Source organism: Scleropages formosus, unplaced genomic scaffold (assembly GCF_900964775.1).
Source record: "Scleropages formosus unplaced genomic scaffold, fSclFor1.1, whole genome shotgun sequence".
In the NCBI taxonomy this organism is placed as follows: Eukaryota; Metazoa; Chordata; class Actinopteri; order Osteoglossiformes; family Osteoglossidae; genus Scleropages; species Scleropages formosus.
In genome coordinates, this window is record NW_021641058.1 from 1 (window position 1) to 113,470 (window position 113,470).

At 43.6% G+C, this 113,470-nt stretch overlaps 4 protein-coding genes across 4 annotated transcripts; 3 read left to right on the forward strand and 1 right to left on the reverse strand.

Moving 5' to 3' along the window:
* Nucleotides 1-2,407: 2,407 nt before the first annotated feature.
* Nucleotides 2,408-40,278, forward strand: LOC114909828 (A disintegrin and metalloproteinase with thrombospondin motifs 19-like). Its single transcript, XM_029249620.1, has 15 exons — nucleotides 2,408-2,547; nucleotides 2,812-2,962; nucleotides 5,145-5,246; nucleotides 7,595-7,740; nucleotides 10,113-10,267; nucleotides 14,734-14,861; nucleotides 16,465-16,585; nucleotides 21,524-21,604; nucleotides 23,749-23,906; nucleotides 25,433-25,577; nucleotides 26,599-26,734; nucleotides 30,067-30,271; nucleotides 31,502-31,654; nucleotides 34,575-34,752; nucleotides 38,749-40,278. The coding sequence occupies exons 1-15, from the start codon at nucleotides 2,408-2,410 to the stop codon at nucleotides 38,898-38,900; spliced, it is 2,151 nt and encodes a 716-aa protein (XP_029105453.1). The 3' UTR covers nucleotides 38,901-40,278.
* A 3,968-nt stretch (nucleotides 40,279-44,246) lies between these two features.
* Nucleotides 44,247-48,751, forward strand: minar2 (membrane integral NOTCH2 associated receptor 2). The gene is made up of 3 exons (XM_018744711.2): nucleotides 44,247-44,405; nucleotides 45,139-45,378; nucleotides 48,560-48,751. Exons 1-3 carry the CDS (start codon nucleotides 44,247-44,249, stop codon nucleotides 48,749-48,751), a joined length of 591 nt encoding a protein of 196 aa, XP_018600227.1.
* A 4,018-nt stretch (nucleotides 48,752-52,769) lies between these two features.
* On the reverse strand, nucleotides 52,770-54,273 carry LOC114909827 (uncharacterized). The gene is made up of 2 exons (XM_029249619.1): nucleotides 54,202-54,273; nucleotides 52,770-53,353 (listed from the first exon to the last, which is right to left on the reverse strand). The coding sequence occupies exons 1-2, from the start codon at nucleotides 54,246-54,248 to the stop codon at nucleotides 52,783-52,785; spliced, it is 618 nt and encodes a 205-aa protein (XP_029105452.1). The 5' UTR covers nucleotides 54,249-54,273; the 3' UTR covers nucleotides 52,770-52,782.
* On the forward strand, nucleotides 53,353-72,895 carry chsy3 (chondroitin sulfate synthase 3). Its single transcript, XM_029249618.1, has 3 exons — nucleotides 53,353-54,451; nucleotides 56,700-56,983; nucleotides 71,445-72,895. Exons 1-3 carry the CDS (start codon nucleotides 53,824-53,826, stop codon nucleotides 71,523-71,525), a joined length of 993 nt encoding a protein of 330 aa, XP_029105451.1. The 5' UTR covers nucleotides 53,353-53,823; the 3' UTR covers nucleotides 71,526-72,895.
* The last annotated feature ends 40,575 nt before the right edge of the window (nucleotides 72,896-113,470 follow it).

A 113,470-nucleotide genomic window follows, 5' to 3' on the forward strand; every position in this document is an offset into this window, starting at 1 on the left:
GTATTTGTCTTTACTCCACTGACTGCTACTGCTTATATGTCTTCCTCCCAGTACCTGACAAGTTGTAAAGCTGATGGCTTAATGATGCAGATGTTGTAATATGCTGTAAGAACACGGATAATTACAATACTTACCTGAAGTCCCGGGAACCCCGTTGTTATACTCTTGTAATGGTTATGTGCAAGCCCCATACAATAATAGTCTGCACACTGTCTTTAATGCGAATAAGGCAAAGAGCTATGAAGCATCTTTTCCTCAGTAAGGTTCCATGCACAAATGTTATCTCTCTTGGAGTAACTCACTATGTTTTATTTAAAATGATGAAACTGGGGAGCTGCAGACCAGTTATATCCATTCATCAGGGGACTCTAACTCACCTCTCAAGTACAAATCAGACTTCTGGAAATCTCCACAATTCCAAAACATAAACAAAATGGAATATGCATGGATTCAGTGGGGAATTTGTTGATTTCAGACCCTGACCCACACCCTTTGTGCTGAGAGCAGAACTATTTTACTTCCCATCAGGGACAATCTTGGTGCCAGATTAGCTGTGCATCTAAATGCTCAATAAGCAAGTTTTGTTGCACTTGACCGAGAATTTAAGGGTCGAGTCTAAGAAATCACTCTCTCGTATTTTTTTCCCCAAATGCTCTGCAGCCATTTCCAGGCATGGTGGTTTGCCTCCGGTTTAGAGTTCCTGAATTCAAACTTTTGCACAACTCAGTAACGTGATTTATGACCCTGGAGTCCTCGACTGTACATGTCAAGCTACTTTCTGAGTAAAATGAGTAAAATCCCCTTTTCATTTGACCCCATAGTTGGAATGGCCCAGTTTTATTTGCCAGTGCATAACTGACTCTCAAGATGTACATTATGTAGTGTGTTGCTGTACCCACATCCGGTGCTGAGCTGAGGTGATGGACTGAAAGGGCAGACTTTCTGTGCTGTGGTTATGCTCTAGACCAAACCAGTTCCACTGGTTTCAGAAGGAAAAACACGATGGATACTGTGTGAAACAAAGTCGATCACACAATTCGTTGAACAGAAGTCCTCAGCTGTTGCAGAAAACCACATTATATGTAGGCAGTATCATAATTGTGAATAGATGTTTAAAGCTTCTGAGGGATCCCAACAAAGTGTTCCCTGTTAAGCGAAGGAATCTGTAGTTTAACCCTCTTCAGCAAAGCTTCAACATCGACTACATGTGAAAACTCTTTTTCGTGGGTGGCCTGTGTATTATTTTGGAGTCTGCTTGGAGTGTCAGGAACATCAGCCAGCCACTTTGGCTTGGAGCCCCCTTTTGTTTATTGTGAAATGCAGAACTGTGTCACCACATTATATACAGCAGCTGTAGTTCATGTCTTCGTATAAGTGCAGTTTGCCGGCACTAGATCCCAAAGAGACCCTACTATCCGCAAGACACATCGAGCAAGAATAAATTGTGTGGGATGACTGGTATGAATTTAATCATCTCCATGCTGTGTAATTAAAGGAGAACGTGCTGTATAATTGAGTATGCTGGCGAGTGTTTCTCCTTTTTACCCACAGATGACATTTCCACCGTCAAATATATCATGCTTGTCATCAGCAAAAACACAAGAAGGAGAGCTAACACAGAGCTTCTGCTCGAGTCTCGAACTGTGGCTGTAATTTTTCAAAATTTACTCACAGTCAGTCCTAGAAATGGAGTTCGGTTAAAAAAAACACAAAAAAAACACGAAGGTCAAAGTTTGTTTTAGCAGGTTACTGAACATAAAGCTTTTGATGGTCAGTAGTAATTAGTTCTGCAAAGTGTGATAATACACACTGTAATAATAGACAAGTTTTGCGGATGTCTTGTTACTGAAAAGGTTCATTATGCTGCAGCGTGTTCTGTCTTTAATTCACCCTCATTTTTTAATCCAGCAGATGTTATAGTTCAAAAAGATGGAAGCTGTTTGTATTTCGCCAATTTTTACCACTCCTTTTTGTACCTATATTTCTGTAGTAGCCCCAAAAATTATACCCTTTACCTTTTCTTTCCACAAGAGTGCACCAAACTTGGTTCATGGTAATAATATGGGACAAATTACAGTGCATCCATCTGAGCTGTACATGTTGTGGGAGACGTAAATATTCCTTTGATCTGACTGTACCGAGTACAACTCTTGGGCTGAGACTGGATCTCAAGATGGTTTTCGTGCTCTTCACCATACAAACCAAAGGGGTGAATACCCAGGACAACGCAAATTCAGGCTGTGTTTATGTGTCGTTAATCCTAGCCTTTTCATTTCCCCTCTGTTTTTTTCGTATAGGTTACACATGTTTTTATTTTCATGCTGTTGGTTTATGCCCCTATAATGTATGTTTTGAAAAATCTAATAGCTATGACTCATTTTGTGTGGCTGTCGTTTCTGAACCTAGCATGGGTGTGAGCCATGACAACGATCACCCGTCCTGCGCCAACAGCCTGCACATAATGTCGGGCGAGTGGATCAAAGGGCAGAATCTGGGCGATGTTTCCTGGTCTCGCTGCAGCCGTGAAGACGTGGAGAGGTTCTTGAGGTAAACCCTCTCCCCTGAGGTTCCCTTGGGGCGTGTTCACTTCTCTACAGTGCAGCAGATGAGCTACAGATTTGTTCCCTGCATGATCTTTATGAGTCTATGAGGTGGGACTTGGCTTTAAGTGCATAGGTGTCTACAGTATTATTAAAAAGGACTGTGAAAGGTCGAAAAGGAAGTGCTCTTCATGCGTTTCCTGCCCTGTAAAGTACAAGATGTTTATGGAAAGCCAGGTCAGCATGTGTCCTTGTGTTTTCTTTTCTTAAGGTCCAAATCCAGCAGCTGTCTTTTGCAGACAGACCCCCTAAGTCTGAATTCCGTGATCTTGCCATCCAAACTCCCAGGCATGTCCTACACTGCAGATGAGCAGTGTCAGATCCTCTTTGGGCCAACAGCATCTCACTGCAAGAGCATGCAGGTGAGCGATAGGAAGCGCATCCTTTTTGGACCAGTTGTGTGTCAAAGATGAGAAGTATACATACACATCAAGGGGACAGGTCTTTAGACCGGTGGCATCACACTACCAGGACATCACAATCTTGTATTCAGTAGGGAAGAGAAATAGATAATAAAAAACAACAGAGTTTGTGAAATAAAACGTGTGCCAAGTGATATCTGATATTCTAAATGTGAACTCAAATGTTTTGAAATGTTTCTTTCAGCCTCACGTCACTGTTAACGTTTCTGTGCATTTCGGGCTTGGAGATGAGAACATGATGTCAGATGGAGACAGATGCCTAGATGGAAAGAGATGATAGCTATCTGCAAGAAAGAGGGATCAAGTTCTTTAAATTTCTTTTGGCACCTTTTTATATCACGTATCTTGTGATGCACCTTCTGATGCACCTGGACACATCAATGATGGGGTGTTTTGGGTCTTTCAACATAAGACACACTCACCCTGACAACCCAGCAAAGTTTTTTTTTTTTTTCTCTCTTGCAAACTATGCAAGCAGTAATTCATAAGAGAAGCACGTTTTGTGTTCACAGCCTCACTTGCTTTTGTGGACAATATATAAAGTCAAGAGCATGGGCTTAATCCCCTAAATGACTTCATAAGTCTCCTCTTGTACAGCTGTTTTTATGATAAAGGCAATCGACTGTGGTAGAGCCGTCCTGAGGCAACAGAACCTCATAAAGCAGACCATTAGTTCTACTGTGTGATCAGATGCCATGGCAACCCAGTGTGTTTCTCTGCAAACAAACTTAATTTCATTAGACCTTACATGAGGTGTTCATAAAGTCAGGACAGCGCAGGAATACCTATGGTTTGCAGTGCGCCCCAGGGTATTGTCTAGATACCAGGACACTACATTTTATAGGATGTCTGTTTGATGGATAACATTCTCCAGGTGGTGTGTTAAGTGTTGTCAAGCGTTGCGCATAAAATATTTAAAAGCAAGTAGGATGATGGCAGCTCCAAAGAGAGACTGGTGCTGTAGCTCTGCACACCTCTTGGTCACATGGGCCATATCACTATCTGAAGTTGCTTGTGTCCATGAGCATCTTGGGCCTTTTCAGATGTGTGATGAATGTCAGGCCATCATAAAATCTTTTAAGCTCTTACTATCATTTACATTTACATTTATTCATTTAGCAGATGCTTTTCTCCAAAGTGACGTACATCTCACAGAAAATGCAATTTCTGCATTACATTAGGAGAAAGACATAGTTGCAGATGTGATTTTTACGTAAAGTTAGTTTGTTAATTTAAAAAAAAAACAATAAAAAAGCCAGAGATGCATAAAGTTAGATGAAGTAGTTATAGGGGTAGCTGATCGCACTGTGGACAGCGCTGCTGTAATGGGTCTGCAGATTCCTGTTTCGAATCCAGCCTAATACTGTAGCACCCTTAAGCAGGGGACTTACCCTAAAATTGCTGCGGTAAAAATTATGAGGAATGACGAGAGAGCAAATTTCAAAATCTTACATACATCAGGGGGTTCCGAGCCCCCGAGCTCTTCGTTCCTTATTCTACGACATCTGAGTGCATCTTTTTTCTTTTCTGTATTTTTCTGCAGTAAAAATTACCCACCTGTACAAATAGGTGAGTAATTGTAGGTAGCTTAACACTGTAAATTGCTTTGGAGAAAAACACCAGCTAAATGAGCTAATGGAATTGTCTTATTCCACATCATTATCATTTGTCTTTCACCTGTCCTTGTTTTTGATTGTGTGCTAACGTTGGGTCTGTTTTCCTTACTTGTTTTTCATGTTTTTGCATTTGTGGACTTAGCGGACTGCTGAACATGATAGTGCTGCCTGGTTTAATGGGCACTGACATCATGTACAAGCAACTCAGTGTAATTATTCCTGTCAGGATTTTTCAGGGACAAATGACTAATTATACTGTATTTGTAATTACACCGTAATAAAGGATGACATAATAGTGTAAAAACTGGAAATTACATTGCGCAAATCAAGATCCATCTCCGTAGTGCAGTCATCTCCGGGCCACCCTGCTTTTCATATTCTTTAGTGAAACCCTTACATTATTACTATGTATCTCATAATAGCTTTCAGAACACATCACGTGTATTTGTCTGCCACTAAACCTTCATGGCCTTCAGATTCCAACAGTTGTCCTTTCTGACTCTCAGCACGCAATGTGTTCTGGCCTCTGGTGTCGTGTTGATGGAGAGCAGGAGTGTAAAACCAAGCTGGACCCACCCATGGACGGCACTGAGTGTGACACGGGAAAGGTGGGTGGACGTTTCGGTGACTGGCTTGACACACGGCATAGAAAATGTATGCTTTCACATTAACTTTGGATGGAAATTGTAACGGAGAGATGATCAGAGCAAAACCTTGTCTACCAGTACAACACCAAACGGATCCCCTGTCATTAGGGAAAGGTAGTCTGTTATCGTTTTGTTGCTTGGGTGGTGCTTTTATCCATAGTGACGTCCACTTTCACCAAATCATATTTTCCTGGAGAATTTCAAAATAAGTACTGCACTAGTGTACAAGAGGAGAGCCTCCCTGGGAATTTGAACCTTTAATTGTCAGCCTACTCGAACCTTGTACCTTTAAGTCTACAGTGGCTTTACCACTTTGCAGCCGGTTCCCCACCTGTTACCCACCCACCTGGGTGACCTGAGCACAGGGCCGGCCTTGGACCGGTGGACCCTATTTGTCTCCATTCGGCACCGTGCCCACAGGACGCTCCGCACTAGAGTTACCATCTCCATCTTTGAAAACTACGGACGCCCAACAGGAGTGAACGGGGAGGCGGAGGGGGGCAGGGAGCATTAGCGGAAAAGAAATTTCTCAAATTAACACTGATCAAATCCTGTCTGAGGTCAAACGGACTCAACAGCCTTGCAATGTAATCTAGAGAATGTGTTGAAGCTGAAAAAAAGAACAAAATGAAGATAAAATTTTGAAAGAGTTTCTACTACAGAAAGCAAGGAAGATTTCTTTCTAAGAATAGCTCTGTTTTGACGTTTTATACCAGAATATAAGTAAATAAATGTCACTGTTGTTTTAAAGACAACGTGATATCATACATTCCTGACATCTAATCCGAAATAATCTCAAAACCACAGGAAGCCCCACCAAAATGGTTCAAACTGTTGCTAAGGCCCGCCCTACCTGGGCAATACCTGCATGGGACAAAGTGGGCAGAAGAGTGGAAGTCCTTATTTATCGTATGTTTAAAGAGAGATCTTCAGCAGCGTAGGGCAAGCTTCAAGAAGTTGCTTGCATGGTAGTAGCGAGACCAGTTTGATCAATTTGAAGAGCGCATAGCCATCAGGGACGTTGCCCGGGGGTCGCTGCGAGGAAGTAGCTCTTCTTGACCCCCAGTGGAAGTCCCATAAGTGTCCTACTGCTGCAGGAGAGCTGGGAAGAGATAGTGCCTCATTTTCCCTCATTTTCTGATGAAATTTGTTAATCAAATTCCTTGTCAAACAGACCAGTTTCCACCAGGTGTACTCAAACTTTTGACTGGCACATCATTCTGTGTTCATCTAAGAAGCCATACATCCCTCTCATATAGTGCATAATTTAGTTATGAGAATTTTTCCTCACCCCCTGTATAAGGTTTTTGTTTTTGCTTAAGCAGTTTAAAAAATGCCAGATAAAAGAACTTATCCGTCCACTCAAGCCATGGCAGGGAGACAGTGTATCATTTTCATATGAAATCAGCTTTTCCAAACTAAAAGAAAAACCGGGATTTTGCGAGTCACATCACCTCAGCGTTATTATAAACAGCGAGACGAGAAGCGGCCTGCGTTAGCTCCGGGAACGGGGAACTGGGCCAACTGTTACATTTCTGTAAGCCTCCTGGACTTACTTAAGAGTGTGAGCCCTAACAATTAACAAGATGCCATTAAAGTTCAAAGACACGGTGTTTATGACTCCTGTAAATTCAGCCGAACATTCAGGAGAAGTGTTCTCGGCGTGTGACCTTATTTAAATCATGTGCGGGTCCAGAGAGCCCAAAGGCTTCGAGAGCCAATAAACAAATAGCATCAGGTCTGAACAGTTGGTCCTCCAGGATTTTTCCGGAATATCGAGCACCTTGAAGGCAGTGAAGATGTGCTGAGGCCTTTATTACCGAGGCTTGGTCCTGAAGCACTGGTGGTCTTAGCAAGGTACATTTACTTTAACAGCTTCCTGCATAGCGCAGGACTTCAGCAAGAGCCAAGAGAGTAGAGCAGTGCTGCTCATTGTAGAGCCAGTGATCAATTTGTTCGCCGTGTTAGAAAGCGCTTATTTGGACCCTCGCGGGCTTTTTCTGGGGAAACACATCGTAGCACTTATAATTGAATAATGATTAAATTAACCAGACCCCTCAACAAGTGAACTTTTGAAATGAAGCAAGGGCGAATGAGGCATGTAAACAAGAATGAGGTCAGACACCCTCTAGCTGTTGTATTTTTTCATATCATGTTTTAAGAATTCGCCGCCCTCCCACCCCACTACCCGTCTGCTCTTCCTCGTTTTGGCTCGAACACGGTAGGTTCCAAATGCAGTCACTGGCTCCAAGTCAAGGGCCACAGCACACCGAGCGTAATTGTGCCGCGGCGTTGACTGTCTCTTTCAGTGGTGCCGAGCCGGGGAGTGTGCGAGTGGGACGGCGCAGCCGGTGAACACCATAGGCCAGTGGAGTGCCTGGGGCCCATGGGGGCCCTGCAGTCGAACCTGCGGCACGGGGATCGATACCCGGCAGCGCAAGTGTGAGAGCCCAAGGTGCTGTTTTTCATTAACATCTTGCATTTATTCATTTAACAGATGCTTTTCTCCAAAGTGACGTGCAACTCAGTAAGCAGAGTGTATTTCACCATCAGACGGACAGTACTGTCACTAAGTCCGACGTCAGTGTTTACCCAGCGTACGTTACAGGACTAGCGCCAGGTAGAACTGGTCGTGTACATTTAACAGGAAATGTAGTGCAAGTTTTTGGACTAGATAGGAGATCAGGAGAGAAGTGAGTTCGACAGAGGTGTGTTTTGAGACCTCTTGACTGGGGATTTAGCACTTCTGAGGGACAGAGGGAGATCATTGCATAGAGTTTACCGCAATCTAAGTCGTTTCCTCAGTCTTCTGCTATTTTGTTAGTAAACTCCCATGAAGCTGCCTAGTTACCTGTAAGTTAACTTATTTAATTACTCAGTTATTAACTTTATTTGAACCTTGCATTTAGCTGATGCCTTTGGCCTTGAAAATTTACATTTGCATTTATTCATTTTGCAGATGCTTTTTTCCAAAGCGATGTCCATCTCAGAGAACAGTACAAACAGTGTATTACATCAACAGAAGGAGAGATTTGGATGCAGATGTGAAACTATAGAGTACAGTCCATTTGTCACATTGCACCGTAAAAACCAGTATACATCACACGAATAGCTGCATAAAGATTTATCCATTATTCAACGATTTATTACCAAAAAGTTACTGAACATAAACGCGCATCTATCATGCATGTACGAGATCAAGGAGAAGTAGGTGAGTTTGGAGACCCTTTTAAATGTAGAGAGAAATTCAGCAGTTCTGAGTGAGAGGGGGGAAGCTTTTGTGCTTTTGATTGCGAACTGGTGTTTAGCTGACACCTCTATTCAAGGTGACTTGCAGCGCTAGATAAACTACTCTAAACTCCCTACAATAACTCACCTGTTTACAGTGCTCTAAAAAGTATTTGACCCCTTTCCAATTTTCTCTATTTTAGCAGCTTTTCGACATTACATGTAGTCAGATCTTTCTGCCACATATTTTAGAACACACATGGAGCCCCAGAGAGAAAAATGTAACACCGCTATTGTTTTTGTGTCATTTGCCTTCTGTGGAAGATAATGAAATGTGAAATCATAGGTGTGAAAAAATAACTTTAATGAGCCTAATTAAGAGGTTAATTAGAGTCAGCAGTTTGAACACAGTCAGACCTGATGTGGGCCAGTCCTGTCCAATATCATTTTCAACTACTTAAACCCTTGCCAGCAAAAGTGAAGCTGGCAATGTGTCTGCTCAAATTTAATGTGAAAAAGCTGCAAAATAGAGAAAACAAGAAAGGGGGAAATACCTTTTCGCAGCATACCTCAGGGCACTGTACCAGGGTTTACTGCAAAGTTTTCAGGCTTTACCTGGCATTATGTGTTTGACGGTTCCTTGGGGTTGGGGGTTTTTTTGTTTTCAGAGTGTTTTCCTCCGTCAAAGATGTATAGTAGTGAATTTTTTTGACATTGTCTCACGCCTACGACCCCGCGCCAAGTGCCCACACCTGCTCCTACTCAGGGCAGCAGGGTATAAAGAGGCCGGTCCGGCACACTTGGTTGTACAACCTCTGTGAGTGAAACCGCAGCTCCTGCGCGGCAACAAGAATCAGCACCTACCTCCTCGGCCTTCCGGATCCCCTGCTTTGTTCCTTCGACCTGTATCCAGTTTCGTTCCAAGAACGACGTCTGCCCATCAATCGACCCGTGCCCGTCCCCGACAACGACTCTTGTTTGCCTTGTTTTCGTCTCAATAAAAGAACCTGCAATTGGGTCCGATTCCACAGCCTCGCGTCCTCATCGCTGAGAAAGACATCAGCTGTAGCTTTGTTCAACGCTTCATCAACTGAAAATGTCCTTCCCTGTAAATTTATGGTCTCGGTTCCATATGCTTTACTCGACATTTCGGGAGTCTATTGAACACTTTTCCTGAACCTTCTGAAAAATTTATTTGCACGTCTTTGTTGCACAGTTGAAGCAGCACTAGAGGCCACTGTCTCACAATTGGGCTTAAGCTTTTAGGTGTGAAAATTTAAGAATGGAACAGAAATTTCTCCTATCACTGGTGAACAATTACAGGCCCAGGGCTTTGACTTTCCCACTACACACAGCTGTTACACACAATGGACACCTGCATTACAGTCAGTGTCAAACTTTAAATTAAATCCCCCGTGAACTCTCATTCATGCAGACAGTCTTGGCAATTTGAGGTTAATACTTGTATTGAAACACTTTTTCATACTGTGGCAATCTAAATTTCCTATTGTAGCTTGGATATCCATTTCTAGGAATAGTTGGTCACAGAATTTTGGCGTATTGAAGATTAAAGAACTTGCATTTGTCTCCCTCCTGCAGATCCAGCAGGATAGTATGGGACTGCATGGGGCCAACGATACAACAGAAGCTGTGCGAGAACCTCCCCTGTTCACCCGGGCTGCCTGGCTTCAGGGACTTACAGTGCCAGACATTCAACCGGCCATCGCTCCGCTGGTACGCCGTCATGGATGATGGTAAACCTGCCTTAGAGCCTTCATATCCTACACACCTGCCATGCTAAGGTACATTTTGACTGTTTTTTTTTTATTGCTCATACTATTTTTTTCATGCCAATGGCCAAATAAAAAAATGTGTCATCTTACATGCAGAAGTCTCATTAAATTCTTCCACTTTGGTACCACTTTTGTTCATTTGGAGTTTGGACGAAGAAACATCTTGTGTATCTGCTCGCCCCGTGTATCATTTCCTGTAGCTTTCTGGGAGAGGTCAGGCCACAGCTGTGTACTGGGCCATTGCCTTGTAATACCTACAATTTCTATCTTTGTAAACAATATTTGTTCAATTATTAGATAGATAAATAGAGGCTTTTAGTGGACTAGCATTTTCACTGGTGTTATGAAAATGCTATACTTTACCAACAGTCATTCGCCCTTTGATATAGTAGAGCGAAATAACACTATCATTTGCATAAACACGCTCTTTTACACTTTCTACACTACACCATTTAGAGTCAATTAGTTTACCCGAGGGGGGCGTGGTGGTGCAGCGGGTTTGGCTGGGGCCTGCTCTCTGGCGTGTCTGGAGTTCGAGTCCTGCTTAGAGTGTCTTGTGACGGACTGCATCCCGTCCTGGGTGTATCCCCTCCCACTCCAGCCTTAGGTCCTGTGTTGCCGGGTTAGGTTCCAGCTTGCCGTGACCCTGCAGGAGGCAAGCGGTTTCAGTCAGTGTGTGTGTGTGGTTTGCCTGAAAAATATTTTCTTGGGCTGTGGGAGGAAACCAGAGCAAACCCAAGAACATGTAAATTCCACACAGACTCTGCTTGGTTTGCACCCATGTCCGAACCCACACTCCAGGACCTATAAGGCACCAATACTACTCTATGCGTGATGGAGGCATAATTCTATATATGCTAATCTGTTACCTTGTTAGTCCATCATAACACACACACATTTTCAGAACCGCTTGTCCCATACAGGGTCACGGGGAACCAGAGCCTAACCCGGTAACACAGGGCGTAAGGCCGGAGGGGGAGGGGACACACCCAGGACGGGACGCCAGGCTGTCGCAAGGCACCCCAAGCGGGACTTGAACCCCAGACCCACCAGAGAGCAGGACCATGGTCCAACCCACTGCGCCACTGCGCCACCGCACCCCCTCCCCATCATAACACAATATTGGTATTTCTTTCAAAATTCCAGAATACCTAGAAGCATAATTAAGAAATGTTATGAACATTCTAAGAAGCTATTGAATTGTAAACCATTTTACTCTCTCTCGCTGTCTTAACCGCAAGAGTCCGGAGTCTATCGTGGAAGTACAGGGCACGAGGCCAAGCAGTGCAGGCAACACATCAGTCCATTGCCGAATAGCCCCACGCACTCTGCGTCTTCGCTGAGATTACTGTCGTAACCCGTTGTGATCACAAGTACATCTTTTTCCACAAGGGCTTTATTGTTGCAAACTTCACTGGAGGTGTTTGATGCCGCGACTCACGCAAGATACACGCCAAAACTCACCGGTGGAATGCCCCCCTGACCCTTCAACAGCCGCTCTGGGAATTCTGAGGCTGGGCCCTGTGCACAATGACAAACGCAGACGCTCGGTGGTCCCGTACCAAATTACATCACTGCGCAGACTGTCTGCCCAGAGGAGCACAAAGCTCCTTTCATGGGGCTCGCGTGGGCTCCCCTTACACTCTCTCTCCTGCTCTTGCTCGCTCGGGCAGCCTGCATGCGAACAGGCCTGGTCCAGATTCTCAGTCCCTCTCCTAGCGGCCGCGTAGCTCATCATCTTGTTTCCCACAAACACGCTGGGTGTCAGACAGCTGATGGAAAGATATCAACAGAAGGGCGACGTCCAGGATTTTCTCGTACCAGCAGTTGTGTTTGGCTGCATTTCAGTGGGAAACTGCATTTCTGTAATACATCCTATTCATTAGTAGTGAAATAATATTTTATAATTCAGGACAGATTCCTGAAATGTTTAACGTATGCACACGTCCTTGTCCCTGCATGTCCTGTCCAAAGGAAGCCCCCAAGCAAATGGTTTTGATTTCTTCAGCTCCCTTATACATTGTTGAAGTACAAGGTCTTATTGTTATTCTTTCAGTCTTTTTCATTCATATGTTCAAATGATTCCACCCTTTCAGATGGTGTTTCTCTTTGTGTTTGTTTTGGTCTTTTTGTGCATTGACTGAAACTTCTGCATGTAGGAATTAATATCCTGTTTGACTTATTACAAAGTTTTTTCAGGTCTACATTGTGTTTATAAATTCTGCTGCGTGAGAACAAATTCATATGCAGCACATGGGCACACTGCTGGTGCCTTTGTTTGTACCCAAGAGGGCTTGGACCATGCCTGCAGGAACAAAGCAACACACACAGCATCTCAAGTCACAAATCTGCATAATTTTAGTCTCGTTTTCATCTTTATATTTAAATTACAAAATAAATTAGACGCACTTCAGTAATGATGCTGAACACAGTAAAGGCATATTACAGGACAGCTGGTAGTGTAGTGTAGTGGGTAGAGCTCCTGCCTTTGCACCTGAAGGTTGCAGGTTCAATTCCTCACCTCCAGCTGTAGTTACCTTGCTCAAGGGTGCTTGCTTTGGAGAAAAGCATCAGCTAAATGAATAAATGTACTATGAAGCCCTGTTGCTCTTTAAGTGCAGTGAATAATCTTAAATGTTGACAATATTTTAATTCCATAATAGTGTCCACATTTGTGAAAGAGACATTGAAGCAGCTAGCTCATTATTAGTGTTGTTTTGGGAGAGAAGAGACTATTCTTGCAATTCAGATGTCTGGACTAGCTGCACTGCAGATTCCTTGGCATTTGCACAGTGAGACAAAAACTGGCTTCGGTGGAAAGATTTCTGAGATCGCGAGTGTTGGAGACTGCCTGAATCCCATGTGTTTGTGATGCCTTGGCCTGAGGATGCACCATACTGACCTTAGGCTGTGTTCTGGGCCAACACTTGGCACGGTCCATCGCGCAGATCGGTATAAACCTGTCTTCTTCATGAGCGCATGCTCAAGTGTTCAGTGATGTGCGTCAAATGTTTACAGGGCAGATGCATCAAACATAAGCTGAAGGCCTGGAAAGATCTCTTACTTCTCGCAGTCAAGATGACTTCTCTTGGCTGTCTTTGAGCGAATAAATAAAATTGGTTTAAACATATTTTCTCTCTAAACATTGCGACTTCTGTGACGATAAGCGCATGTATCACTGGAGGGTAACAGATGGCTTAAATCCAGCAGCTCTCTGGTTTAAGCATCATTAAGATTCTGGACCCTGCGTGAGTTTTTAAACAGGGGAAATCCTTTTGTTCATGAGATTCAGCCTCACAATTGGTGAAGGTCATATAAAACTCCTATATACGTACATATGTTTGTATACATGGCAGGATTGTCAGCTGCCTTGCTGACCTTATGTAAGCGGTCAACTGATCAGGAATGCAGCAATGCCTAACACAAATACATTGAACCAAAAGCATGAAATTCTGGCTTGTTGTTTTGGCATGTTTTGAATACAATGTTTAATGAGGTCCATCAAGCCTTTGCCTAAAAATTGCTGTTAGTCAAGTACCTTACTTTTGAGGTTACAAATCATGCTCTCCATTCAGAATGTAAAAATGACATCCTTCTACTTGCACTATGCATTCTTGCACTGTTCTCCAAGAGAACTTCTTCTGGAACGGCAAGTTCAGCATACTGCTGACTTCATGTAACACCTCATCAAAGGGTTACAGCTGAATTTTTATGCAACTTTTTATTATCGTTCTACGGATGCACTTTTCGGAACAGCTTCAATGTTGCTGGTGACATTTACTCAAGCAGTTTGCTGTTTCAGTTTTGTCTTTTTATTTGTTTCTGAATGGCGAGACAGATCTTTCTCTGCGACTGTTTCGTGGTTCAGTTTGGAGAGGAGTACAGAAAGTGAGCGACTTTAATGATTTTCCTATGGATTCTGTTTTTACTTAACTGACTCTTTGATTAAGCACATCAGATGACTTGTTTGGGGTTGGCGGTGTCATATTGTTAGAAGTGTTTTGGTATTTCTTTTTCCATTTAACACACTTTTCCCAACTGCACTCAGTTGCACAGACGGAAGCCTGAAAACGATGCGGCTTTCCTAACGCGCAATTTGAAGCTCTGTAAAATTAAGACTCCCTTTCATTTGCAACAACGTTTCATGACACTGTTTCTTGAGCTTAATACATCTTTTCGACAGAGGTGGAATCAAGCCAATCACCTCTTCTATATCTGGGTTTTGGAATGTGAAAAATGTCTCTCAGATTTTTGGATCAGCGATGCTGGATCATGCGTTGCAGCACGCAGTCTGCCAGCAGTGCCTTTCCCATGTTCGATACATTCCCGTCGTCATTCCTCAACCAGTGCTCATACTCAGAATCGCTCACAAGTGGTAGCATATTAAGGTGTGCCGAGTGACGGATAGTCCTTTCCTCCCACTCCAGAGAGGCCGTGCACCCTCTTTTGCTCCACATCTGGGAAGGAGCAGCCCGTCCTGCTTGCAGACAAGGTCCTGGATGGAACCCGGTGCGGCCCGCAGGAGTCCGGCGTTTGTGCCAACGGGACTTGTCAGGTGCGCTAAGAGTCTCCACACCTCTGGCTTCATCATGACACTTCCACCTTAGTTGTGCCACTTGGGGCTTCATCATGATATCTCAGGACCAGATCTTGGCATCTTGGCCAGGCATGATTTAATCTATATACCATTTAACTGTAACTGCCAAATATAAGCAAGTGTCACTTTTCTTGTACCTAAACAATAGTTTTTTTTTTTTTTGCTTCTGATATTTTTGTACGATATTATATGCCTGAAAGAAATACTGAAACAAGCAACCAGTTCCAGCAAATGTCAAACATTATGGCAGTTTGAATAAATGCAAGCAATAGTGCTGCTGTCAAATGCCCAAGTACTGTGTATAGGAAGGTCAGTGATGACTTATAAGTTTCTCCAGTATGAAATTTTGGAGGAAATTTTAAGAAATTCACTTTTGTAGAATAAATATGCTTGATGATGGCTCGTCAGCGAGTTACTGCTGCAAACGTATCATTCGATGTTGTCTGATTGAAGTTTCCAGATGTTTTTGACAATCCTTCTAGGAACTCAAAACCCTTCTTAGGTAATCGCCTCTGCAGGTGTACCATAGCAGTAAGATTGAACTGTCTGCAAATTATGCACTGACATGAACCTCCAAAACCCAAAACAACCTTGCATCATTTTTATGGCCCTCTGAGGGTCAGCAGTTCGTGCCTTATTTAAAAAAAAAAAAAAAAAGGGGGCAGCTGAAATGAATTCCTACAAAGAATTGTACAAAGAAGTACAATATCCCCTTGCCGGTCATCATAATCTAACTGCATGGATGCAGAGCTTCCCACCTTTTATCCTTTATTTGGATATTGATTCTGATCCAGGCTTCCTTTACCTTCTACGTTTTATGACCCACTAACCTGGTTGCTGTGGAATTTCTTTGGAGGTGAAGTAATGTGGTCTGTCCCAAGCTTCAGCTGAACTTCACTCAGATGACACTAAATGAAGCATACAGAGAAGCAAGGAGCATGCCCTCAGAAGAATTTGGGTTCAAATCCCCTTTTCTGCTGTAATACCTCTGACTGCAGTGTTTACCTTGATTTGCTTCAGTGAATATTACCCAGCTGTATAAATAGGTAAAGTACTACAGTAGCTCAGTACACAAAGCTAACTTTGTGTGTCATTTTGCGGAATAGCCTCTGCTAGATAGATAAATAACTCACCAGTGTCAAGCTATGATACTGGACTCATAAAACTAAACAGTGGCCATTCTTCAGTCCTCTGATGTAGGGAAGTTGTTCACATAATGCACAGTTTCAGGTAAAATTGTTAACTTTTTCAAATACTTATTAAGGCTGTTTTATGAGGTACTCAAATATTTATAGCCATATGCCAATAGTATTTGCAGATTTCAGTTTATGAGTTAAGGACTATGGTAACTTTTTATTCTGGATACCAATGTAATTGTAACATATATAACTGGTGATTTTTATGAAAATAATTTTTTTCCATAAATGATTTATCCTTTATTTATATTGATCCAGTAATTACATTCCTGAACTCTACTTACCTTTCTACATTTTGAGTTACAAAGGTCAAACTAATGTACAAGGCATATAAGCTAAAACATCATTTTTGTTTAACCTTTCAGAAAGTGGGCTGTGATGCCATCCTGGGGTCCCTGGCCAGCGAGGACCACTGTGGAGTTTGCAATGGGAATGGCAAGTCCTGCAAGGTCATAAAAGGTGACTTCAACCAGACCCTTGGACCAGGTATTGTGACAACCCAAAATATCCACTGTGTGACTGTTGGCTGAATGCTTTGGTTTACTTATTTATTTAGCAGACAGGATCCTCCAAAGTGAGGACATAGTATGTATTTAACCCACACGGTGTGACTTACATTACTAGATGTACTATGTTACTCATAATGTGTCGGTCATCTTTCAGTAGAGCACACCCTCAGTGGCACTTGCTATTCGCATCCGTTGCGACAAAATGCATGCAAAAATGAGTTTCAGTCATTTTAATCCAATGCATTTTGAATAGCTCTCAATTAATCCGGGAAAAGCACTTCAGGTTACGAACTTTTCTCTAGGGTGCAGCTGATATGAAAAATCTTCGCATTTGTATTTTGGATCCTGCCAAACTGAAGCTTAACTTTATACTAATGGCACTTGTAACTGAGGGAAATACCACTGCAAAGAAATATGCCTTCCCAGATTATGCTCCAGTAATATTTAAGATTTTTTATGGGAATTTATTTCCACAAAACCAATATTTACGTGTAAATACATTTAGGAAGGACAGCAAACACGGTGTTTCATTGAGGAATTATTGCCGGGACACTTCACAGGAGGTCTGCATTTCCTTCCCCTCTGTTTACTTGTGTGTCGTTCTCGCTAAGCTGTGTTGAAGTTCCCTGCGAATAAAGGTACCGCTGTGAGGTCTCTTCTGACAGATGTTTATGTCTAACAAGAGGGTAAGCAGAAACGTCTGCAGGCTTGTCTCGCTGTAAAAGAAATTTAGAAAACAGCTTGTGTGCCCTCACGATTCCACGGAACGCGTAAACAGAGACGTCCTAAACCATTCCATCTTGTTCAAGGCTCCCTGGTTTGCGTTTTCCAGCGGGGCGCTTGGTACAGTGCGTTGTATGGCACAAAAGGATAGCTGTCTGCACTAGAGAGCAGAGCCTCCAAAATGAGACAGCTGCTGTGTCTCGGCATGGTCTGTATGTTCTGTGCTCCCTGAGGGCAACAGCAACCCAGTAAGACTCTACTAAAAAGCAATTGAGAATGTTAGATCAACACAACACCAGACACAACTGTCCTGCATTTCCCTGAACATTGGAGCATGTTCTTCCTTTCGCAAGGTGAACGCTCTGACCACATTTCACTTCTGAATTACATTTTTTGGATGCATAGGAAATGCTCCATTTTCCTGGAGGATTTTGCTTTGTCTGTCCGAGTTGCCCTAACGCTGTTGTAATGTTTCATAGCAGAATAGCTTTCAGGTGTCGTGTCAAAGGTCAACACATTGACCACTAAGTCTTCTTTGTGTATGTACATTACATTCAAGATACACAGGAAAAGATGTTATACCTTGTGTGTATTTTTCAACGGCTGTACACAAGGACCCAGTCCAACCACCAACCCGAAACCACAGAGGACAACACCCGGCGTAGCCAACAAACATCTTCATGACCTGAGACCAAGAAGCCTAACTGACTTCTCCAACCCACCCACCAACCAAAACTAATCCCACCAACCCAAACAACAAACCAATCTAACCCACCAACAATAACCAAACCAAGCCTAACCCACCAACACAAAAACCATCAAACCACACCTACCAACAGAAACACCTAAACCAAGCCTAACCTAACAAAAAACCAGCCATCAAGCCATCCCACTAACAAAAAAACCAACTATGAAACCATACCCACCAAAGCCAAACCAACAGACCAAGTCTCAACCACCAACAGAAACCAAACCAAGCCTACTCTCAAGAACACAAAAAACAACCATAAAGCCAACCATCAAATCAAGTCTAACGCACCAACTCAAAATGATCAAACCACACCACCAACAAAAGCAAGCCAACAAACCAACCATCAACCAACCCCAAAGCCAAACCAACAAACCAGCCCAACCCACCAACACAAAAACCCCAACCATCATGCCAAACCATCAAACCAACCCCACCAACAAAACCAGACCAAGTCTAATCCACCAACACAAAAAAAAACCATCAAGTCACACACACCAGCAAAACCAAACCAACAAACCAAGTCTGACCCACCAACAAAACCAAACCAATAAACCAAGTCTGACCCACCAACAAAGAACCAAACCAAGGCTAACCCACCAACACAAAAAGCCATCAACCAACCCCAACAAAGCCAAACCAACAGACCAAGCCTAACTCGCCAACGAAACCAACAAACCACACCAGCCAGGTACCAACATGAGTATTTCAGTGAGGTTATCAAGTAGGCACCTCCCTTCGTTGGCATTTTGTTGAATTAGGCGCACGACACCTCTGGAAGGCTCAACGGTGCAGTCTGACGTCCCAGACACACCCCCCTCCACCCTCAACAAATACTGCAACCCCACTAACTCAACCAGTTAAACCACAGCTCCATACATACCTTCTAACCTTACCTCCATACCTGCCGCCAAATCAACTGCAAATGCACCACTCCACAAATTTAAACTATCCTACTTAACAAGGCCACACCTCCTTAATTACCACCTGCCTCCCATTACTCACCATCTGCCACCAGTTCTCCACCACTACACACCTCCCTTCAACCTGTAACCCCAACTGCCCTGCTCTCTTTTCAACCATAACCACTGACTTGCCTTCTCAGCTGCCTCAGACAGCTCCTTCACCGCCGCCTTTAACGAGGGGCCTCTAATATCGAACTCCCCCAACAATGCCGTAGCTGATTTAGCCACAAACCCTCTAAGACCTACCTCTACTGGTCTCACATGAGCCCTCCACCCACAGTCCCTTGCCTCTGCCACAAGATCTGTATACTTTAACAGTTTCCATTCGTATGCCTCCCCAACAGCATCCTCGAACGGCACTGTTAACGCTACAAAGTACACAATACGCTCACCCTCCAAATATAACACCATGTTTGGATGCAGTGAAGTAACAGCAATGACCTGCGGAACCTGGAGCTGCTTGCCCACATCAGCCAGCAGCTTCCAGTCCCGTGCATTACCCCACCTACCCGGGCACATCTGCCCTTGCACAGTGCTAGTGTCTCCTGCCTGCACAAAACCAGTTGCTTTAGCTAAACTGCCAACAGGCAGAGAATTCACAGCTTGCCGCTTACTCTCAAACACACCTGCTAAACATCTAAGAACTTGATTATAGCGCCAAGTATAGTGCCCCTGCCACAAATTAACCTTACACCCTGACAAAATGTGCCTCAGCATTGCCACACTGCTACACAACTTACAAGAACCATCGCCACCTGGCCATTGCTTAACATTCTGTGACGTTGGTAGCACGTCATTAGTCGCTCCAACAATAAACTTAAGGCGACTCGCCTGCATTGCCCACACATCTTGCCAGCGTAACTTCCCCCTCTCCAAGCCTTCTCAGTTCACCCACCGACCCTGCTTAACTAATGTGACCGCCTTTGCACGCCTCACCTCCTCTTCCTGCCCCCGGACCTGCTCAACAACCAACCACCGTCTGTCTGTCTCCGGGGCTGCACTCCACAACCGCTGGAAATGGCCAGAACCAAACCCTGCCTTTCCTCTCTGCACGTGCCCAACGACATCCAACAACATCAGCGCTCCTTTTGCACTCTGGACTGCATCTCTGGGGTTTCACCCTCTACCTGTCTTCACTGACGGCACCACCTTCCTCACAATCTCATCTTTTGACTCCGTTAGATTCAGCTCCAAACCCACCTTTGCACACTTGTACTCCTTCACAAACTTTGTACTGCAGCTCCAACATGCCCTTAGCATATAACGCTACGCTACTTAAACAGCCTGGCACTCCCAGCCATCTTCTTATTGCTGTACTAATAATTGAACATCCAGCCACGATTCCAACCCTGCAACCGATGCCAAGATGTTGTATAGCTTTCCGTACTAAAACAAAACTGAATATCTGCAAAGTAAGTAAAGTAAAAGTTGTACTTCAGAAGACCATCTATTGAAGCTACAAGGTCATTTTAAAGCAAAACTTTTGAAAAATGTATTTCGTTGTGGTAGAATTGTCTTACTGGACCATTTACATTTACAATTACATGTATGCATTTAGCAGACACTTTTCTCCAAAGCAACACACAGTACATCTCATAGAAAATACAATGTGTTCCTTACATTAGCAGAAGAGAGACTTACATGCAGACGTGTGATTCTTAAGTGCAGTTAGTTTGTTTCTTTCCACCATATGAACCAATGTACATCATACACGTACTGAATATCCAGGATTCCTGATCACCTTCCTAGTAATATTGTTTTTTTTTTGAGATGCATATAAACATTTATGTACAATACAGAAGTAGCTGGGTAAAGGCTTATCTGGACATGATCTTAAAGTTACGGTGCAGGAACATTTACACCTAACATGAACTTAAAGGATCGAGTGAGTCTGGAAGAGGTGAGTTTTAAGGTGCTTTATAATTGTAGAGAGAGATTCAGCAGTTCTGAGAGAGAGGGGGGAGTCGGTCCACCACAACAGAGCAAGAACTGAGAACATTCGTGCTTTGTGCATTTAAACGATATTAAAAGTCCTTCTTTATAAAGAGAACATTCAATATTTTTTGGATACTAATATTTTTACTTTCACTTCTAAAATTGTATAGTCAATGCAACGTTTCATTTCTTCACTTTTCTGTCTTCAGTGTTTTATGGTTCACAACCAGCTCATTCTTTACAAAAGGAAGCTTTGGGCCATATGGTGGAAAGAAACAAACTAACTGCACTTAAGAACGATGCGTCTGTATCTAAGTGTCTCTTTCTGCTAATCTAAGTACATATTGTATTTTCTATGAGATGCACATCACTTTGGAGAAAGTGTCTGCTAAATGAATACACGTAAAAAGTAAATGTAAATGGAAGCAAATACGTGTGACAGCCCACTTTACTGACCACATTTGTGCCCTCGGCCCTACCGTCACAACAAGACGAAACCTCTTTTTCCCTTTGTATCCACTCACTATTTTTTCATGTCCCTCAGGCTATGTAGAGGCGGTGGTCATTCCCACTGGGGCTCGGAGGATCAGAGTCGTAGAGAAGAAGCCCACTCAGAGCTACCTCGGTACGGGACGTAACGGTTTTATTGTTATCTTTGCTATTATTAAGTGCCTTGTCCAGAGTTACTTCAGCAGGGTGCTTGCTGGGCATGGAGCCAGAAGTCTTCTGGTTTCAGATCTGTGCACTTAGCCACTGCGATACCTGGTACCCTGCTGTAAAAGAGTCGGTTTGAAGGCACCAAATGTTTCCCTTCCCAGCCCACAGCAGGTGTAACTGGTTTTCTGTGTTGGCACAGGTCTCTTTCTTCATCTTGGACCTGCTCTGTCATCACACGTAATTGGTCCCTTTCAATTCCATTGCACTGCTCCACAGTGCTGTGAATGCCCATTATTATGCTTGGTGCTTGTGTACCTATATATCTTTGATTCCAACACAACTGTAATGTGGGGTGAAGCATTTCAGATGAGCACCAAATGATCATTTGCTTTTCAGATGTTTGTCTCTTTTTATTGCACCTTCTCTACAGACACTTTTTCTCATGCACTTTGCTGCCTGTGTGATCAGACTCTATACCTCCTCTTTCTTGTGTCTGTGTCTTAGTGTTTTGCCCACAGACTTCTAATATGTGTCAGCTGACAGGGAGTAGGGCATAATGCGTCTGCCAAGATACTCCCTATTACAGATTCAGTAGGTTCGACTGCAAAGAATCATGCTCCTCATTTACAGAGACACCACCTTCCTCCCTTTCTTCATTACTGCCTGTCTGCTTGGGTTAGTTTGTCCAAACCTGCTTTCCTTTGGCCTACAGTACCAGTGAAAAGTGTAAGCCCATCTGGGCATCCTGGACAATCCCTGTATGGGAGGAACTGGACAGAAGTGTGAAAGCAAAGCAACTCACAAGTGTCCTACATCTCTGAGATCTGCGAAGACATGGTGCCTCACTTCCTGATCAAGTGTACTCAAACTTTTGACTGCTACTGTAGGTAAACATGGATATAAGGGAAATAAACACAGTGTGGTGTACTTTTTCTGCTGTTCAACACACACACATTTTCTGAACCTCTTGTCCCCTTCGGAGTCGCGGGGAACCGGATCCCACCCGGCAAACACGGGGCATAAGGCCGGAGGGGGAGGGGACACACCCAGGACAGGACACCAGTCCGTCACAAAGCACCCCAAGCGGGACTCGAACCCCAGACCCACTAGAGAGCAGGACCCAGTCCAACCCACTGCGCCATCCTTGGTGGTGTCAGTCAAACCCTGGGAGAGTCATGCTTTCATGATCCAAAAATTTTTTTTTTCTATTCTTTCTGCTTATTCTGCTGACTGCTGCCTCCAGCTTATGTCAGTTTTCACTTGTGTTTCAAAGGAGCTGATTCAAACAGGCAATCCGGCATTTTCTGCGGCGCCGCACCTCCCTAGGAATGCCGCTCCCTTCAATATCCATTCCGGGCATCCATCTGAAATTTACAGTCACGTCAAAGCATGATTAGAATCACACTCGTCCGCCACCTCACAGTAAAGGATTGACGCTGTAGCCTTTTAAGGTCTTTGTTTTAAAAGAGCCACATGGGAGGGTGCTGCGAGAGTGTCTTACACCACTGATTCCTCGCAGACAAAACTCTGCAGACGTGCCCCTGCCCAGTACTAAGTGGTTTATTTATAGAAACGTCTCAAGTGACAATTTACCCTTTATTACGTTACGCAGCTTAATTGCTTTGCTGACAGTCTTGTTCAGACTGTCCATTTTTACAGGTTAAACCTCTACATTGTAAAGCGGTACTTTTCTTTTTTTTTTTTCTAGCAGAGTTCCTTAGCCGTACAGCTACATCTGTAACCTTGATCAGTTTGCGCTTCTATATGAAATTTCCACAACTTGTTTTCAAAAACAAATTTGTTTTACTAGCTATGCTTTTAAACCTATCTAGAGTTTTTTACAGAAATCATTGGTCATCATTACTTGTATGTAATGACTATAATGTTTCCAAGGTCTGATGAATCCATCATTTTACTCAGTGTGGACATACAGACATGAACAGTTGGAAGTATTTACCTTGTTTGAGGGATTCCGCTTTAAAAAGTCCATCTTTGATGAAGAGCACATTAAAGTAGCAGTAATCATTTAGCTTGAAGCTCATTCTTTAGGTTTGTTTCACATATGTTCGTCATACAATTTTTCGTGATTCTGATGAGTTTGCTTACCTGCAGCTCTCAAAGATGCCAGCAAGCAATCGATTAACAGCAACTGGAAAATCGAGCTTCCGGGCACTTTCAACATCGCCGGGACGACGGTACACTATGTCAGAAGGGGTCTGTGGGAGAAGATGTCTGCCAAAGGTCCCACCACTTCCCCACTGCATCTTATGGTGAGAATATAGGGAAAAATGCCTTATTCACCACTACTGTCATAATCTGATATCGCATATATAGTCTTGTTTTTGCATTCATATCTCTGAGTACAGCTGATCAATCCATCTCCAGTCTTTCATCTTCAGCACTGTTTTACAGCACTGTATTAGACCCCAAAATTAGATCCAGTAGCAGTATTTCACGTCACCCATTATTGTGCATAATAAGAGCTATTAATAATATAAAAATGTTTAAAATTGCGGTGGCGCAGTGGGTTGGACCACGGTCCTGCTGTCCGGTGGGTCTGGGGTTCGAGTCTCGCTTGGGGTGCCTTGCGACGGACTGGCGTCCCGTCCTGGGTGTGTCCCCTCCCCCTCCGGCCTTACGCCCTGTGTTGCCGGGTAGGCTCCGGTTCCCCGTGACCCCCTATGGGATGAGCGGTTCTGAAAATGTGTGTGTGTGTGTGTGTGTGTGTGTGTGTGTGTGTATTTAAAATTGAATTTGCTGTAAAAACAGAAGTTGAGATGAGTCGGGTTAATAGCTGACCTTTTCCCCCGTAGCACTGTCATGGGTGGGATTACGGGGTTATCATTTTAATAGACTTATCCTCCCGACAAGCCATTGGGTTTGACTAGTCACACCAATTAGATTAAGGCATCAGGGGGCAGTCCTAAGGCAGGGAAATTAATCAGGGTCGTGCTGGATATTGAATAGAAATGTGCCAAAAAATTTCTGAGCAAATTTGCATTTGGTGACCCATTTTTAACTGCAGTTGAGCAGAATATGACCAATCTTGTATGAGAAGAAAGATTTACGTTTTTTATTCAATAATGTTTGAAAGATAATAATTATAATTACATTTATGTATCTCATTCAATACATTTATTATATTTTATCCTATGTCCGTATCTTTTCCACTACTAGGAAGCCTTAAAAACAGCATACTAAATGGATTTCATAGCAGGTTACTACAGAAAAAAGCAAAGACACTATTGCTGAAACTTTCTGCAACCCATTTGTGAAATGTTTCAGACTGGTAAAAGATGATAAAATAGCCATAGGTATTGTAGGCTGAGCAGCCTGGATGGGTAAAGCAAGTCAAGCTTGAAGAACAAGTGTCAGCATGGCGGGTAGTTAAGTGTAGCAGCTGGTTAGGTACAAACCTGGCAGCGATTAGAGCTGCTACCTTTAGACCCAACGGTTCCAGGTTTGAATCCCTCCTCCAGCTGTAGTACCCTTGAACAATGTCCTTAGCCTAAAATTTCCCACCTCTGTAAATGGTTAAATAGCATTGTAAGTTGCTTTGGAAAAAAAATGGCAGTTAGCTGAGTAAATGTAAACAGTGATAACATCTTTCACTTTTATGTTGCATAGCTTACACTTTTATCTATATATGGCTTACAACTCTATATACTGATAAAGCTGCATCTTTCGCTGGACCAGTTTAGGTTAAGTTCCTTCAGGTTCCCAAGTCCATGTCGTCTCATTTGCGTGTGTTTCAGAACTTCTGATTGTACCCTCAAGCTGTGTGATATCATGACAGGTGCTGCTCTTCACCAACCAGAGTTGCGGGATCCACTATGAATACACCATCCCAGTTGAGGCGTCCTTGGTGGGGCGGGCCAGCGAGCCTCTCTATATGTGGACCCACTCCGGTTGGGAAGACTGCCATGCTGTGTGTGGAGGAGGTATGAGGATGTATCCAAACCTCACCATGAAGTCTGTCAATCATTCAGTGGTCATGAGCGGACGGGACCATTAGATTGTGAAAAATGCCAGATAACCATATCACAGCTTTGTGAATTTGTTGTTGTTTAGTTTGCATGTTAACAAGACTTAAGTTGTGGGTTTGAATGAGGGTTCAAAAACGGTCTAATCTGTCTGGAGTTTGCATGTTGTCTATGTTTTCATGAGTTTACTCCAACTGTCCAAAGACATGTGTTTCAGGTGAGCTGGTGACTCCAAATTGCTCATAGTTTGTGTGATTGCCCCGTGATGTACTGGCATCCCAACCAGAGTACCCTGCTTCATGCCATGTGCTTTCAGGATAGCCGCTTGACCATCATGACTCTGGATGACAAGCAGTTATTGATAATGGATGGAAGGATTTTCAATGTTTACCTTTAAATTTATTCATTTATTCAGTCTGGATTCTAACCCATCTCATAATGCTCAGCCCACGTTCTGTGAGGCACAAGCACCACACACTGCATCACCATGCTTCTATAATGTTATTTTTAAGAACTGTTAATTTACACTGAATCTGTACAGTTTAAATTTACACCGAAAAAGGTAAATTTACAGGGCCACATTTACCATAGCATTGTGCAGTTGCTTGCATTTGTGCTGCCCTTGGTTCTGTTTCTCATACTTCTGTTCACCTCTCCTTACTCACATTTTTTGCATTGTCCGTAACATGACTCCCTTGTAAAGCGTTCTGGATGTGAGTGTCTGGTACTTTCAGAAATGGGAATATAAAAGCAGTTGCCAATGTAGAAAACACAAGAAATATTTCAGGCCTGTGGAGAACGGTCGCATGAATAAATCTGTTCCGTGAAAAAAGAGAGTCCACTGTAAACCCGTCAAGATGAAGTTACACACCACCATTCAAATTCCCAAGTCTGAATTTGTGCTTCGGGTTCTGATCCCCTCGAACTGTCAGTATTTACGAGGTGAAAGGTTTTTTCACTGTAAATTCAATATTACCAGGAGAAAGGAGGACCATGGTGACCTGCACTGAGATTGTCAACAAGACAACGAGCGTGGTGGACAGCCGGAAGTGCAGCCACCTGACGAGACCAGAGCCACAAGTACGCAAGTGCAATGAGCAGCCCTGCCAGACCAGGTTAGCACCTGCTGTTTTGACTCAACCTTGTCTTTAGGGTTCACACGTCAAACTCAGTACCCAACGAGTCGTTCTCGTATTCACCTAGCTGTCCTCATTACTTTTGTACCTTTTGTCTCATGAGTTAAAGTACACCCATCTTTCATGTAATAGGATGGATTTTGGACTTTCTAGGAGAAATTTTGACCATTTGGCTCACAGATGTCAAGAAATAGCAGGTAGCATAGCAGATAGACCTGGACTTTGCTCTCAGATCCCATCTCCTGCTGCACTAGCATTGTGTAAGGTATTTGCTTTGACTGTGAACAGTAAAAATTTATCCAGCTATGATATTGATTAGGTAGCTGTCATTCACTCTGGAGAAAAGATTCATTGAAGTAAATAAATATGATGAAAATAAAATTCTCAAAGTACACAGGCACAGTGCAACGTTCCTAACAAATCTTAGACACTAGATCTACTTTTTTTCTTTTTTTTTTGTTAGATTGATGCTTTACTTATGCCAGTAGGCATTGTTTCCAGGAGAATTTAGAGATTAATATGCTAGATTTAGTCAGACTGCCCCCATTGAGGGGCAAAAACCTTTGTGGCACGAAGTGTATGCCTCTGTCCCAAAACATCCAGGGCAAGTGGCGATGCTGTTGTACACGGTACAATACACATTGTGGAAGTAAAGTGACCATGAAATAGTCAAAAAATGCCATTGAATGGACTAAAATACCCATTGTGGAAGTAAAATGACCACAAAATGGGCAAAAATCCCATTGTACAGAACATAATGTCTGAAAGATTGTGTCTATTTTTATAAGTCATTGAAACATTTTTTATGTAAGGGATGAGCGTATGCACTGGGGACTGCTGCAAATTCATATGATTTTATGAGAAATGGTGTGAATCAGGTTTAGTCTAGTATTTTGTGGAAACAATTTGGTATGAATAGCACAGAATGGGTTTGTGTTCTGATCATGGCACACCTGGCGCAGCGAGTTTTTGACACGCCTGCATTAGGGCAATGTCATCACTCGCACTCAGTGCTGCCGCGGTAGCGATTTTTCCAAATGTCGCACAAAATCGGGCCTCTCACTGGTTGTTCCGCGGGGTTTTGCGGGGACATGGTGAGTACAAAGCCTTCAGCGCTTCACAGCAGAAAACATTCGCTTTTGTGGCGTCTCTCACCACCGCCGCTGACGGCAGTCGATCCTGCCGCCAGGGACTTAGTGTCGGTACAAAGATAGCTGTGTTTGTCGGCCTTTTGATGGCGGGAGAAAAAACATAATTAAAGTAAACTGTGGTGTTGTGTTGAAAAACAGGGGATGAACTCGCAGTCTTTTTGAAGAAAGAGCGAGACTGTAATGTTCTTGAGAAAAAACACGAGACAAGTTGCGACTCGGGCGCCTCTCCAGGCCTCTGTGATTAAAGGGTATTGGATGTCAGTCACGGCGCGGTGATGCCTTAGCGAGCCCATCCTCTCCGTGTAAATCGCATTGATTTCTGGTGCACATGGAGCTCGGCGTCCTCACTAGAGGCTACTATACAGTTGGTATTAAGCATGAAATTACCAACTCGGTGCCTTTCGGTTAGTTCCCTGAAGAAAATTTTACGTATTTAACATGCCGTTAACGTGTGGTTTAGCTAACCCTTTCCTCCGAGGCGACTTCGTCGATATCACCCATTTATGTAGCGTGTTATATACACATTTTCTGTCATTTTTTTGTGGCTGTTTGCTGGATTTTCTTCGCTGTAGCACTTCAGGATAAGTGCCTTCTTCAAGTAGGAACGCAAACCCGCGTCCTTGGAGTGCACGGCAGCCGCTCTAGCTACCATGCTACCTGATATTTATAGCTTTGTTGGTATTTCAGTTATTGCTGCTTGTGAGCAACAGTGTCCTACTTTAAATGTTGGTGCGGAAACATTAAATTATCCACTCAATATACAGAAATGTTTATTCAGCGTTTATGTTTCCTCGTGGCTCTTGCTGTAATTGGCCAGGGTTGCTGAGGGAAAATAATCCCTATAACAGTGAAGTCACTGACAACAGATATTTTAATTTCTGTGACAGAATTATGTTGTAATGAGTCACAGTCATTTTCATGTGCCCCAGTGACGAGTGAAAAAATATTTCCACACCATACCCGTACGAAGGCGTAGTGAAGCAGACCATTATGCTCTAATTGGAGTTTGGCGAATAATTTCTTTCTGGCTAAAATGGCCGTCGTGGAAGAAATTAGCCTAATACACAGTGACATGCACATTTCCTCTCACACGCCGATCCGGAGGAATAAAATGGTTCGTTCTCTAAACTCGCGTTTGTATCTGCAGTCTAATTTGTCACCCACGAGAAAGGAGCATAAAATATGGCCCGGTGTAGTAAAATCCAGTCCTGCAAATTGAATGAGCCGATAAGAGCGTGCAGACTCCGCTGCGATGTCTGCGGGCGAGACGGCGATGGACTCTGGGCTCACGTCACGTTTCAGTCTGGCTGTCGGGCCGCCAGCTGGCCTCGCTCTCCTCTCCCGGTCCACCCCACCCGAGCCCTTCAGTGTTCTTGCCCTCACATCTGTCTCCCAGATGATCCATCATCATCCCGGCCGCTCCGTCCTCTCCCTCCTTCTACCCCAGAGCCCATCACCCCACGCCCCTCTACACCCCCCGTCCCCCCCCGTCTCCCTATCCGTGCGCCATGAACAGCGCTCATAATAATCTCCCCATGCCCCTGGCCTCGCGCAGACGTACAGTACCTTCACATGAGCCTGCTCCAGACAGGAAATGGATTCCAGCAATGCCGTTCTGACGCCGACTTCGCCTGCTAAAAACAGGAAATTGGACGCTCTGACCCCGTTGGACATCCTCACTGTCGAAAATTGCTGCATGAAGTGTCCCATTTCTGCATTTTATGCTCTTAAAAGTGTATAAAAATCGTTTTACATTAAACCAAAAGGGAACTGAAAACATATACTGGATTCCTAAAATTCATTGTATAGTGTATGTAAGTGGAAAATTACTCATTTATTTGAGTTTTATTCACACACACACAGATAATTACTAATTATATTTAAAAATATATATATACATAAATGCATATATAGTGTATATTGCACTGTATATATCAATATTCTTAAATGTTTTAGAGGGACTCCTGGGAATTGTAATGTTTTATCATGTTGTAGTGTTTTCAAATAACAACAATGTAAAACTAAAAACAGAAATGTATTACCTGCAGAAAAATGGCCGATGTAATAGCGGATGCAATGGACTTCAACCACAGAGAGTTATGTATTATACGGTATGGGCAGCACAACAGATTTGATCGCACATGTGTTCCAACCCCCAAGGTGGATGATGACAGAGTGGACATCCTGCTCGAGGACCTGTGGGAAGGGTTCCCAGAGCCGGCAAGTGGCCTGCACCCTGCAGCTACGCAACGGTACCCTAGTAAAGGCCAAGGAACGGGACTGCATGGGCCCCAAGCCCGCGACCAGTCAGCGGTGCGAGGGCCAGGATTGCCTGACCGTGTGGGAGGCTGGCGTGTGGTCTGAGGTAGCTCTGTCATTTCTGGGTATCACGCTGTGATCAGTAAGGATGTCTAGCAATAGACACAACATAGCAAGGCTGAGGTTACATCAAGACTGGTTTACCTGTCAGTCATTCCCCTGGTGCTCCATCCCCTTTGATTCATCTCCTTTATATTCATTCATGTAGCTGATCCTTTTCTCCAAAGCCACTTAGAATATTTTAAGCTACATAAAATTATTTACCCATTTATGTAGCTGGGTAATTTTACCATATCAACTCTGGGTAAGTACCTGGATCGAGAGTACTACAGCAGATGACAGAATGTGAACTTAGGTTTTTTTAAGTCCAAAGGCAGCAGCACTAACCAGTACGCCACCTGCCGCCAGAATTTCATTCCAGTAAGTTTTGGATAAATTCAAACCAGCAGTGACCGCAAACGTTTTAACAATAGTCATTTGAAACAATGTATTAGTTGACTTTATGAAGTTTTCTAACACAAAACTTCTATAGTTGTCAAATCCTGTAATGAAAAATTTGTTTGTGTCTAGAATACTTTGCAGCAGTGTGTTTGCAATGCTTTTATGTGAGCAGCAGTAGATGACATTTATAGGTTTGAATTGTTTATCAGTAAGTGTAAGCACAAGTAAATGTGCCATTCTTTTACCATAGGGTAAAAGATGAACTGCAACCATTGGGATGAACCATAAAATAATCAAACGGAGAAGAGCCATTCAGAACTCATTTCATTGTAATAGGGGATGGATCCGCTGCTTCTGGGTGTGGTGGTCAGGCAGTCAGCATCTCATGAGCCCCAGGAGGGCGTTCTCAGTCTTCACTGGAAAGGAGAGCCATGATGAGCAGGAGTTCGTACTGATTATACGCTGAATTCATTCCACTTTGTTCTTAAGCTTTTCCGCTCAGTGTACTGACGACATTTGTATGTGATAATTATAACTGAACTTCTTGGGTGAATTTTAAAAAAAAAAAAAATAATCCTCATTCTCTACTTGTAAGTTAAAACCACCTTAAAAACCTGTTCTGTAAGACACCATAATCCACCTGGGGATAGAAATCAAAACATCTGCGGTGGGGAAGGAGGGTTGTTTCCTTGCTTTTGATCGTCCTGCCAGGACCCCCAGTCATGATGCACCTGGGCAAATGCAGGGGACACATTGTTGGGACAGGTCTTATTGTAAATTGTGTGTGTGTCCCTCCTCCCCTGTGGTACGGGTAATTTTTTTTGGGAACTTGCAGTGCTCAGTGAAGTGCGGCAGAGGGGCTCGGCACCGGCCTGTGAAATGCACCAACCCGCGGCGCAAATGTGACCTGTCAACTGTGCCGCGCGAGGTGGAGGACTGCGAGGACTACTCCAAGTGCTACGTCTGGAGGACTGGAGACTGGGCCAAGGTGGGACACTTCCCTTCGAAGTGTTACTTATCCAAAGCGGTTTGTGCAGCAGGATAATTTATCAGAGCAATTGAAGCAAGGCAGGGGAAGCAGGTAGCGGGAAACAGGACTTAGTTGTTGCTGCATTAAATTGCTCCCTGCACTGCTGTAGTACCCTTGAGCAAGGTACTTACTCTGAATTGTTGAACTAGAAATACCCAGCTGTGACAGTAGTTAAAAACGTAAAAAGCTGCTATGGATCAAAGTATGAGTTAAACAACAGTTTAAAGATACCTTGCTCAAGGACCCTACCGGCAAAACTCTTGAGAGCCCAACTGGCAACGTATAGACGTCAGGTCCACAACCTTAACTTGTTCACCACCTGCTGCTCATTATCCACCAGTAAACATGAGATGTAATCCTATTTCCCCGCCCTGTGTTGAAAGCATCCAGACTCCTCCACATCCTACTGAGGCATGAGTCATATGGCAGGTGAACATCCTGGGACCTCCCTCCAGGACTGCTAGACCTTGTCTTACCCATCTGAGCCACACATATAATCGGAGTATTTCCTAGCTGACAACTAGCAATTTTGAGTAAATTTTAACGAGCTGGACTTACTGTTAATAATGTACTTGTGGATGGTAGTCAGACTGCAGAGTTAAATTAAACCATACTAGAAGTATCAACTCACTTCTGCTCTTAAATTCCTCCATTTGTCCATCCGATGATCCGTTGCCATCCACCACTTGTCCAAGCAGGGCCACAGTGGTCCACAATCTATTCTGGAAGTATAGGATGTGAGGCAGGATACACCCTGTATTGTTAGAAATGCATGCATACACAGACACACACACACACACACACACACACACACACACACACACACACACACACACACACAATGGGAAATTTCAAGTCACCAGTTCACCTGAAACATGTCTTTGGACCGTGAGTAGACTCATGCATGCTACCTGTTGCTCTACTGTCCCATATAATAATAATAATAATAATAATCATCATTAGGGTTTCTGTAATAATGTTGGGATGCTCCCACACTAACCAAATACAACTGATGTTCAGAAATTGACAAGATCACACTGATGGGAACTGCAGATATCCTGCACAAAGTGTTGGGATGACTTTCTTTAGTCTCGTTTAGATTTAAAATCATCAAGAACCAGCTGAAGGAATTATGAAATATAGTAATGATAACCATATTGAAATGTGTTGCAAAAAATTAGTTTAAGAATTACAGTTGCATTTGTGTATTTTTGATAATTCAATTGTTAGAAATTAACTGAGAGCTCAGTTTGTTAAAGACCTATGTGCTCAGTGGCTCCCCAGATCAGAGTTTCATGCTCCTGGTTTGTAGTGTCAGGTACACCTCAAATGTGCAGACGTTTCATTGTTTTCAACAATTTTAAAAGGATGAGAATGTATTGAATTTCAAAGTGTACAGATGAGTTTAGAGACATTGCATTTCTGGTGTGTAAGAGGGCTGGACTGCTTCTGGCCCCGGCTCTGGGACAGGATGTGAGCGGGGAAAAAAAGATTGATGCGTGAATGACTGCAACACCCTCTGATGTTGCCCCAGAAATGGGGGTAACTGGCTTTTGAATGACAGGTTTATCACAGATACAGGGGAGGGTGGGAGAAATGGAAACACCGACTGGCTGGAAGGACCTTCAGCGTGTGACATAACGCCTGGGAGGCTCCGATTCTGACTGCCAGCCAACTTTGAGCGGGTCAGATGGGTTGACATGTCAGTGGAGTTATTCCTACTGGCACTGAAGAACGCATACAGCTCTTTAGCTGCATAGCTTACTGACGATTGCTCAAAACTCTCTTCCTTTTATATTCCCTAATATTACTTGGTATGAATTTCCAGTCGTCATCAATAACTGCTTGCCCAGTGTAAGGCAGCTGTGGTCCAGAGCTGGTCCTGGAAGGATAGGGTGTTCAGCAGGATGCACCCTGGATGGGACGCCAGTCCATCACAAAGCACATGTGAACATAGGGAAAACATGCCAACTTCATGCAGATTGAGCCACATTCAAACCCACAGCCCAGGAACTGTGAGACCCCAGTGCTACCTGATCTGTAACCATGCTGCCCTACATATTAATAGCTGAAAATAATCTTCGGTATGTTGTGCGAAGCACTTTTACCATTTTGTAAACTGATATATAAAACTTACATTACAATAATTTTTATATTAATGTAAAATTTTTCATTGATTCACTAATTGAAATGTTGAATGGAACACTGAAAAGTAAGTACGGTATTCTACCATACCCTCCCTTCGGCAGCAAGCTCTCCATCACTTATAAAGCATTAAAAAAACCTTGGACCATTGTGGCCTCCACCCTTTATGTGCTGCTCACACCACACTGTCCTGCCAACACATCACCTCCTGTCTTCCATTAATGATAACGCCATGGGCCACAGCCCACAGCCTCTCCTCACAGCAGGTACAAGACCCCCAGAGGACTCAGTGACAAACATAACATCACAGCACCATGGTCTAAATACCACTGACCTATGTTTGCCACATATAGGTTTATGACTTCCTGGTGAGAGATCAATTATTTCTTGGTATCTGGTTATCAAAATGGCCGATAAAACAAATTCAAGTTCTTTAAATATCCTGGTGCAGTTATATGAGGAAGTTCTTGGTATTGTTATCTACCATTTACATTTCCCTTGCTGGCACTTTCCTTCAAAGCTGCTCACAAGGATTTACCTGTTTATACAGCAGGGTAATTTTTACTGGAGCAATTCAAGGTAAGTACCGTGATCAAGGAGGGATTCAAAACCGGTTCCTTCTGGGCACATGGGGATTGATGTAACCGCTGCGCTACCTGCTGCAACCTTGACCCTTTGTTTCCCGTAGGCGTTTCGTTTCACCCTTGACCTGTATGCGCTGTGTTCTCTGCAGTGCTCTGTTACCTGTGGCAAAGGCATGCAGTCGCGTGTCATCCAGTGCATGCACAAGATCACGGGGCGCCACGGAAACGAGTGCTTCTCATCCGAAAAGCCGGCGGCGTACCGGCCGTGCCACCTGCAGCCTTGCAACGAGCGCGTCAATGTCAACACCATCACTTCGCCGCGCCTCGGTAAGCGTCACGTCCTTGTCGCTTTGCTGCCGTGTTGCATGAGACCACCTCTACCATCACACCTTGCACCTCTGTCTGCACTACTCTCCATTTACATGTATTCATTTAGCAGATGCTTTTCTCCAAAGCGACATACATCTCATAGAAATTACAATTTGTGCATTACATTCGGAGAAAGAGACATAGCTGCAGATGTGTGATTCTTAAGTAGTTTGTTTCCTTCACCATATGCACCGATGTTCATCACACAAGTACTCTGATTGCGATGGCTTTTCATATTTTTCATTAGGAAATATGAGGATTTTCAAAGAGCCATAATGAGACCTGCAGCCATATTTTAATATCATTCTCTTCTCTTATCATGCCTGTATTGTACTGACACATCACATGTCTTTGTGATGCCACAGTGGTCACAGCTATGTGAATTAGTTTACTGTCATGAGCATTTGTCTCAGATATAGATAACAGATAACAGAATGATCATTTATTGTCCTGCGTCACACCCTGTGCTTCTGGGATAGGCTCTGAATCACTGCAACCTGACATTTGACAAGTGGTTATTGATAATGAATGAATGAATGAATGTCACTAATGCATAGTGACATGTGTCCTGTACTAAAGACGTCGCTTCCATGCAGCCGCACTACAAAGTGCCAAAAATATATGCTTTCTCATAGATCTTTGCGCAATATCAGTCTGCAAGTTTCACATTGAGGATCTCAGGTATCTCGTCTTCCCCGTTTTTCAAGGTTTCTTTGGGCTCGCTTATTTCAAGGCTGAGTCTTTGATAGGAAGACGGCTAACAACATTAAAACAGGGAAACCCTTAAAAGTACATTTTTTTGTTGTAACAGATTGCTCCCATAGGGTCCACTGTGTGCGTTATTCCTTTTCCAATACTTTATTGCGGCTAAGTGCTACCCCTCCGGGACGAAAAAAATTTTCAGCTCGGAGCCAAAAAGCATCTTCAGTGACGTTGTTGTTTATAATTAAGGTGCGGTTGGTTTTGTTTGCGTTTGACTGTGAACACAACTGCCGGGAGGGATGTGTGTGTGATACGTCTATTGGCCGCATATCATCACTTTAGGAGTTGGGCAATGATGCACACGTGCCGCACTCTTCTGTACGTTCACGCAGATAGAATGCGAAGAGCAGCCTAGCTAGGCCAAAACTCACAGTACGCAGCAGTAAAGTAATGTAATTTTCACTTTTTTTGACCTTAACAGATAGGGGGTGCAGTGGCGCGGTGGCGCGGTGGGTTGGACTGGGTCCTCCTCTCTGGTGGGTCTGGGGTTCGAGCCCCGCTTGGGGCGCCTTGCGACGGACTGGCGTCCGGTCCTGGGTGTGTTCCCTCCCCCTCCGGCCCTATGGGCTGAGTTGCCGGGTTAGGCTCCGGTTCCCCGTGACCCTGTATGGGACAAGCGGTTCAGAAAATGCATGCATGCATGACCTTAACAGTAGTTTGTTCCTTTGGTATAAAGGATCCCACAGGGTTATTTCACTGACAGTTTGTGTGAGGTGTTTGTTTCACTTCTTCTAGTCACTGCTTCCATGTTGGGAGCAATACGATGTTAAAAAAGGGTAGAAAAGTTTCATTTTGATTCAGCAGCGAATGGAGAGGCCTCATGGCACATATGTGACTTTTCACAAGCACAAACCAATGTTTACACCCCGTTTCCTTCCATTGTACAAGTGTGTCAACAAATTGTTTGCGTCTCAGGTTCGCCCCATTCTCCTCCATACAGTTTGATATGCAGTGGACCAAACATAATTTTATTGTTGTACGCAAGGCTCATGTCAGCAGCATGGTGGCACAGCGAGTAGCGCTGCTGTCTCACAGCACCTGGGTGGTGCGAGAGGACGTCGGTCCAATCCCCCCTCAGTGTATGTGGAGGTTGCATGTTCTCTGCATGGGTTTCCTCTGGGTGCTCTGGTTTCCTCCCACACTCTAAAGATGGGCTGTTCAGGTTCCCCCAGAGTGTGTTCCATTGATGTATGGATAAGTAACCCAATGTAAGTAGTGTATCTATCAGTGTAAGTCACCTTGGTGAATAAGGTGTCTGGGCTCATAACACTACATAGTATCCATTAGAAGTTTCTTTGGAGAAAAGCATCTGTTAAATAAATAAATATCAGAAATAATAATTCATATATGTATATATAAAACAGTACTTAAGAGGCAGTATTAAATGATCATGGGTGCCTTTACTGCTGTAGTTAATGAATGTCTGAGTATAAAGAATTGCTCCAGTATTTTGCATTAGGGTACAGAGGGAGTTTTAGACAAGAGTGCCACCTATAGGCCCAGTCTAGGACCTAAATAGGTTGACATCCCAAAAACCACATGACTGCTTTCTCGCTTTCCATGCAGCTATTTGTGTAATGTAAATGTAAATGTTAAAAAAAAAGTAATGTAAATATTTAAAAAAAAAAATATTAGGAAGTGTCGATGGGATAAAGTTTTATACAGCTACTAATGTGAGCATTGGTTCATACGGTGGAAAGTAACTGTACTTTAGAATCCCACGTCTCCAAGTGTCTCTTTCTGCTAATGTAATGAACACATTGTATTTTCTATGAGATGTACGTCGCTTTGGAGAAAAGTGTCTGCTGAACGAATACATATAAAGGTAATATAAATGTAGATTACTGGGCAATCGATTGCTTATTGTTTTATATTACCGGTCAAAACCTTATTTATGGCTATTAGCAGAAAGCTATGCTGCCAATGAAATAATTTTAATAGTATAATGTATATATATAATAATATGCAATAAAGTCAAGTTCAGAATACAGTTAACTGATTATCTATGCATAGGTGGTTGTCAAGGCTGTAGTTCAACAAAATGTAACGGAAATATGAACATAATCAAAGATAATTAAAAAAGTGGTGCATTTATAGCATATATAAAGTATTTTTCAGGTCTTGAGTTCCAGAGTGTAGCTCAGCACTCACACCTGTGTCAGAATAACAGGTACCCATGGGTTACGACTGAGGCCTTTTCTTGTGTTGTGTGCTTCTCAATTGTGCATTAGCGCTGAAAGCGTTCCTGCTGGTTTTTGGGGTGTAGAAATAGATGTGGAAGCATTATTACAGTTGTCTGTAATTTGTGAGCTTCGGCGCTGCCTGCGATGCCAGATGTCGCTCGCTTTGGCCGGAGAGCTGCTTCTTCACAGAGTGAAAACATCTTCACTGTCATCTGTCAAGGTGGAAATTGCTGACCATCTCTGGTTCAGAAAACACAAGACAATTACCCTTAACAGATAATGTTATGTCACTTGCACATCTGTTTCATTTAAGCAGTCTTTCTCATCTGACATAACAGGTGTGTAATAACCAATTCCATATGTTGGTTTAGAAGAAATCGTGTGTAGCGCGAAAACGGTAGTGCAGGTGGAAATGGGGAACCAAGTTGGATTGTGTTCAACCAAGTAGGCAAGTAGAATCAGGTGTGTAACTCGGTCACCTATTCATTTTATAAGTTTAAGATTTATATTTTATATTAATGTTTAAGTTTATTTTAATTTAAGTATTTTATACAGGAATAATGAGCATCCTTACAGGGTTCCATGCTTTCAAGCAGCACTGTACATAGCTAGGAGTTTGACAGATTCCCCTCATGGATAAATAGATACCTACAGGTTATCAGTCTGTGAATACTTCATAAAAATGTGAATCGAGATACAACCCATGACTGGTTTGAGGAAACAAGAATACGCATCAGAGTTATTTTTGTGACTCTTTTTGCTAAAGCCCCGTGGCCAAACACTCTTCCTCACTTTTATTATTGTATATGTGTCGGTATTATTCTGTGTGTGTTATCCCACTGTGCGCACATGTCCAGTGTGGCTCCAACTCCAGCCTCATCTCTCAGCTGAAAACACCCCCGGTGTCCTCTAACACTCACTCATGACCTGATGAGGGTGACATGTTTATCAGTGTCTCGCAAGCTTGGGTATTCCAGGCTCAACAAGTGTGTGTGTGTGTGTCCCTCAGCCGCCTTGACATTCAAGTGCCTTGGGGACCAGTGGCCGGTGTACTGCAAGGTGGTCCGGGAGAAGAACCTGTGCCAGGACATGCGATGGTACCAGCGCTGCTGCGAGACCTGCAGGGACTTTTACGCTCAGAAGATGCAGCTGAGAAGTTGACACCACCAGAGAAGGACGGTTTCACTTTATTTATACCAAGTGCACTTATTAAAAAAAAAAAAAAAAAAGTACATATGTCAAGCAAACTCATCTGTTTCCAACTTATTTAATCGTTGTAATTTATTTTTTTGGTATTCTGCTGATTGTGCCTATTAGTAATGAACGCTTTCTGATGAAGACTCTCTAATAGTTTTGTTTCTGGCATACCTCCTCAAGGAGAACAGGTGCTGTACCTTACATGCAGTAAATGCAGCTATAAGCAGCAGTTTACATTGCAATGGGATTCTGGGTTGGAATCGCTCAACTTGCTCATTCATCAGGGTGTAAGAACCCAATACCTTCTGCCTAAAAGATCTGGTATTTGTAGGGCCTTGACTGCTTCCTCTTTCTTTTGTTCTGTCTGCTGGTCTTACAGCACCTTTGCATGACAACAGTAGACGCTACATCACACCGGTTTTATTTTCACTGTAAAATTCCAATATTCTTTGTAACTTTTAGTTTAAGTATTACATAAAAGGCTAGTTGTGCTGTCTGCAGTTTTAGGGCAGATGGATAAGGGTTTAATTAAATGTAGAGTCATCCCCTACTGGATAATATCTGTGCCTTTTTAACTGCTCCATCCTTTGTGTCTAAAATGACAGTAAAGTCAGTGAAACAGTGGTATTTAAAAAGTAATTGGTATAACAATTTACAGTACACTGGTTCCTCATACTGCAACGCTGAATTGGACAAGGGTTTATAGGCAGTGAGTGACTGTTAGCTGCACGGTGTGTTGCTGATTTTTTTAAGATAAAATGTTCTTTTATTTCTTAATTTTCACATTTACCTGATGCTTTTCTCTAAAGTGATTTATATTACTGAGCTATTCACAATTGTTTACCCTTTCATATGGCTAGACAATTTTTTCCCCCGAAGAAATTCGGGGTATTAAAAATACAATACTTGGTAGGATTTCAACCTCCTACCTGGAGGGCCAAAGGCAGCAGCTCAAATCACTACACTACCAGCTGCCCCCATGGTTTTTAATGACATTTTTATTACTTGTCTTTTATTCAGTGTGGTGGTGGTGGTGAAAGTGGCTGAGCTGGTGAACAATTTTAAATTAGAAAGAGACTTCTGGCTCCAATTGTGGTGGTAAGTTGAGGAGTCAGTGTATTTCAATAAATGAGTAAATCACACAGAGCCGACCAGGTCACATCCCTGCTCTGAATTCATCAGTGCAACAACAATAATAACTCTATTATCATTATTCTAATAATAAATTCCATCAAATTCTATCAGAATGTGTCAAAAATATGACCGCTTAACAGTGCAAATGTACGATATTTCGGACTGGAGGGGCTGAAAAAAGTGCCTTCTGGGGTCCAGCATCTGACTGGGTCACCTACAAGTAAAATGTCCTAGATTAAAATACCATACTTTGATCGTTGCCATGGGAATTAATTCCAGGTGCACACTGCCCATTAGTTAAAGTTTGCCCTGAGACGATAAGAGTTTGAGCTCTGTATGTGTTCTACGCCCTCCAGTGTGCTGCTGTATCTGCCCTGGTACTGTACCTCACCTTTGAGGCTCAGCATATAGCAGTGCTGTACGCCCAGCCAGAAAGCAATTAAAAACTGAAAAAGTTTCAGTATTAATGTGCATGTCATAATACAAACCTGAGAAGATTTCAGACGCATGAAATCCCTATAATTTTTGTTCAAAGCACTTTAGAATCCCCTTTGGTATCAGATATTGATCGGGTCAGCATTTTCAAACCAGAACTCTCACTAGAATAAAGCAAACGTATCTTTGCAACATTAAATTTGGTGTCATATGGGACTTCCTTTCCTTTAACCACTTCTTACCTTATTGACTCCAAAAGTGGGAATAAAAGGGAATAAGCAGTATCAAAGATGTGGATCGAGCACACAAAATATACCAGATATTTTATTGTTTTGCACTGTGCCTCCTTTCCAGCCAATGCATTGTTCATTCTACAGTGAAAAACTACGACATTTTCTGTCCAAAAAAAGCTGTAAACTTTTTTCCGATTACTTACACACTATGCGTATATAGTTTCTACGCTATAAGTGGAAACAGACAACTCGTTTGCTCTTTTTACTTTAAGGTCTTGCTTTTTGGATAGTACATAGTTCTGTGCTTTTAATACGTTTGCATCTCTCGGAGAAAATGGTTACCAGAAGCTTCATTGTATTGAGTTTCTTGTGAGCAGATGCTGGCAACTGAAGCACATTGACATTTCCTGTTGAGTTGTATGTATGTTTAATAGAAATCAAGTGTTTTGCATCAGGTTATGGAGCCAAAATCATATGCTGGGCCCCTATTGGTCATTTCCCCAGCAAATCAGCTGGTGAAATAAACCTCTGTTTCTGGGCAAAATCCATTTTGCCGCAGTTTTTGGGCTTCCACCAGGTCCTTCCTGTTTAGCACTAGTGACCTCATTTTTCGGTAATGAAACCAGAGGAGCGCAGTGACACAGATCCACAATTAGGATGACAGATGAACAGCCTTAAGATCCACTTTATGAATGTGGCTCATTACTGCTCAAAGAGACAGCGGTTAGTTGTAAAGGCCATTTAGAGCTTAGAGCCTTGCATTAACCGTGGAAAAGGGTTTGGACACTGAATTTTTCACAGTGCAATAAGGTCTGGTTCACCTCCGTAAAATCTGTTACAGGTCTTGTAACAATCAGTGGTCTTTGACAGGAATTTTGCTATCGCTGTCACTACATTTACATTTACATTTATTCATTTAGCAGAAGCTTTTCTCCAAAGCGACGTACGTCTCGGAGAAAAATACAGTTTTTCAGAATGGCGATACTCATACAGAAGTATTATCGCAACGGTAATTTCTACTGACCCATGAAAGCTTCCTTCTGTTTTTCGATCAATGAATTCGTTGAAGTTATCGTGTATATCCAGTATACAACAAAGGGATATTTCAAGCAGTGTCGTAGCGAAAGAGGAACCACAAACTCCCATATCATAGTGCTTCATAGTTAAAACGATTTGGTTTGAGTTCATCCTTTGAATAGACAGAACTGTATTAAGTAAAGTTAAAGCTCGTCTCACTCGTGTCCGTTTCCAGCTCAAACGTCTAAATTCAAAGTGATTTAAACCTTTATTTGTCCTACGTAGGTGCATTAAATCCATGCTTTGATGTTCATGGCGAGAGTAAACAGTAATTACTTCCTTTTAGCTGAAATCCATTCCGAATAAGCATGTACATAATATCCAGGAAATGAATTTAAAAATCAGCAGAGGAATAAATAAAAGATAAAGGAAGCAGATGGCACTGTTAACATGCTGATGTGTTTTATTAGTTCATTTATATCCTCCTGGGACCCAGACCCATTTTTGTCCTCTCTAGAGGACATATATTTTTAAGTGCATCTCCCAAACGGTACGTGCCGCAATGCTAATGCATTTCATTGAGGGCTTTCTTTTACATGTACATCTATTCATTTCACAGACACTTCTCAAAAATTCTCAAAAGCAACGTACAGCTCACAGCGAGCACTTTTAAGCACTTTAAGATGATACCGCACGGGGCTGGGAGAACTTCCTAGAAATAAATCCAAAACACTTTTTTTGATGCTGGGTCTCAAGAGGATATAATGCACGGAACAGCCAGAAAATGGTAAATACAGCGGTTCTTTACTACTTAAAGTAATTTGTGAGTCGAGTCATAATTCAAAGCACAAATGCAGATGCAGCTTTCCTTTTGGGCTTTTAAAGTAGTTCTGTGTCAGGCCAATATGAAGTGATGCTTGAAATATCCATCCTTGTTTGACAGCGTTTATCTGATGCTACACGGTAGAGGTCATAATGGGCCCGCTGCAAATGGAACCGGAGATGACTTTCAATACCTCTGAGCAGTTATGAAGGGACACGTCTCCCCCTCCAAAAGTGTAAAACGAATACCTGCAAAGCTGGGTGAACCTAAAGGGATGTCGGAGTCATGTTCAGCCACCGTTTAATTTAATGATCTTGTTTATCATATGCTGTCTTCCATGTATCACAGCCAACGTTCTGTAGCCTTGTGCTTCAAAGTTACCCAGTTAGAGCTACATGATGCTTTATTAAAGAAGAGGCATTTTATCTGCTGTATATTGTATAATATCTTCAGAATATTCCTGTCAGTAGTAAATATTTTTTCATACACTCTACTTGAATAAAAATATGTAGAAATTGAAAAAAGAAATAAATAAAACACTGTACATGTTTACACTGAATTACTGTTGCACTGGTTCATGTTTCTAAGTGTCTTCAGCTCAGCAAGACGGCTCAGTTTTAATCATCTGGCCTTCGGCGAAAAATCATTCAGGACTGAGTGTGACTAGTATTCAGTGAGCAATTTTCTGTGTTTCTGCAATAAAATGTTGCATCTGAACAGCTGGCTTCTGCTGCTTCTGTGTTGCATCCACACTGGACGCTTTACAGGTTTCGGAAATTGCTTCCTTGTCATCTTCTCATGAAAAATACAAATAAACTATACATCATTACATTATAATCCAAACCAGGTGTGTTCCACTCTTGTATTTCATGGTATTCTTTGGATAGGTTGACATTATTTTTCTTTTTTTTTTTTTGACATTGTTTGAAAAAAATGTAAATAATCTATATATGTATATATATATAATATAGGGGGCGCAGTGGGTTGGACCAGGTCCTGCTCTCCGGTGGGTCTGGGGTTCGAGTCCCGCTTGGGGTGCTTTGCAATGGACTGGTGTCCCGTCCTGGGTGTGTCCCCTCCCCCTCCGGCCTTTTGCCCTGTGTTGCCGGGTTAGGCTCTGGCTCCCTGCGACCCCGTATGGGACGAGCGGTTTCAGATGATGATGTATATGCAAGAAAGCTATGTCTATATCAAATACATCAATTAATTGTCCAAAACACATTTTGGCATTAATTCCAATTACTTTTCAGAATGTGCTGTAAAAATGATCCGTTACACAGTGATTAAAAATTGAAATAGCCTTTAACGTAACACCTCAGCAGCATTCTCCTACGAGTCTGTGTCCTTGCAGGTAGTCTAAACTGGCATCGTTTGCCGAACTCTCCAGAATAAATGAATGTAAGGTTGTAAAGAGCCGCGTGATGGAATGTGAATGTAAGCGGTCAAACTGGTGATCCAGCTGTACTGAAACACCGCAGCGCAAGTCCCAGAGAGCTTTGCATGCGCACCTCCATGCCGTGGGGCTGCGTGACAGGTGAGGTGGGCTCGGATACGGTTACACACACCTGCCGAACACGGCAGCGCATCATGAATAATTAGAAGCTCGGATTACTTGCAGCCCTCGTCTTGCCTCCCGCAGCAGCCGAGACGGGGACCCGGGGTCGAGGCATGGACCTGTCGGCTCTTCCCAACAACAACCGCCCGGAGAAGCTCCTCCAGCTGGACGTGAATTCGCTGCCCGCCAGCCATGGGATGTTTGAGGTGGGGTCCGCGATGGGGGCGGCGCTGTCCGGCGGGAAGCAGTGGCAGAACAGGGTTTACTACCAGGTAAATTACCACCGAGCAGCTGGAAAGGCAGTTGTTCCCTGCGTGGAGAAATGCATGAGATAGGGCTGACATCTCAACACGTTTCGTGTCCATGACCTCATGCTGCTTTCCCATCACGTTTATACACGAAACTTTTTGTTTTCCTGTTAGTACAGAGGGGGGCATGGTGGCGCAGAGGCGCAGTGGGTTGGACCGAGTCCTGCTTTCCAGTGGGTCTCGAGTTTGAGTCCCGCTTGGGGTGCCTTGCAATGGACTGGCGTCCCGTCCAGGGTGTGTCCCCTCCCCCTCCAGCCTTTCGCCCTGTGTTGCTGGCTTGGGCCCCGGCTCCCCGCGACCCCCTATGGGACGAGCGGTTTCAAATGATGTGTGTGTGTGTTAGTACAGAGCATTTTATGCAAGACATGTATAAATTAATGAGTTGTTCAGACACTCTCTTCCTGAATAAAATTACCACGGCCCTGCTGGAAAAGTACGAAGGCATTGCAGCACATATCCAGATGAGTGGGTGGACTTTGTTTTACTTTGATTTGTCCAAGGTCACAAATCAAATGTGACTTGATGCTTCGTGCAGGAGTGTTTGGACATGATCCATCCAGGCTGGAATAAACCTTGGCAATAGATGAGAGCGTGCAGTACAATGAGAGCCTGTTGACGTGTTCGCCCTTTGCGCTGCGGGATATAAGCTCCTGAGGGACACCGTACAGGCCTGAACCCCCCTCCGCTTCTCTAACAGAGGGAGCAGAAGAGGGTGAACCGCCACAGACCATCTCCGGAGGACAGCCCCGTGTTTGTGGACCGGGACCTCGAGAAGCACATAACTCAGGTCACGCTGAAAGGCACGGTGAAGACGAATCCGCTCTACACAGACATGAAGAGCGCCCACAGCTGGGAGACCAAAAAGTCGAAACCCTCGTGGACCATCCAGGAGTACGACAGACACTCGTTGCGCTCCGGTTTAGCAGACTATTTGAAGGTAACGTGAACACATATGGTCTGTGAAATGAATATGTTGAGATGGTCACTTTCTTAAACTGTTAACCTTCCGGTGACAAAGTCTTTCAACATCAGGTCAGCTTTTAGTATCCTTTATTATTATTATTATTATTATTATTATTATTATTATTATTATTAGTATTATTATTATTATTTACATCCTGCATTAGCCATGTATTGGCCATGGCAGGTAATGCTGGTATTTCACAGCTCCTTAGCTGATTGATGAGTGTGGGGTTCAATCCCAGCTTGGGGTGTGTGGAGTCTGTATGTTCTCCCAATGTTTGTACCCTGTCAGCAGGCATGGACGAAGGCACTGGCAAACCTCTTCTGTCCCCTCCCTCGTCGCGGAAACCGTGTCAGCGGCCGCTATCGGTCGGGTTCGACTCAATCGCACTTCCATCACCATCGCTGGCCATATATACCTGCTTCAGTTTTCACTCTCCTGCCAGTGGCTGCTGTTGTTCTGCAACAGTCCAGGTTCTTCCAGAACAATTTTATTCGCAGAGAATATTTCAGACAATCGCATCCTTGAGTGACAACGAAAAAACTTACATCTTTGCCGGGATCCATTTTCACTCTGCGGACACATCTGTGCTGCATTGAAAGGAGCCTCAAACTGATGAAAGGGATATAGATTAAGCGTTTATGACTCTGGAAGCTCAGCAGCCCATTGGGCCTCTGTGATCATCATCATTGAGCGTACTGATTAGTCAGTTATTCTACATTAAGCACATGGAACGTCAGTCAGAGTGTTACTGGCTTACTGCCTTTGAAGTGGATATGCATCATCACACATCGTCCAAACCGCTTGTCCCATAAGGGGTCACGGGGAGCTGGAGCCTACCTGGCAACACAGGGCGTAAGGCTGGAGGGGGAGGGGACACACCAAGGACGGGATGCCAGTCCATCGCAAGGCACCCGAAGCAGGACTTGAACCCCAGACCCACTGGAGAGCAGGGCCTGGTCCAACCCACTGTGCCACCGCACCCCCAAAGTGGGTATATATAAGTATATATGGGAAGAATAATTAAATAGATCTATCCTGTTCACCTATTTATTATCATTAGTCACTTGTCCAGTGGAGGGTGGCAGTGACCCAGAGTCTGTCCCAGAGCAAAGGGTGTGTGGCAGGGCATACAATGGACAGGGCACCAGCCCATTGCAGGCAGTCGCACACACTCATTCTGAAAGGCTCATCACCCTGTTAAGCAGGAGTCTGTTATACGTGGGTCAAATCGCCGTTTCGTTTGAGAAAAATAATGCAAAGCTGCTCCAAAAACACCAAAATAAAAGTCAAGCAATAAAATTACCATATTTTGTCATCTTTATACCAACAACTATTGCACAGTAGGTGTGGTGGCGCAGCAGGCTTGGCTGGGTCCTGCTCTCTGGTGGGTCTGGGGTTCGAGTCCCTCTTGGGGTGCCTTGTGATGGACTGGCGTCCCGTCCTGTGTGTGTTCCCTCCCCCTCCAGCCATCCGTTGCCAGTTTAGGCTCCGGTTCACCGCAAGCCTGCTTGGGACACCTGGCTTCAGTCAGTGTGTGCGTATTGCACAGTAGATATTTTTTTTGCATTTCTGACAGTACAGCTAATTTACATAGACGTCCAAGTCTGGTTTATAATGTAAGATCGGCTACAGCTGCCAACTGATGTCTCCAGCACATCAATGTAACTGTAAAAACTGCACATTTACGTGCATGACGTATAACACCTTGTCCTGTATATCTTGAATGTATATATGATATTTACTTCTGCAGCCTATTTTAATTTACCAGTACACCAAATTTTCTGCAGGACCATATTTTGCATGGGACACTAAGAGTGTACGAAGGAACTGGTGGTGAGGTGTCCTGCAGGACCGAAAGCACTTTGCCTTCTAGTTAGATCTTCTATCTTCCAAACACAAAATGTCAGTCTTATTGTTCGAAAGTCATCTTTTGACATAATAAATTGTGTTTGGTGATATGTCAAATAGTAATGGAAACTATGGGGTCCCCGTGTAGGCGGTGCTTTGTCGCAGTAACCCCCCCCCTCCCCGGGTTACGCAGAAGGTCGTGGTCCAAAGCGAGCCAAAGAATGACGTCTGTGTCGCTCCATTAAGGAGATTTCTGGATTCTCACCGCGGTAATGTAACACCTTACCGCCGCAGAGCAGCGCTGAAGAAAAGATCAGGCAGGAAGTCACAACGAAAAGAGCGGCAAACAACCGGCCACTTAGAGGCAGGATGTAATGACATCACATCCGTGTCCAAGCGCATGAACCAGATGGTCGACAGCAGAGAAAAAGCCCTATAAACAGATTAAGGCGTGCGATTTCAATATTTAATGCCGGGGTTCAGTTTGAGGATACCGCTTCATTGCTGATTTGAAACAAACGATACGTGACATGCTTTCGGAGAGGAAACACCGTCAAAACCCGAACGCGCCGCTGATGACGTTCCAGTCCTGCGTTCTTATATTGATTCGTTTTATTCTGTCCACTTTAAAGGGGGACAGTAAGGCTCCATGGTTTCTCACAAATATTCAGGTCACAGGACCAATCTGGACCTCAAAGAAAACCTTGTCTCTTGCTAATGCTCAGTACATGGTGCATGCAGGTCATGTCCTGTTAGGCCTGGCAAACTGCAACCAGGTGGTCACAGGTTCAGCTCCCACTGCTGCTATAGTGCTGCTGATCAAAGCACTCAGCGTGAATTGATACACTAACAGTATCCTGCCGTATAAATGGGTGCATTGCTGTGATGCTAATTATCTAATGTCATAAGTCATCCTGCACAAAGGAGATGGTTAAATAAAGGTTTATGATGATAATAATTGTTGTGATCTGATGATGATGATGATGATGGAGGAGGAGTGGGTTTGGCCGGGGCTCACTGTGTGGTGGGTCTGGGGTTCGAGTCCTGCTTGGGGTGCCTTGCGATGGACTGGCGTCCCGTCCTGGGTGTCTCCCCTCCCCCTCCAGCCTTACGGCCTGTGTTGCCGGGTTAGGCTCCGGTTCGCTGCAACCCCGTTCGAGACAAGCGGTTGTAGACATTGCGTGTGTGTGTGTGTGTGTGAGATGGAGGATGACGATGGATCTGTCCTTTAGGACCCAACGCAAAGTCAACGAAGATCTTGTGTGGTATTTTCCCAACAACACAGCATCTCGTTCTTGCGTAGGAGGACCCCAGGGATCTGAACTTCTGGCTGGAGGATCTCTACACCCCAGGCTTCGACTCCCTGCTGAAGAAGAAAGAAGCTGAACAGAGAAGAAACAAGCTGTGTAAAATTGTGTCCTATGTTATACTGCTCACTGTTGCCCTTATTGTCATCATTGTTGTGCCAATTGTTGCTACAAACAATAAAAACTGATTTCCACAAAGGAAGGAAGTGTTTTATTTTTTTTACCAGGACTGTTCTGCATTTTCTGTAGCTTTAAATAGCTCCGTATTGCTCTGAAATAACAATGATTGTTATGATGAAGTGTGTGCAATTACAGATGTTCTATTTGTTTTGTTGCTGCTGAGAAGTTATGACGCTGGCATTCTTCCAAATTTAAAAAATCAGATTCACACAACTTGATTCTGAAGCCTCCCTGGTGCAGATCGGCACTGTGCTTGTCGGAACAATTCTTTTACGAGGAAAATGTGTATTTGCTCATACTACATAGGAAGTAAAATCAGCGCGGTGTTCATGTTGTGCGTTCCTTGGGTGAATTTTAAAAAAATTTAATTTCCCTTCAAATAATGCATGATCACATAAAACGCTGGATTGCACGATAAAGTCAAATTAAAATACTGATGCTGCATGTTCATAATTTTGCAGATTTAACAACGATGTTTTGAGTCTGATCTTCAAGGGGCTAAAATAAGCAGGTCCTCCTGTATCATTTAAGAATATGGACAATTAAGTGTATTTCTGACTTGGAATCCCAGAAGGGTTGGTACGAACGACTAATTGAAAGTTAAAGCCAGTGGTTGAACATGGATTCAGCACAAAGTAGGGCAGCATCGATGGAAGTGGCGTCCTCAGCCGCAAGTCTATAACGGAGTGCTCGAAGGCCTCCTCGGGCTACAGCCGCTCCTCGGCGCAGAGAGCGGCGTTCCGCCATGACGTATTACCTCTGGACACTGAAAATACCTCGAGAGCTGCTCAGTAATCACAACGCCATCCGGCCCTCTCTCCTCCACATGGACCTGCGTCTCATGTTCTATGGCCTATGATGGACTTATAACAGAACTCTGCTGCTACTGACAACATTACAAACTAACAGCTTCAAAGCGTTTTAAATGGAAGGAAGGAATGTGGCAATTTTATATTATAACTTATATGCATATAGGCTCCATTCCCTTATTTAAGTATATATATATTATATTATGTGTTTATTTATACAGCAGTGATTTCAGCCTATAACCCAAAGCAGTGTTAGGGTGGCACATTGAGTTCACGGTGGAGGTACTATGCAGCTCCACCACTAGGGGGCGGCGTAGCACAGGGTGAAATTTGATTAGCTCCACAATGGTCCACCCTCCATGCCTGCCCAGTTCTCTTTCACAGCCCTTTTCAAGACATTCTAAAGTGTTTGTTGGAATGCCGAAGAATAGCCTATGCCAAATTTCCATTTTTCATTTCATCTGGGGGAGACCGCGATGATTCTTAGGCAATTCCAGCTGCTCACTGATGCTGATGAAGTGCCTGCCTTTTACTGCTCTGCAGGCCCACTTTGTTACTTTTTTTTATCCCATGCTGCCGTATATTTACTGAATAATAGTTAGAAACTTTTTTTTTTGGTAAGCTCATGTGTATTTGCTGAATTTGTGAGCTTAATTTGTAAATCCTGCTATAGCTGCTCAAACAAAGTAAGGTTCCCAGGTAACTGTATTTAAGTGGGGATGCACACGGGTTTGTTGGATGTCAGATACGGCTCGAGCACATGGGGGGTCCTTCTGTGACGTTTACGTGATCGGAACGGCGGCACAGCGGGCGGTGCTGGTGCCTCACGGCTCTCGGTTTAGGCTGTCGGTTCGGTTCTGGGTTCGAACGCGGCTCAGCCTGTGTAGAGTTTGCATGTTCTCCCTGTGTTCATGTGGGATTCCTCTGGTTTCCTCCCACAGTCCAAAGAGACGTGTTTCAAGTGGCTCTAAATTGCCTGCAATGTGTGCGACTGTCATGTAATGGAGTGGCCTCCTGTCCACGGTGTACTCAGTCCTATGCACTTTGCTTCCGGAATAGACTCTGAACCGCTGTGACCCTGCGGTGGGAAAGCGGTTATTGGAAATGGGCAGATTGCAGGGCAGGGTGGCACTGTGCACAGCAGGCCCACCGTTTGGCCCTTGCAGCTCCAGAGCTCAGGGTTTTCTTTGCTAATGGAGACAGCTGGTGGGCTGATTACAGCTGTGCAAAATCATGGAAAGTTCCCTGTTCGAGTTCTTTACTTCGCCTCGTGGGTGTGATGTTAAAAATTAATGCGTACAGTAAGGAAATCAAAGTGCAAGTGCTACATATTTGATAAAACCCAGTGTGTTCGCAAATCCACGTCAGCTCATTCTTACATGCGTGGAAAAGGATCATTTGTGGGAGACAGGAGCCTCAGACTGCTCTGCAAAATGTTCACATCTAAATTAAAACGGTATACATGAAGTCAAGTGAGTGCGTTTCATTTCTTTTGTTTCTGATTATTGTATTTGCGCTGAAAATCATTTCATCGTCAGTTACCAGTGGTCTCCCAGTCTTTGGCACAAGCACCTAGCTTGGGATTTTCATCCACTTGCCTGACCTGTATCATATTTTAGAAATTACGTTAAAGTTTATTATCACTAGCATTATTGTTATTATTATTATTATTATTATTATTGTTGTTGTTGTTGTTGTTGTTGTTCAGATTAAGCCAGTCTTCCAAAGACAGAACCCATGAAGACATTAATGAATACTGGTAATCTGTCCTTAAATGTGTACTTGAATGAGGTACTGGGGTGCAAAGAAATATTAGTAGTTATGCTCTATGGAGTTATACTCAGATACTGAAGAGGATGAAGTACCATTTCCTTGAACATTGGCTTTGGGGTCGCATCCCTCTGTCTTCCACCTTGTGCCTATGATTTGATGACAGGTGAAAAGTGCAAGGGGGATGCGGTGACGCAGTGGGTTGGACCGGGTCCTGCTCTCCAGTAGGTCTGGGGTTCGAGTCCCGCTTGGGGTGCCTTGCGACGGACTGGCGCCCCGTCCTGGGTGTGTCCCCTCCCCCTCATGCCCTGTGTTGCCGGGTAGGCTCCGGTTCACCGTGATCCTGTATGGGACAAGCGGTTCAGAAAATGTGTGTGTGTGTGTGTGTGTGTGTGTGTGTGTGTGTGTGTGTGTGTGTGTGTGTGTGTGTGTGTGTGTGAAAAGTGGAAAATGTGAGCTTGAACTTTCATTGTCAAACTCATCTTGTTAATATAGTTACTTATTTACCCGGCCCAAGCTTCACATTTCATTGGACAGCTTCTCTTCGCCAGTGGCGTGTACCACGTAGAGCTGAAGATCTACCAAAATCACTCAAGATCTCCTCTGAGATCATCACATTAGACCTAATGATACAATGTCCATCACCTCCTGAAACATCCCAGACCTGTGGAATCTGTATGTCTTGGCTATAGCCATCCTTGAAACCATGTGGGAGCTCCTCCAAATCCACCAGACTAGTTCTAATAATGCACTGTATGTGTCTCCTCTTGAAGGATCTCAGAGCACCAGCTAAAGAAGATCAAGGGTGTCGACTGCAGTCAGATTTAATTGACCCTTTGGGGGTCTCCTCTGAATTCAGAAAAGGGGTCTCAGTGATATCTTGGCAACATACTGCGTTTTAACAACTTAGAGGCTCCTCTTGAAGGATCCTTCAGTTGGGGAGAGGGGGAATCTGGGATTCAGTCATGGACCAGGAAGGGTTGCTGGGATCTACAGCTTTCAAACCACTGAAGATCAGCTCTGAATTCAGTAAGGTAGCCCTCGTGATGCCATGTCCACATGCCCCTTGAGAACCTTACTCGAGGAGTCAGAGAGACAGCTGTGCAAGGGGAACGACGTCTAACGTATAGAGCTTTAAAAGCATTTTGAGGTTCACTTGTATTTTAAAAAAATCGTTCAGATGTCCGTCTCCTCCCAAAGTACCTCACTCAGAGAGACACATTCCGGAGGGGGGGAGGACATCCATTATCCACCCATCCAATTTCAATAACCGCTAGACATCCATTATACGTAGCTTTTATATACTGGTCATGTAAAGATTTGTACATAAAGACGTGCTCTGATTTAAACCATAGTCCAGTGGTCCCACGTCCACCTGCTCCTGAAGGACCTCGACGGCAGACTCACTGTGAGTGTGGAGGAATTGGAAAGCCTAGGGCATCGAGTCCACAAATGATCTTCTAAGTGCTGCTTGTGTCAGATGTACTGCAAATTAACGAGTAACCAAGTCGCAGCCAGTGCTTCCATGTCCACGCGGTCCGTGGTCCTCCCTCAGCCACACGCGTGAGGCCGCAGGAACTCTTGAGGCTCGAGTCCGGTGCGCGCTGCGCTGCGATGCGCTGCGCTGCGCTGCTGGCGGCGTCGCTCCGCCTTCCGCCCTCCGCCCTTCGGCCTCCTCCTCTTCCTCCTCCTCCTCTTCCCGCTCCGTCCCGCGAGCGACTCCACTCGGCGATGAGGGTCCGTCCGCGCGCCGCCGAGCCGCGCGAGTGCGAACTTGTCCAGCAGGAGAACGGGCTGTGAGCGCGCAAGATGGCGAGGAGGGCGGGAGAACAGCGGGCTCCGGCGCGCAGCCCCGGCACTCTGTGACGGTCGGGTCGCCGCACCTTCGCTCGGGGACTGATGGGCGGAGAGGAAAGGGCGCGACGAGACGGTCCTGCGGACGCCAGTGTAGCCGAGTGAACTTTTGAGAGGATCTCGGCTCTGCAGCGACCGGCTCCGAGCGGGCGGAACTTCTCCCGCGGACATCGCGCACTGAGAAAAGAAAAGAAAAGAAAAGAAAAGAAAAGAAGAGGGGATAAAGCTGCCGCGGAAATATGGACACACTTGTTGTTTTGTTTTTGTTTATGATTTCCTTCCCCCGCAACTGCAACATGGCAGTCGGTTAGGCGTGTAACGGTCCGGGATCCGGTGTGAGCGCGCGCCCGAAGAGCGGTCGCGGCTGTCCGTGAATGCGAACGCGAGACGTGTCGCTTCCCCGCGCCGGTGACACAGAGATGAGCGGTCATGCGTGAGCGCCGCTCGGGATAAACAAGGCAAAGAAGAACAACAACAAGCATAAGAACAACACACACACACACACACACACACACACACACACAGCAGAGACACGCGCACGACACGGGCAGGCGCGCGAGCGGTGGCACGCGGAGGGAGACCGGCGGGGAGGGCTGCTCCGTGTATTCCGCGCGTTCTATGATCAGAGGCGCTGTGTGCTCGGCGCCATGGCCCTGAGGTCCCGGAGACCCTGGGTGAGCGTGCTGCTGGGGGTCGTCCTGGGCTTCACCGCCGCCTCCTGGCTCATCGTGCCCACGGTGCTCGAGATCGGAGCCAAGCGGCGCAAGTCCACGGCGTGCGCCTATTACGGCCACGCGGGGGGCCTCGGCAGGGGGCACGAGAGCGCGGGGGGCACGGCAGGCGGCGACGCGTGGCGTGCCGACGCGGACGAGGCCGGCGACGACGACCAGGAGGAGCAGGACGACGAGGACGAGGAGAGGACGGCGGGCAACCGCAGCGCCCGCGGCCACGGAGGGCCGCCCCCGCCGCCCTTCCCCCGGCCCAGGAATTTCCTCTACGTGGGCGTGATGACCGCCAAGAAGTACCTGGACTCGCGGGCCGTGGCCGCGCACCGCACGTGGACGCGCTCCATCCCGGGCAAGGTGGAGTTCTTCTCGAGCGAGGGCTCGGGCGCGCTGCCGCTGCCCGCCGCCGTGCCCGTGGTGTCGCTGCCCGGCGTGGACGACGCGTACCCGCCGCAGAAGAAGTCCTTCATGATGCTCAAGTACATGCACGACCACTACCTGCACAAGTACGAGTGGTTCATGAGGGCGGACGACGACGTGTACATCCGAGGTGATTGAACGGCTGCCCGCCGCCCCGGCCGAGGCTCGCGGAGCCCGCGTCGGTCGCGCGCGCCTTTCGCTGCGCCTCACTCACTGCCGTGATGTGATTCTCCCGCTCGCTGAGCTCCGCGGAAGTTGCTTAGTTCGTCGAGCTCGCGACGACCTGCCATTTCACCTCAGAGCCTTTCCACCCCCTTTCCGTTCGGCGAGGCGGGGTGCCACAGGCACAGCGGGACATTACGATTTTCTCGTATAACAAGTTGAAGTTAGTTTTGTCCGCGCGTGCGGAGCGGTGCTACAGCCCGGTTAAATCATGCCGATAGTTTGATTTGAACCGGGTTCGACCTGCTTCGGTGGCGCGCAGCATATGATCCACCATTCTTGCCGCAGCCCGGTCAGCTAAACTCCTTACTTTCTCCACCGCGACGAAAGGGTCCGTCACTTCAACTTGTGACCGAGACGAGGAAAGTTCTCATAGTTCCAGCGCACATGTCATCGGTTGCCGCCTTCTTTCTAGGACATTTATTTATTAATTCTTAGTGGACAGGACAGCCCTTTTCACTTTCTCTGCTTTCGTTTCTGAGGCACGCGAAGAACAGGCTCTAGTTAAACCGTCTAAATCACACTCACTGGTGCTGTGATTACACTACAGCGAAGCCCGTTTACCGTAGCAGAACAGTATTTATTTATATTTATTATGCCTTAGAAATGATCATTTTGTGCCCGACCGAGTGCCGCGTTACACATTTTCTCTTTTCAAGTGTGTGGGGGGCGCGGTGTGTGTCAGAAGGACGGTCTGTACACTGGGAGCGCTGAGCTCTGCCATCATTAGCACTCATCCTACAGCTCTAATGGCTTCATCGGGCCGCTTCGTTGGGGGTCAGTGGCACATTTAAACTTTAAACGCCATTGTGTGATGTGGATAAGCGCATCGCAGCAGGTCACCGGCTCTCCCAGGGGTCACACCTCTCACACTCAAAGTTAATGTGGGGAAGGATCTCGAAGTGCGGAGAGCTGCTGTTGCCTTCGGACCCATAGGTTCGAATCCCACCTCCAGCTGTAGTACCCTTGAGCAAGATTCTTACCCTAAATTGCTCTGATAAAATTACCCAGCTCTATGAAAGGGTAAAGGGGGTGCAGTGACACAGTGGTGCAGTGGGTTTGGGTGGGTCTGGGGTTTGAGTCTTGCTTGGGGTGCCTTGCGGCGGACTGCCATCCCCTCCTGGGTGTGTCCCCTCCCCCTCCAGCCTTGCGCCCTGTGTTGCTGGGTTAGGCTCCGGTCCACCGTGACCCTGCTTGGGACAAGTAGCTGTAGACAGTGTGTGTATTACAGGGTAAATAAGTGGAAGGAGCTGAACACTGTAAGTTACTTTGGAGAAAAGTGTCAGCTAAATGGATAAATGTAAAATCGCCAGTCTGTCTTACTGGTTTAATATGTGGTATTTACAGATTTTTTAACCTTCATCAGCCCTGTGAAAAAAGGGATGTTCAATACATACGGGAGCAGTGATACATGACTGGATTTACATTTTTATTTCGGGTTAAACTTAAAGTGTCTGAAGTATTTTTTCCTCTCATTGTTCCCACCGAAAAACATTTTCTTTTAAAATGCCATTGATCATTTTCCCTGTATCTTGTCTTTTTTGTAATGTTGAAGCAGCTTGTTCGCAGGACTTTCTCAGTGTTGTCAGTCTCCCCGAGCGGCTGCCCCTGCCTGCGCAGGGCTGTTTCCGTCCGCTGCATTGTTTGTTCAGTGTGTGTTTCATACACACAGGCAGTCTTTTGGCCATTTAAATATACTTCTGGGCAAGACGAGGAAACAGCTGGGAGCACATCAATTTAGGAGTCTGAAGAAAAGTAGAAAATAGCTGCTGTTTTGAGTTTGGTGTTCTTACTGTTTGTCTCAGGACATGTTTCACAAAACGTGTCCTTTACGAGCAGCTTCTTTCTTTCACAGCGCCTTTGTAGAAGGTATCAACTGCAGTATATACCTATGAAATTGTTAGTAGCTATAAAATGCATAACTGGTAGTGTAGTGGTTAGAGCTGCTGCCTTTGGGTCCAAAGGTTGCAGGTTTGATTTCTAGCTGTAGTACCCTTGAGCAAGGTACTTACTCTAAAATTACCCAGCTGTGTAAATAATTGTAGGTAGCTTAACATTATAAGTCTCTTTGGAGAAAAGCATCAGATAAATGAATGAATGTAAATAAACACAACCACAGTTGAGGAGTGTGGTGTATGTGTGTTCCCTGCATGCAGGTGACAAGCTGGAGTCCTTTCTGCGCTCCCTGAACAGCAGCAAGCCGCTGTACCTGGGCCAGACGGGCCTGGGCACCACGGAGGAGCTTGGCAAACTGGCCCTCGAACCTGGGGAGAACTTCTGCATGGGTGGCCCGGGGATGATCTTCAGCAGGGAGGTGCTGCGCCGGATGGTACCTCACATCGGGACCTGCCTGCGGGAGATGTACACCACCCACGAGGACGTGGAGGTGGGCCGCTGCGTGCGCAGGTTCGGCGGGACCCAGTGCGTCTGGTCCTATGAGGTAAGAGGCTTCTGGGTGGGTACGCTCAAGCACGTAGTGAAGCACTCAAAGGAAATGTGTTTAAATCCCTGATTTTGGGAGCACCTGGAAAAAACAAAGGATAGTTTCGTAAAATGGTGAAATACGCATTTTAGAAAATACCTGGTCCACTGTTATCCTGCATTGCGCAAGCAGTTATTGATATTGACTGGATGGACAGACTGATGGATGAACGGATGAAATGTTCTTTAGAAGAGACTTTGGGCCCCTAAAAATGTAATAATTGTAAATTTGAAATTTTGCAGTATTTTAAATTTATTTTCCTGATGTCCTAAATGCAGTCTGGTTGCAGTGTCCAGTTTTCCAAAGTCCACAAACTCCGCAGAAAGTTTCTGTCCTTTAGCGGAGAGGAGTGACTCAGTCCATTGATCAGTGTGACACTGAAACAGTAAACCGATACAAGGTCTGCAGCCCGCAGGGACTCGATTTCATACAGCGTGCGTGCGTGCGTGCGTGCGTGCGTGCGTTCGGCACCTGCTGTAGAAGTTTCTTTCCTTTTCACCCTCACATAACCCACGTCGTTCTCATTTCTCTCGGATCTTGTGACGTCTCCATTCTGTCAAAATACTCTCTGTTCCTCTCCTGCGTGGGAAAAAAACACGCCTTCGACTCACAGCTGCACGTGTAGGGTGGGACTCCCTGAGGGTGAATGAGTACCAGGTGCGGCCTCTTACCGCAATAGAGACTCTTTCTCCCTTTCTCCTTTTCTTTTCTTTCACTCTTTCAGTTCCCACTGTGTCTGTATTTTTAGGTTTCTGATAAAACAGACATAAAAAGAATAGAACCTGTTTGACCTCTCACTGCTGCTGCTGCAGGACAGGTTGCTTCCTGAATCATGCTCTGGCACGTCACCTCAAAGCTATTAACCATAATCATCAGCATTTAACCCCCTTTATTGTTTTCAGATGTTCTTTTTTTTGACATATTTTGAAAATGTACTGGTGTCATCGTAATTTTGGTCTTAATCACTAAGGCGGCAAAACATTTCCCCAGATTGTTTGGAGCTGTTATCTGGAGAATATTTTTATTATCACTGGCAAATCATGGAGTTGATTGGAGGAGACAGAAGCAGCACTAGTTTTTTTTATTTTAGGAAATACCATCTGTTAAGCGGATTGTATCTATAGCAGATTCCTAGACAGGAGTGGACACCTGCAGTGCGTGTGTGCTAATGCATCTTTCTTGGATTATCAAACCTGCTGAATCACCGTCGCTTGTTTCCGAACGTGTGTTTGTTTTTTGTGTGCCGTCGTCCCGTGACAGATGTATTCATGTTCTGTCAAATCCCATGTTCTGTTAAATCAGCTTTCAGTTAACCTTATCATATACTGATGATTTTGGGAGTCAATAATAATCAATTTCAGACACCTGAGGTGAGACTTCCCATAGGCGCCCCATGTACATAAGCACCATTGTAAGAGATGAAGCAGGAGACAAGAGCTGCAGTTGCCTGTTGATGAAGGCTTTTATTTGCCCTTAGAGCAGGGAGAAGGAAGGGGATGGAAAAGGGGGACCAGGTAGGATGAGGTTTTGTGCAGGTCAGGGGGGCTGGGAGAGTTGGGTCGGTCAGTCGGGACGCGGGCGCCATCTCCGGGATCGGGTTCGACTCTGTCTCGTTTTCTTCTCTCTACTGCTGGGCACCGGGGAAGAAATAGGGAGTGTAATCAGCCCCAGCTGTGGCTGTTTTGCCCCCGTCTCCACCCCCTCGGCATGCTACGACCATATTTATGCACGTGCAGTAGATGAACAACATTTACATTTCTTCATTTAGCTGACACTTTTCTCCAGAAGGAGTTGCAAGCTTACAATCATTTACCCATTTATACAGGCTGGGTAAATTTTTACTGGAGCAATTCAGGGCACATGCCTTGCTCAAGGGTACTACAGCTGGAGGGAGGGACTGAACCTATGAACTGTGGATTCTTAAGCAGCAGCCCTCACCACTATGCTATTAGGAGTCCTATGTCATATGGTTTGTATCCTAATGGGCAGTTTTTTTTTTTTTAATCATTTTTCAACATTTTTAGTAGTCAACCGAACCTCCGTGAATAGCATACCTGAGTAATAATTAAAATGGGGAATATTTTAAAACAAGAAATTAAGAAATGATTCACATCATGACACAGATTGAAAGACTATAACCCTCTCTTTCTGAACTATGGCTTTTCATTAAACTATCACTGTGTCATAATGCCTTTAAAATCCACTTGTTTAATGGTGTAAACTATTGAGGCATGTTGCACGTTTGTAAATTTGTTGTTAATTTGTTGCTGTAAAGGAGAACATTTCACAGTCGATGGGTACACATTCCAATAAAATTTATAACAGAACTTAACAATTTTCAGTGGAAATTGTTGTAAAATCCCCTATCCATCAGTGCCTTCATGTCCAAGCTGCTAATTCCATTGAGAGCTGTGAATGTAAAGTAGATACGGTATGTTACACATTTCATTTATTTCCTGCACGGCTACCTAAGGCTTTCATAATTTTAATGGCTTAAGGCAAGTGGAAGGTTTTAAGACATGTTTCAGATTTTCAGGGGGTAACACATTACAGAAGGGAGTTAGATATGGATAATGATTACTTGCTGCTGGGTATGGCAACACTATATTATTTTGAATTACTTAAACCTTAATAATAATAATGCTTTAACCATTTCAGGAATAGGGTCCTGATCACTGCAACCCTGCACTGGACAAATAGCTATTCATATACATTATATGGATGGATGGATGATAAAATTAATGTAAAACGAAATTTACCAGTCTACTGAAGAAGGTTATCCTCAGTTGAGCCCAAGTTCTACAGTGACTTACTGTTGAATTCTGAAGGATTTACAATAATCTAGCAATGTGGCATTGCATGTCGATCAGTCTTATTGATATTGTTTTCTCATTGTTTGACTGATCCTTTCATCAAAGCACTGACTCTAAATTGAACAAATCCATACAGCTGGGTAGTTTACTGTAGTAAAGGCCTTTAAGCTGGGTCCTCCTGGGATACGAGGTAATAGCCTTAAGTGTCGCCTGCTGCTTTCTGTGTTCAGTCTCTGTTGCACTCAGTTTAAATCTCTCAAGGAGACCTTCCCTTGTACCCTTGAGCAGGTCCTTAACCTCCTTCAATTTCCTGTTCTTTAAATAAGAAAAGGTAATATTGTAAACTGTCTGAGTCACTCTGGGTAAAAGAGAGTCCACTAAGCTAATAAATGTAAATGTAAGCAATGGCACCTGTCCAGATTTGGAGGTACTTTTCATTTGAGCTCGCGAGAAATGGCACAGAAGCAACAGCACCAGGGACGGGGGGGGGGCCGTCCACCTTCCACATGCACGGCTCACGGCCAAAGGCCATTGGGAGCATTGACAAGGGTCACGCAGTGGATGTTTGTCACAAATTCCTATCAGAAACATTAGCTAATTGCATAGTACCTGGACAACATGGAAAGACATGCTTTTAGGATGTTTGAAAACTGCATTTTCCTCTTTTTCCTCTCTGTATTCCGTGACTTAAACTGCCTTAATTGAATGTCACCAACAATTACCACACTGGAGTAGTATTTACTATTTCACAGAGTAGTTTGGTGGGGGGTGCAGGGGCATGGTGATGCAGTGGGTTTGGCTGGGTCCTGCTCTCTAGTGAATCTGGGGTTTGAGCCCTCCTTGGGGTGCCTTGTGATGGACTGGTGTCCCATCCTTTGTGTGTCCCCTCTCCCTCCAGCCTTGTGCCCTGTGTTGCTGGGTTAGGCTCCGGTTCACTGTGACCCCACTTGGGACAAGCGGTTTCAGACAGTGTGTGTGTGTGTGTGTGTGCGTGTGTGTGTGTGTGTGTGTGTGTGGGAGAGAGATCTTGAAAGGGTGTGTGTGTAATTGCCTTGTGATGGATTGGTGTCCTGACCAGGTTGTATCCTGCACACTCTACGCTTCTGGGATAGGCTCTGGAGCACCAATGACGATGCATTTAATAAATGGTTATTGATGGTGAATGGATATTTTGTTCTTTTTCTGTCAATTAGGATTTTGTAACCAGTTTTTTTTACCTGTGATAAAATTATATTCCACTAGAAATCACATATATTTTATGAGAAAAATTGAATTATGTCCCATAAATGAATATGTATTACCTAAAATGTCAGGTATAACAATATGTGTTAGCATGGAGTTAAATTCCAATACAAAAGCATCTGTTTTAGAAGCAATAACAACCTGCTTGTACTGAGCCCCAAGAGCATCCCAACAAACCTGCGCAACATTTACTTAGCAAGTGTGCTGAAATGCACACGGATGCGTTAATTGGAGAAGCACGGTACAGTACAGGGGCTCCCTTCAGCCAGCATGTATGGTTCATTATTGGGCAAATCACTCACTGGGCTGCTTGTCCTGGAGCTCTCTTAAAATAACCTCATTGATATTCTTAAGCAGCGCATGGAATTTCAATTTCTGAGCATACCAGCATGCGTACAGAATTGCAAGTGTACTCCTGTGCTGTTTGAATTTTTTTTTTTTTTCTTTTCTGGGGACTGTACGTAAAAAGCCGTGGCAGAAGCCGTCCCTGCTGACCTGCATTTACATGCACTAAATGACACGTCAGACATGTTTGGTTTATTAACTGAATGGGTTTCATCTCTTATTAATTTTAAATGCTTGTCTGGAAACTAATTTTAATTGTACTTTGGTAAATTCAGCGATAACACAGGGTTGATGCTTATGAAGACTGTGAACTACTCTTTCTTGTGGTACTCTAGTAGTATAGTGAAGTTTTACTGTACTAGTACCTTATGCATCATGAGTCTGTGTCAACTGTTCAAGAGGACAAAATATTATTGGCTAAAAACTGAAGTATGAAATCACTGTAAATCACCTTGTTCTCCTTATTCTTTCAGCGTAATAGCGCTGGCACTTTGTGACACATATCCTGAAACTGTTAACTGTGCCCCCACACAATGTCAGACCGCATTTTTATTATTCTTTAGTTTCATTGTTAGCATTTGTTTCTGAAAATAGCCTACAGTTTTTCCACCTGTCCATACAGTCGAGCATTTCACTAGAGAAACTGCAGTTAGGTAGCTAGGTTGAGGATACTATGCAAAGGGTTGCTACTGGGATTTAAACCTATATCCTTCAGGTGTCTGAACCCTCCAGCTATATCCTACCTGTTGCTCTCTTTCCACCACGGTAAAGCTTCCCCTCCAAAATCCCCACATCAAAAGGTTTCAGCTGCTATTTATATCCAACTGTAGGTTTCATTTTTTAAAACCTCATTGAGAATACCAGCAGTTCCTCAGAAATGTTCTTTTTCTAGAATCAGCCACAAAATCTTTTTAGAATCAGTGATAAAATTTTATTATGATTGAATAAGTCTTTTTTCATTCAAAATAATCCATTATATTTAAAATAGTTGCATTCACCAAATGTTCTTTTCGATTTTTGCATGGCAGGCAGGGTAGTTCATGTTGACTTTTTAGGCTTCCATTATTTACCATTCCGTGCCCGAACCCTAGCCCATTTACATAAACTTGTCGGATTAAGTGGAGATTCTTTTAAATTCCAAGCTTCATTGAGTCACGTTGAATCTTGAAGGGGAATTCACAATGGAAATAGTTTATTTCATGTTTTCAAAAGTTTAATGAGTCTTAAAGAAAATTACACGTACTGCAGCTGCCGAGATCGCCTTGATCGCCACTTCCTCCTCTTTTCAGTGAAACGTCTCACTTAGGTGGCAGTTGGTGCTTTTTGCTATTTTCCTAGGCATCTACAGCGTGTACAGAAGTGCCACGAAAAGCACATTTCCACCCCCTGATTCTTCTGTGCATTTCATCATTTTGCTGTCTGTGCTACTTTTAATCGAATGAGTTGCCTTTTTTTAAATGTTCTCTTTTTTCCGCATACCGCTTATTGCTTTTATATAATTATTATGAGAATTGCCAATGAACGGTCATAAATGTTTTCCTCTAAGTGTTTCTAAAATATGGGTGTTACTGTTATAAAGCTCTTACCATCATTTATAAATGCTTTTCCCCAAAAACTTTTTTAACCTTTTTAAACAGTTGGATATTTTCCTGATGTTATTAAGTGTAGCACAACGAGTAGTGCTGGTGCCTCACAGCTCCTGACTTGTGCATTTGGATGTGGGTTTGAATCCAGCTCAGTTTGTGAGGAGTTTGCATGTCATTCTGTGTTCTCATGGGTTACCTCCAGGTGCTCTGGTTTCCTCTCCCAGTCCACAGACATGTGGTTCAGCTGAACTGGTGACTCTAAATTGCACTTGGTTTGTGTGTGTGATTATCCTGTGATGGACAAATGTGCTTTCCATGGTGTGCCCTGTGTTTCTGCAGCAGACAACTGGTTGTTGATAATGAATATTAAGAGAGACTGCACTGCTGAAGGCTCCCGCTTTAGGGCTTTTCTGGGGACGAGACCCAGCAACCCTCTACAAGCGTGTGCCTTTAACCATTGTGCTACCTGCTGCCCTTGAGCTTCCACCGTCAGGAGTACGAGGTCAAGCCTTCTTGGCTCACGTGGTACCTGCAGCCTTAGTGGAATCCGCTGCATCCCTGCTTCTGGTGCAGTGTGAATACGATCTCTTATCGGAGCTCTGCTGCAGTATTCAGTAGAAATTTTACACTCTGACGCTTTCTTTGTGCACTTTTTTAGCCTCATCAGCTATAATCCGTGGCCTTCTTTGAAACTCAGGTTTAAAGATTTGACAGGAAGAGAAAAAAATCATTTTCGGTCAGTTTTTAATTTCGATACATATTATGGCATTATTTGAATTTGCTAGAGCTTCCAAAAATAAAATTACTTTCATGCTCTGCAACACTTCATCTGCATATTGATTAAACAGAAACAGCATCAGCTTCCCCAAGGCAGCCCTGTACACTTTCACATTTCTGGTAAGGAGCTCAACTTTTGTGTTGGTTTGTCCATTTTTTTCCCCCTCCACTGTAATGAGTGCATCCACATGCATATCTGTGATGTTTAATTCATTCAGCCACTCTGATGGGAAAAGGAACCTGTTAAAATGAGTCGTTTTCATCACTGAGATATTCCCCCCCTCCCCCCACACTAGCTGTGATGTGGCCTAAGTCTTTTACAGCAGAAACTTTTTAAGTAACCTCTAAAAGTGCCCTGTGAAATATTCAAAAAGATGTCACTTGTAAAATTGTGATAATGAAGTACATTTCCCCCATGGTGTCCTGAGATGTACTCTGTATATTTTAGCCATCCTCTCCTTTCCTGTTGGCCTGTGTGTAACTCTGTTGTATGTAACTCCATTCTTACTCACCGTGCATTGTCAGACTGGAAATGTGGGAGCAATGGGTGTATCTTGTAATGACGTGTCATTCAGATCGCGGTGGAAATGGGGTCGGAGCAACTCGTACGCATCGAAATTGTTTTCTGAAATCCTTGGGAGTTTCGAAATGAACTCTGCCGGTTTCACAGTTGAGTAGAGATGCGTCTCTGACTGTGAAGCGCAACTCGTGACGTACTGTATTTCTCTGCGCCACATCACAGGTGAACATTTAGGCAGTGGATTAATTGTAAGGTACTGTACGCTCCACTTTGAAATTTCAATTGTCTGCATTTTATCGATGCAAGACTGAGTTTTGAGTCCACCTTGAAATGTGCATTAACATTTTAAAGTGGCTTCTTATCTGCACATCTAGCGAGACAGGAAACCTCCAGTACGGAAGAAGTTACAGTACTTCCTACAGACGGCTCTCCTTGTTTGCCTCAAACATCATGTCTTGCTTGCTGTAATATAGACCTTTTTGGTGCTCCTGCAAGAAGAGCTGATCATGTGTGACATCACCCTCCGTGCAGACCCATCGTCATTATTATTATTATTATTATTATTATTATTATTATTATTATTATTGCTTGAATGAGTAATATGACTGTTTTCTCCAGATTGACTCAGAGTAAGTTTCTACACTATGCTTCTTATGTTGATTTACCAGTTTTTACAGTTGGGTCATTTTTTAGTAACTTAAGGTAAGTAAGGTTAACAGAGCTGGAGTGGGATTAGAACCCCCTATATTCATACTGCAAGACAACATTCTCAACGTCTTTAGTGTAATATAAAACTTATAATTGTTAGATTATATGTATTATGAAAATATGATTAAAGTACAGATGCAGAAAATTACATCAGCTGCTGCCTAAGAGCAAAAGTTTGTTTAACATTATTTACACATTTATAAAACAAGGTGATTTGCACTGTATCAATTCGTGGTGAAAACCATGGTCAAGGGTGCAAAGAAGCAGGATTTGAACCAAGGTTGTTTCATGACAAGGTGATAGTTGTAACCACCATTCTATGCTGCCATGTGTCCCCTGTGTAAATCTGCCGTGCTTTGAAAGCCAACAGGAAACTTTGTTCGTCAGGTGGCCAGAAAGGCGCTCTAAAGAAACCTAACCATATATAATTAAAGTCATTCTCCTGCCTGACAGTGATACAGCTGTGATTGTGCACTACTAGCTGTAAATTAAAAAACTTTCCCCCGTATATAACCTAAAATTTGTGTTAAATGTTAAGCAGCTGTGATGAAGTAAGCGCTGTATTGTTCTTTTTTGTATATTATATGCCAAGTTATTGGCTTCAGGTGGAACAGACTGGCTTGCTGAACAATTCAGGCAAACCATTATCATGCGTAGCTTATTCATGCATAAACATGTTGCGTTTGGAAACTTTGAATGATTTATATTGAATTATAAGCTGAGATGTCAGATTCAGAAAAAATGAAACCAGCAGCGACATGGGCAGCGTTTGTTGTAGCAGTTAGGGGTTCGGATTTGTTCCCTGAACAATTCTGGTTTAAATCCCGGGATGGGAACCGCTTTTGTACTTAACCTCTGTCACCTCAGTAAATAAGGTATATATTTACATAAACTGTGAACATGTAAGCTACTTGTAAGTTACTTCACATTGAGCCATCAGCCAAGCAGATAAATAATGTAAATACAGATTTCGTCGTGTAATCGAGTGGATTTCCATTAAAGAAGGCTGTCTAGCGCATTGAGTTTGCTGGGTGGTAAAAACCTATGCGATGGAAGTGTGAGATCTTTTTTGGTAAGTTGAGCTGTAGGAAAAATCCACTATTTGGAAGTTCCTAACTCATGATGAATGATGATAGTCATCAATGACTCTACAATCACACTTTTTTGAGCGATTTAAGGTTCTGCTTGGATTTTACACAAGATTGCTGCAGATGGATTACCCCCCACAGCTCTACAGACATAACTGCCTGTTCTCCAAGGAAGACACACTTTTTGGGTTTACTCTGGTCTCCCTGTTATCATCAGTGTGTGAGCATGTGGTGTGATAGACGATGGTCTGGCTAGCATGTTATTATTTATTCATCATGCTAACACTTTTAACGCTTTCAGTATTAAGCTATTTACCCTTTCATACAGCTGAGCAATTTTACCATATCAACTCAGAGTATGTACTTACATCAAGGGTCTTACAACATCCTGCCTTCTGCCCTGTGCCCAGTGGAACCAGGTCCAGATCACTCTAACTTTCAACTTTTTCATGTTGAAAAATGTAGGTGATTTAGTCATTCTCTCAAGTGCACAGTTGCTGTATATGTTTGATTCTACTGCAATAATCCTGCTAAATGAGACTTTATTGTTATGGCTTTCAGAATAGCGCTTCTTCAGTAGAAGGCTAGCCTTAGAAATGCACACACACACAGTGCAACTGATGCCTTCAGCGAATGATTCATCTTCCCCTCTCTTTTTTATATAGTCTGACTAGATGCGGCACACAAATCAAACTTCTTGGACTATGTGGAAATGTCCCATTATTTAATGAAATATTTTTTTTGGATTCAGTTCAGGGAACGCCTATGAATTTGAGGGTAGATAATGTTTTTGAGGAGAATAATCAGGTTAGGCAATCAATAAAAAGCGGGGCATTTTTTTAGCATTTAATGAAAATTTGTAACTATATGTTTATTGGAAAGCCTATTGGAAAATGATCAGTAACTGTATTTGTTTCCAGATTTTGAGATCCCTTGTGTTGTTGTATTTGTAGCTGTGAAAATGAAAACATTATCTTGTTTTATTGACTGTATAACACCAGAATGTGTCTTTCTGGTCTATTTCTGATCTTCAGTGAAATCTCTTAAGGCCTATATCAGAGATCAGTAGTAACGAGGCAGTGTTCCATAGCATCATGATATATATTCTTCTTTGTTATCTCTTTGTCAGTGCTGTATAGGTGGGTATAATGGATTGTCAGCTGAAGTGTGAAAAGATAAGGGAAAAATCTCAGAAATGAGGTGCACAGTATTACATGGGTAAGCTACTACTTGAATAGATGGTCACACTGAATGCCTATATATTTGCCAGGATGTGTTTGAAAATACTTTTTTGCCATCCATTTCATGTGTTAAACTTAAGATGAGCATAAGAATCCATGTTTATTTTTATGTGTTTATTGCAACTTATTGTGTAGAACAGTTAATCAGTGATATAATTTTTAGGAAGCACGACAGGAAGCATTGGTGCCAAACAGCTCCCGGGCTGTGGTTTCAGACAAGGGTTTGAATCCAGCTCAGTCTGTGTGGAGTTTGCATGTCCTCCTTGTGTTTGTGTATGTTTCTTCGTACATCCAAAACCATGCGTTTAGGGTGGATTGGTGACTGTAAATTGCCCATTGTGTGTGTGTGTGTGTTTGTGTGTGTGTGTAAGTGAATGAGTGTGCAATTGCCTTGTGATGGAATGGAAAACTGTTCAGGGTACCCTGCCTGACACCTATGCATCCAGAATAGGCTCTGGATCACCATGGTGTTCAAACATAATAGATTAACATAATTTTTCTCAATCAGTGTGACTTCCGTATTTCAATTGTGAGTTTTGAAATACAGACAACAGCCTGAGTTCTATTGCTTCAGTTTTTGTCTGCCAGATCACAGTGTATAAAGGTCACTACATTCATTTGAAGTGTGCTGCTGAAAGTGGTTAAATCCCCTTTGGGGGTTCAATCTACCGTTCCCAAAGCGTGAGTGGAGCCCCCATGGGACCCTGATTATCCTGCACAGCAAAACCAGCAGGACTTCTTGCAAGCCGAGGGCTTTGATGAGAGCTCTGGCGCCATCCGACAGCCTCCTCCCGCCTCCTCAATTCCTGTCGGCCCAGGGTTCTGCAAAGAGCTCCTCACCCAAAAATTGAGCAGAATGTGAATTCATCCTGAAGCTCCGTGAGCACTGACCCTACATTGCTGAGGACACTGATACAGGACACCCGCCATTGTGTTTCGAGAAACAGCCTTCCGTATCGTCAGCCCTTGCACATGGCTGGAACTTGACATTGTGCACACACTTTATTTGTGTTTCATTTATATCTCTTGCAAATCAGTTCTGGATACAAACAAATAAAGTTCCCTGCGGATTATGAACACCTTACCGAGGCTCAGCAATACACTTCATTAAAAAGTTCCCTTTTTGTGGTCAGATTTATTGACAGTTATAGTGTGACATGTAGCTATAATGGTTTAAGCACTTGTGAAATAATATCAATGGGCATTTTAGGTGGAACTCAGACATCATGCATGGGCTTTCTGCGATCCACTGCCTTTCAAAATGTATGAATTGAGGCACCCAGAGATTCAATGATTTAAGACTCAAATTAAATAATCCTAGATTTTAATGTTCAACAATCCTGTCATTGCAATTAACTGGATCACTCGTTTTTTTAACAATTTGATTTTTTGTAACTGATGAAACATCTCTAAAGGCGATGCAATCAAATGGTATGTCTGGTACACACCTTGGGCATGGCGAGTCAGTGTTTTCAGCCAAGGAACTAGACGCCATGCAGTGCCGAGTCTGAAGCGTGAGTAGATCTGGATAACCTGGTCAATACTTGTATGGGACGAACTGGACAGAGGAAAGCAACACAAAAATCTGCTGTCATATGGGAACTGCTAACGAAGAGCTGGGAAGACATTTCCTCATTTCCTGACCAAACTTGTTACCCAGGTGCCACATGGAGAAAAAATTATTTTCAGCAAGTTGACTCAAAATTTTCACCACTGGTTGGTCAGCAGGTGTCATAGTGGTTGGGGCCGCTACTCCTGGATGTGGAGATTGAAGGTTTTAAACCCACCTCCTGCTGTTGTTTCCTTGATGAAGGTACTTACCCTGAATTGATACAATGAGATATCCTGTGGTGTAGATGGGTAAATAAAGTAGCTGAACACTGCAGGGTGCTTCAGAGATATCTGTTGCTATTTATTAATTTTTCTGATGTGTTTCTCCATGTGTGGTTTTTCTTCTAAGCTGCTGAAAGTGACTTACCAATTCATACTGTATCAGTTGAGAGTGTTTATTTTGACTGAGGGTTCAGCTGCGTGAGTGGAGATTCAAACACAGGTCCTTTGAGTTTTAGTTCATTTGCTGCCACAGCAGCACCATGGCATGATCAGAATTAAAACCGGCTTTCCATTTGGTAAAAAAAGAATTTTTTTTTCGTCATGCCCCCCATGTAGCCAGCAAGCTTCTAAACCTCTTCCGTACATTATATGGCACAACACAGCTCATGCCCTCCTGCATGATCACACATTTGACCTTTGAGCACCCATGCTGTCCAGCTTTATGAGATGACACAGGTGAACAAGCAACAGATGCATTTCAGATAGGAGCTATGACCCAAGATGCAGAGCGCAAACTATGTTGTGGAAGGCACCCTGTTCTGACTGGACCATCAAGGACACCTTTGAATTTCATGACTGTCTGCGGCAATGTTGTTTATAATGCCTATTAATCAATCCCCCGCTGTCGGACACATATGATGCTTGCAAAGGTCAGGAAGCCATTTAAATCAAGGCAAGTTGAAGAGTCCCACCTCAAGGTATTGAAAGATCAACTTTGTTCACTCTTAGTGCATGAAAAATTAAGGAGTCTTTATATGAAACTAATTCTCTTTTGAAGATGGATTTATGATATGTGAATGGGTATGGCCTTGTGACTTTCTTACAGTTAGCCTCTAGAAATTCCTTTTTTTCATTATTTCAAATAAGGACGACATGGTACCATGTTAATTACTGGTTTTAATGCCACGGTTCCTTGCGGTATCAAAGGACACCTCAGGCTGTTCTTGGAAGAATTATACACACTTGACCTTATCGTCATCATTTTACACATTAGTCTAATTTAATTCATATTCACTCCTCTAGAAATAATGAACATGAATGGATACTGCACAGACATATTTTATTGTTCTTCTGTGGACCTTGTGCATTTTTTTTATGTCAATGCAATAGAGTGTTAATTAACATTTCTCTCTTAGTGCATTGCATTAATAATAACATGGCTGAATTTGTCGTCTTTCTAAGTGGGTGGGCTTCGTTTAAAAGTGTTAATGCTAATATTGACATTATGTACTGACTCTAGAGAATACAGTGTTTCAGTCAATGAACTCTGTGTTCACACAATGTATTGATCTTATACAGTTGCACATGAACTCATTATGCAGGCTCGAAAGAATCTCAGTAGCCTGCTTAAAAAGTATCCACCGCACATGTACAGGGCACAACATATGAATCAATGGAAAATAGCCCGATTATTAAAAGCAATATTTGTGTTTTATGTATAATGCATCTTATTGACCTGACTTCCAAATTTAAGTAAGAAAATGGAAGATGGCATGTGTTTCTATTTACCATGTCACATGTGTTTAATGCAGTGCCAGAAAACTATGAAAGTATGAACGGGAATGCTTGTCTCTTGCTCAGATCGGAGGGTGAGAAATACCATGGTCACACACCCATCCAGTGATGGATCTGATGCCTTAACTGGTCCTGTTTCCTGTGCTCTTCTGGCCTGCAGTCAATGGCCTGCCTCCAAAAACCTGATCACCAGCCCCTGGCCACGATCATCTGGGTTTACCCACCATTTTTATACATGTTTCTAAAATTTACATAATCCTATTAGTTTGAGCACATCATTTTCAGCATTCTTGCTCATTTACATTATTTGCAAGGGAAAAGGGGTCATTTCCAGTTTCTCACATTTTGCCATATTTGGTATTTTCTGGTATGCAATAGGGGGTGCGGTGGCGCAGTGGGTTGGACCGCAGTCCTGCTCTCTGGTGGGTCTGGGGTTCAAGTCCCGCTTGGGGTGCCTTGCGGCGGACTGGCGTCCCGTCCTGGGTGTGTCCCCTTCCCTCTCCGGCCTTACGCCCTGTGTTGCCGGGTAGGCTCCGGTTCCCCGTGACCCCGTACGGGACAAGCGGTTCTGAAAATGTGTGTGTGTGGTATGCAATAGATAGGTAGATGGCACAGGTGGAAGCTTGGCTGAAAAGTACCAAATCTGGTAACACTTGGCAAATAAACGGTAAAAGCTGTTGTAGAGTTGATTTGTACTTGGATGCATGACAGAAAAATTTATTGTTCTGTACTTTTGTTTCTTTTTTTGAAGCTCCCTGGCAGGCTTGGGTCAGAGGGAAAGTATCTGCATCATCTGAGTGGAGGTCCTGAGGTGAGGTCCTTGGGATCCTGAACACGTACTTTGTTTTTCCGTCCCATGTAAACTCAGTGACAGCAGGCATGGCTTTCCGTTCTGAGTCACCCCCGTCAATGTGTCAAACTGAGTGATGTACACAGAACAAAGTACGCCACAAGGTGCATTTTAATCCACCACTTCGGTTTCCAGGAGACCACCACAATATGACTACTTTGTCTTTTTTTTTCTTTTTTTTTTTCAAATTCTTGTACTCAAATGTGGTATGCTGTCAGGTATATTTCAGGAACTTGTCATTGCCTGGAAAAAATATGAGCACAAACTGTATAATGCAGACCACCTACATTCGGCTTCACAGGGTTTTTCTTATGTAATATTTTATTATAAACAGAGAATAGAGTGGTATGCATTGTGGAATAGTCTGTGGTCCTGTCCACCTCAGAAATTCAAGCATTAGTACCTCTCCATCACATGCATCATGTGGCTCCTGCCAGTGCCGAAAAAACTACATTTCTGGAGGCTGCAGAGATTTTCTGGTCATTGAGTGCATGGCGTGTTGTGAATGGGACTGTAGATTTATTTAGAGGGGTAGGTCAGCGTTATGATTTATGGCACTGTCTGGAGTGAGCAAGGGGGCACTGGGGGTGCATGTTAATGAGACACTCGGCAGGGGCAGCAGACACACCCTCGGGAACATTTGATCTCTTCCCTTCCTACCCCAAGTGCAGGTTGACCATTTTCATTTCGTTCACCTCTGTTCCCCTGGACCCTCATGATACCGGGTCTAATTTGAATTGCTCCAGCAGGAAGCATGGACTCATACCCAAACCCTCAGCCTTGGGTGTTTGGATCTCCCTTAATATTTTTTCCTTCCTGAAGCGGTGAGCACAGGGCAGATGCACTTGCAAGAGACATGCTGTTTCTCCATTAGGATCCCTAGCTTGGCAATGCCTTTTCAGCTTTGTATGGCTGGCATCCGGATTAATGAAACACAGATTGTGGGCCAGAGACACACGACAAACCGCAGGGATGTATTTCAGGTGTACAAATCTAATCCATGTCCACTGCAGTGCCTATCACCACTCATAACCAGAGGAAAACCAATTTTCATGCGATGCCCAGACCTGTCCATTATTCAAAATTTGGGTTATAATAATACCACCTGCAGACTGCCAGTCTCCTGTTGGAGCTTGCTGACATGGCAGAAATTTTCATTAAATTTAAAATACATTATTATATATTTCCTTACAGCGTCACTTATTTCATACTGCTGCAGTGACATCCCAAAACAGACAGGTAATGTAGTGTTCAGAGCTGCTGCCTTTGGACACAAAGGTTACGGGTGTGGATCCCACCTGCGACTGTGGTACCGTTCAGCAAGATGCTTACCCTGAATTGCTCCAGTAAAAAGTTCCACAGCTATTTAAATGGGTAAATTTAAGTTAAGTAAATGTAAGTAGCTTAACATTGTAAATTGCTTTGGAGAAAAGTGTCACATAAATTTAAAATGTTGGTCCTTAGCCTTTCTGTGTTGAAAATTCACAGTGAATTGTGCATTTTTGCTAATGCTGCTGGATTAGATCATGAGAATCTGATTTCCACTGCAAAAGAATCATGCCAGCACAGAAATCACCAATGTGATTTATTTTCTAACAGTGCTTTTAAATGTGCTGAAACCAAACGAAAGTCTATTAATTTTTTAACAATGTAATACCGGTGTAAAATAGTTCTATAAGACTGTTCAGTTAAGGCTGTAAAACTCCTGGCAACTTCAATGACAGCAGATCACCTATTAATGTAGACTTTTTGGACTAAAACATCGGGAAATTCTTCAGGAGAGGAATTTTTTTTTGTCTTGCCATATGATCTTTGATACTGATTTAGATTTAATATTTTTTGTATTATACCTTCCTATAAATTCTTTTAATAAACCTTGTTCCAGTTCACCGAGTGCACCGTCTTGTATTTGGAATGTGTCGATCTTGCCTTTGTTCCTCCACTGTGATGTTAAAGGGCCCACAGTAGTAATTTCCCAGCTATTCAGCAGTGCGGCTGGAGGTCAGCGTACTCTTCCAGTGGTTCGGTTCCAGTGCTTGTCAGCAACTTTGACACAGAAGTGGTGTAACGGTCGGTCTGGTGTCGCTGGATGTGGATTACACCTGCGGCATGAAACTCTAGCTCATTTTCAATCCCCTGTCATTCGCATGCCTAAATATAGAGGTGGATTGCATCTAGCCTGTCCCATGTCAGCAGCGTGGTGCATATGGTTTTTTAAACTGACACAAGAGTTGAAGCAAGAATTTGATTTATTTTAGGGGGTTGAGTTGAGGTGAATTAATAGCTTAATTTTTCATAACAAACTGTAAAAGTTGAATGCATCTGGAGGATAGCATCCTTGCAGCTGAACAACCTGGGTTTTTAGCCCATCTGCTGCTCTAGTACCCTTGATCAAGGCACTTACCCTGAACTGATACAGTAAAATTTACCCATCTGTATAAATGGTTAAATAATTGTACACAGCTTAGAGTACATACAAAGCGTTGTGTGTAGCCTTGTAGAAAGGTGTCAGATAAATGGTGGCTCATAATCTGCAAAGAGGTCTGTTCGCTTCTTTTTGTTGGTTTGCTTGTTCTGCAAAACATGTTGTACTTTTTCACGCTTCGTGGCATCGTCTTCTTCCCTTGTACCTGCACCCAGTCCCGAAGCTTCCTGAAGTGTAACGGATTTCCTTTGAAGTGGGAGATCGGTAAATCGGCCTCTGGAATTTACATATAACAAATTAGCTGGAATTCTGCAAGCGCAGGCCTTAACCGTGCAGAGTCTTGATGACCACAGCATTTCCGAAGCAGACCGCGGGGCCTTGTGGGACCGCTTCATTCAGGACGACCTCACCATGGCGCCGCAGCCAGGACTTGCTTGTCATTCCACTCAGGAGCGCAAAGTCACGGACCTTCAAGGGTACTGACACAGCTCTATTTTAATTTGTGCATCAACTCGAGGCGGTTGGGCTCACCTTTCCGAACCCCAGCAAGATGAAATGTATGGCCGCAGTTTACGAACATATCCTGTCTTACATAAGAACATATCTGCTGACACTTACTGCTCTTTAAATCAGTCTTTAATCACTCTTTAAATTGGCCCCAGAGCACGCAGAGGAATGCACATGTTCACTGTTGGAAGGTATGGGTGAGAGGGTCTTTGCAGCTCCTCGCAAACTTCTGGTATGTTAAGAACGTCTTAATGGAAAGCAGCAGAAGGCAGAAGGACAGATAAGCATCTGGGGTAAGGAAGAGATGAGGGACAAGCAAGACGCAGCTGATATCCAGCCTCGGTTTGTTGCCTTGCATTATTTAAATTGCGCATCACTACTCTGCCACTGAGGATTGCTGCTCAAGTCCACCAGCATTAAACTCACTACAGGGTAAAACCCATGGCTGCACGGCAGAGAACAGCAGCAGTGTTGCGGCAAAAGGTCGGAATTTAAACGGATCATTAAAAAAATGACTCGAGCTGCCCCCCTACAAGCATTGTGGGAAAGCGGAAAGCACAGGTTAATGTATGGTGTTGGGGGTGGGTGGGTGGGTGTGGCATCCTGCAATCTAGTGTTCGGTAAGGGGAGCAGATGTGTCATGCACTGTTTGGGGGCTTGTCGTACGCCATAAACTGCATGTTTCTGAAATGTGCTTTTTATCTCGGCTCACCAGGCAGCATCAGCAGACTGCACTTTACCAAATAATGACAACTGAATTACATACTTGAACGATCATGGCGAGTCTTAAGTGAGATACAGGTTGGTTATTGCTCTCACGTGGTTTGCAATAACGGGCATCATCGATTTCCGTTTCTCATAAAAAAAAAAAAAAAAAAAAAAAAAAAGAAAACACCTCCGCACTTTTTGCGTTATTTGGTCCCATATGTGAGAGAATGGGTCAGTCTGTGTTTATTTTAAGAGTCACTGAAGCAATACCATACTGCTCTCAAAACTCCATTTAAGTTGTTCCTGGAAATATCTCCTGATTGGCTGTTAAACTTGGTTAATTATAGTTGGGTGCAGTTCATATTGTTGGCCAAGGGCTAATAAAGAAACGGTCAGTGTGTACAGCTTATTTATGTACCTTTGAGCAAATGATATGCACATCTGCACACCCATAGGCAACTAGATAGAGACTTACAAACATTTTCATTACTAACCTTTTTGAGCAGACACCTTTGCCCAAAGCAACTTACAGGCCAGATTGTTCAATAACTTCTTTTCTATCGTGTACCCATATGTATGGGTAATTTTTACATTATCAACTCAAGGGAAGTACATCCAAACCCATATCTTCTGGGTGCTTCATTTTTTCCAGGTTTTACACTGAACATATACATGATTGATAAAAGAAAGTTTATTTGACCATAAAATGAATATGAAAGCAAATACTTTGGGGGCGAGGTAAAAAAATACGCATACTATGTTCCCAGTTCGAGGGGGGCGGTGGCACAGTGGGTTGGACCAGGTCCTGCTCTCCGGTGGGTCTGGGGGTCGAGTCCCACTTGCGGTGCCTTGCAACGGGCTGGCATCCTGTCCTGGTTGTGTCCCCTCCCCCTCCAGCCTTTCGCCCTGTGTTGCTGGGTTAGACTCTGGCTCCCCATATGGGACAAGCGGTTCAGATGATCTGTGTGTGTGTGTGTGTGTGTGTGTGTGTGTGTGTGTGTGTGTGTGTCTTCCCAATTCTACATATTCATTCCCCTTGGGCCAACTTAGCCATTTTTGAGCTAATCACGTCATTTACCATCTCCGTTATCTCCCATAATTCTTTACTTGTGCCTCTAAATGACCTTCACCCGTGTGTTCCATAATGCTGACTTTACATGATCTTCACATGTCCTTTATACCCAGTAGAGACCCAAGATTTCCCAAAGATACTGCCGTGGTAAGGAAAGACCTGGTGCAGACTTCGCTCTCTTTATGCAAGCTGTGCACTTCACTCCGAATGGCAGTCTTTGCCCTCCTGCTCCCCTTCTTGCTGTCTGGCCCTTCTCTAATTTAGACTTCTCACACTCATTTTATGGCTAACTACGGAACATGGTGACCCTGGCGAGAAGTAATTTACCTCTGTATAGTTCAGCAGTTTTACCTGAGTGAATACCATCCTCAAGGTGCTGCTTGTGCTTCAGCCTGGTCCGTGCTCTGAGAGGCATTGTGGGTAAGGGAGTGGGCAGGTAGAGCATGGGGCACACCGTTGAGTGCCGCCTGCTAAGCCCACAAGATGCTCTCTAGTGCGAACTGCACACCAATGGGAGGCAATGAAGTAGGGACATTTAGTGGACAATTAGTATTGCGGACAGTTCTTTTTTTTCCATAGTAGAACTGCAGTTTCTGGAGAAACTTTGAGTTTTGAAGCTTTGAATCTGAAACTTTGAGTCACTGTGTTGTTAGGTGTTTGTAACTGACCGTACTGAGTTCTGCTCAGCATCTTTAAGGAAGACCCATCCAATGAATCAGTGACCTTCTGTCATGGCAGATGGCAGCTTATATAGTCTGTCTTTTTCTATAAATTCAGTAACAGTGAAGGTTTACTGTCTAAAGGAAACTGCAAGTAATGGCAACTGCCTCTGTTTTACTGTGGAAATCTTGGATTTATTATGGGAAAAGCCTGATCCTCTATTTGGGTTTGGCTGAAAATCAGTTTTTTTGCATACACTGGGCCTTTGCCGAATGTTGGTTAGTTGCACACAGGGAAAACTGTGCATGATACCATTTTAAAAGAGTGGCTGAATGGTGTAGACATCAGAGATCTCCAGTGTGCGTGATGTCATTTTTGCGTTTTGTTCTAACAGTGGAATGTTCAAGGTGATCGGGGAGGGTTGAGAGAATTGGAGCAAAAAGGGTGCAATGGGAAGACATCGCCGCTGTGGGTCGCTTTCTGTGGGTCCTGTCCACTTCGACACACCCCATATGATTTCTTCCAAGAAAAGAAAAGCCCCAAATGCTTGTTGCACCACGTATTTGAAAATGCTGCAGTGTGCCCTTTCTCTGCTGCATAATCTCCTCCCTCTGAATATCTACCCACTTAATTCCCACACTGTATTTACACATAGATTAAAGATTAAGGAGACGATGTGAGTGACACTGACATATTCCTCGTTGACTGTGTGGCTTACTTCTTCTTCAGAAGATAGTTTGGAAAGTGGAAGAACTTAAGAAGATACTAGATTTTGACCCTGTGGATATAAGGCAGTCTTTTGGTTTCTCTTGATCATTTACCTAGTCATTTGATGTCAGTTGCCATCCATCCATCCATCCATCCATCCATCCATCTATCCATCCATGCATCATCGATAACCACTTGTCCAGCACAGGGTAACCGTGGTTCAGAGCCTATTCTGGAATCATAGCGCTTAAGTCAGGGTACACACTTGACAGGGCAATAAATCAACCAAGAAGTTGAAAACTTTGCAAACATTTGGGAAGTTGAGCTGTTTAATATTTCATTAAACACAAACTGCTATTCAGCTGATGTGTACACAGCCAGTAGAAACAGCTTCTTAGCTCAATCCAGCAGCAGAAAAGAAAAACCGTTCTTATGTGTCATGTGGGCTGTTAGCGTTTCTTTCCCATTTCTGCGAGCCATGAACTGCAAGCAGATGCAAGCTGCCGTTGTGTCTCCGAGGAGGAACTAGCGTGCGCCGACCGCTGACTTTAAACATTTAGATGTGGTAGCAATTAGTCGAGGACCTTGGCTCATTATTATGCGGCGATGAATCACAGGCAAACCGTCTGGAGAGGGGAGCTGGGGAAGAGGAAGATGATGATGGCTGCGGGCGCTGTGTGGGATGTGGGGGCTGGCAGAAGATATTGGTGGGGAGAGGTCAGCTGATGACTTAAACCCATTATCATTTAAAGTTCACCTTTATGGCATTTTGATATTTGTGCGGTTTTGTTTGAAGCTCTAAGAAACTGTAACTGAAAGAAACTGTAAGAAACTTTGTTCTGAAACTGTAAGAAAGAACCTTTGTGAATGCATTGATTTTCGTTTCAGTTGCCCAAATCATTGCTGTTGTTTGTAAACATTTTTTTCTGATATTTTCAGAACCAGAAAAGTGAACTTATACTTGAGTGACCCAATTTTGAACAGTGCTTATGATCAATGGTGTTGTGTTTACCCTGAAAACCACAGTACAATACTTCTGTCTATCTATCTGTCTATCTATCTATCTATCTATCTATCTATCTATCTATCTATCTATCTATCTATCTAACCCTTCTTTTCATTCCTGCATCTGCAGTGTTCCATTAGTGCTTGTAATTTTATGGATCTTATGAAGCAGCGATAATGGCCCCATAGTTGTATTTCATTCCCCATTGAGCGATACGATGAAACAGGCTATATAAACGTCTTGATGAGCCTGAACAGAAGCCAAATGGTGTGTTCTTCCCATAAAGGAGAACACATTACTTAATTAATAAAATCACAGTCCAGTGTTCATCTGAAATAAAGGAAAAAGATCTCAACAGAAAATAATGTTTGAATTCGCCCTCCTTGGCGCTGCTTTGAGGAAACTGCAATGCTCTTGAGACCCGGTTGGCCACAAATCACGATCAGGGCTATATATGTACTCAGTTTTGTAACTGAAGCGGTGGGTTTGCGTCCTGCACAGGATGCTCGCTGTTCGGTTCCTGGCAGTAAGGCGGGAGTGGCCAGCTTCAGACTTCTGCCATTTCTAATTGGCAGGGAGCTCTGGTTAGGTCATCGTTTCCTCTCTGAAGCACTAATAGCACATTGTATGTCAGAGAGCAGCACAGCATGGGCATGTGGCATGGAGTAAAACAGTGGACACCTGGACCTCCCACAGGGTCCCGGGCTCCTTGCACCTCACGGGACTGTAATAATCAGGATTCCCTCCACATTAACTGGACTTCGGACTCTCGACAACAGGGTCATTAACTGACCAGTCAGTGTGACATTGTTATTTTGCCTTCAGTAAGGTTCTTTAGCAGGATTTTTGGGATTAAAAACAGGGATCTGAATTATTTCAACCCAGTTCATTTAAAGCATTTGCAAAGTGTTGTAATAGCTTTGCATATTCTTTCGCTGTGTTTGAGGGAGTATTAGGAATGCTCAAGAAGGGCTTCTGTAACAACATGGGTATGCTCCCAGGCCAACCAAGCAAATGCAACCAAAGTTCAGAAGATTGTGCTGATGGGATAATAATAATAATAATAATAATAATAATAATAATAATAATAATAATAGCAGGGGGTGCGGTGGGGCGGTGGGTTGGACCACAGTCCTGCTCTCCGGTGGGCCTGGGGTTCGAGTCCCGCTTGGGGTGCCTTGCAACAGACTGGCGTCCCGTCCTGGGTGTGTCCCCTCCCGCCTTACGCCCTATGTTACTGGGTAGGCTCCGGTTCTCCGCGACCCCGTATGGGACAGGCGGTTCTGAAGAAGATAATAATACTAATAATAGAGTTATTGTTTCTGCAGCTGCAGTATCATACAAGTACAGGCAGAAGACAGTGTAAAAAACAGGAGTAAAAAATTGTGTAAAAAGACAATGAATACAGCAAAAATAGAGAGTGGATACAAAGAAGTGAAAAGGGAAAAATCAGTACTGAGAGCTGAAAAAGCCACTGTGGGAAAGTGTATTTTGTCGCATTCTTATTTTATTTAGGTGATAGAAACCAGCTGCCATGCCCAAGGCTGCATCTGCAGTGCCCTGTGTCGGGAATTGCTTTGTTACTCGAACATTCGGTCACCTCCTTGCTTTATATGCTGAGGTTATGACAAGAAACCAGAAGGGCTGGAATCCCTGTTCTTACAGCAAATGTCGTCACTCTGACACCGTCCCTGTTGCTCAAGGCTTTCTTAAATCCATAACATAACCGTGACTGTTGCAGAGCAGAAGAGTTTCTTTTTACAATCAGACAGGCCGTATTTTTTACCTACCTTTCTACCTGTTCTAATGTGGGTGTGGAAAAACATGCAATATATAGGATGTTTTTGTCCTTAGGGAGAGTTAGCTCAGAAAACTGTTTACTGTGAAAGATTCTTAGTTTCTTCTACCTCGGATATTTGTTCCAGTTTAACTGAAGTTAAGTGTTAATTATGGCTCATTGGAAGTGCCGTGATATTCCACACAACATACAGTTTCAAATGGTTTTAAAGCAATTAACTTTCTATTGCATTAATAGGTATGCTGGTGGTTCCAACTTAAATGTGCTAAACTTAAACATAGTAGACTTTGTAATAATCAACTAATATTTATTAAATACCATATGATGGACAGGGGGCGCGGAGGTGCAGCGGGTTGAGCCAGGTCCTGCTCTCCGGTGGGTCTGGGGTTCGAGTTCCGCTTGGGGTGCCTTGCAACAGACTGGCATCCCATCCTGGGTGTCCCCCCTCCCCCTCCAGCCTTACGCCCTGTGTTGCCGGGTTAAGCTCCGGCTCCCCGCGACCCTGTATGGGACAAGTGGTTTCAGATGATGTGTGCATGTGATGGACTGATGTCCCATCCAGGGTGTACTCCCCAGCTTTTTGACACCCTAATATCAGGACAAGTGGTCAGTGGAAATTGATGGAAATTTATTAAATTTAATAAATAAACTGTGTTAAAGGAGACATCAGTTTCATCTGCTCAGGAGAAGCTATTTTGCTCACGGCGCAGTGTCACATCACGTCAGTGTTCTGGCTTTTTGAGATCCAAGCAGAAGCCCATGAACCCTCTCAACCCCTGCCGAAGCTCAAGATGCATTTATACCCTGCAAACGCCCAACACCTCTCAAACCTTAAAGAAGGCCAGAACCCCTCTGAAGTGGCAGTTTTAATGAGTGACCTCATATTAAACATGTAACATCAAAGAGAATATCATCAGGGCAATGGTGCATTTAAACTCTATGGGAAAAAGTTTCATAGTTTGTGCCAAATTCCTACCAATTGAGTTTTTCCCTATAATGGTCACAATTTTTCAGGTTGCAGGTGCTGATCCTGCTCACATCAGCCTCCCGTCGCTAAGCCCCATTTTGCACCAACTTGTGTGAGGGTGGTGCAGGGTGCTCGTTGCCCGGCGAGCATTGCGGTGCCTCGTTTCCATCATTACGCCATTCCCCCTGGGTGAGCTGCAGACAGAGAACATTTCGCTTTCAGACACAGAAAATTTCAATCCTCCTCGAACACTTGGAGAACACGGGGAAAATCAAAGCGGGCAATTACTTTTTATTGGTACGGCCACCTGACGATAACGCCTACACATTCCAGGAAGGAATTATGCCATCAGTCGCACCAAGGCAATCCAAGTCATGTCGCTTTCACCGCTTTTTACAACAATGGTGTCCCACATTTGGTTTAATCATTGGCACTGAAATCACCTAATGACAGCCAAAAACAAGCTTTTTATTACCCAGTTAACAGCCTGAAATATAATTATATGTAATTCTTCAGTGGACTTCACTATGATGCGTCAATTGCTGTATTTCGAAAATGACCATTAATATTTGTCAAACAAGGGGGTGCGGTGGCACAGTGGGTTGAACCACAGTCCTGCTCTCCGGTGGGTCTGGGGTTCGAGTCCCGCTTGGGGTGCCTTGCGATGGACTGGCGTCCCGTCCTGGGTGTGTCCCCTCCCCCTCCAGCCTTACGCCCTGTGTTGCCAGGTAGGCTCCGGTTCCCCGTGACCCCGTATGGGACAAGCGGTTCTGAAAATGTGTGTGTGTGTATTTGTCGAACATTTATGGTCGTTTCAAAGTATAGTATAGCATCATTATTAGTAATGGCATGTAAAAATGTAGATTTTTCTTTTGACTTTAATAGCAGCATATCTAATAAATGACATTTGTTCCTGCAGGAGAGAAAGCAGGACAGGCAGGTATGGATTGAGGAGAGTCTTGTGGTTAAGGAACTGATAACCAACTCTAACTCAGACTGCTTCTGGAAACATCCATCTGTATAATGGAAAAATGTACAGCTGGCAGACTGTTCAAATGTGCCCTGGATGAAACTGCTGGACGTGTAAATAGTGAAGTTCAGCTACATAATTCAGTTTTTCAAGGAAGAACAGTTTGGGGTTGAGAAAAAACACTCCACTCTTTGGAAGCATAAATATTTGGGGAGAATATGTTTTGTCAGAGGATATGACAGTGAAATCTCTCAACCTGTTTTAATACCATTAGCCGGTCCATTTCTTTCCTAGTGAAGTGCCTTCACCAGTGCCAGTGCATTTTGACATTTCTCAAATGGTCAAAAAAGTTTGAGAACATTGGAGAAACTGTCATTGTGGAAAAACTATTATTATGGTTTAACAAAGGACCCAGTACCGTGACAGCAGTGGATTAAACATGCAAGACAAAATTAGACATTTTCGTCAAGCTAAACTTAGTTCAAAGAATCTGGGAAGATGAAAACCCAGAGGGTGTTCCACAGATAGAGGGATAAATGAGGCAAACCAGGTATGTCAGTGAATCTCCCAGAGTCAAATGATAGGATTTCAAATGACCCCGAGGAGTAGTAGGGCAGAGAAGGGAGAAATGAAGAAGAGCTATGAATTAAAGTTTCATTCAGCTAAACACAGAAAGTCGAGGACAAAGGAAGGAGAACTCCAGCTTGAACACCAGACAAATGTAGCATCATCAATATTTAACTTAATTCCAGACACTGGAAAGTCACCAAAATGGCTGTTCCTTGATGCACTGGTCAAAGCCAAGGGAAGGCTGTCCTCAGGCTCGGAGCCAAGTGCGACCAGCTCCTTTCACCCCGACAGCTGACATATGGCTTCTGGATTCTTACGTGTCCCCATACCGACAGCTTTGAGGACTCGACTTGAGCCTCGACTATTTGTCTGTCTGTCTTCTCTGAGAAATGCGCTCTAGGTGATGCACACTGAGTGATTTGACATTGGTCAAGATCAAAATGCACCGTGTCCTATGCTCTGAGTCATTTGGATTTTTCACTCGCATTAGTCATTCTAAGATATGGTAGATCGACTCAATCTACATTTTTAAGGTTGCAAACAACAAACTGCACCAGTTACTCTTAATGACAGTTTGTGTCCTACTTTGACATAACACTTTGTGTACTTGTTGCAATGATGCAAAGAAATATGGCACCCCAATGTTATTAATAACTTTCCAGAGTAGAAATAGAATGAATGAATAAATCATGTGGCTTACATACTCATGTAACATAACAGAGTTCATTGTTGGAGAGCTCCGTGTACGTATATTAGGTATGTTTCACACTGAAAGTGGCGCCTTTATCAAGAACTCTTTTTTTTAATCCATAACACCAATTTTTTGCATTACTACCTAGCACTTTTGTCACTACATCAAGCAACCATAATTTTTTGTGTAAAAGAGCAGATTCGCGTACTGACAGCTGGCAAGCAGTGGAGACAAGACATAGGGCAGAGGAAGGGAGCTCTGCACTGCCTGCCTTATGCAAACTTAAGGAATTAATGACCAGTTGCCAATGATTGACGGGCTGTCGCTGAAAACATTTAAGCAGCTGGCCATGACAGGGTTAGGGAGAGAGCAGTGAAGGAACAAGAAGACTCCATGGCATTGGTCAATGTAAAGTGCAACCGTTTTGGTTTCGATAAATGTTTTTGGAAAAATATAGTCTTTTTGTTTGGGAAACCTGGGGTCCCGTTGCATCTATCCTGCCCATGTAGCCATCACTACAGCACCATCAACCATAGAAGTAAGTATAGTAAAGTATAGTAATCAAAGATTTGTGTTAACTTATGTATAAAAAGTCCTGTTTTCATACATTAAGGTTAATACTGTAAAAACACAATTCTGTAAATGCAATAGTAAAAATTTAATGTATATAGGCATGCAGCAACTCTTGGTGTGAAAGAATAAGATGTCTCTTTGATCGATGTCATGATCCCACTGGTGGATTGATCAGGATCTTTCTAGTTACCTATAAGCACTTTTTTTTGTAACGTATAAAGTCCAAGTTAGTGTCATGACCAAATGCATGGTCTGAGGTTGACTTATACCACAGCTCAGCAGATGACCCCAACATAATATTATTGCAGTTCAAGTGGTTTGAAATGATATTTTGTTTTTCATACCGAAAAATGTCATATTTTCAACTGATATATTCTGTTCATATCTGACTTTTTTTCTCTTGAGGTGAATCAGAGGATGGTTTTTTTCACTAGCCCTTGGTATTCACACACACACACACACACACACACACATCGTCTGAAACCGCTTATCCCATACGGGGTTGCGGGGAGCCGGAGCCTAACCCGGCAACACAGGGCGTAGGGCCGGAGGGGGAGGGAACATACCCAGGACGGGACGCCAGTCCGTCGCAAGGCACCCCGAGCAGGACCCACCAGAGAGCAGGACCCCATCCAACCCACTGTGCCACCGCACCCCCCTTGCCCTTGGTATTTCCAAATAGAAAACAAATTGCATCAGTCTATTAGACACCTCACCTCCTCTATCCTAGCTCATACCGTTGCCGATATATCTGAGGTTCCCTCTTTTACTTCACTTTTTCACGGTCACGTCTTAGCTGACAATGTGGAACAATGTGTAGGCTTGTATTGCGACTTGAATAAACTGTGCCTGCGGTGTTTTCCATTCAGCAGCTTCCGTCGTCACGATGCTTGGCTCCAACCGCTTCAGCTGTAGAAGATCGGACGTTGCTCGATTTGGGGGCGATCAATGTATCGATTTCTTGCTGCATGTGGGGGTGTGTGTTGCACAGTTCAACATTTTGAAACGTAAGCGCATGTCTTAGGTGGTGCCACAGTGGCACACCACTGGTGATCAGGTGTGGGAAGCTGGAGGAGGAGTTTAAAACAAAACTGCACATCGTAGGGCATAGCAGGTGCATCGGAGAACATTATGGAAAAACTCAAAAGTTTCCAGTGAGGAGATGACTTTCGCTAAAGTGTACTTTTTCTTTAACGTTTTCATTTAGGACCAGCTCTCCTTTTTTAGCCACAGAAACCATGTCCTTGGTTGGGTGAGAAGTCCTGTCCTCCTCCCAGCCCAAAGCAGGACTTCATCTTCCCTTAATGTAGCCAGACCTTGGTGTGATACAGGCAAGCAGCTTAGACTCGGGTGCAACTGCCAGGAGACAGTGGTGAGGGCCTGGCCTTTCCTGCTTCCTGACTTCCACAGGGACTTCTCTTGTTCTTGGGTCCTGCCTCATTCCTTAGTTTCCGTGCCTGGAAAACATTTAACAGCTCCAACTCCATCTGCAAGAAAATCTTTCAGCATAGCAAGCTGTTTTTACTACAGCCACATCATTGGCTGGTAAGCAGTCAGGTAGGCTATTAAAGGATGGATTTTAATCTGTCACACTTGGTTGAGGAATATTAAGTCCCCAGACGCACCTGAAGCTCCATCACTGATGCTCAGTGACTCTCTGAAGAGTCCTATTTGGCCTGTCTTACCTGGCAGACCATCAGGCATCTGTGGTCTGGATACAAAGCTCCTCTATGGGATATCATGAATTCTATTACTCACTTACAATATTTATGTTGCAATTGTAGCCTCATCTCGCATAACAGAGTCAGTTAATAGTGGCTTCAACATGCTCTTGGATGCATTCTCAGGAAGGAAGTGGGACACATTAATATTCATCCAGCCATTTTATGTTTATTCTTATTCTCAATTAAAGCATCGAAGCCACATCAAGAAGATGACATTAAAGAAGAGGAAGACAAATTTAGACACGAGTAACACCTTTTAGCTAGAAGCAGGGGTTGGATATTCAATGGCAGATTCTTGTTTTAGTCATAAATGTGTGTATATCTGACACCCTGAGCAAATAATGGGTTTATTTAGCAGAATAAAGAAAAAATTACTAAAAGGCAGAGCCTCACTTGACCACATGGATGTGCTTTCCGAGACATGTTAACTTACAAAATATGGGTGCTTAGAGATACGAAGCAAAGGCTTCTTTAGTTTCACTTTCAATTACTGAAAGTTTGAAGCTATGTCAGGTGCAACTCACTCGAAGTGTCAGAATGTGCTTTTTATATATATTTTTTGTGCTTTTTTCACCATAAATACCATTTAACAAATCCAAGTGCTGAGTGTGTACTGTATGTTAAAAACTCTTTAACTTGATCAATTTATGGTAAGTTTTTATTCACATTATTCACTTTATTAATAAAAATAGAGGGTTTAGGCTGTTAATGATCTGTATATACCTTAAAATATTAAATTAAAAGTTAAACCAGATGAACCTACTAGGTGATGGATAAAATAATTTACTTTTCATGTTATTCTTGTTTGTTTCATTCGTTTGTATTCTCTGTTTAAGCACGCAACGTGAAGCTGTTCACACTCCATAATAGTGGAGAATGCAGTAATAAGAACAGACCAGCGAAGCTGGACTTTCCTCTGTGTGTCTTAGCCAACAACGCCAGGATGCTTGTGTTTGCAACTCACATACTCTAAACCACCTCCTATGTCAGTTGTTGAGACAGAGTTGGTTGCACAAGCGGCAGGTCATAACTGAGTCTTGCATGGCTCTGCCATGGGGACTTTCGGGTAGGAGGGAGACGAGGCAAAGGGCTGCAGACCGTGATGGTTCAATGTTTATATGTCTCCTCCACGATGCTCTACATCAGGCTTGTTGCCCAAATTGCAATTTCCTCTTTCTAGCTTCCACAACGGGGGGGAGGAGAGCCCGATCGCTGATTGCTGCATCCATGTTGCTTACCACAAAGTGCTTTTCAAACACACTCACACACACGCGCGCACACAGTAGACACTGGAAAACACGTCACACAAAAAGCATCAATTCTATCATCAGGTTTTGTTTTTACAGGTTTGGTACCTAACTTTCCAAGCTTTTCAGACTTTGCAATTGCAGATAATGGATTGTGGACCTTTGTGAATGTAGAATTGATGCTTTATGGTTACCAGAATCTGAAGAATTCCAAAGTCCGAAACGCATCTCTCCCTAAGAGTTTTGAATAAGGGATTGTGGACCTCTATTAATGCATGTACAGTTGACTTACAATCATTACACTTTTACACTTCTGTGTAAGGTACATATTGCCGCAGACACTTGAATCTTTTTTCTTTTCTTAGGGACTGACAGGGGTTGTCTGTGGCTTATGCAGAACTCATCAGCCTTTTGGGTTTGACACTAAGTCATAGTCATGGCTTCTCTGTCATTATGGTATTTCCCAAATTACTAGTCGCTAAGGGCCTGGTGATGCCTGGATAAGATTCTGATTCCTACTTAATGGTCGTCTAGTGTTTCGCCAAACAAAGTAACCTCCCTCACTTGAGATAGACAAGTAAGCGGTGCGTTGACTGCCGTGCATCTCTCAAAATCATGTGGAAAGAGCAACTGTTAAATGACATGACCTCTCTTCTAGGTAGACCATTTATGGCCTTCAGACCAATGGCACATTTATGAGGATAACTTAATGTACTGTGATGATCTAGTGGCACCAGTAACAAACTATCGCTCAGCAGGAAAGAGACTCAACTGACACAGTAGGATCTGGGGAACCAACAATTTTGCAGAAGTCCAAACACATGCAGTAGACCACCAGCACTTACCTCCACACTTTCCACTGCCTTCCTTCTCTGTCTTCTGCTCATGCGCACTCTACAAAGTGTTCCTCTGCTCCTCAAACACAAGACAATCCTTCTTTTTGCACTGTCACAGCACATTTTGTGGGCACAACACATGCACTTAAAATGTATGTTTTCTTTGAGCTGTGCTGAGTCCTAACACTGTTAATTACTCTCATATCCTGTAGAGTAATTTCTTATGTATGGATTCTGTAAAATTATTGAGCAGTCAGTGTAGCCAGGAATGACTCGGAGGTCACTGACTGCCCTCAAATGTGTTTGACATAGCCGGTTTCCCTATGCTGCGAGACCGTGATTGCCGTTCCTTCATTCATGAGTCACACTTTCCTTCTTCCCTCATCCATCCGAGAGTTACAAATCGAGTGTGCTGATCTGCAGATGCCTCCTCCCTGTCCCAGACTTCCGTGGGTCTGGAATGCATTATCAGGGGTATCCTAAATCATCTTCTGTGGTTAATTGGGTCTATTACGGCAGAGCTCCTCATACCCTGTTTATGTCAACATATCCGTGGAACATGAGACCAGATGCTTGCATCTTGTTTTTTTTTTACCTCAATGCATCCCCATCTGCTGGGGATGAGTCGACTGCGGTAGTAAATTGCCTTCCTTCTGAGGTTTATAGGCCAATATGACATGCTCATTTTGTTACTTAAAATATAGCTTTACACTGTACGGTCACGACTCTTGGACACAACAAACTAAGGCTAGTTTTTTTGTTCTATGATAGCTGTTGCTTGAGGGCCATCCATCTCCTTCTCTTGTGTCGGTGTAAAATAAAGGGCCATATTGTCAGGTGGCGCAACCCCAGGCGGTGAGCAAACAGAGGGTGGTGTGCGGGAGCATGCTGTAGCAGGCCGCAACGAGAACAAGCTGGGCAGTGTTGGCAAAGTGCTCTCAGGAGTTCCCGGAGGAGACAGAGCGTTCCTGGAGTACCGTGTTCTTCGTACACCTTGACAGGAGTCCACCCCACCCGGATCACCCTCCCACTTCCCTTCAGCCATACACTCGGTTGCGATGTGTCGGTTTTATGTTTCTAGCACATTCTCACAAGTTTCTGTGTGTCACCGGCCTTGGTGTAGACTTTCAGGAAAAGAAGCAGTAATGGTAAAAGCAGCCAGCAGCTGAGTGCCGTGAGGTCACTGGGTTCGGAGCTCGAGTGGCTGCTCGGAAAGAAGCGAGGTGGAGATATTCTTAAAGGAGCTCATGTTGGATTCATATGATGAAACTCTTCCAAATGTTAGTCCATGTCTCCAGTCAGTGAAACAACAGAGGGAAAACCTGATCCCAGAGTGCAGGAAGCTCCAGCGATTTTTTTTCTTTTTTACTTTTATCTCAACCCCTAATTATGTAACAGTGTGCAGAAACTAGAAAAACTGTAGCATTTGACTATGAGGCTGGTTATTTTACTTCTTAGAGAAGCCAAGAAAATTTGGATTTGGGGCAGTCCTGGAACAGGATGACTCTACAGTTTTGGGCTTATTCAGCAACTGAGAGAAAAAAGCTCTGAAGCTCTTCTGCAATATGTGGGATATCCGTATATGGACACCCCTACAGATTGTTTGATTTTCCTTCAGCAAGCATAATCAAAATTGAGATCAGGAGCACGTTAATTAGGTCAAGCTGTCAAACTACCATGACTCCAGGGGTGTGACGTCACCCGCAGGATAATGCGTGCAGTGAGCGGCCCTCTTCACCCAAGTTAACCGCCGTTCTTTCATGGGATCTTCATTTACATTTAAATTTATTCATTTAGCAGACGCTTTTGTCCAAAGCGATGTACATCTCAGGAAAAGTACAATTTATGCATTACATTAAGAGACGGAGACGTAGCTGCAGACATGAAAGTCTCAAGCAAACCTAGTTTGTTACCTACCACTTGCTGCACCGAGGTTCATAGTTCAAGTAGGTGCATAAAACACAGGACAGACAAATCCTGATACCCTTATCTCTGGCTTGCATGTGAAAGCGATGCTGTGGTGTGCAGACGGCCGTTGTGCTGAGTCAACCTGGTGACAGATTAGTCTAGCTGATTAGGGCCAAAGTTGAGCTGTGGTTAAAGGGACAAAACAGTGTGGCAGAAGGTCCTCTGTTTCATAAATTTGTAAAATTGCATCAAAACTGTGTAGGGATAAGTACAAAACAGAATGCTGTTTTTAAAATTTTTCTTTGTATGTCTTTCTTGTGGTACTGTTCTGGTTCTGTCTGGTAATGTGCACTTAACATACGATTTTGTAAGGTTACAAGCAGGTGTGATCCAACCGAAGTTTGGAAACATTTCAGATACATACCTTGAGATGGGTTTCATCTGCATGGTGGTGCATGCTAGGAGGAGCAGAGCCCTGACCCCCAGATCATCAGCTCACAGCAGAGACAATGCTCGGCCCATAAATATAAACCCTGTCAGACCGACTTTGCAGCAATTGTAAACTACTGAGGAGATCTGATGCATTTGGGGAAGGGTTTAGAGATTGCTGTTTTCACTCAGCTCACCATGTTAGATGTGCTCAGAGCAGCAGATAAAAAGAAAATGTGCAATCTAACTTGTTAATGAAGACCAAGGGCTAAAGAAATAGTAAAAGCACAATTGTGAACGTACCGAGAGCTTATTTATTTATTTATTTAGGTTTGCCTTCTAGACGAAATGAGTCATCCAATATTAATTCAAGAATTTCATCAGGGACCATTTCTTGACTTTTGCTTTCTAGGTTAAAATGTGCTGTTTACAAGAAAAGCAGTTTTGGGGAACCTGGGATTTGTGTTTCCTATCGCTTGAAGAAGGAATGTAGGATTTCAGATATCCTGGATGTGTGGATGCAGACATCGCGTCCTGTGGCGGTACGGTCGGGGCTGCCTGTTTAAATGTTTTCAGCAGAGCACCTTGCCATTGTCACGTGGAACAGAGGACGTGGGGATGGCTGGGCCCAAGTGCAGGATTGTTTGCCAGGAACCAAGGGGTCGGGAGAGTTCTCGTTATGGGGGACAGACAAAGAGTTGGTCGATCGGCGGTCAGAGTGGGACCGAGGATCCATGGACGTAGTCAGGAGACGAGGCGAATGGTCTGAAGCCGGGGAGCAAAGAGTTGAGGCTAGGAACAAAGGAGATCGGGACATGAGTGCAAAGGGGAATGGTTGTCTCAGTGAGATTCTGCTAGAGTGAAGGGGCTGAGGAGGCTCTTTTAAAGGCGAGTGCACTGACTGTCATCCGGTGCTTGATCGGCATCAGATGCTGTTGATTGTGGTGTGGGCGTGGACGTGACAGCCACTTGTACATGCACATTTGGGTTGTGTTTGCATCGTAGCCATTGGTGTAACACTAGATCCCCTCAACTTGTCCTTTCACTCTGTGATCTATGCAGTGTTATTGCTCTCCTGCTGTTTTACAGATGTTGTCCAAAGCTAGCTGAAGTATTTTGATAACTTAGTCTTCTGTTATTTCATTTTCAGTTTTTTACATAGTGCTGGTGTCTCGATGTCTGGGCCGTGGGTTTGAACATGTGCTCAGTCAGCATGGAGTTTGCATGTTGTTCCAATGGTCATGTGGGTTTCCTCCACATGCTCTGGTTTCCTCCCACAGTCCAAATTTGTGTTTCAGGTTAATTTGTGTTACTTGGATAAACTCCGGTTCCCTGCGACCCTGTATGGGACAAGCGGTTCCGAAAGTGTGTGTGTGTGTGTGTGTGTGTGTGTATTTTTAATGCTGAAGCCTTGCTGAACATTGCAGCAACGTTGCAGTAGAGGAGCATTTTTGCTGTAGAGGCCTATCCTTGTGTGCCATTACACCAGCTGCTGGCCGCCTCACCATGAGGCAGAATGACCCTAGGTGTCCCCCACACCATGGTATCTAAGATACAGCAGCATCAGGGCCATCCCTGTAGAAATAACCACTGACGGAGAATGACTTTCTATTGGATATCGAAGGTCGTTAAAATCTATGACAGAAATTTTGTCAGGTTTCGCAGAAGTCTTTTTCTTGGTGAATAATATAAACTGAAATGTAGACTTTGAAGTTCTTTTGATTTTATATTTTTTACATCTACATGTATGTAATTACATAAATATGTATTGTATCTGTTTAAGCACTTAATTCACAGCATAATTAACGTAAGCAACATTATAATGCACGGGTAGTATTGATGACACCTCTTGCAATGCATGGTGCATCTGTGTATGCATATCTTGATGATGTATTCATATATCAGTAATACTAGCACTCATATAACTCTTTATGTAGTCTGTAGGCTATTTATCCTGAAGTGTGGAAAGTGGTATCTTTCCATGCATTTTCAGGAATTCCTCTAATTAGTTCTACATTCACACAGAATTATATGAATATCTTCTTTAGCAGATGAGGTGCTGATGAGTCATTTAGATGTCAGATTTTCACAGAATTTTCAGTGAATTAAAGCCAAATCACTGACTATGAGAGCTTAGATTAGCAGCCTTGCAAAAGCACCAAAAAGTCAAGAGTTATGAGTGTCTGTGGCATTCTTATACTGTATATCAAAATCACTTCCAGAAATGGTTAAGAAATCCACCAAATCCTTCCACCTGGGACATTTTCATGACTGACAGACAAAGACATACCAATATGTAGCCTTAAACGTACTGTCAGACTGTGACGTTTTGCCAGAAAGACTGACTGCAACACCGAGAACAATAAACTGCAGTTTTTCTTTAAAGCAGTCCACGCGCTGGGGCTTCAGCGCGGCTCTGACGAATGTAATAAGAATTAGGTGCGCCACACAAAGTTGTGGCTTTAAAATTCGATTTAAATGCAAAACAGCCGCTGTTAATGAACATGCGTATTATATGTGAGCCACAATATATTGAATGTGCTGTCAAGCAGACGCTTACAGGCATCGGCAAGGTTACCCCGTACTGAGTTGTGTGCTCTCGCTGTACCCCGTTTGTGAATGTTTACGTCCTGTAAGCATCAGTGAGTCATGCTGGGTAAACTTCTCTTCCTTCACTCCAAGGTGGAAATTATTACGTAATTCAAACATGAATTGAGATCAGGCACCCGTTGAATACATTCACAGCACAGTCTGATCTGTTAGGCACATAGAGACAATAGAACGTTCTGAGCGATTAGAGACATAGCATTCAGAATACGTTCTGATTGGTTTGGCACCGAATAATGACAGCACATTCTAATTGGTTGGGCACATAATGGCCACAGACCATTCTGATTGGTTAGTCACACAGAGACCACAGTGCATTCTGATTGGTTAGGCTCAAAAAGACTGTAGCTTCTTGTATACATATCCCTTGTTACTAACCTAATTTGTTAAGGAAAGAATCCATATATCGAGAGTGTGTCCTTTCCCAGTATTTTAAGTAAGGGAAAATTTATGCACTCCCAGATTTTACAGCATCCCATCCTGGCTGTGTCCCCTCCCCCTTCGGCCTTGCGCCCTGTGTTGCTGGGTAAGGCTCTGGTTCACTGCGACCCCGCTTGGGACAAGCGCTTGCTGACGATGGATGGACAGACTTTACAGACATGCCCAACTATTTCCACACACACACACACGCACGCACACAACATCCTCTTGTCCCGAGCGGGGTTGCTGGAAGAGGAGGAGACACACCCGGGATGGGATGTCAGTCCATTGCAAGGCACCCCAAGCAAGACTTGAACCCCAGACCACCAGAGAGTGGGACCCTGCCAAACCCACTGTGCCTCCATGCCCCCCATTCTACAAACACCCTCCAAGCAATTAAAACAGTCTTACATTTACATTTATTCATTTAGCAGATGCTTTTCTCCAAAGCAGGGGGATGCAGTGGCGCAGCGGGTTGGACTGGGTCCTGCTCCCCAGTGGGTCTGGGGTTCGAGTCCTGCTTGGGGTGCCTTGTGATGGACTGGTGTCCTGTCCTGGGTGTGTCCCCTCCAGCCTTGTACCCTGTGTTGCTGGGTTAGGCTCCAGCTCCCTGCGACTCTTTATGGGACACGCAATTCAGACTGTGTGTGTGTGTGTTCTCTACAACGACGTACATCTCAGAAAACAACACAGTGCATTACATCAACAGGAGAGATTTGCATGCAGACATGTGCTTCTAGAGTAGAGTCAATTTGTCACATTTCACCATATAAACCTGTATACATTGCAACTGCATGTGGGCTTATTAAAGAAATTTTTCTTAAAAATGAATAAGCATAACAAACATGTATGTGTTTATCAAGCACTTATCTGTGGAGAAGTGAGTCTGAAAGAGGTATGTTTTGATACCGCTTTTAAATGTAGAGAGGTACGTGAACAAAAAAACTTATCAAAAAATAAAGGGAAAACATTTCTCAAAACTGTGATAAAACATTTTGAAAAATAATGCAAAATTAAGAAGAGGTTTTCATACATTGTGGAAAGCCTGTGCCTCATTGGCTCACGACTTCTCCATCATTGGGAAAAACTGTTCCTTAAACACTGGAAAAAAAGTATGTGATACCGGGAGCAGTCGGTCCGTATACCGAACATGGGTTCAGCTCTTAATTGGTAATTTGCTCGGCGTATAGCGGTCATGATACCTTCTAACTGTTTAATTGTCATTGCAGCACATTCAGCAACGATTTGGCATGTAGAGAGTGCAGCATGTTGAAATTGATTAGGCTTATCGTTGTCACAGTTCGTTCCAATCGGTTAAACATTGTGGTTGCAGCACATTCTGATTTATTAGGTAATGTGGAGACTGCAGCACATTGTAGTTGGTCACTAGTTAGTACTTCTTTATGCACATAGTGATGACAGCATCCACTGACTGCTTGGGCACACAGTCGTGGCAGCACATTCTTATCGGTCACACAGCACGTTTTCAGTGGTTAGACATGCAGTCCATGTGCACCACACCTTTCCGCTGCATTTTCAGAGCAAACTTTCAGAGCATACTAATGATCGGGCCTTTCATATACACAACAGGGGCATGTGTGGGCATTGTATTTTGCACTGTTTGTTTTTATGAGCTGGTTTTCATAAATTCATTTTGAAATTTATCGCATATTGCCGAAGGTCACGGCAAAGCGAATTGCTTTCTTGATGTCAGCTGATGCCGGCTGCCTTTCCACGGTGCACTTTAAGGCTTCTTTTTACAGAGTCTGCTTTTGACGCACCGTGGCGTTTGCTATGAAGTCGCATGCCGGCCTTTTAATTCTATCGCTGATAAAATTCGGTCATTTACCTTCTCAGCAGCTGAAAGCACTTCATTTTTGGGATATGAGGATTGCAGTAGCAGGGAAGAAAGACATTTTTATTTTTGGCAGCAACGTCCTTTGTTGTGTCACTGCTCTGTGTATTTGCTCCTTGCCTTATTTTCCCCAATTTCACATTGTGCAGGAGCAGTGTCAAATTGGTAGAGTTGTTATATTTGTGTACGTGACAAACTGGTTAATTATTTTCATTTTGGAGAAGTTCTGTATAAAATATGGGCTTTTCACTGTCATCTGAACCTGAGCACTTCACTCTTTTCTAGTGACACAACTGGCCGACTCCCGGAGAACTGTGGCTTATCTCTGTGTAGGCTCATTTTCTGCTGAAGTCATAGGGACAATCCTTTTAAAATAGAAAGATGCCACTAAAAATTGTTTCAGTTCACTGCAGATATTTTCTCCCCCATCAGCACAACACAAGGGATCATTACAGCACAAAACCACTACAAAGATGACAGCGTACCAGATGATAAAGCTCAAAAAAACTTTTTCTGTTTTTTTTTTGCTTCTGGAGTTGATAGCATCAGGTAATTCAGTCATTTTCTAGGCATCAACGTTTTTTGAACATTTTATGAAATAGGCCGACACTGAAAAATCGACTGTGGTCCCCGGCATGCGGCTCACAAATTAAGAGCGTGGAACGTCTGCAGAAATGGTTTTCCTTGTAATTTGGTGTCCTTCAGGTCTGGATCACTTCAGCCTCGATCTCACCAGAGTTCATGTCACCTGGAATCAGTGAGAAGGAAAAGATAACAAAGACCTGCTCATCACAGTGAAGGATGCTCCGTGTTACAGCAGACTCAACTGGTCTGTTCCTTAATGTAGTTAAGAATGAATAATTCCCCAGTTTTGATAGAGATCATGGACTTTACGCTGAAAACTAAGTGCTGAAACGGTCATTTGGTCAAAGCTCCTTGAAGACACAATAGGTTTCAGATGGATACATGATTTAGATATCAAGATGTTTTGTGAAATTTGAGTTCTGGATAGGTCACGTGAAGGATGGAACAGTTCTCCAGTGACAGGCGGACACACACATTCACACACGTACGGTATCTTCAAGCACACGTTCACATACACTGAAAAACATTAATGAGCCTGCAAATTCGCACACCCGCAAGCAAGTCCATATATTCAGGCTCTCAAACACTCATACAGCTGCCTCACGTACGTCCTGACACACACTCGCTCACTCACGTACGCATGTACGCACACACAGACACGCAGCAGCACCACCTCCCAACAGGCAGCGTATTGTTCAGCAGGGTAAACATAGACCATCCGGGGCGGAGCAGCCGGCCCTTGGGCGAACGCCTCCCTGCACCGCAGCGCTATCCAGAAAGAGCTCTGGGTAGTTTCTGTGGAGGGCGATTCACAGCATTGGGACCAGAGACATATCACGACCAGGTTGGTGGTTGAGGTCCCTCACTGAGATCCCGCTGTTGAGAGAATCGTCTGAATGACTCTTAAAATATCCATTTGTGCAAATCGACCGTTTGCAGCAAAACTGCCCAGTTTTCCTTTCTGAGCGTGTATGACGTGTGTGTGGTGCTGGACGTGCCACTAGTAGAATACTTGGATGCTGAACGCCGTATAAACATTTCCTTGAGAGACCTGAAGCAGCGCAAGCAGTCGGACGAATGCCAGGCGGCGCGGCGCGGCTCACGAAGGACACCGTCTGTGCTGAGCGAGAAGACAAAGGAATGTCTTAATTAATTTCAAGTAACACCATAACATGTGACATTTAATTAAATTAGGAGGCAAAGCCAAGTTTGCGATTCGAGGTCAGAGTGGCATAATTACAACAGATGAGCAGCTCATGGAGCGTACTTTTTAAAACTGTCCCCTTCCCGCTCTGGGCTTGGTCTCAAACCTAAAGGGCTAATGCCCGATGCAGTTCTAGTTCTCCTGGTCACAAGCCGCTTGGACCTAGGGTGGAGGTCTGAAGAAGGGAAACAACTCGGCTGATTAGCCCATGGGGCTGAGTGTAGCTTGTAGCTCCAGGGGACGTGAGTTCAATCGCCCTCCTGCAGTAGTACATGCGATCCAGGTCCTCACACTTGAGAAGATGCTGTAGAAATGAGCCAGCTCTTTGAATGGAAAAATTACTGTAAGTAATTTATTGTAGGAGTCTACCATCGGTGGCGTGGTGGGTTGGACCGGGTCCTGCTCTCCGGTGGGTCTGGGGTTCGAGTCCCGCTTGGGGTGCCTTGCGGCGGACTGGCGTCCCATCCTGGGTGTGTCCCCTCCCCCTCCGGCCTTCGCCCTATGTTACCGGGTAGGCTCCGGTTCCCCGCGACCCCGTATGGGACAAGCGGTTCTGAAAATGTGTGTGCGTGCGTGTCTACCATCGGAACTTGCTTTGGACAAAGGTGTCAGCTAAATGAATAAGAAATAACATTACAAAAAGGCCCACAAAAATTATTTTTCTTAGTAATGGTTTCATCTGAGTTACACTTGTGAGCAATGGGCACTTTGTTGGAAGAACCAGGGGGCAGGAAACAGAGTAAATTAAGTGTAGGACGTGCAATTTCTATTTGTACACCGTTTATGGGGGCAGTGGGCCAACCACTTGTTTAAAATTACCTTAATTTTGTAGTAGCCTTTTCAGACAAGTGATTTTGTTTTTAAATTTCGCTGGACCGTGGTGGCTCAACAAAGTGTAAAGAAAACAGCAGTCCATGTTGAAGTTCCCCAACTGCCAAAATAGTCACTAAGAGGATTTTTCTTTACTCCGAAAACGACTGAAAACCAGTGTTCCAGAACACGGTATACCATACATCTACTGCTAATCATCCTGAGCCCTGAGTGTCCCAGTGATCACTTTCCATCAGCAGCGGAATGCATTCTTAAACAGCAAACGTATGCAAATGTAACCCCATAGAAAGTTCCAACTTTGGACATGTGGGCCTCGCACTGATTTTTCCTGCTGAAGCCGTTTTGCGCTTTCGCCTTCGGAGAAGGACGGCGGGGGGGAACGTTTGCCAGAGAAAACAGGCTCTGTTGCACAGTGAGTACACTGTAGTGGAAAGAATGTGTCTCTTTTTTTTTTTTTTTTTTGGATGGGGTAGCAGCCCAGCTGACAGGAACGTGGACACTCCCACAGAAACGATCTGGGAAACCACACAGATGGACCCTGGTTTGGTCATGAATGTTCAGGCTGTGTGGCTCTGGACGTGAGCCCGTTTTCAGGCACCGGACCTTGCAATAACATTTCGCTGGCAGGCGGCGGACACTGTGGAAGGTGCGACAAGCGATACTGTAATAGGACCAGGAGGCCAGGGGATGGGGGAAACTTCGCCTGACGCATGCCGTCGGGATCGGAGCAAATGTAGAAATGACTGTTGCGGTTCAGAGTCATCGATTTCTCCAACTACGTGATTTTCCAGTGTAGTTTTTTTTTTTTTTTCCTGAGAACGTGTCAGTGAAATAATGTATTGCATTGTACAGCCTCTCTGGATTAACCCACCATAAAACACTCCCCAGGCAGCTTGCTCACCATGCATACCTTCTCATGCTTGTAACTGCCCCTGGTCCCAGAGACACACAACGTTCACAAGGCAATGTGTGTTTACAAATCTGTCACAAGGCGAAAAATAAAAACATCTGCTTACATTTATCTGATGCTTTTCCCCAAATGACTTACAGCGTTCATCTAAATTGGTTTATCTATTTATACAGTTCTGTCATTTTTGCCGGAGCAATTCAGGATAAACACCTTGATCGGAGGTACTACAGCAGAATGTGGGATTTGAACAGCCAACCTTTGGATCAGGAGGCAGCAGCTCTAACCACTATTCTTGCAAAACTGTGAGTAATACTCATGTATGAAAGATGGATAGCACATTAGGTGACCATCCAGGAAAATAAAATGTATGGTTATATGCTGCTTTCAAGCTGAAGATTGTCTGAATATTATTCAGACTCTGCATCCGTTTAAGTCACATAAAAGAGTGGCAGATTATTTATTTGATCTAAAAGGTTGTCTGAGACATTAGACCTTTAACCTAAGAGCAGAACTCTGACATATTCATTGCCGAGCAGTGGAGGATTCCTACTAGACTAGAACATGCGTAGGGTCAGCAGGTGGCATAGTGCTTAGTGCCGTAACCAAAGGACTTGGGTTTAAATCTCCACTCCTACTTTAATAACACTGATCAAGGTACTTACCTTGAACTTATAAAGTGAAAAATAGCCAGCTGTGTAAATGGGTAAGTGCATAAAACGTTCCAAGTTACGTAGTGTATAATCATTGTAAGTCACCTCTGAGAAAAGTGTCAGATAAATGAGTAAATGTGCAGAGATGGTGAAGGGACGGATAGCAAATGTGTCTTCAGGACATCTTCCGTTCAATGCACAAATTAAGTCCTTCATAAAACCTGTCCTCCCGATGGCTGGAAAATTTCTGATACAATGGAATAAAATAATTCAGTTGGCTTTATCATGAAATTCCTAGTAGGTTCTTGAAGACAAGAAGAATAATTCTGTCATCTGTGCTATACTCTAAGTGAAAAAAAAAAAAAAAACATTTTGTGTTCCAGTATATTGCCTATTTTCTTGGCAAAGCTCAGAGTCCCCAGCAGCTGTAAGCAGATGTCTGACATTAAAACTCAAAAATTGTTTCTTTTAGGCCAGCACCCCCCAGCTGTCAATTATCTTGAGAAGTTAATTTCAAAGTGTGCTTGAGCATTTTGTTGATAATTTAAACATCTGCTTAACCTTATGAATTATTCAGAAGGCTATGCCAAATGGTTTGAGAGCAAAAAAAAAATTGGCAAGGTAATTGTTTTATTGATTAAATGTGTTAAATACTCATAGGATTTAGGAACTCCATTTCTGTTGGGGGAATGCATGAAAATCTGACAAGAGTATTTGAGAATTCTAATGAAATGGGCTTCCAATCATTCCTCAGAAGTTAGGAATTTAATTACAGGTCCCCATGCTTGCATTCATTACTATCCCTCAGAGGGGACTTTATAAGGGGACCCAACAGGCATGTGCCGGGCCAGGGGGCGGTGGATTTGGCAGGGAACACATCTCGCTGCATTTAACCTGCCTTATTTTCTCCATGATTACGTTTGATGCGATCTTCAGTGGCAAGCACCTCTCAGATACCCCACTGTTGCCTGAAGCCGGGCTGTTTAGAGGTGAGCGGCCAAGTCGATCGTAAGCACCGTGTTATTTTCTCAAGATGTGTTTTGTTTAATCTACGCTGTGCTTCTAATGTCAATGGTGTCACTGCAGGTTAGCAGGTACTGTAGTGGAACCGTTGCCTTGCAGTCAGAAGAGATGGGATGCTTCAAAATAGAGGCATCGGCTAAATTAATAAAATGCCAAAAAGATATTTTAGAAACTCTTGGAACTACCAGCGCCACAATGGCTCAGAGGGTGGTGGTTCCTAGGCAGTTTGGGTGTAGGTTTGAATCCAGCTCTTTCTTTGTGGAGTTTACATGTTTTTCACATGTTTGAGTGCTCTGGTTTCCTCCCACAGTCCAAAGACATGTGTTTCACATGAACTGGTAACTCGAAATTGCCCGGAGCGCGTGTACGTGTGTATGTGTGTGGCTACTCCGTGATAGACTGGTGGCACATCCAGGGTGTGCCTTCCTAGCCTACCACACAGTAATCCCGGGACAGGCTTGGCACAAGGGCAAGTGGTTGAACTGAGTCTCAGGAGACAAATGGCAGACAAATCCCTAACTACGACAGCGTCATTTATTGCAAAGAAGCACATTTAAGGTCCGTTCTCTACTAGCTGTACTTCATCATCATGCTGAAATGGGACCTTCAGGAAAGACGGGTGCAAAACTTTTTCAGATACCCTTTTTTAACCAAGAATAATTAGTCAAAGACTGAAATGTGTTGGAGGGACAGGACCCAAGGGTTTTCAGGTATGTGAGACACCTCTGTGTACCTGGCTCCCGGCTGCCCGCTGGTGCGTGTTGAGTGTCTCCCTCAACGGCCGTTGACCCTGGCTTTACCGTGGACCGCATGTGTTAATTACAGCTTTTCCGGCCCTGCCTTTCCTCCACTTCAATCCACTGCCCTTGCTGACACTCTGGAGTTTTTGATGAGACGCTTTTCTCTCAAATTCCCCGGCCAGCTCTCCTCACATGATGAAACAGAAAGCCTGTGAAGGCGGCAATAAAAGAAAGAAGTTGTCACTGAACCGCTCGGGTTCCCCCAAAGCATGGGAATTCAATAAATCTGTAGACTGTAGAGTTCCTTGCAAGTGGATTAAACCTGAAATGGAATTGAGTGTTGCTGTGCTTTTCACCCCACTTGTGCATGCTACCCTATTCGAATGATCAAGGAATTCGGTCCATCGAAATTTTCCTGTGTCCTTATAATGAGGGCTTTAGAAAAGAGCTCCTCGTCCTCCTCCTCCCAGATGGAGCGCCGTGACCGCCGTGTCCTGCGGCGATCGTGGTGCCATTCGTGGGGGCTCTGTCTGTGAGGTGCTCAGAAGAAGCCGTCTTACATCAGTCATTGAAGCCATTACATCAGCCTGTTTACACACACCCTGTTCACTCAGACTGGGGGTTTGATGGCTACTTTTGTGGTTTTTAGGATTTTGGACCTTTTCTGTCTCCTGTTTGTCGACTTGCTGGCCATCTGCTCGCCCCTCTGTTTAATTGGCCGTGTAATCAATTCTTCTGCACCATTACTGATCTGTGGTGGGAATTTCATCACAAAGGCAGCACACCTTCCCGCTTCAGTTCCACGGATGAAAGGTGGTGTTTGATGACAGTTTCTTATTGAGATTCAGGTGTCTGACAGACTGGTTACTAAACACGTCTGAATAATTTTTCAGAGGCGCTTTCATCTCTTAACTCAGAAATAAACTGTAGAAAATGGCATTTGTCCAAGATGTAAAAGTGAAAATTTCTCCTTTATTAATCCTACTTCTTTCACTGACAATAAAAGCTCACCAGGAATAAATTTTCTTTATTTTAACAGAGGAAGGAAGACATTATTTATTCAACCGTATTTTTTCCTTTCTTTTGTCTTTTTTTGATTAACAAAGTTTTTAAAAAATACAGTACGAAATCTGAAATGGAAAGTTGGAGTGCAGTAATAATCAGAGCAATTAGTCTTGTAAGAAAAAAGGTTTAGAAAAAAATAACACGCATTAACAACTGTTTGTCGATCTGTGTGATATTTATGTAATCATTAGGAATTCATTTTCGGTTAAAGAGGTTTCATCCTTAAAAAAGTGAGTCTTTATTGGGATGCCCATTAAGTATGTGAGTGCAGTTAATAGTATTGATTAATAGCCTTGCTAGCGGTGCTCCACAGTGAAAACTTAAAGCAGTGATGGGTTTCATGCTAAATCTCATAGACTGTAAACAGCTCAACGAAAAACTGTGTATCTACACATGTGTGAACCTAATACACAGTTATACTGGAAAGTTATTTGTGTGTGTCTACAAATATGTGACCAGTACAATACTAGACAAAAATTTGAGTACCCCTGCTTGGAACCAGGCTTATGTCATGTCCACGTCCGCACCACAGTCGACAGCACCTGACACCAGTCAAACACCTGACTGAGCGCTCGCCTTTAAAAGACCCTTCTCAACTCCCGTACAATCGCGGAATCTCGCTGAGACAACCGTCCCTCCTGCGCTGTCTAGTTCTTCCTGGTCCCTTGTTTCCTGTCTCTGTTTCCCGGCTTTCGACCCTTCGCTTCATCCCCTGACCACTTCCTTGGATCCTCGCTCTCGCTCTGACTGTCGATCGACCGACTCTTCGCCCGTCTCCGACGACAACTTGCCTGATCCCTTGGTTCCTGACGACTGATCCTGCACTTGGGTCCAGCCGCCCCGCGTCCTGGGTTTCCCCGTGAAAGCTTATGATCATGAAGCTGTTAGACTCCATTTGTATATAAAATGTAAACTTTAAAATTTTTGAACATTTCAACGTAACAGTTCCCCAAAGTAAACGTAACAGAAAATTGCCCGTTATGATCAAAAACAAACTTTCTACCAAGTGTACTCATATTTTTGACTGGTGCAATATATACAACGTGCATTTTGGAATTTTTTTGTATTGGCACCTGACAGTAGGATTGAAGAAGCTTTACGGAAGCATCTTTGCTCTGTTTCCTTAATTACTTGAATGCAGTCCCACACCAGAGACGAATGGAATCTACACTAAATCTACACAGCATCTCCACCTACTAATGCTCCTCAATCACAGCCCTCGATGACACACATCTTACTGATTACCATTCATAACACTGCCTGACTAGACTTATGTAGCAAGAAGGGTCGACAGCCACTTGGGATGCTAGAAAGGAGGGGGGTTTATTCAAGGGGGGATCGGTCAGCAGACACAAGGGTCGGGGGGAAAAGGAGGCACAGGGAACTGATGTCTGGAGGGCGTGCTCGGGAGGAGGGGCTGTGATCGGGGTCGGGGATGCGTGCGGGCTCGTGCTCTCTCTTCCTGACGTCTCGGCGTTGTCTCCGGCGTCAGTTTGTCACTCGCTCTCTCTCTCTCTCTCTCTCTCTCTCTCACTGGTCGGACCAAGGGAAGAAATAGAGGCCTTGATTAGGTTCCGCTGCTGTTGTTCCATCCCGGGCTCCGCCCCCCCCCTTCAGACCGCCCCAGCGTGCTACAACTTATTAACCTGCTTTGGTTCAGTACGTACACAAGTATGTGAGATCCATCAGTGTTGTGCATGGTTGAAATGAGCCCATGAAGACCATGACTTAGGATCGCCATAAAATGCTTTACACCCAAAATTGACCTATTATTTGTCATATTGCGTAGCCTAATTGAGATAGCCTTTTTGCAGTTATTTTCCCATTGTTCATATTTGCTTTGTAGCAATATTCCTTGAGCAGGTAAACAGATTAGGGTAACGATGCTATTAAAACACATTATGAAAAGCCCTGATGGCATAAATGCGGTTCAATGGCCCAGAGCAGTTAAAATAAAAAGTACTCTTCTCTCCCGTTCCCAGCTCTCATTACCATCAATGCTTCTTTTGATCAATCCAAATCACAACACATTTCTTCTCCCTGTTGATACCTACAAAAGCCTTACTTTCCAATTCCACGTGACATTAGTGTGCATGAGTTCTCCCGTAGCGGGCAGTGTGATGCCTATGTGTCCTTGAAAGAAGTCAGCTGCTCTTGCCAGGCAAAGAAGCCTGAAGTCCTTCCATCCTTGTAGAGTTCCCAGAAACCCGCTTTTGTAGACTGGAATGCGCTTTGGTAGAAAATCTCAGACCCCCACTACTTGGTCACTGTCCATGTAAACAGTGATCTTCCAGTCTGTCCACCAATGAAGAACACGTGACATCCTGCTTCAAGCGACTGTAACTGGTGTCCAGCTTTATAAGCAGGATTCGGCAGCATGTAAGCAAATTCCTTATTATCTCTGTGTTACATGTCCGTACCACATATCTGAGAATAAAATGTATACCTTTGGAGTGATGCTGACATTCACTTCAGTTCACCAGGAGTACTTACAGTCATCAGGGTCAGGCCCCTTAGTGCTCTTGGAGTTTTGTACATCGCATAAGTATGGTTTTTAATTTTGGTTGATTCAATCATATGACCCATAAACCCTCAATGTTACATCTTTCATTCATTTAAAGGATTGAAGTTTGCAGAATTTGGCACAGCGAGACAACTGGAACAGCTGGAACATGACACATTTTACCATGTTTCAGCTCCTGATTATCAGCCCTTAGTCTCTCAGTCAGGCATCATTTTCTTTGGCACTGCACTCCTGGGTGGAACGGTTCTGTGTATGAAATACTAACTTCCTTTTTGGGTGGGTAGTGCCATTTCCAAATAGCACAGTGACCCTCAGGGACTGCAGGATAACATGTCTAAGGCCTGCTGCAGAACCTTGTCAGACTCAATCTCGCCTCCTTGTCTCTGTGTGTATCAGGTGGACTAAGATGTTCAGGCAACGCAGTTGCACTGAGAACTGATTCAGAAAGTACAGAGGTATAAAGTGCTGTTAAACCACAAAGAAAACAAATGCTGCGACCAGTAGTTTTCCAAAGTCATCACATTGACCGAACTGAGTGACCATATCAGCCAAGTTCCTGTTTACTTGCACGTTTTTGTATACAGTATATCAGTGACTGTGAGTGCTCTGTCATGGACTGGTGTCCCACCCTTCCTTCTTTCCCTGCTTCCAGAACAGGCTCTGGACCACCACGACACTGACTTGGACGATCACTATTAATAACTGATGGGTGGATAAATACTCCATAATGCTCATGCTTAGATGTTCCGGTTATACATCGCCAGATTTTTGGGTATGTGCTCATTGAAACAGACATGCTTTTCATCTTGCGAATACCAGAAAGGGTTATACATAATCATACACTGTGAGATAAAGCTCAACACCATGAACAACATCTGTTACCACTTGCTAGCGGGTGATAGGTTGATTTTGACAGCATCTCTTCTGATTTTTTTTTTTCCGTTCCAAATTTCAAATGAAATATCTTGAATGTGCACCAGATTAACCTGGCAGGGGATGGTATCATGCAAGGGTTCCTCAAATCTTATTATGGCAGACAAGTGAATACATATGAATATTTCATATATTCCAGCGCTTTATTTAACAGCTAGCAATCTTAGTTCTGGGAAAGAATCTAAATTTGTTACATTTGGAAATGAGTTGATTAAATCAAACCCTTAATTCTGAGGTAGGAAGAGATTCTAGATACAAAAATGGCTTGTGGTGATAATCTTTGAAAAGCCTGGTATGGTATTTAAGGACATGGATTGTAATCTGAAGGTTGCTGGTTTAAAACTGTAAGTCATTTTAAAGCAGCTATAACAATAAAAGATAAAAGTGTAATAATCTATAATAATAAGTTTTGGTTCAACTTGACTCATTACGGTTTATGATGGTCAAGGCAGACTTGCTGTCGGACTGTTCCATACTTATTCAGTCCAACATCCCAGCACAGCACTTTTCTCACAGAAAAAGGCTGCATAGAGCAGATCGTGAAATATGTGTCTGTCATTGTCAGTCAGTATTTAATCAGGAGAAAAAAAGCCCCTTGTTGTGATCATTTAAAGGTTTTATGGCCTCGACTCCGCAAGAAGGGCAGAGGAGTTTAACACCCCCTCTCATTATAGAAGCTAAATAGCATAATGCTGCAGTTTAATTTTGATTCGTTCCTCCCCCTTAATTATGTTCCTCACACCAAGCGGTAATATATTCATTTATTCAGGAACTCTCGCAACATAAAATCGCTCTAATACTCTATTAAAAACAGCTCCACAGTAGCACAAATAAAAGGCTCTCCTTATTTGAGTTTAGTTTTGGAGCCTCGATATTCTCCAGCGCGGAATGGCTGAAGTGTCGCAGAGAGCACACTTGTGTCCGATTAAATCCCTTTTGTAAAATTCCGCAGCCAAAAGCCGTTTCTCATCATGCTGAGGAGCATGGCACATACATATGCATTCGGTCAGCTGGAAGCCCACAGACTGCACTGAATATTTTAGAACACCTCTTAGTTAACTAATACAACCATCCTATGACCGATCACAGTTCTTTTAGTAATAAGTTTACTTATTTATACATATATGTAAATGTATAGATAATGAATAAGATACATTAATTAATGACATATTGTGAAGAATGACGTTAATTCTGATTTTTAAAGTAATGTGTAATTCTTTTCACACAAAGGGCTGAAATTCTGGCATAACTATTGTAAAAGTCCTGATTTAATCGATCAGAGGAGAAATTATTTTATTACTTGAATTTAACGTTAAAACATCATGAGAAGTATTCTTTTGTAGCGTTGTTGAATGGAATGCTTCGTTTAAGCTTTAGCATCTCAAAAACTTGATGTTCGCGTAGCAGTTGGATTCCAGAGAACATCGACTTACTGATATGGGCCCGCTTGGCTCATTAGCTATTTCACAAAGCTTACAGGACGTCCGGCTAAAATAATGGCTGATTCAGCTCTCTGGGCGAGCGCTTACAGCGCCAGGAGGTCTTTGTGGAGATGCTTTCAAACCGTCCTTAAATCTTTTTTGACTGGCCTTTTCTTTACATCTGACAGATCGTCCATCGGATCCATTTTGTGATAATGCATCTATCTACTTGAAAGTTAAAAAAAAGGTAATTGCAGTACTTCCTGGGCAACTAGAATATATTTCCTTTTTATCTGTTAGTTGTTAATCTGAATACATTAATCCATGACTCTTGTCCTCTAATGCACGCATGTGCTCTGCTAATAATTAATATTTAATGTTTTGTCTTTGACAGCTATTTGAATAATAATAATATTTTTCCATGTCACAGGCTATGACTTTGCACTTACATCATATACACAACAATAACTGTCAGAAAATATATACTTGGACATTTTTATGGCATTGAAAAACCAGATTAGAAAGAGTGAGTTCGACGGAGTGAATTATTCCATCCCGGCTGTATGATAAGTGCATGCCTCGAACATAATTTACCATAATTTCAGTGACTGTCAGCCTCTACATGAGCACACTGTGGTAATGAGACGTGGGCCCTGCCTGCCCAGAGTACCTTAAAAGCACACTAATGTCGAATTTCATTACCCTGTCTGTTCTAAAAACACTGTTTTTCATTTTAAGGGCTGGATGAGTGTGTGTTCGTTTTTTCCTGAGAAAATATACCAATGAAACAACCAAGCTGCACGATAAAAAAGAACAGCATTTTCAGTGATGTAACACCTTTTCAATTCCACAGGAGAATATTATGCTTTAGCATACCACAAATTCCAGGTGTTGTTTTGTAGCATTAAAAAAGCAGATAAGCATAGTGGTTGGAGCTGCTGCTAATGTAAAGGTTCACGGTTTGAATCCCACTCCTGCTGCCATACCCTGCTTTATAAAAGGGTAAATGAACTTGTAAGTTGCCTTCGGCTAAACTGTGGTTAATGGTGAGTTTTACATGTTATTTTTCCATGTTCTTTGCCATGTGATATGACAGGTAAGGTGGTCCATTCTGCCTAAAGCTGAACGTGTCAGTATCCTGCCATTATGAATTGATAGATCTCCACATGATTTTTGTGAATGCAACAGATAAAGGTTGTTCAACTCTGTGATGGAAGCCTTTTAACTCCTTTTCTGAGCTCTCTGTGATGTTAGAAGAGCTGGAGATTTGCTGGCCTTTGTGCACCTTGACCATGATTTGAACTGCCCTCCTGTGTATGCTATAACCAGGTTTTTGCAGGCAAACCTGAGTTCGCATCACCTCACCATCGCTGCTGCGGCTCTAAAGGTCCTCTTCCGCTCTGGGTGCCTGATTCATCTGCAAGGGATACGTATTTTAGCTATGATCTGTAATTTAGCAATACATGCAATGCATACATGTACAATACATAGACAATTTATTTTGCAATAGCTGTGATCTTTTATTTTGCAGTAATGAAACAGTTGGCAGGTTTCTCTGAAAAGCAGGTAACATCCTTTTCCTTTTAAACAGCTGTCAATCAAACCTCAGCGCCATTAAGAAGCCATGACCCACTTCCCTGCATACAGCTGAAGTAGAGTACTTCCGAGACTCAGTGCGTGCTCAGGCACCACGAACACCCAGAGCAGATCAAATTAAAGCGGCACTTTGCTAAGGCTTGCAGGCCTGCGTCACTCATCGTCTCTCGTAGCTTCCAGAAATATATTAAATCAGTGGATACCCTCTATTGTAAGTGCATCCTACATGTCATTCTTCTTCTTATGCCTTCCACCCCTCTTGGGGCATAGGCCACCAACAAGGGCTCTCCAGGCATCCCTAAGAGCTAAGAAGTCATAAAGTTTCCTTGTTGGCATTTCTGTAGCTGGCAAGGTTTTTACAGTGCGGGGTAGCTAGCCCCACACCCAATCCTCCTCCTTTCTCAGCCAGGCTTGGGACCATCCATGGTGGAGTTTACATGTCATTACTAATGTTTAATTTACACTCACCGGCCACTTTATTAGGTACACCTGTTCAACTGCTTGTTAACGCAAATATCTAATCAGCCAATCACATGGCAACATCTCAATGCATTTAGGCATGTAGACATGGTCAAGATGATCTGCTGAAGTTCAAACTGAGCATCAGAATGAGGAAGAAAGGTGATTTAAGTGACTTTGAACGTGGCGTGATTGTTTGTGCTAGACTGGCTGGTCTGAGTATTTCAGAAACTGCTGATCTACTGGGATTTTCATGCACAACCATCTCTAGGGTTTACAGAGAACGGTCAGAAAAAGAGAAGATATCCAGTGAGCGGCAGTTCTGTGGGCGAAAATGCCTTGTTGATGCCAGAGGTCAGAGGAGAATAGCCAGACTGCTTTGAGCTGATAGAAAGGCAACAGTAACTCAAATAACCACTCGTTACAACTGGGGTATGCAGAAGAGTATTTCAGCAGAAGACCACACCGGGTGCCACTCCTGTCAGCTAAGAAAATGAAACTGAGGCTACAGTTCACACAGGCTTACCAAAATTGGACAATAGAAGAGTGGAAAAATGTTGCCTGGTCTGATGAGTCTCGATTTTTGCTGTGACATTCAGATGGTAGGGTCAGAATTTTGCGTAAACAAAATGAAAGCATGGCTCCATCCTGCCTTGTATCTATTCCTGACACACTTTGGGCCCCTTAGTACCAGTTGAGCATTGTTTAAATGCCACAGCCTACCTGAGTATTGTTGCTGACCGTGTCCATCCCTTTATGACCATAGTGTACCCACCTTCTAATGGCTACTTCCAGCAGGATAATGCACCATGTCACAAAGCTCAGATAATCTCAAACTGGTATCTTGAACATGACAATGAGTTCACTATACTCAAATGGCCTCCACAGTCACCAGATCTCAATCCAATAGAGCACCTTTCGGATGTGGTGGAACGGGAGATTTGCATCATGGGTGTGCAGCCGACAAATCTGCAGCAACCGCGTGATGCTATCATGTCAATATGGACCAAAATCTCTGAGGAATGTTTCCAGCACCTTGTTGAATCTATGCCATGAAGAATTAAGACAGTTCTGAAGGCAAAAGGGGGTCCAACCCGGTGCTAGCAAGGTGTACCTAATAAAGTGGCCAGTGAGTGTATATTAGACCGTTTTGACCTTGCAACCTTTTAACCGTAGTAGAACATGGCCCCGGGCTACCTCTTACCGGAGTCGCATTCTGCACTGAAGCGTCACAAAGGTTTTCTGCAATAATGACAAAAATGGGTGCAGCTCTCATCTAATAATTTAATCTGGGTGTTTGGACCAGTTGTTGTACCCTGTTCTTGTTTTTTCCTACAACTCATTTTTAGGCCGCATTCCGTTAATCGTTGACCTAACTGAAATAACTGAACTCTTCTAGCAATTTAAGGAGGCACTCTGGAAGCAAGCTACGCTACAGTGTGCGTGGAAAATAAGGAATCGGCTACGGTAACGAAGACTGATGCAGGTGCAGTAATCTCGTGGCAGGCACACTGGAACAGGACCTGAGAGCTTTTGCACACTTGGAAACTGCTTCTTAAATCCCACTGTATAACTTTATTTTATGAACTTCACAAAAACTTGATTCTGTTTTGAACTTGTCATTGTCATCTTTGTCTAATCTCCACATTTCATCATTTTATGTCTGTGTTTTTCGTGTGCTGCATTGACTAAGAGTGTTTTCCCTCTTGTCGGTTTCAGCACCAGTCTGTTGTTGTTCTTATTTCTGTTGTGTTCAATGCATTCAGCATGGAATGAGAGGAATAAAAAAAAGGAGGAATTGTATAGCATTATCAATATTTCATCTGCTTTCCATGGTCTCCAACTCTCTCTCTTTGTTTTGAGATGTTAGGTAAAGAAGCTCAGTGTTACCTGGTCTACAGTGCTGTAGACCACAAGCTGCAGACTCAGTCGAAATGTGCTGCGATGCAACATGAATATGATATTAATTTATCAGTAATATAAAAAGCCTGGTTAAGTACTTGTTTAAGAGTGTGTTTCAAGGCCAGGGAAAGAAAGAATATGATCATCAGTGAGCAGTTTCTCTTTGGTGTAGATTTTGTAGAGGGAGAGAGTGCAATAATAGGTCTATTTGTTTTTCTAAACAGAATTATTTTAATATTGTTTGAATAACACTGATTTCCAAAGAAGTTGACCATGTTTTGCATTTATACAACTGGGTATTGTAGCGGGGGGGAGCGCAGCAGGTACAACCGGTGCCTGCCGTGTGGCAGGTCTGGGGTTTGAGTCTTTCTTGGGGTGCCTTGCGACGGGCTGGCATCCCGTCTTGGGAGTGTCCCCCCCCTTCGGTCTTGCGCCCTGTGTTACTGGGTTAGGCTCTGGTTCGTCGCGACCCCACTTGGGACACGCGGTTGTTGACGGTGGCTGGACGGGTTTTGTACTGGAGCATCACACTGCAATTTGACTGAAAACCTGGCTTGTCTGGAGCCACAAAAACAGAAATTGGAGATTTGAAAAGTGGAAGTTTGTTTTATGGAACCAATGAGTGAAAATCTGAAATATGTGGAGTTGCCAAGGACTGTATTTCTAGGGCTCAAAGGGGATGAGTACATGAGTTGTGTTTGTGTGGCTCCCAAAGTCCAGCATGGAGGGGGCAAGGTGATGATACGGGGCTGCGTTGTTGGGGACAGAATCTCAAGCGGCATGGCTATCAGAGTGCACTTGAGAGGCCTGTCAAACCATCAGGGTTATGGCTAGTTGGGCAGCCTTTTATTCTTCAGTAAAATAAAGACCCGAAACATACCTCAAATTTGCACAAGTTGTCTGGCCAAGAACGAAACTGAGGGATGACTCAAACTAATGATACAACATTGTTATGAAAAAAGTAGTGTATACTCAAAATTTTTACAGTTACTGTACAGTACTTCAGTTACCTTGCTCTAGGGTATCGCTCCTGTGGTACCGTTCCCTAGGGTGGGCTACTCCTGTGACTTGAACTAGTAACTTTCATGTTAAAAATCTGTCGTTAACCATGACACATCCTGCTGCTTGTTCTCTTTTAAATGCCAACAGTGAGCCTTGACCACACTTTCTCCAAAGTTGCTCTCTTGTTTTTTCCTGCTATTCAGTTTTTCCCTCATATTTAGTTTTTTCATAGACAAACTCTGATGCACAGCTGCCCTTGATGCATGTTATTCTGAACAGCACATCTTTATGCATGCATGCGTTCAAGCGTGTCATATATATCTTTGACAGTTCACCCATGCTTTGTGTCACCATTTCTGCTACATTTGAAAGTGTGACTGAAAGGTCACGTATGAAAATGGCTCATCATTTTCAAAGGTCAAAGTCGTTTGTTTTCTGGAAAGATCCTATAAACTTTATTGTGCCGGTATGCCATTTCATTAAACATTTGTTCCCTTTCACAATTCTGCACAAAATAGATCTGTTTTGTGTTACATGGAATTATTATGGCAATTAACTACAAAAAATTTCCAAACTCTGACCGATGACAGAAACATTAACGATGTGGGATCACATTAAAATGGAACCAGTTTGATCTTGCACTGTCTGCATTACTAAAATGATTCTTTATTCATTATTTGGCTGATGCTTTGTGTTTGAGTGTTATTGATGAAGGTGCACCAGCAGAAATGCTCCGCAATACATTCTAGAAAGCCTCGACTAGTCTGCAGCAGAAGCAATAGGAGATGTGCATGTACCTGAGCTCAAAGTACTGAACTAAAGTTCCATTCCTCACAAAAGTGAGGGTAGTTCTGCAGTTCCTATAACGATCAGAGCTCGTTCCACCCCAGCGGAGACCATAGGTTGTGGGTTGTGGAAAGGATGCAAGGTTGAGAGGATGTGTGGGACAGATTTATAGGAAGCTGTTATGGATTTTGGATAATTGTCCTGTAGGCCAGTGGTTTAAATCTCTCGCAGACTGTGATAGGTAGCCTGTAATGGGACACACAGAGTGAGGATGGGATTGGCGTGAGTAGAGAAATTTTGAAGACCAGGTACATTCTTGTAGACCCATTGGATCCATTGTTGGCACAGGAATGGAGACATGTCAGCAGCGATCGGCCATCTAGTCATGATAAGAGAAGGACCTGGTCAGGGCCAGTGGATACCACTTCTGTTCAAGTCAGCAACTTTTGTCCTTGAGGCTGCTGATTTGATTCCTGGGAGGGACCTTATTCTTGTACACTTGAAAAATATGCTTTTGTAATCAAGCTAAAATATCCAGTCATATGAATGGGCAACTTTGAATGTCATTGTAGATAAAAGTGTAATATTACCATCAGATTAATAATAATAATAATA

Excerpts from the sequence above, each read along its gene's own strand:
- LOC114909828 (XM_029249620.1), top strand. The coding sequence starts at position 2,408 with ATGGGTGTGAGCCATGACAACGATCACCCGTCCTGCGCCAACAGCCTG. Across the intron at positions 7,741-10,112 it reads CGCAAGTGTGAGAGCCCAAG|ATCCAGCAGGATAGTATGGG; the intron begins GTGCTGTTTTTC and ends TCCCTCCTGCAG. Across the intron at positions 34,753-38,748 it reads CATCACTTCGCCGCGCCTCG|CCGCCTTGACATTCAAGTGC; the intron begins GTAAGCGTCACG and ends TGTGTCCCTCAG.
- chsy3 (XM_029249618.1), top strand. The coding sequence starts at position 53,824 with ATGGCCCTGAGGTCCCGGAGACCCTGGGTGAGCGTGCTGCTGGGGGTC. Across the intron at positions 54,452-56,699 it reads CGACGACGTGTACATCCGAG|GTGACAAGCTGGAGTCCTTT; the intron begins GTGATTGAACGG and ends CCCTGCATGCAG. Across the intron at positions 56,984-71,444 it reads AGTGCGTCTGGTCCTATGAG|CTCCCTGGCAGGCTTGGGTC; the intron begins GTAAGAGGCTTC and ends CTTTTTTTGAAG.
- LOC114909827 (XM_029249619.1), bottom strand. The coding sequence starts at position 54,248 with ATGGAGCGCGTCCACGTGCGGTGCGCGGCCACGGCCCGCGAGTCCAG. Across the intron at positions 53,354-54,201 it reads GCCACGGCCCGCGAGTCCAG|TGCGCGATGTCCGCGGGAGA; the intron begins GTACTTCTTGGC and ends TTCTTTTCTCAG.
- minar2 (XM_018744711.2), top strand. The coding sequence starts at position 44,247 with ATGGACCTGTCGGCTCTTCCCAACAACAACCGCCCGGAGAAGCTCCTC. Across the intron at positions 44,406-45,138 it reads AGAACAGGGTTTACTACCAG|AGGGAGCAGAAGAGGGTGAA; the intron begins GTAAATTACCAC and ends CTTCTCTAACAG. Across the intron at positions 45,379-48,559 it reads GTTTAGCAGACTATTTGAAG|GAGGACCCCAGGGATCTGAA; the intron begins GTAACGTGAACA and ends GTTCTTGCGTAG.